Genomic DNA, 121,896 nt, shown 5'->3' with positions numbered 1-121,896 from the left:
CTGAATCACAAAATCACTAGGCAAAAGGATGATCAGACAGGCAAAGGATCAAAAATACGAAGATCAGAAACTTAGGATATAGCACACAGTTGTGGAATAGGGACAGTTATGGTGCACATGGTGTCTGTATTCTTATCCTTCATTAAATATTAAAGAGACACTCTAGTGTCCCAAACAGAATCCTCAACAAAGAACGTATATTAAAGAATGTTGTTAGTACTTTCATCTGTGTCTTATATGCCATAAAATCGATTTATGAAAATGACAGCGATTTTCTTATCGATTATTATCGATTAGTTGTTGCAGCCCTACATTAATTGGCTGCCTCAAGCATTCAATCAGTGATGCAAAACATCACACCACAATTTTTTTAATTTAGCTTTTATTACGTCGGTAAAATAAAAAATGCCATTGTGATAGAGATAAGTGTTGTGTTCGCAGAGTACAATGACACATGTTAATGTAAATTTTAAGTTGTTTATTCTGTTTGTAACACCTAGTTTTTTTCCTTAAATGATTTTAAATAAACAAAAAATTTGCACATTGTTTTTTTTTCTGATTAATCGAAAAAATAATCGGCCAACTAATCGGTTATGAAAATAATTGTTAGTTGCCGCCCTAAGTTAATGGCTGATATAAAGCACTTGAATTTAAATCAATGGCAGCACTGGGGAGCCCGTATCCCCTCCCGGAGACTGCTTTTGCTGCTGGGGAATGAAACCGTCTTGTTCCTCTACCGGATACATACTTGGCCGCTGAGTAGTAAGCCCTCCCGCATCCCCTCCACGGAGTTCCTGCTGCCCCTGGGGAGATGGGCTGGCTGCACCAGCCCCCACCCAGGCCCCCATTTAGCCGCTATGGAGTGATGCCACCTGCATCCCTTTCCTGGTGCTCCTGCTGCCTCTGGTGAGATGAGTGTAATGTATACAGGTAGGGAAGTGCAGGGTTAAACGATGTGAAAAAAAATCGTATCCAGGACAATCTAAAATGCAGTCCTTTCCAATGATCTGTATAAAAGAAATAATACTATGGCACAGTAAAGTAAGTAAAAAGTGTGGCCCCTATTTATTGGAGCAACTTACAAGAGGTGATGGCTCACAAAATGAGCTACAACAGCATAAAAGCAAAGGCAGTCCACGAGGAATTTTCTGGTAAGTGGTGATATGAATGGATGAAGATAAAATCAGCCTCTCTACGTGTTTAACCAGGCGCTGTCCTGGCTTCCTCAGGAGACAAATTTGCTGACCAAAAACAAATCAATAATAGTGGTGAGATGGGCCAGCTGCACCATCTCCTAGGCACTCACTTAGCCGCTAGGCCACCTGCATCCCTATGAGGACAGGTCAGCGGCATTCTGCCCTGATGCCAGTGCTTCAGATGGGGTGGCAGGGCTGGATGGTGTGCGGCCATTGCAGTCAGTATCTGGGGCCACAGACAGAAGTGGGCAGAGGCCAGCGGCAGCTGGGGCCGTAGTATGCTCTGGTTCTGGGGCAGTACACCAAACGCGGTCTAGCAGCTCTCGGTATGCCCTTTCCAGCTAGTACAGATCAGGTCTCAGCTCTGGGACTTCTTTGAGACAGAGCATGGCCCTGGCATGTAACAGTCTCATGGAGGACCACCTCCCATAGTGACCCTTCAATCTGTTGCCACAGTTCCAGGTATTGCTCCGTAGGCAAAACAGTGGTGTAGGAAGAGAGGATGATCTGTGGCAGCCCCTGGAATACCATGTCCATGTCCCCGTCAAAGATGCTCCTGCACCGGAAATGCGTTGGCACAGTTGCTAGCCATAGATTAGCGTATTCAGCGCATGTGCTGTCCTAAAAAAAAGAGTTATTACAGCAGCCCACCCCAAGCATTAGCCAGAACCAATGTTGAGGTGAAAACAAGACGGAGGTTTATTAAAAACACACCAGTATTTAAAACAGGGGGGGTGATTTGCATACAATAGTCACATAGTCAATTCTCAATCAGGCCCTCCTTTGCACTCGGCCCACATCGGCCCAGTAGAGAGTCCCTATTGTAGTCTTTGGGAAGATGGTAAACACGGGCTGTTCCCTGGCTTCTGGCTGAAACGACATGGATATCAGATCTTGGTGCAAAAACTGCCCATAGATGTATCTGTCCTGTAAGTCTTCACCCGATGGAGAGTAACACCACACATAAACCCCCTTCCAAAATGCAGGTGCCCCAATTCTGTGTCCGAGCGCCACAATCTTTAGTGTCTCTAGTAATTGGGGAGAATGTACCATTGGGGAGAAGTAGTCCCAATAGACCCATTGTACCTACCTCCCCAATAACAGAGCCCCTTCCAAGGTCAGGGCCCATAGTCTGTAGGGCACAGAGGCTTTTATGACAGTAAACATTACAATCGATGCTTAGAGTCAAAATACTTTCATGATGAAGAAATCACTAATGTAAATATAAAGCCATTTTACAGATGGTTTGCATTAATACATCAACCAGTCTGAACTGTTACACGGGAAAATTCATTTAAACACAAATAGTAGATGCCATCAACAAAACATTAGCCACAAGGGACCCATTATTATCTATTAAACATCAACAAACGATAATGGAACTGGATAACAATACAATAGATGATTATTTCTCAGAAGCTAGGGTTACAGATCTATATACAGTATATAATTCACATACACACAGCCTTGACATTTAGAATTGTAAAACCTTTTATTGAACTGAACATGACAGATCCTGGAACAAGAGCAATGCTCATTTTGAAGAAGACACAGAAAGAGACCTGTACCTGCAATGTACTCCATCACCGGTCAGAGACGCTTTTTGGTCTCAAAGAAAAGGGGATTTTCTTGGAATGTAGGATCTGATTACAAAGTTACAAACCTCTGTCTGGTCCTCGTGTCATACCGAAAATGAAGCTCTGAAAGCAACATAACAGAGGACATGACTAATAATAATAGTGCCAAAAAAGAGATACAGCGCTTAATACTTAATACCACAGTCATTTTAGTGGTAGGTCTTTTATTATATTTATATATATAGTTTTTTTTGTTTTACCCTTGGTGGGGCAGGTTGACTACTATATCAGGTTGAGTTATTCATCTGTTTGTATATTTATATTCAATATTGGAGACATCTTTTATATATATCATTTTATATTGTGTATTTTGTTGTTTTTATTGATTGTATTGTATACTTTTTGTCTGTATTTGTATTAAAATTATTGTTTTTACATTTATCCAAGCGCTGTCTTCTTTGAGTTTGTGTAATAATAATAGTGGTATACAAGTACCTAAATGTCCTGTTAATGATCAACATGATGATTACAAACTCTTCTTCTGATGGTGCCTACTTTTGTATATGAACATTGTTGCAATCCCATAAGACATGTAATGGAATTACTGAGAAATCTCCTTTGTTTGCCTGATTCTCTCTATTTATAAAAGAAATAAAAAAAGGAAAGTAAGCTTGGCTCTATTTAGTATCATAATTCAAATTTAGGGTATGATCTCTTTGGGCCATGGACCTCCTTTTTAAAGCACTCATATCTATTGTACCCTGATCATAATGTCTGTATGACTACTGAACTGATTATATGACTGCACTTGTTAGTGAGCTATTTGATCTAAATATAAAATTTACAATTTCTCTAGTTTTACAGTCAATAATAATATAGGGGCATATAAAATGTTTCTTGAAACCAGAAAGCAACTTGGTATTGTGAAAGCAAGTGAGATTTAACTCTTTTAACCCCTACCGAATCTCAGCAGGCATAGTGTAAACATCTAGCTCTTACTCAGACAATGGAGGAGATTAGATAGTCTAGTGTTGAGTAAAACCTGCAAACTGTGTCCATTATACATTGAATACTGGTAAACAGTGTGAACCTTCACACCTGGGACCTTATTGAATGTCTTGTCAACTCTTGATACTGGGATGACATCTAGAGAAGAGTGACAGGAAATACTTGCAAAATATACATCTACAGAAAGCTGTGTAAGAGTGGGTGATGGGAGAGGAAAAGAAGGACCTAAAGACTTTCTCCTGCCTCTCTTCCCATCCATGCCCACCTCTGCCTCACTGTCACAACTGCCCTTCCCACCCACACCTCTACTTAACAATGTCTGTCCTTTGCACATCTCCCTGCGCTGCGTAAATTGTTGGCGCTATATAAATAAAAGATAATAATAATAATCTCCCTTAACATGTCTGCCCACGATTTATGCAAATACACACTAGGAGATTCCGCAGAATCATCCATGCGTTTGCAACGGGGGCACCGCATAAATTTAAACGGACCATCCATTTTGTTTTAAAGTGCATATGATGGCTGGAGTGTCCATTTAAGAGTCATGGACAAGGTCTTTCTAAAACAGCCTAAAATGTTAGCAATATTTTGATTTTATTTTATATGTTTTTGAGACCACACACAACACGAATATACAGAACATGCACATGATTGGAGCTGCACTCTTAATAAGTTTAGGTGAACTTTTCTAGTGGAGGCCAGAACCATTAGACCGTGGCTGGGCTGAACCTTTATGACAGCCACCTAATGGGATGTTCAGGATAGGGACCATCCTGTCTGTATTAGATTGTTACAAACGCATTAGATGATTTATTCAGTTTTAAACAATTGAGGACTTTTCACTTCTATGAAAGTACAACATTGTCTTAACACAACAGCACGCATTGGAATAACTAGGGGAGCCCCTTTGCCAACAAAAATCAATAGTTTCATATGACCTACTGATTCCAAATAACCCAGACACCATGCACTCCAGCTGTCACATGAACTTTAATATATACAATAAATGTGTCCTTTGTTAAATTGTAATGATCAATGTTGGAAGAATTCAATCAAATCAAATGCATGGAAGAATTCAGAAGAATCCCCCTCTCTATGCCCTGGAAGGGTTCCCACCCAAGCTCCAAGGCAGAACACAAAATCATAATCATTACTGGGAACTTCTGGGCTCCGGCGTTCCCGCTGATGTCAGTGGGCGTTCCTTGCTGATGTCAGTGGGCGTTCCGTGCTGATGTCAATGGGCAATCCTGTTGACATCATGAGAAACACCCCCATTTAAAGGGGAAATGGGCGGGGAGTGGGGCCTGTCAAGACCCTGCAGCTGCAGCCTGGAGGATTCGGGTGCTGACCCCAGGTATGATAAAATGCTATGATGCTGTGTCTGTTTGCGAATGTATTTCATTTATGAAACTAACAAAAAAGTCTTGGTAAAGCCCTTCTCTCTGTTGTCTTATCAGCTACCATACCATCTGCAGTGGTGTTTCACTTACAAACGCTACTTGTTTTTTTTATCTATCTAACTCTAATATAGGTATTATTACATGGTATACACATACAATTCACCTCTGCCTAAAACATCACAACGCCTTGCTGATTGTCCCAATTAAGTGCTTTGCTCTGGAGTTGCAATCTAGAATTAAGGTGTAGTTAGTGGTAAATTATATCTCCTTAACGTAGTCTAGGATGTGCAAAGTGCCTTTAGAAGGCCCATTTGCTCATAACCTTGAGCTACGTCTTGGGCACACATCCAGACCAAGAATAGCTGCAGCATGCTGCCAAAAAAAAGAAAAAAATAGATTATTGTCCTTATTTTCTAGTTTTTTTGTACTCGTGCCAGAGCCAAACACTTAGATGACTTTACCACAGAGTGAACTGGTCCGTTACGTCCACTGGGAAACAGAAGACATGCGTATTTGTGTGCCAACTGATCTAGGAGAATATAGCTTGATTTAGTTACTCATATTGCACATTTTATTGGCTATGTTTTTAAGGATATCATCACCTCCTGAAATTGGTAGAGTCAGAGGTACAATTTTCGCTAAAAGCCGTTGCTGGGACAAGCAGGAGACATTAGCTTGACCTCTCCCACACTCCCATGGTACAGCATTTTTGCTATTGGAAACGAGATCTGAGGTCCTGATTTAAGAAGCAGAATTATATTAACAGGAAGAATCAACGACGTTCCAAGTGTTGGGGCTAAAAGGACACATCTGGGAGGAACGGAGACTCCATAATCTTGAGGTAAGGAAGGTTCTAAGTTAAACAAAGATCTCATGCGGAAAATCAATCTGCACTGTTTTTACTGTGTAGTCAGCTCTATAATCAGTGCGATCTCAAAGGGCACAGGAAGCTTGACAGAGGGAGCGTACTAAAGGGCTTGTTCATAAATGTCTAAAACCAAATAGATCCTTAATTCATTTTTTAATGATCCTCCTTTTTAGATTTATTTCGGAATGTAAAACCACCCCTCATATGGTTCATTTGCTTTTTTTCAATTACCAGTCCTGATTTCCACCCATACTATTTCACTGTAGCCACTAAAACACATGGCCAGTAAATCTCTATTAGCTCTATATCTCTGGCCAATACCGAGCCTTCAGTTTGTTTCATGATCTAAACTGGCTGCAACTAAATATTATTCCTTCTCCATGCATCTACTGTACTTAACTTGCTATATACAGTATCTATAGATAGGGAACCGTATTCATTTTTTTTTCTCTTTAAATTTAAAGATATAAATTAGTATTTTGTGTAATTCTTTTTTTTTATTATTATTATTGAAGTCCCTAGGTTGAGGTGCTCCGCTGTGAAAAACATGCCAGTAGGGCCACAGTGGACACCAGGTCCCTCTTTTCTTCAGGGGGCCACACATCCCGATGGGACATGCAGCCCCTTCCTTCTCTCCCTGTCCGTGGGAACACCGGATGTTCTTGGCTCACCCTAAGTAACTGTTTTCGAGTTACATAGCAATGACTGTATGCAAACCCTGGTGCTAAACATGCACACAGACACTGCTAAAAACTGCAGGCTCAATAAGCGTGTTGCTACTTATGTAGAATTCCAGTAAAAAATATTTTCTGATGGATCGTGGGAAAATGGAAAGATTTTTTTGCATAAAATACCCTGGCTTGGACACTGGTAGACGTCAGAGCTAAAAAAAACAAAACAAAAAGAAACAAATAAGTTAAAAAAAGAGAACATTAATAACAGTATCATAAGTGAACATGAAAAGAAGGAATAAATAACTGCGCACTCTGTGTGGTGGCTAATCCACGTGTTTAAATAAATAAAAAATACATACACTACAAATCTTTGAAGTGCTGGAAGAATCTCAAATGGATCCAAATATATATATATATATAAAAAAAAACAGAACATAAAACACTATATAGTGTAGTAAGTAGATACATGTGGAGGATATAAATGCAAAGACAGCCCCTTACATGATATAGGGCATAGCATAGCCCTTTAAGAAGGATCTGTGTTCTTCTTGGATATTATTTATTTACACACATGGATTAGCCACCACACAGAGTGCGCGGTTATTTATTGTTTCTTTTCATTTTCTTTGTCACTAAATCAGCGGTGAGGTCTGGGTTTATAACGCGCAGCAGCGGCACATTTGTGTTTATTATTGGTTTCTTTTATACTAGAGCATCACTTTATTTGATGTGATTTGCTTTTTCCAATCCAATGTGTTTGTAATTTCCATCATCTGTTGTGAAACTACAATTCCCATGATTCCCTTTTGAGTTGTAGCCGTGTAGTGGTTCTCAACTCTTTTTTTTAGGTACAGTGACTGCTTTATAACCTCAAATATTACAAGCCCTTACAAGTTTAAGGTCTACAAAAATCAATATTAAGGAGGACTCGTAAAGATGTTTTGGTATTTACTCAAGAACCTTCATGTGTCCTGGAGACCTTTGATTAACAGGATGTTTCATAACATAGATCTAAAAATTAACCCATTCCCCAAACAAGGAACACTGTGTATAGCAGAGCTGAGATGGATTATGATGATAAGAATAAACATTAAAACAAATGAAATGATCTGACGAAAATACCAGTGATTTATCATTCAATTCAGTAATCTTGTTATTGAAGTTTCTATGTTTCTATATAGCGTCGTTAGTCCTAGAGAACATGGGGTCTTCAGCTGAAATTGGCTTTTTATTGGACCAACAAAGAAAAAAAGGAGTCACATGAGTGTTTGGGACTTCTAAGGTCTTTGACTAAAGACTCAATAAACAGCAGCAGCACCGACATTCGGTGGTCAAATCCTTCTTGGCCATTTGGTGTCAGCATAGACAACAAGAGGTTCTTCACAAGGGTTCTATCCCACCAGAAACCAAGCATGAGAAAAGAATGCTCTACATATTTAACAGATAACATAAATTAAAAGCAGTTTCCTTGTGTGCGTAGGATTTGTGTCTGGAACATTAGTAGTGAATATAGATGTAAGAGGAATGAGTATTGCCGGATGAAATAATACCTTTATATTGGACTAGCATTTGGCTTTAAGGACAAGCTTTTAAGATTATCAACCTCCCTTTTAAGTCAAAAGCAACGCCTTCCTAATAGGATAAGATCAAGGGAGGATTAATCATGCAAATCCAAAAACCACGATGACCGTTCTATTGGTATACATGAGACATGTTTCTAATATTTAAGTGGTTATTAGTTATACATTTATTTTAATTTGGAGTTAAAATTCATTCATTGGACTGAACTGTAGAATGTAGGATTTGGGGAAACTAACAGAACCACTTTCATTTACAGTTGGCTTCAACCAGTGTCTTAATCATACTCCCGTTATTCATGTGTATAACCTCTAATTATATACTGTAAAGGCTGCTGATTAAATGAGATAAATGTGATGGTCAGCCTACGGTAGTCATTTTACAGATCATATTTCTTTAGACAGCTGTAGTAGACTTTAAAAAAGTCTTGACTCAGAGCTTAATGTTGAAAAGTTCCATGTTCCGAACTGAGTTGCTACTGTATATGACGAGTGTATGAGTTAGTCAGTAGTTCCCTGCATGTTGGCAAATGACGAGGCAATGAGTGACATCTTAATGATTTTTTTCTGGGCATTTTTTTTTTATTTAATTTAATTTTTTTTGAAAGCCAGAATCTACTATGTCAAAAGTCAAATACAAAACTATGCATAAAAAAACCCAAAAACTTTCTAGTGGAAGAGCGAACCCAAACTGAAGCAATTACTTGTTCCTTCATCACACTCTACCTTCAGCTCGCACCTCTCTTTCCCTTCTCTATAACCCCCGTTTAACTCTCAATACCCAGGGTATGCTAATTGGAGCTAAGTGGCTTCATGTAGGGATGTGGCTTAGGGGTCAGTGGTGTATTTTGTCGCAGGTCAAGGAGAGCAGCAGCCGTAACACTATTGCCCTCTTGGCCGATCGGGCTCCCTGCAGCATCACAGTTTCGTTGGACGGTTAAAAGGGAGATCTTCCCCTACTTGCCCTCTAACACTATGGAGGACTGGGCCAAGTCTGAACTAGATTATATATGCACAACCCGCTAGCAACAGCATAGAAACCAGACAATTAAGGCCAGTAACTCATAATAAATTAAATCATAAATGTCAGCTAAGCTTTACGTTATGGTAATTCATTTATGTAAGGACATCTGATCCAGATGTACTTGTGTGACTATATTAAAACAGGTTCTCCTCAAACCGTCTGCTTCTGTTACAGTTTTATAGTCTTAATAATTAGGATAAAAGGATTTGTTCTCTCTGCGTGCCTCAACTTGTAACCCTTCTCACAAAGATGTAACACAAAATAGGCCAATCCTTAGACATGGTAGCCTTTAGTTCTGCAGTAAGACAGATCAAGCAGCCGCTCAGCGTAGGTTAGACGGCTGACAGCCCTGCTCCACCCCTCCTCTGTCTGGCTTTCTCACTCTCCTTTGCGACAATAAAAGAATCCTTCCTTAAATCTACAAATTCCCAGCACTCGCAGCTTCAAAGTGCCTGATCTTTTATTCAACAGGTAGGTAATATGTTCATTAATAGCTAATTAAATAGCAAAATGTTTAGCGTTATACTTGGAGGAAACGGGGTCAGATGTTTGGGTGTGTAGCGTTGTTACATTGATAATCGGCTGGGATGCCATCGCTATGTTTTCATAGCCAGGAGGGTTGGTCCACTGCACATCCATGCTGGCACACATCAGGGTTATGGCAATACCTGTAGGTCATATAAATAATTACTGAGCTGTTTGTAAGAACTACTAAATGAATTGATGGTTGATGGAAGGAGATGTGCTGTACGCTGGGATCCAGCTTACTCTGATATTTATCAAGCATTGATGCTATATTTTTTTTATCGTAAATAGTGCAACAATTGCTTCTAGGTCAGTATGGAACACAATCAGGTTGAGAACCTACTAGCCTCCTACTTTAGGTTTATTATGTATTCGTCTTTATCATCACTTTGAAAAATTTCGCAGATATTTCTCAGTTACTAGTGGTTACTAATTATAGACCAATCTCTCTTATCAATATTGATGTTAACATATATTCTAAAATATTAGCTTTGAGATTGGCCCGTGTGATTAGAGACCTTATTCACCCTGATCAAGCAGGCTTTATGCCAGGAAGGGCCGGGGACGAAAACACGCGTAGAACTTTTAATATAATTGAATTTATCCATAAAAATAAAATGCTTCCCATCAGGTGTCAAGATAGTACATGAGTTGACGAAGTCCTGTCTTTCAAGGGCTGGAAAGGGAGTAGGGAGACCATTGCCCTCTACTCTCATTTGAAGGAGACCACAAGCCTATCATATTTATACTAGGCTTGTGGACGTATTCTTACCCTTCCACATATAGCCATTGGGATCTCTGGTGTAACAAAGATTTTAGACAACAGTTACAATGTGACTGGATCCTTTCTGTGCTGTTTTTAAGGGTTTTCTGTGCAGCTGAATGGATGCCCTACAGGGCTGGGATTGACTGTGTTACGAAAGATTATTAATAGGCATTTTAGTAGGGCCAACCCTCTCCTACTATCTTCTACTAGACTACTTCAATGTATACAATGTTTTACATAGAACCTTAAACCCTGAGATAAATAATATGCCTATTTTTATGTCCTCACTATATGTTCAGCTGAGATAATATTGTATCCCTAGTGTTTCTTCAGACTTAGAGCAGACTATGTCTTGAATGAATGTACTTATTCAAATCCAAAAAGCCAAACTAAGGTCCAAGTCGGTTGTCCATTACACATTTGTTAAATCTTGGAAGCCTCTTCTCACTGCTTTATGCAGGGTAAAATTTACCCTTTTTTTGCAGATGGAAATTGCTAGGATTCTGTGTCCCAGCAGGGGTCGGAATAGACTTTGAAAGGTGTAGATAGCCCTCAGCAGGATAATATTGTGGTAGAGCTAAAGACCTCAAATCCCATCACACCAAGAGCTCGAAGGGCCGCTCCAGAGGCCTGGCAATACTTCAAGCCTGGGACTTTCACTGTGGGCAGCAGGACCACATTGGCTGTCCGTGTATATTTATATGTATTATTAATTATCAGGTTTTATAAGTAGGGGTGACTGTCGGTAAAGTCCATGTCTAGTGGGTGTATAATGTCCTTCATGCGCAGCATTTTTTCTACATTCTTTACTGCATGTTTTTTTTAACAAAAGAAGACTTTGCTAAATAAATATCTCGACATGACACAGAGGTAATAAATCTGAATATTATACATATGTCCTCCACTCTGTGTAGCCAAAATAATATCATGGTTGTTTTAGGCTGTTTCCAGAAGGCATGGACTGTGGACTTTGTTGCATGAAATAGGTGTTTAAAATGCCTTCATAGTAAGAATTAAAGGGACCTACGACGGTTTAGCCATATAATATGGAAGTGCAGTTATTTGTTTAAAAGAGAAATGGATTTTGTTTAATAAGAGTAAGGCGTGAGGTCTGTGTACTTGATCTCATTTATTAGCTGTGTTCCTGTTTTGGAAGAGAAATCCTAGGTTGTAATTGTATGTAAATTATATGTGGAGTCACAGCATAGCTACTGACAGTACTGAATTTGCTCAGATAGTCCTGAAAACCTGGCATAAGTCAAGGTTATCGGAGTCAAGGTTATCAGATGCCCTGGCGAATGTGGTTGGGTCTATGTGTGATATCACCATTGCAGCCATTGTGTGGACACCTTAAGCATGATTCATGTCGATGAAAACGCAACATAAAGCTCCTAAAAGATTTCAGAAACAAGTCCTATTGCTATTTGTGTGTTTGTGCCTTTATGGAGTTCTGTAGATAACCGGTTTCAATGGTTGTTGGGTTTGCTATTCCATCTGAGGCAGATAGGCCACTTCTACTTGTATGTATGTAGAGCAGAGAAGCCAGGCTTAGCTTTCTCTGTGTCACGTGATGGTTTAACTTAATATAAAAGGATTGATTCTGTAAATTTGGCTGGCTGCGCTATGCACCGGGGACATCCAGTGCTTTCTGACATGCCTGGACTCATACCCGCACAAATTTAATAAATACAAGTTTAATGGAGCACCTGCCTGGTTTATTATGTCTTTCATATTTTTTATAGTATAAAATTATACACAAGTAACGCATGTTCGTAATATACTAACTGGTATATATGTTCATTACATGGGCAAGGGGTTTTTGGGTTCAGTGCTACGCAATACACTGGGAACATGTGCTAGAATGGTTCTCAGGGCTCGTGATACCCCAAGAATATGAAATATAGAGGGGCTTGGACCATGAGATAAACAAAGATTGTATATACGATTCGTGAAAAAATCAAGTTGGTTATAATAACTGAACACAATACACGACACCCTTTTTCACATTTCATTAATACAATACTATGACAAAAGCTTTGACATTTCACTCTAAAAAGCCATGGCTAACACCTAAAAAATCTGTTTATTCCCGTTGACAGGCACCTTACAACAAGGGTGTTTGCTTCTGTTTATATGACTCATCCTTGTAATGGAAAAACCAAGACCGGTGCAAACGTGGGAGAGTGAAAATTCTATATTCTTACGTGATGTCATTATTAACTCCTTGTGATATAAGTGAATGGCTCGCCCGTGTTTCTTTATTTCCTCTATAAAATCTTCCCTGTGGGTATAATAAATACTGCGTGAACAATTATCTTACACAGAAGTTCTGTTATTTGGATTGAGAGGCTTCTTTCAGCTACATGAACAAAAACATAGACCCTGTAACAACACTCTGTCTTGTACCAACCATCTTTCCTGTGTTGGATATATGTGCACATCTATATGCCCCTTTAATATTTCTGGTGTCCAGATCAGAACAGCTTTGTTATAGAGTGTGGGTAGAGGCTTCACACACCCACCTTACCTTCTGAGCCACCACATGGTGGACAGCTCCAATTCATCTCGAGGTGGCCACGTAGGAGCTGTGATCGAGATCTGTGCTGCAATCTCGTAGGCCTCTTGATTTCACAGCTAAGGATATCCACAACTGGGCGATAATCCTTACAGCTTTCAAAAATGGGACAGTGGGGCAGCTCTGCAACACAGGGGTCTACGACTGAATTGGGATTGACTTGAAAAAAATTGGGAGGTGGGCAGGTATGCTTTTATAAGGTGATTTTTTTGTTTGCCTTATTATTCTGCTTTATATATATTCTCTGTTAGCGAGGCTGTACATTTCATGAGATATACTTCAATGTATTTACAGATGCCTGCAAAAACTATTGTCAGTCTAAAGGTGCTGCATATAGTAGCAATGATTCAATAATGACATAATAATTGTAATCATCAATTTATCTCAACCTGTTTTACCACTACATGAACCGTGACGTTATCAGTGGATAGACAAAGTAGAAAGGTTCTTAAACAGGGAAAGTCATGCTTAATTTATTTTGGAGATCAATGAAAGAGGCTGAAGTACCGTATTTATCGGCGTATAACACGCACTTCTATAACTAAAATACGAAGCTGAAACTCTACCTGCGTGTTATACGCCGATGAATCTTAGAGCTGCACGATTTGCAGCCACGTCTCCCTCTCTTCCGGTCCTGGGGAGGGCGCGTGTTATACGCCGGTGCGTGGTATACGCCGATAAATACGGTATTTTACTAATCTCTGTTTCAGTAACATCCTTTAACTAAAATGTTTGTTGGTTAGAAGTAGATTGTATAGTGTTCGAGCTATCTAAATAATTATATATTTCAAAGATATCCAAAATAGGAGACAGGTGATGACTAACCAGATTACTACATTACTACCACAAACCTAGACAAAGGCTGGTGGTAGTGCATGGAAACAGTTGAAATACCCTTGGTTGTCTACTTTTTAAAAATATATGGTTTGATGTGGTGAGTTGGCCGACTTCAAAGATGTCCCAAATAGGAAATGGGCGCAGGATGATAAGATCTGAATTCTTTTTTCAAATTGCAGTATGCTTCTTGCATTTATTGCCCTAAAACTTAAGAGAAAAACATTGGGTATTTCTAAACTCATGACCAATATTAGAATATATATAAAGCAGTTTTTTCATTAGGTTTTATAGATTTTAAAAGATTTTAAAATAAAAGTCAGAAAAAAGTGTGTTCCCTTTTTATACCATATTTTACATTTTTTTTATAGTAAATTAAATGAAATGATCCAAATAATGAAAAACAAACATTCTTGACCTGAAAGAAACACAATATATAATTTGTGTGGGCACACAAAATGAGAGAGAAGAAAATTACAACCAAACAGCAACACTTTGTCACAAAGAGTACAAAAATAGTTTAGGCAGTTGTTGTTGATGGAAAATTCTCCAACCTGACAAAATTGGTATGTGAACTATGTGTTCTGTCCTAGGCCCAATGTTATTTAATATCTTTATTAATGATCTTGCAGTAAGTACTGCAAGTAACCACGTTGGTATTTACAGATATCGAAAAATTATGTATGGCAACACAGTCTGAACTAGACGTTACATTCCTGCAAGGAGATGTGGTGGATGATTGTATAGTGAAGTGGGAGGTGAGATTTAATGTTGACAAATGCAAAGTTATGCATTTTGTGAAATGAACCTAATGTGCAAATTATACCTTAAATTAAGTTTTATTAGAGAAAGTAAGATACTATAATATATAAAAAAAAGGTGGGCAACAACATAATTGGTTATAAGGAATAGTTATAGCTTGTTGATCAGATTGGGACTTTGGACTCAAAAAGGAATGTTTCCCCTTTTTGGGGAGAAGAAGTTGCGTTAATGTGTTTTGTGTTCTATTCTGGATCAACGGCAAGTTGAACTTGATGGACTATTTTCAACCAAATTACTATGTTACCGTGAATGTCATGATGATAAAGCTGCATTGGTGGCAATTCCCCTTTAAATTTTCAGTCATTTTGGGATATACCACCCCTAAAACTCTAAGCAATTACTTTGCCAATACAATGTGCATAGTGGATGTTATACAGAAGCATACAATTGGATGGCAGATAAAAACCATTCAGCCCATCTAGCCTGCTCAGTTTTTTCTTGCTTTAAAGACTCAATCCCTAATAAGTCGTTGGTCTCATCTTAGTTTGGGGATAGCCATATGCCTATCCCATGCATGTTTGAATTCCCTTACTGTGTTAACCTCGACCACGTCCTCTGGAAGGATGTTCTACATATCCACCACCCTTTCAGTAAGGTATATTTTCCTTACATTACCTCCTCTAATCTTCTGGGTGATGACCTCTTGTTCTTGCATTCTTCCTGCTAAGCAAACTTATCTCCCATATGTGTTTTTCATAAAACCAAAGTATGCATGCTTACACCATATTATTGCATTTATGTAGATTGTTTCCTAAATACACCAACATCAGCTGACATGGTAATTCAACTGTTAATAGTGAAGACCTGAAATGCTTTAGACATGCCAATGTGAACTAAAGAAGAAATGTGTGCCAGCTATTGATACTTTGAAATTTATTTATTTTGATTCGTTCTTGGAGTGCTCCTAATGCTGTCAGCCAGCACCTTACCTGTGCAGTTTACCAAAGACTTATACTGCTTATTGTTCTCTAACAACCTCTTCTCACGCAAGTCTCAGGAACTTACAAATATGTGCAAAGCTCACCGTCATGCTCTAATAGACTCCTTCACTGTTCTTCTATTTTCCAACGTTCCATTTAGATATGGCTTTTTAACGATTCCTACTCTACTCTATTGCTATGGGCGCATTCAGTCTTTATGTTCCACATGTTTCAGCAACCTTTAGCTCCCTCACTATCCGTTCCTTTGCAAATGCAGGTAACTTGAATCCATTGTATTGATTTTGCATGTAACTTCAGATTTCCTGGAAAATAACCATCCACAGTTAGCACGTGAAATAATGACAAAATAAGGAATGCCTTGGATTTTCCTTCCTAAATACGGTAGTAGAAAATCAAATAAACAGCAGAATTCAACTGTGTTAGCAAAATAAAATGGCACATTGTCATACTTCCCAGAAAATTAAGCATCTTGGAAGTGCCAAGTTTATTTTTTTTGGCATATTTTGGATTTGTATTTTTGTGTGTGATAAATACTTATGTTATGTGGTTGGTACCACTATACACCATGAGCTGCTAATTCATCTCTTCTAATTCGTATACCCCTCACAGTTTTTGTACTCTCCAAATGCATAATGTTTTTAATTATTTTCTCACAGTCACATAATAAAACAGGTTATTGTTTTATAAATTCAGTTAACTAATTTCTGGGTCTATTATATTTGGACTTATGTTCTTTTTTTTAAAGAAAAATACATTACCGAGAAAATGGAACTAATTTCCTTGGTGTATTAGTTTTATTATTACTTTTACTTTTATTGTTTTACATTAATTATTACTATTATTATCATTGTTGCAGTAAGAGTAAGATCCTAAATTTGAAAGAGTCAGCTTTTACTATTAGTTTTTTTTTCCATTGTGTGTTTTCTGGCAGTGTCATTTAGGAAAGCTCTAGTATTGTCTGGCTGAAAGTGGGCTTCAGTTGCGTTTAGCATGTTTTCATTGTGTCTCGTAGTTCAGCTGTTATATTGTTTAGCGGTTAAACAGATGAGATGCACCTCGGTGTATTCCCTGTTCTGTCTGTTTCAGCTATGGAAGTATTCCTACAGAGATCAGCTGAGATCTGCATCTCACCAAAGACTCCATGCTGAGCTTGGTAAGTGTCTGGACTACAATGGGAATCTGTTGAACTTAATTGCCAAGCTCTGCTTACCTTAAAAAAAAACACAATGGGGTTAAAAGATCCTTTTGTATTTAGATGTCATGCCACCATGACATCACTGCCATCAAAAATATATGAGAGGGTAAAGGATGAATATAGGCCATATTCATCCTTTACCCTCTCATATATATAAAGGATGAATATGGGCCATATTGAACATAAAAAAAATATGTATGTGGGGGGGGTATGACTTTAATCAGGAAATGTTACTGAACATAAATTGGGTTACTGTTCAGCTCCACAGTATAGAACACATTTTAAGCAGAATCTGAAAAATTTGACTTTTTTCTGATAGTGTGGCTTTTTTTTTATCTATTATTATTATTATTATTATTATTATTATTATTATTATTATGTTTTATGTATTTCTATGATTTTAAAAGTAGCCCCTACTTTTCCTGAACAAACAATGTGTAATTTGTGTGGTTTCATCAAACATGGAAAAGGGGAGTCATGGTTTAAAAAACATATGGTAAAAGAAAAAAAACATCTGGTCCTTAGGTTATGAAAACCCCCGGGCCTGAAGGGGTTAAGCATAGAAAGACCCTGGAATAACTCTCAGTAGTCTTAGCGGAGAGCTGTTCTATTAAAAAAAAAATTGCCAACATACTGATGAGTTTTTCACATGTCCTTAGCTGTCTTTTAAAGCGAAAAACAATGGTTTAGCACATACCAGCAGGTGATTAATTTGCATTTAATCTTAAGAAATATTTTCCCTGAAGGTAAATATAGATCCATGATATTATTAAAGACTATTAAGATGACTGGCATTCACTGCCCGTACAGGGCTATTTATAAACCTTCAAGGTTACATGGAAATGTCACCCAAAACTGAACCACAACTAATGAATTATGTAAAGAACACTGAACAAAGGGACAAACTTCTATTGTAATGTGTGTGTGTGTGTATATATATATATATATATATATATATATATATATATATATATGAAATAATATGTTGGCTAGTATCCATTAGTGCTTCTTTCATTTCATAAAATAATGGGAAAAAAGAATAGAAGAAAAGATTACTGAATGGGGAAAAAAGAATAGAATAGAAGAAAAGATTACTGTTACTGATTTCCCTACAAATCAATTATATATTGGTTATATAATACAATAATAATAAATAATAATAATACAATAATAATAATAGTAATAATAAATAATAATAAAAGGCAGGAAAGAGTTAAGTAAAATATATGCAGAGTGTGTAGAGCTTTAAGATACAGTAAATTGTATTTTTGAAGCCTGGTCAGCGTACACAATACAAGGTTGACACATACCACCATATTTACAAAAACATCCCCAATGGGATTGATGCCCCATATACAGCTTTCTCCTTTAATGCCCTTTTAAAACCTGTGTGCCAATCGGTAATAATTGGGAGAAAGGCTGCAGGCAAAGTGAGTTTTAACAGAGCAGAATTGATTAAATCTCCTCTCTGTTGAATGTGGTTTGTTTTATGGGCAAATCATCTCTGAAGTATGAGTAGGAAGTGATTCATGCGCCAGCGGGCATCTAAGAGGAACAATTGAGAGCGGCTGCTGTGTGGTATCCCCCCTTCGTGTGTTCAGGTGCATGTGAAAGAGGGCAGTGTGCTGAGCAATGTATGTAATACATTCCTGAACTGGCATTGTCAATGGTGATGACTGCAATAAACATTCATTGTATTATTTTACAAAAAAAACCCAAAATGATGCCTTAATATTTCGGTCTACCCTGGATCACAAAGCATTAATGTATCTGTGCTTTAAACCAAAATATTCTGTATATATTGTATATAAAACACAAATGTACTATTTGCATATATTTATATGTCAAAGCATGTAGTGTATCCGTATAACACAAACATTTCGTGCAATGGTATTGGTTTAATTTAAAAAAAAAAAGTGGATAATTTATACAGTATGTATGAGTCCCAAATAAAGAGGTATGCCCAGGGACCCATTCAGAGGAGGCTTGTACCTTCTGGCCTGTGGGTTGGGCAGGTAAGCCATGTGGCCCCATTGGCCACTTGCCCACACTATTAACCCACTGGCACACATATTTACAGACACACTCTCACACTTACACAAGCGTATACACTAATACTAATCAAAACCCACCGACGCATACACACTGATGCTAACACATGCTCACTAAAATATATACATACACACATGCATACATACTCCCTCCCTAGCTCCCTTACCTTCTCCCTCTCTTACCTCTTTACCTTGCCTGAAGCCTTGTTTCTAGCTGCTGGCACACACTGACCAATCAGCGTCGGTTTTACTGTGGGGGTCACATAACATCTCAAAACGTGACCTGCTGCATTTCTTTCCCCGCTGCACTTAGACCAGCCCTTTTTTTAAAAAAAAAGTAAAAATATGAATTTAATCATTTTCAAACGTCAAAATATAAACACGCAGGTTTAAAGGGATCCCAGGAGTGTTACCAAGACATCATTAAGAGTGTTCTGTAGTTTCATGAATGATCCCTGGGGTCCACAAAGACCCCAAGAGGCTCTCTAATCAAGTTGCACTGTTTTTTATGATAAAGAGCAGTTCAAATAAAAGGCTGAAAAAAAAAGTTAAGGAAACGGTTCAAACACATTGTACCCCTCCCAGCAGAAATATAAAATTAATAAATCAGTTTTCTGGTGTTTGTTTTAACATGTTTATAAAAGCGTATGATTTAGTGGTATACCATACATGCTGTAGTATTGTGGTACATGTAGCGATATAACATTTCCAGAAATGTTGAAGCCATAAAAAAAAAAAACAGGAAAAAAAAAGTTTTCAGAACATTAAAAAAAAAATTATGCAGAGTGGAGTAGTTTTACAAATGTAAAATTATTTTGTTACACTGGGAACATGAGATGTAGTGTATAGAAAAGTATCATGTGTATTCAGTAAATAATAAACTAAATTTGCTTTGTTAAGAACATTTCAACTATACATGAGAACAGGTAACCTCCTATCCCTCAAACGCAACAATATAAAGATACCATCAACACAAAAAAACCAAAAAATCTCCTCGAATCCTCCTACATGAATTGGACAGGGAGAGCGGTCACAATCGGCCAATCAGACGTGCACCTTAGCACCAATTGCAAATGAAAAAGTGAAGAAACTCGCATTATTTGCGCCAGTCGCATGTGGACACATTGCATCTTTCATAAAGGTCTTCATGTAATATAGTTTGAATGCCATGTCACAATATTTATCATTGTAAAAGAAGATATTCCACACTTTCGTTCAATTTTCCTCCAAAATAAAACCCCAACAAAAAAATGGCTTTGGAAAAAAACAGGAAAAAAAATCCCAATTCTTCTGTTTTTCCCCCAGACCTTCCCATCTCTAGGTACATGTCCAGGGATATTAGGGGTGAGCTGTTTGTTTTGCATTTAAGTGTCCTCTTCAGATGAGATGAGCTCATCTCTTCCTGGCACTAAAGCATAGTGTCTAGAGATTGTTCCTATAAATAACTTACCCAGTTATCCAAATAAAGGTGCAATCGTTTGTCTCAGATACACAACACAAAAATACAATTTCCATCGGATTTTATTTTAGTATTTGGAGTTATTTTAAAGCACAAAGGAATAAGAAATTAGGAGTTAGAACGCCTGAATGCATAATTCTAATATTTTTATACCAGACATTCTACTTCTTCAGAAACAAGTCAAGAAAAAACAGAAGTAACATTCCTTAATCATTAGAAACTACTGAGTCTGTTTACTAAGGTTGAACTGGTGTCAAGAATACATCCAAGGTTAAATAATAATAATAATTTACAATGCTAACTTAGCCCTTCTTGAGGAGAACATCGTCAAAGTTTGCAACCTCAAGCTCTAACAAATGTTATTAAAGCCTTATTTTAAACTTTTTGCCAGTTGTCCAAAAAAGAGACTTAGGACAGTTTTTAGAGGCAGTGGTGGAGAACTCCTTTAAGACCCTATATGATTTTATCTATAATACACAAAGACATTTCTTTGCCTTTCTACGCTGCAGAGGAGAGCAGTGTTGAGATGTTTCAGTTCAGGTAGCATAGGTATCGTTGGAAAGCCCACTTTAAAGGGTAAAGTTGTCTCTTCCCAATATACCTATATATATAAATATTCAACTCTTGGCACGTGAGTTCCAATGTCACAACTACTTTAAATGGCTCTTCTCTTTTTGCTGTGTTTATGCTGCCTTATTTGTTATTTAATCACACACTAACCCTCTTCTTATATGTCTTCTTCTCTGTGCTACACCATTCTTCATTTGGCATCTGCAAGCTGCGTGATTTCTCCTGTCTGCACATAAAATCTATTAGTATAAATTATTCATGGGTTATACACTTCAATTTCTATTTCATCTGACTCTACTACATCTGTTCTAGAGGTATATATACACCCAACTGTGTACATATTCACCTTGAGTATCGTATATATATATATATATATATATATATATATATATATAATAGACTATAGTAAGTCTTTGTATTTTAGATTGCATCAGAGCCTTTAACCCGAGGACCGACATATATATAGTCAAAAGAAATAACAAACAGTTGATCATATTTAGAAAGAGTAACCTTGGTGCTAATTGTGGAGCATTCATCAGGAAATTTCATGTTGTCTTAGACTTGCTGTTCATACATTGTCCACATAAAGGGTAGAATACAATGGCCTACGTGTATCATGCCATTTACTTAGTTGTAAGCTCTAATATTTTCCACTATATTCGGCGAAAACCCTGCAAAGCCAAGGTTATTTGTTCTTGAACAGCCAGCGCTGACTCGTCAATATTTTCTTACATGGTTTTGATTTTATGTTATATCACTCTTTTATGCTTGATGGAGTCTAAAACCCTTTTGACCCAAATTCCTGAGACACTTTGCTGTCGCCCATTTTCCATGGGACTTCACTGAAAATTACATTTAAATTTATAGAACTACATCGTTACTTGTTTAAAGGAACTAGGAAATTCACAGAATATTCCTACTTACGAGTTGTGGGATGGGGACATTTATAGCGTAGTCAGTCAGGGATAGGTTGTCCTTTGAAGTCCCTTTGCCTGCTTTGACCCAGATGCAGCTTGGTTAATATTTATAGCCTACAATACTGACCCAGCTATCTAAAGCTACAAAGAATGCAGCATGAAGCGGTTCGATAAATTTAGTGAAAAAAGTATGTAAGTGTTTAATTGGGTAACATAACACATCTGATAAAAGGACAGCTGTCCAGTCTCATAGTTTAGGTAAAAAACAAACCTCTGCAACACGTTATCTGGGTATATTTGTATTTTCTTGGATCTATGCATTGCAAAATATTTTTTAGAAGACATATGTATGCACCACGACTTCTTATTGTGCCCAATGTGGCACGGATATCCTATCCTTTCTAAGCTTTTGTATGCCACTCCTACCTTCCAGTACCCATGTTCACTTGTGTCCACTTCCCACCAATGTTTTCCTGAAGCAAAATTTTGGATGCTAAAAACCTGACAAAACCAAAACCTGTTGGGCGTTTCAGGTCGATGGTGGTTTGTTTTTGTACTTGTTGCCGTTTTCAAGTCGTTTGAAATAGCCACGTTATTAGCTGCTGTGTCTGTGTCCAGTAATATTTCTGGGTACTTTTGCCCACTGACTGACTGTTTTTCTTCTAGAGCAGTTAAAATGTCAACCAACGCTCTCCTCAGGGTCATTGATATCAGCAGCTCATTCATTCCTTCTGTGCCAGAGTACTCTGCATTTGGAGGGATGTCCACCATGTCTTCCTCAGCATTACTGACAACGCTGACCCATGAGAAAGGATCGGTTGCGTTAGATAGCTCTTCTATGTGTCGGATCCGTCTAGACAATTGTTCTTCTTGTGACTCTAGCTTCTGCATTTCCTCATCCAGTTGCAGTAAAATCTGCCCGTGTTGCTTAATAATTTCATCCAGGACATTCTTCTCTATAACTTCCAAATCTTTTCTGATATCTCCAAACATGGTTGATGTTTTATCTGTTGCATTACGTGTTTCTTCCTACATTTTTCTTTTGTGTGCCTGCAGACTTTGGGTTGCTTCAACTGTAATTTGTCTCTTTGTGTAAAGGATGTTTGGAATGGTCTTCATTGTATGTTTCCCTTGGTCTGATGCCTCATCTAGCTGCACCACGTTATGCCCCATATGCTTCCCAGCCAAGCAGCAAGACACACAAATATTATGTGTACAACAAACATTTTTGAAAGTGTCATTGAGAATATAACATTTCTTATTTTCCTGTGAGGTTGATGATTCAATAAGTACATGCTTCACTGGAATCCTGTCTTTCTTTGTATCACATAAAGAGGCATTGCAGTGTACACATGTCCCATATGTTGATATGGAAGGATCAAAATCGAGAGTCCTGAATGTTCCAGGTTCTGGTTCTTCTGGGACACAAAGTGAATGCTTGTCCATATTACACGATGTTCCTGCAGAGAACTCCTCTGGTTCCCATTGATGTTGAGGATGGGTTTTTACCTCCAGCTGTGCCGTTTGCCAGCATACACACAATGCTATCGTCAGATGTGTAATACTTAGTCCTACAGTATAAGAGAAATGGGGCAGACTTGTTCCTGTTTGTAAGGAAATTACAAGAACTGAAACTGAGATGCGGTTTTCACTCCCTGCTACTCGCCATCCTCAATTTCCTTTTCTGTCATTAAACCTACTATGACGATGTTTTTTTATTGTTTAATTGTAGTAGTTTATGGAAGTGCTTTATTGTAAGGCTATTTAAAGGTTCATGCTATACTTTAAACTGATTAGCTGTTAGAGTTAGTATTACGGCAAGTTGAAACCCTAAGTCTCCCTTATCTCCTTTTTAACATGTGAGCACAGGGACACAAATACTGAAAACTTCTAATATATTAAAAAGGGAATATTATTAAATTATATTAAATTTAATTATAAATGTATAATAAATAAATAAAACAACATCATGAAAGCAAACACTACAGGTGGGGCAAAATCAGTTCTAGGCAGCTTGGCTCTTCCTTTATAGCATTCTTCCATCTAAATCTGAAACTGGACATGCTTCTCCTTGCTCAGTTGATAACTGATCAGGATAGGGCTGTCATCTTCTGACCTGGGGGTCGCAAGTACAGCTGAAGCCCCCTTGCTGCCCCTTTAACTAACATACACACTAGCACACACAATTACACACACGCTGTAACTGACTCACACTTACACTAAGACATACTTCATCATATCCCACTCTATCAATCAGACCTTGTAAGACCTTCCCTAGAGCTATTCCTTCTAGCTGTTTGCACACTGTGTGAGCAGCCTCTCTATTACAGCAGGGTCACGTAATTTTGAATTATGCAGCCTCACTGCACTCTCTCCTTTGACAGCGCTCTAAGTCAGACTGCCCCAGTTTGAATAATTTTGACCGTCCCAAGTTGCCCCCTGGCCAGCCCACCCATGATGTTGAGGTACATCCAACACTGCCGTTCTTTGTGTATATTCTCAGACAGATGTACAGCACAACAGATTTACATTTTAACATTAGTAGTGCAACAACATTGCCAAAAAGAAGGCTCAGTATTATGGCAACCCAAAGCAAACAATGCGCACTATCCCAACAAGATCAGCATACAATGACTGGCACTGTCCACCACACTTTAAATTTCATGATGAACATGTAGACCTATACACTTTTTTTTTTTATAACTTAAAGCCATATGTGGTATGACAAATAAAAACAGTAAAACGGTAACAAATGCTTAAAATCAGAGCAGCCAGTGAAGAATTGTTCTCACAGTGCTGCAGGGGACCTGGATCCTCCTCTTCGGCAGCAGGGGCTTCTGTGTTGGAGCGCTGGCATGACATGACCCTACGGAGCTCCATCATAGAAGCCCCAGAGGAAGTGCCGGGCAGCAGCAGAGGTTGCCTGCAGGGCCGGCCGAAGACTTAACGCCGACGCCGGGGGGGGGCATTTTAAACTTCGCCGACGCCATAATCTACGATCCCCCCCCCCGGTACTTACCTTTAAACAGTCCTGCGGCGAGTCTCCCTGCTCTGCCACGGTGCCGGCTTGTAATGCTGAGCGCCGGAAATTGACGTCACTTCCGGCGCTCTGCATTACAAGCTGGCACTGGGACCGAACAGGGAGACTCGCCGCAGAGGAGAGAGAAAGAAGGGCGCCGAGCGGGTAAGCGAAAACCACTCGGTGCCCCTCTCTCTCTCCTCCGCTTCAAAAAAAAAAACCAAAAAAAAAGCGCTTGGGGCGGCAAAGTGCCGCCCCTTCTAAAGTGCCGCCTGGGGCAATTGCCCCAGTCTGCTCCATTATAGGGCCGGCCCTGGTTGCCTGTGTTCATTGCGCAGATGTCCATAGCCTGCCCCCACTAGACACCAGGAGTCTAGAGCACGGGAGACGCGTCTAGGGATGCATTGGTAAGTCTGGGAGGCAGAGTGCCATATCAGGGAGCAGAGTGGCATATTTTTAGGTTCATTATGAATGAAGGGGGTGGGGCTTAAAATGGCTATTGGTTTTCCAAATTTCTGTTTGTATATAACATATCCTGTCAAAAGCAGGACTGACTGCATAAAAAAGTTAAAACACGTGTATTCCTGTTCATTAGATAAAATACTGTTTTACCATTCCACTGATGTGTATTTTTTCTTTAAAAATAATTTTTTCTTTAAAATAGCACCAAACTATAAGGGTGCTGCCTGTAATCGGACCGATACGGTATATCAAATTGTTAGTTCATCAAAATGTGTACAGCAGTGTTGCCCCCCTGCCGAAATTGGAATAAAGTCGCAATGCGACTTTAAATCCCGTCTTTTTTTATTTATTTATTTATTTATTTATTTAATGTGGAGGAGAGAGAGGGTGCGGCCCGCGTAAGATCGGCAGCCAGGGCAACCGATCTTACTTGGGCCGCACCTCGAGCCCTGCTACTTACCTGTGGGAGGGTCTTCTGTACTGCATAGAGGAAGCGGAAGCTAGCAGAGAACGCAGAGGGAGGCCGCGCCCCCTGCTGAAGTCTGTGAGCGGCATCTAGGAGCTGCAGTGCAGGTAAGGAGGTGGGAAGGGTATTTGAATGAGTATGGGTGATTGAGGGAATGAATCTGTGAATGAATGAGTATATGAATGAATGCGTGTGTGTGTGATAGCATGGATGTGTAAGTGCTGGAACCTAGGCTGTTAGCAATCACACTCCTATCATGCCAAGTCAGCCAGTACATGCTGAAACCTAGCTAGCTGCCCCCCTTGTGTATTGATGCTGCCAGCAGTATAGGGTCTGCACATCACTTACAGCCACCCTGTACCAGCATGTACTGGCTGACTTGGCATGATAGGAGTGTGATTGCTAACAACAATCACAGTCCCATCATGCCTAGGTTCCAGCATTTACTGGTTGGATGTGTAAATGCTGGAACGTAGGCATGATGGGACTTTGATTGCTGTTAGCAATCACACTCCTATCATGCCAAGTCAGCCAGTACATGCTGAAACCTAGCTAGCTGCCCCCCTTGTGCATTGATGCTGCCAGCAGTATGGGGTCTGCACATCACATACAGCCACCCTGTACCAGCCTGTAGTGGCTGACTTGGCATGATAGGAGTGTGATTGCTAACAGCAATCACAGTCCCATCATGCCTAGGTTCCAGCATTTACTGGTTGGATGTGTAAGTGCTGGAACCTAGGTATGATGGGACTTTGATTGCTGTTAGCAATCACACTCCTATCATGCCAAGTCAGCCAGTACAAGCTGAAACCTAGCTAGCTGCCCCATTGTGTATTGATGCTGCCAGCAGTATGGGGTCTGCACATCACTTACAGCCACCCTGTACCAGCATGTAGTTGCTGACTTGGCATGATAGGAGTGTGATTGCTAACAGCAATCACAGTCCCATCATGCCTAGGTTCCAGCATTTACTGGTTGGATGTGTAAGTGCTGGAACCTAGGCATAATGGGACTTTGATTGCTGTTAGCAATCACACTCCTATCATGCCAAGTCAGCCAGTACATGCTGAAACCTAGCTAGCTGCCCCCTTGTGTATTGATGCTGCCAGCAGTATGGGGTCTGCACATCACATACAGCCACCCTGTACCATCATGTACTGGCTGACCTGGCATGATAGGAGTGTGATTGCTAACAGCAATCACAGCAAGCACAGTCCCATCTTGCCTAGTTACCAGCATTTACAGGTTGCCTTGGTATGATAGGAGTGTGATTGCTGTGTGGGCAGTGTGGGCAGTGTGGACGCAACCTGTGATCTATGCCTGTAATTTAGGGGGTTTTAAATATACCTTTTAATGACGTGTTTTTATGTGAATTCCAGTTGATCTATACCTGCAAAGCTGGGTTTTTGCGTTATTCTGTAGAGCCATATCTATGCATTTCCATACATTATTTATGTATACCTGCAAATACAGTGTTTGTATGTCTTATTCAGTTGATTAATACCTGCAATGCTGTTTCCATGTATTTATTTGATCTGTACCTGCAATGCTACGTTTCATATACTATTGTATACCTGCAAATACAGGATTTGTATGTCTGATTCTGTTTATTTGATATATACCTTCAGTGCTGAGATCACAAGTGAATATCAGTTGATCTATACATGTAAAGCTTGGTTTGTGTGTTAATGTGTTGATCTATACCTGCTATCGGCAACTGGGGCTAATATTAATATATATATGGGCAGCAGGGGCATCAATACACAAGGGGCAAAAACACTAAGGGGGGTATAAATGACAATGCAGTGTGAAAAATCCATCCTGATGTAGACGTCTGTGACGTAGATTGTGTCGTGCTGTTTGTGTGTTTTTGGTTATCAGTGTAGCAGAGCCTGTCCTCGGGTGTGTGTGTATAGGTGTTGATGTGGCAGAGCCTGTCCTGGTGTGTGTTTGGGTGTTGGTGTGGCAGAGCCTGTCCTAGGGTGTGTGTTTGGGTGTCAGTGTGTCAGAGCCTGTCCTGGTGTGTGTGTGTTTGGATGTGGGTGTGGCAGAGCCTGTCCTGATGTGTGTGGGTGTCTGTGTGGCAGAGCCTGTCCTGGTGTGTGTGTGTGTTTGGTTGTCGGTGTGGCAGAGCCTGTCCTGGTGTGTGTCTGAGTGTTGGTGTGACAGAGCCTGTCCTGGTGTGTGTGTCTGGGTGTTGGTGTAACAGAGCCTGTGTTGGTGTGTGTGTGTGTATTTTGTCATCTGTTTCCTGGCACTTAACTTACAGTAGGAATTATTTAATTTATATTTATCCAGAGATAAAATGGCTTCCTGAAGTTGTAGTGACTTCAGGGGACAAAACATTCAAGGCCCTGAAATCATTTAGTGGAAAAGTTATTTATTGTGTTATAATATTTATTTCAAGGATTAGTCGCACTCAATTGTGGCTTCAGGCTTCCCATGTTGAATGATCAAGTATTATTTTAGCCCAATAACAAAAGTGTAATTCCATAGCACATTAGTTTTGGAAATTATGAATGCCCCCCCAGTTTGACTGTGGTATCTTGTGTGCCCCCCCTATATATTGTTTCTAGAGTCACCACTGGTGTACAGGCACAGGTAGTCAAAAACTCGCTGTACGTGTCTCAATGGCAGATCTGGGGGGTGGGCAACCGAGCAATTGCCAGACACCCTACACCGAGAAAGACAGCAGCATGCTTCACTTGTGAGTGTCTGTGTTTGAGTTATTGTGAGTGCCCCTGTTCAGCATCCGCCCCTGACATGTCTACATTGCTACCTGCAGTTTAATCTTAAAACACCCAACACTGAATGCTTTAACCCTCTTCCCCCCATCATCCCCATATGCTTCAATAAATACTCATTAGGCTGTGAGGGTGCAAAGATCTGGCTGAGAAGGTCCCGATTGGCCCTTGAAACCATTTAGTGAAAACTGTAAATTTGTTTTGCCCATAGTCCTTACTGTTCTTTTTAAGTTGATGAGAACCAGTCCCTATGCAGTTAAAAAGTTGCCTCAAATAGAATGTAGCACTTTTGTTTATGATAAAAATGATTTACATCTGCACTTTTTTTTTTTTTTTTTTAAAAACACTTTCCTTACACAAACATCACTTTCAAAAGTTTGATAATTGTGTCCTCTGGTGGAGAAACAGAATACTGCACCCTGTTCTCAGCTTTCCCTGATCAGGATCAGTGGTGCACGTGATCCTGTGCCTTGTTGTATATCTGGACCGAGATGTTGATGGTTCTGGGACTAAACTACTAATGATTCAGTGATTCAGAGATTCAAGAAACCATATTTGAATAAAATATTTTCAATAAAAAAAACGATATTTTTTTTGGCACAATTGCACTAAATCTTGAGGGCAAGAAAAAAAAAACAAAATACCCATATTTGACTTGTGTTGAGCATTGCAAAATCAGGGTTAGACTTGTGCTTTGCAATAACACTGAATGTGACATGGCCCATCTATCCTGTAGCTAATACGTGGTGTCACCACAAGCTCCCCAATGCTGAAGAAGTGCATGACTGCAGCTGTATCCAGTGCATGGCACTACATTAAAGTGTGCATCCTCTGTGTTTATCGTGTACCTCTGGCATGAAAACCAATTTTGTCATCACCATGCATTTGACTGTCCCAAAAGGAACTGCCTGAATGTTACGTTGGCTGCCATGCATTTGCTTTGAGATGCAGCATAGCTGGCATGGGATGCTCAGGGGTTATGAGCTGAATTGGACCCACTTCGCCTTTTCTGGTTATGTCCCACTTCACAAGAAAACGAATGCAAAGATAGTCCAGGGGGCATTGCCCCCTCCTCCATCCTTTTGCTATATTGCCAAACTTGCCAGGGTCTCCCTTAAGCCCACGGCAAATCAGGCCCTGTGTGTTGTTTTATAATTTTATTATTTCTCTGGTGGAATTCTACCACATGTTGCTGCTGTTAATTAAGTTTAAGTTAAATATCAACATGAAAAGGCTGTGTGGTATTTGAACAACATAATATCTCAAGATAAAAAAATGAAACATTGCTAGACTGCAGAAACTGAACTGAATTCACAAAATGTCTTGACATGCAAGGGGTTAATCTAGGATTAAAATAGTTCCTCGGTAAAACCTTCCCTGGCTGTTTACTCAGCCCCCGGGGAAAATGAGATGGAAGGACTCCAGCGACAGGAAGCAGAATATAATATTGTTCTGTCCAACTGTTGATACGGAGCCTCAAATGCAACAAGTGCCAGAGCAGGATAATGGCGGCTTGAATGACATATTATTCTTTTCTGTACTTCCTTTTTGTTTTTTTTCTTTTAACTCCGTTTTGTTCTTGATCGAAAGGAAAAACCACAGAGCAGATTCCAAAAAGAAAGGAATCCGCTGCTTTAACTGAATCTGAACTTTATGTAAAGAAAAGAAGCAATGTTAGACTTAACAAAAGCATTCTTTCTAGAGGTTTCAGGAGCTAAAAATTTGAGAAGACCTGTATTGCACCACAATTTCTGTTTTTCTCTATTGTGAGGCTGGCAAAGAGTTAACTTGCCTTGGCAGTAAGAAAAAGACTTGTTCTTGTGCAAATGACAGCTTATAAAAATTAATATAAAGGTAACATTTGGTGTCTCTTTAACTCAGAATTCAAGTGATTAAAGAAATACTTTTTTAATTTTGTTTCAGAATTCTTACGTAACAATTTAGTTGATTAAGGAATTTGGTAGTCAGTTTTAAGATTTAAACACAACCTAAAATAGAATGAAAGTATTAACATATTAATAGACCACCTGCATTCCTCAATAATCCTGGAATTTGAGGGATGTCCTCATTTTCTGGAACTGTCCCAGATACCTCCCCAACTGTCTCATTTTTGCTAGCAATGCGATCATAGGTCAGCCTCTGATCCCCCTGACTGGCCCAGAGAGCTGTAAAGTTGGAGGTCTGTTGTGTTGCAGCGCAGACCTCCTTTGCAGCTCCCACGTGGCCACCTCACAATGATCTGAAGAAGGTGGATGGCCCTTCATCTGCCAATTTGGACACCTGAAATGTTGAGGGTATGCACCTGTGCTACCCAATAGAATAGTAATAATGATATTCCACTGCTGTTAGAATTTGGATGGAAACATACAGATTTACTTAAATCGAGGTAAAATACGTTTATCACAAATATTTTCCTACTAATTTTTTTTACCACATTATCAAATGCTTCTAAATCACCTCACATCACCATGGGACAAGAAAATGGCTCACATGTCTCACTGTGATATTTCAAGATCCATCATGGTTGGCAACTCTTACAGGGCCTGACCAGTGGCATATTTACCTTCAACCCACTCTTCACCGCCGTCCTTTCTACTGGGTGTCAGGATATGACATAATTTACCAGCGCTCAACTTTCAAAAAAAGCGCGGCGTGGAAGGAAACTATGCACCATTATCTACTGAAACCTGCACCTGCATTATCTGCTTCCATGTACACATGAAGGACCTTCTCCAGGATGAGAAGTACATTGGTGGACTCCAACAATAATGCTTTTCTATTCCCATAGACTCCTAGCAAATCATGGCCATATTTGGCACTTTATTAGGCTTTGTTGATATTTATCACTTTGTTATTTCTTTTGTTGAATATTCTCATTGACAGACTTAATGAAGATATGCGCCACATACTAGCCGGCCATCTTCCATCTCAGCCTGTAGTCACCTAGTTCCAGTCTGGACCCACAATTATGGATTTTCAGCACTATTCAGGGGCACTGTTGTCATATCATAGTTTGCTACTATTTTCCTATATGGATCAGGTTTATATTTGTAATTCAGCATTTCCTGTTTGATCTCTGATGAACCTTCTATGATGAACCCGTTTGATCTCTGATGAACCCTCTCTTTCTATGCCCTGCCTTTCTGTGACTTCCTCTCCTTTCCATTTCCTGTTTCCCTCAGCCAGCTTCTTAGCCCCCCTAACATTAAATTATTATGTTAGATATTGCATTGCTCATATATGGCCTATCATGCACCATTTTATAATACTCCTTTCTCCTTTGGGATGAGCCTACCTAACTGATCACACACAAAGTTATCTTTAAAAATAAAAAAGTTATCTGCAGGGCAAAGAGTTGCTACTGCAACCCTTTCTGTACCAGAGGCTTGTACTCTCGGAATGTCCTAGGAATGCTACAGTACATATTTTATAGGCACCACATTAATAGCTTCCTTGATTAAACCTTAGAGCATTACCAATTTCTTTATTACCAACTATTTTGACTTCATACACAACTATGATTAGAGCTATTGCAGTAATCATTACATGCGATTAAAGTGCAATTCCCTTCTACAAGGCTCTCATTCTTTTAAAATACAGTAAGTGTTATACCTCACTGGACAACTTACACCTTTCATTATGATGTGTGCCTTCTATATCCTCGATGGTATTTGTTTAGTTTTTAAACCTCTCTTTTAAAGCATGTCCCAGTTTGACAGGACAATCCCAGAATAAAGAAGTAAATCCTGAGTGCTCTTTCCTCTTTATGCCCCAAAACTGTGAGTCTCAGTGTGTCTGGGTTGTATGTGAGTGTCTAGGTGTATGTGTGTGTCAATGTCTGGGTGTGTGTAAGTGTGTTTTTGTGTACTGAGTGTGTGTTAGTGTGGGTATCTGTGTTTAGTGTGTGAGTGTCTTTCTTTTTCAGTGTCTGTATATGTATTAGTATGAGTGTCTGTGTGTGTTAGTGGCTGGCTATCTTTGTGTTAGTGTGATTACCTGGGTGCATTTGTTTGTGGAAGTGACTCGGTGTGTGTGTGTGTGAGAATGTGTGTGTCTCTATTCCATCTTTCCACATTCCTTATTTCTTCTCCTTTTTTTTCTCTCCCGTCTTCCTCCTCTTTTTTTCCCCTGTTTCTCTTCCATCTCATATCCCTCTTTTCTCTTGTCCCTCTCATCTTATTTCTGTCTCCTTTCTCTTTCTCTGTTTCATTTTTTATTTTCTTTTGTCTCTCTCACTCCTCTCATTTGTCTTTCACCCCCCCCAACCACACCTTGCCCACACCACCCATGGAGTATTTTTATATCAAGTACCAATTTGCAGCTTGTATGGATTGGTCTCATGAGTTAAAGAACCTAGTCCAGCTTGTACGAGTGTGCTGTTGAAAACTCTTTTTATGCCAGTTTGCATTTTAGTGAACAGATCTGCCCATTTTTTAAATGAGTTTACAATATAATGAGACTATTCCATCTTTTCCTATCATAGCCAGAGAGGATGAATTTTATTTTAGGAGATCTGGCTAGGGAGGGCTGCATCACAAAGACTTTTATGGAACTTTGTCACCTATTGTTAGCTATTTGTTCCAATTGAATAAGGCATTTAGAAGAATAATTTGTTTTATTTTCATAACTTCATTTATAATTAAAGAGGGACCACCCCTCCTAAATGGGGACACTCTGGATGTATGTTATTTGTGATAACTACTGATTTGGTTCTTAGTTCTTATATAAATCACATGCTGCCCCCAAACCCAGCACAGAAAACTAAATATTTGTGGCTTTTTTCTTTTTTATTTCAATTAAAGAATAACTTGACTTATGTGTACAACAGATGGCAGTAAATTGTTTTAGCATTTTGCCACTATGGGATTTCATGTGAATTCCCCTAACCTAATGATATTTTCAGGTGCTATGCTTAAAGGAAAAACAGTTATGGAGTTTCTGTACCAACTGCACGTCTGGAGGAGAAGATGGAAAATGTATTCAAAAAGCAAAATACAGCATCATTTGCACCAAAATACTATTGATATATGGCCTGCTCAAAAGTTTAGCTGTTCTTTATACAAAGAGCACGTGCAACATGCCCCATACACAAAGTGTAGGATTTTGCATACTTCTCCTGTTCTGTAATAACTTTCTATAGCTTCCTGAACCAGCTTTGGGGAAAGACAGCTATTGCAAGTCCTGTGTCAGATACTTAAGATACCTGATCTCACTAATATACTGATTTTATATACATAATTAATTGTAGTGCACACTTTCTCTATTGCAAGGGCCACTAAGATGCATGAACTCTGCCATCATGCCAGTGCATGTAAACACACTTACCATCATCAGGGTACATGCATGTGCAGATATCCGACTCAATTCTCTGTTTATTAAAAGGTATTGAAATACACACATGTGAAAGTAATCATACATATGAATCACATTGGTCCATATTGGTCCAGAAAAAAAAAAGATACATCAAGATGATATTAATTGATGTAATTGATGTTACTGGATATATATATAAATATGTACATGTGTATCTGGGTGTATGGATGTACATGTGTGTAGGTATGTATATGTATGGAGATATATATATCATGGTTATATGCATAGGAGGTGGCCGGGAGTGAGAAATATTTGGGAAACCTTTTGTCTTAGTTTAGATAAGATTGATATTCGTGATGAGGGGTGTGTGTGGAAGGAAGACAGATGGGTTTTCAAATGGAATAGATTGTAAAAATACCTGCTGTGTCGATAATCAGGTGAGGAGATCTTGGGCTGTACTGCCCCATGATTGTAAAGACCCCTGGGGGTGGTGTTGGCCAAATGGAATTACTTCAAAGGGTAACTGTGGCGACCACAGGGTCCAATCAGGGGTCTCCCCAGTAGACCTAATTGGGACCATCCAGTATATCAAGGGACAGGTAGTGGAGAGAAAAAGACAGAGAAAATTTCATGAAGTAGGAACACCACAAACCTGGAGCTCTCAGGGAAGGTAATCATGAATATGCACGTTTCAATATTGTAAATAGGAACCTATTATATTGTTATTGTACTATTATTTGTATTGTTTTATATTTAGAACGTTTCAGTAACAGTTTGCCTTGTTATATCATTGCCACATTGTGGATTCTTTGATATCCTGTTGTTGTTTCCAAAATATTCTGTTGCATTCTGGAAGAAGCGGAAGTTTTCAGTTCAAACCCTAATATTAGAAGAGACAGAACAGGGATTGTTTAATTTAATAAGCCAGTGGGTGGGTTTATCGGTGCATATTTAATAAGTGTATCCATATACCCATTCACCTGGATAAGTGTAGTTATTGTAGCTAGAAAACACATTAGCCTTCAGCAGATATATCGGAATCGATATTGTGATTTCATTGATATGTGTTTGGATGTATCTGTTGTTGGATCAGTTGTAATCTTAAGAATATAGCACATTTGTAAGCCCTTGTTTTTTTTGATGGTATGCTGTAGATAAAGCATTAATCCGTCTGATATTTTAATAACGCAATTCCCTAGTGTGGAGGCAGCATGCAGACTATGTCAGACACCATAGGAGCATTATAGCATAATTATATTAAAATATAAATTCCAGTCATTATGGGTGTAAAAGGAGTTAAAGTGATCTGACTTCACAGAAAGGACAGGAGGAGAATTATTTAAGTGCAAATGTAGCCCCCCCCCCCGAAGCCCACATCAAAGGGCAGCTGTAATTCATGTATTACATTGAACGGTCTGTTTGTAAATGTGTGATAGTGTTAGTATTGTCTTTTCATATTGTATCCATAGGATTGTATGTATTCTCTTTTGATTAGTTTATCCATAGGATTGTAAATTGTATGTTGTGTGATAATATTGTCTTTTGATATTGTTAACCAATAGGAATGTTAATGGAATGTACCTTTGATCCCACCCTATAAGAACTCCCTGTATGTCCTTAGTTTTGTTACAATCTTTCCATCCTTGCTGCAGTTAGTTACAATCTTTCCATCATTGTTGCAGTCACAACTTCATTCCCAATGTAACCCTGTGTGTGTTAGCCTTCATAGGCTTCATCACAGCATTAAACCCTCCATTTTCCTATGAAAGAAGCATTTTCCTGTGATTATAAGAGCTATGTGGATTTAAGCTATTAACCCCTAGACGAAGGTGTGTTGGCACCTGGAATCCCCTTTTCCCCAAATATATCCCATTTCCGACACCTAGTTCCCACAAAAAAGACGTACCCCTTTAGTCTCAGACAAGGAGGAGCTAGCAAAGTATGCAGTCTGATAAAATGTATTAGTCAGTTGGAATATATAGACAGGTTTAGATCTGTTAACTCTTTGGCACAGAAGGATGTATATATATATGGGAAGTAACTGAGCATTGTTTTACTGAAACTGAAAAATACTTTACTGGTCACTGTTTACTTCAAGTATTTGTTAATTAGATTATTAGTGTATGTGTGTGTGTATATACATTGTATGTATGTGTGTGGATGTGTATACAGGTTCAGTTTTATCGCTAAACAAACAGACATGCATTACGTTAGTAGAAGAATGTTTAACTGCAAGGAGGAAAACACATGAAGAATGGCGTCTTCTGACAATATTTTTAATGTGTTTCCCAGCAATCTGCAACCTTCGTTATCTTCTGAGTTCCTAGAAATTGGACAGCATGACTTAAATCCAGTCTGGTTGGCTTCCTATTCTGATAAAGGATGTGGTTTTTTACTCCCACCTCCCCTGTTTATGGTGTCCTTTGCCAGAACCATTTGCGTTGTTGTATAAATGATCACTGGTAGAGCGTAGGGGTTTGAAGCTTGATTTTAAAAATACTTTTCATAATGTGAACTTGTAGTTTATCAGAAACAATAGTAAGGAGTAGGCAAGGGTTGTTATAATTTAATATCTTGCCAATATTTTGAAAAAAAAATACAGAAAATATAATGTTTTTAGCCTTCAACAACATTTTATTTGAATTTTATCTCAAGCTGGACCATACAGATTCTATCTAGCTATATTTTCCTTGTTCGGTTCTTATGTATAAAGTTTCAAGTAAAACTCTTTTCCTTTTTACATTACATTATATTTATGTATATAGCGCCAGCATTTGCAAAACAGACAACATGAAACTTTAAAGAGGCCATGCAGTTATTAATTTCATTAGAGTGCATATAATGGCAGGAGTATTCTTTAAGTCCTTTATTTTCATCTTCCCAATGGATGGGAAAAGAGGGTGATGGGTCCTTTTGTGATTATTAAAATGTAATTATGTATCTTGATTTTTTCCCCTTTTTTATTTTATTGCATTTAAAGGGATTTTCGCTTTTGTAATACTAAATTTTAGAAGGTCCAGGTGAATGCCTTGTTCCCCTCACAAAGCCAAGAGTTTTCAGGCGAAACATGCATTGGGACCTTTTTTCATTTTATTTCACTTTAATTTATATGTTAATTAATTTAGGAAGCACATCCTTCGTTCACAAATATTTATATAGTACATTCAGGTAATCCCAGTTTTTATTCAACTCGCATGCTCTCACCTGAAACTTGCAAACCTTACAGTCAGATACACTCACAAAAAAATGCATATTAGGCTATTGCCAAATTGTTTCCAGATTGTCAGCTGAGTTAACCTTTAATTTGACATCATGAAAAATGGGCAGGCTAGATGGGCCACGTGGTTCTTATCTGCCATCAAATTCTATGAATAGACCCAAAATGATGGCTATAAATAACTAGAGAGAAGAAAACTCAAACAATAAAATTAAGTTACTTTTACTTTTAATCACAGACTAAGAAGCTCTAAAGTTTTACTAAGGTAAGGGGAGAGTTAGATTTTTCTTGACTTCCCGATGACATTACTTCCTAAATCAATAGCATCTGCTATTTTCTACTAGGACATCCATATATGTATCCCATTGCCAAAAGTACACACGGTGTTTTTTCCTTTTGCTTGCACACCAGGCAGTTACTAATATCACTTATTGTAGTTGTACTCGGGGCAGATCAGTGCTACTTCAATTCCTGTTTACATTATTAATACCTTACATAACATGGACAATAATTAGAAAACCTGTGAACTAAAAATGTAGAAATTGTCTTTGGTAGTTTGTGATTGCAGTGATCTAGTGTGTTGCTGTACTTTTATTTTGCTCTAACCTGACCAAACCTGACCAAGTGTCTGTCCCATCCCGTATAAATGCGTGCCCATACAAACACTTAACACTGCTCTCATACTGGACGCTGTCCATGACCCAGTCTGATGCGTATCTGGTAATATGATAACAGAAAAAAACATGAATCAATATGGTGACACTTGCACTAATGCTGTGTCCTACATGAATTGCCGCGGTACATGTTAAGCTGTGTATGTGGGTATTTGAGTGTAAGCGGGGATGCTTTACTTCAAATTGCCACAAGATGTCACTTTCGAGGCAAAGTATGAGTAACTAATCCTCCGACTGAAAGAAAGTTAGTGCTTTACAGAATAAAAATCGTACTTTTATCAGAACTGTCAAATGTTGGTATCCACTGTGTTTATACTGCATTACTTACCGTGCACCATATCTTAACATTCGATGTACTGATGCTCACCCAGCAGTTCTGTTTCAAACGCTTTATATGAAGAATAACTACTGTAAGTCCTGTCCATTGCTGACTGTTTTACGGAGGCCTCCCTGTATAGCAAATGTCCTGGCAGTATCATCCTCGGTGCACACATGGGTCTCTTTGTAAAGAGAAGGACTTGGATTTGCCCTTTTCGCGGCTTCATTGTCATTGCTTGCTATCTATCTCTACTAAAAGCTGATAATGGCCACTTATTGTCACAGGGCGCATAATAGAAAATGTAATCCATATTTCACTGAGACCAAGCATATCTATTTAGGAGTGATAGACCCCCTTTGTGACCTGAACCTCCATGTCCATTTTTCCTACATTCATATTCCTAGATAATAACTCTGAGTGTAACAAATAGCCAACCCCTCTGAAAATACACTCACATATAGATGAGCCTACAAATACCGACTCGAGTATGTAAAGTATTCCTTAAAACTTCTGTTAATCTTATTAACCTTTTTTTTCCACGAAGAAATAGGAATTGAAGGAACAACCCCACTGAACACAGAGAGAGCCCAAACGAAAAAAGACATAAACACACACAAGTCACATAAGATGCCTGTTTATAATACTCCTAAAGTTAGCCTCACTGTATATAGTGGCCAATAACTTAATTTTTATATTTTTAATGCTATGTTCCAGTGTCCATTTTCGTTTTTTTTCCCATTAGCCACATAGTAGCCACAATTCTAATCTCTTCCTGGAGAAAACCTATACGATCAATGCAAGTCATAAGGAATACTTTACATATTTGAGCCACTATTTGTAGGCTTATCTATACGATTGTATTTTCAGAGGTGCTTGGTGATTGATTACACTCAGAGTTACTTTCTACAGAGTCGCATGTGTGATAATCTTATTTTTTTGTCTTTTTATATATATACGGCGACAAGTCCTTATATACTACCTGTAATAATTGATTATTCACAAATGTATTATTTTTTTACCCTAAATATATGAAATTTCCCTCCAACCCCACTCCCTACCCTAAGAAACCAGACCACACTAAAGCATAGGGCTAACAGTACACTTTAATAATATGAACTAATAATAGAGCAGCTCATACTTTATACAAATGCATGATATGTGGTCAGACTCATATTAATATGATGTAGCCCGATTTATTTATTATAGTGTCAGAGAACCGTAAGAACTATAGATGAAACTCACATCACACGGTATTAAATAAATTAAAAAAACCTGAAATAACAAACTCCCTCTATAATCACGACCATAATAGAAAGGTGCACTTCTTTGGTAATTTGAAATTTTGGGAGATGTAATCCATACATGAGGCACTTGAGGTTCTGCTTTGTCTTGTATTTTTAATTAGTTGGGGGTGATTTGCCTGGACAGACAGCCATATTTGCCATGTAGGGTAGTTTCCTGATTAAGACCCTACTCATAGCTTGATAGTGTCTATAAAACTAATATTAAAGTATAAAATATGTATAGTATTTGTGTGTGTATACACATGTGCATGGAAGAAAGTTTTTAACTATTTTGTATATGTTTTAACTATGGGGGGAATTAATAATACATTTATAACCATGGACATAGCTTGGGAAATAAAGAAAACGGTAAGAACCCACTCATATCTCTAATTGCACCTCTGGGGAATAAAATCTTCTCTTTTCTTATTTTTAAATGTTTGTTGGTTTAAGTTGCTCTCGGTACTGACTAATACATCAAAATATAGAGCTGTAATCCATAATTAAAGGCATTATATGTTATTTTTGGGCTGGCTGCTCGCTTTCCTCTGCAAACCATTACTTCCTTGCCAGATGCATAATACCACCCTATACATGGCCCCCATGTGTAAAATTTCAACAACTTGCTTTTAAGAGGTTGTGGAAAACAAGGTTTGGTCTGAGAAACGCAAAAAAATGGAAAAGATCATTTCTTGTGGTAATGCAAGGGAGTGGAAGTGAAGCGTGTGATAAATGTATGAAATAATGGGGTGGGATACAGTCGTTATTTCACAACCTGTGTTCTATTTAAAAGAATTAAACATGGTAATACACACGTTTAGTATTAGAATCTGCAGGCGTAAGCCGTTTACTGCTGAAGTGCAATCATGTGCAAGCATACCGTGTAGATTGGGACAGTTGTACTGTTAAAATGGAATGGTATAAGATGGAGAAGCATGGTGTCTCAGCTCCTGTTGCATCAAATCATTTTAATGTTTACCATGAGGGCATTGGTAAATCAATGAGCACACAACACGTTTCACACCTGAAGGGTCTTTATTCATATGGGAGCATGCAGTGTTTAGAACTTGAGAATGCAGTTTGTAGGATTTTTAACCAGTGGTGTAACTACCAGGTCTCAACTACGACGGGGCCTACCTCTCAAGGGCTGGACCGGGCTTGTCCAGGACGGACTGGCTCTTTGTGAACAATCGTGGACCAGCACGGGGAGGCAGGAACGCAGGAAGGGAATGAATGTATGTTAGAATGAAAATGTATGTATGTGTGTAATTGTGTGTTAGCATGTATGTGTGAGTGTTTGGGGGGTGGCAGAGATGGGCTGTTTGGAGAAAATATGGCACAGGGAGGCTGTTTGGGGGGATTGGCAAGCTGCTGGTAAAGATGGAACAGGCAGGCTGTTTGGGCACACTGATAAGTTGTTTTGTGGCAGACATGCTATTTGGGGAAAAGATGGCACTCACAACTGTTTGGGACAAAGGTGACACTGTGGGACCTGCTGCTTGTGGAGTCAGTGGGCCCATGTTTTCAACTCTAGACTTGGGCAGAAAAACATGAGCTTAAATAATATCATCTACAATAAAAAATGCGTTAATCAAAATTAGATTTCAAGGCAGCCAGTTATTCAGAGGGGGAATGGCAGGTACTACCATTCTCTCCCCCAACCTTAATGCTGGGAGGGGCTATTCTGGTAACTAACAAAATGTACCTCAAAAGAGGCAAATGCTCCATGTAAAAAGTTTTTATGCACTGTTCTTTAATATAGAGCTTTTGGTTATTCTTTGTGAGCCTATTTATACACCATAATGGTTTCGCAATCATGTCCCACATACCCCGGGTGAACACTACGATATTTATCCAAAATGTAGTAGGGTAAGAGATGAAACGCTACTCTGGAAATAAATATAATTATTTCAAAGCAAAGTGAATGAAACCCATTGTGTACAGACATGATGTAAGCCTGTTTGTGTTAGGGGTACTGCGCCATAAAAAAAAAAGAGTGGCTCCGCTTTATACAGAGTTCCAGATAGTAAACATGGAAATCACAAAACATAAAGCAGTATCAGCATGTGCTTTATTTTTGTTTTTATTGTACATTGTGGATCTTGATGGGGATGCTGGGGTTTCCTTACCAGATAATCACAGAAATGTTTATAGTTTCTTTTAAACAGAATTTCTGCTGAGCACATTTTGTTTTTTAAAGGTTGAAAATGGAAACCCTGAATTCAGGTTTACAGTAAAATAAAAAAGAACAATCTGTGAAATAAGTATTATTTAACATGGCTCTTATGTGGGAAAACCTGGCAGAAAAACCAATCATTTTTAGGCCACGGCTTCCCACATAAGAGCTGAATTTTAAATAAACTATGGTTGTGTCTCCATGTACACAATTTAAGAACTACTGTGGTTTATATGAAAAATAAAAATCTATTTAGTTGTGAGTTTAGACTGAGGTCTTTATTATGAGTCACTGAAAATTTGTTTAGGTTTGTCAAAAGTGACAGTGGCCAATATATAGTTGTAAAAATGGACATTTACGTGAGTAATGTCTGTTCCACAGATACACCCGCAGATTAGCAACCTGTGGTGTACCATCTCCTGAAAGCCTGGATTCCCATGATGCTTTACAGTAACAGAGGTGGGACATACATTCTGGAAACAAAGAATTTAAAGGCAGATAAGAACCACTTGGCCCATCTTGTCGCGCCATTTTTCCGATGTAAGATTCAGGTCTTAATCGGTCATTGGTCTCATCTTTCTGGATAGCTTATGCATATCCCGTGCATGTTTACATTCCCTTACTGTATTAGCCTCTTACCTTCTGATGGGAGGCCATGCTCTTAGTAAAGTAAAACTTCCTTCCATTACATCTAAACATACAGACCCTCTAGATTTAGACCATGACCTATTGTTCTAACAAGATGTGTCCTTTGCCCAGGTTAGGGGAACAGTTCCTCCTACAGGACAGCCAAGGTTTATGTGGTCAAGCTGGCAACTGGCACAGCTTGAGCTCGGACTTTGAAGAGCTTCATCCCAAGCTTGGTTTGTTAAGCCATGCAAAAGCCAAGGAAGGGTTTTAACACATTGGGAATATCCCCATGAATGTTTGAATGCACACGCTCAAGGACCAACACACTAGAGAAGAGGAGGAGTTTGATCCAACCCACCTGTGGTTCTCTCTCCTCAACTTTTGTTGAGAAGGACTAGAACTCAGCAGCTGTCATTTCCTGCTGTATGCCTATACTGTGACTTGCTTAATGAACAAAAATAGAGCCTGCAATCTGTTTAGACTCAACAATATGTGCTAAACTGTTTATATTCAGTTACAGTGTGGGACCTGTAGGTTTGCCCTCACCAATTAGAAATAAAGTCGAGCACCATGAGAGTTCCAGTACACGGTACATTTGGTTCCAGAGATGTCCAATAAATGTTTGATGCCTAAATGTTTATTTATTGACTCGTGGGAATTTAAGATTGAATTTGTTTTCAACTGTAAAGGATGTAAATGTTTAGCTATAATGCTACTGTTTGGCTTTGTGTAATATTCATACCTATAGACTGCTGTGAAACATACAATACTAGTAAAATTCACCTTAATGTTACATCACACTACCACAGCTCAAAAAAATAAATCTTTAATTTGCCCAAATGAATTACGTAATATATAACCCAAATAATGCACACGGAAAAAACACTGCATAAATGACTAATTCTCACTACATGGTAAAGCAACTTTATCTCAGCCTCCTGGTTCCAGTGAAATATTTCACTACACTATGCTGCTTCTTTGAACCGGATCTCTACAGCAGATAAACCTCAGATAAGCAAAAATAGAAAACGTCCTCAATAACCAATTTCCCACTCACTGACAGTTTTGAACTCAATCCTTTACAAAATCCGGGGTTCTGCAGTGTGTCAGTGTACGCTGTGGATAAGAAATGGATGTGGCTTCTAGGAATAGTCGCATATACTGTATATATAACGTTAAACATTGACTTGGGTAGAAAGAGAAAACAAAGAAAGCCTTGTGTGAAGTACATAAAGCGCTGGTAATCTGGGGCATCTGGGTAATGCTATTTTGATGATATTATATCTATATGTATATTTACAAGGTATAGAGGATTGTATTTCCATAGCCTGGTATTGGGATCCTCTAGGAGTCTGCATGTTTAATCATTAATGTGATCTTGATGACCCTTGTCTTTCCTTGCTAGGTTGTAGAACAACGCCTGTTTAAAACACCTACCGATATACACTACCTTGTAAAGTGATGCAGACTGCACACGCAGCTAGTTTATGTCTTCAGTAAAGTGAAGCAATCAATTGAGAATAAACATTACCTAACAAGGATAGGGTTAAAGAAGACCATGATGAGCTTCAGTCTTCAGTCGGTTGACCTTTGGCCCTAATTACAAACAGAACTGATGACTTTAATGTGGGGCAAGACCTGGCAACAGGAAGAAGGCTAGTAAACCACTATCAGGTGGACTGACGCATCTATAGATGGTAATACCTAATGCCAGAATCCCTGAAATAAACTGGGTAATAAAGTGGGTAACCCGCAGTGTTTCAGCAGAGGTGCTTTTGTTTAGCATAGATTGAATTTATTCTCACTAAACTCTAAAGTCATTCAGCCAAATGCTGAGTTACAGGTGTCACGGACGGCGGTAAGCACCTTGTTACTGAACGAATTGTTATGAGGATTATTGTTTCTTGCAGTGTTGAAAACTCAGCTCTGCTGGGGAAATTAGAAAATGTCGGAGGGCGATATCACAACCTTTGCTGCCTTGACTGAGAAGTTTGACATTCCCATTGGCAATTACAAGAAACCTAAGTTATTGTACTGCAGTAATGGAGGATACTTCTTGCGCATCCTTCCAGATGGTGTGGTGGATGGAACAAGAGACAGAGAAGACCTGCACAGTAAGCCGCTTGATTTTCATTTCTGTCACTGTGCATTTTAATTGCAAACTCAGCACTAATTATTATTACCTATTACGTGTTTCCTAGATATGCGGTTGCATGTATTATTAATTTTCCTTTGAAATGGGAAAACAAAATGTACAAGCTTTAAGTTTAGTTGCACAATTTAACACATGGTAATGCTGGTTGACGACAATTTAGAAGAATCTGCAATTATGTATACGCAATTGCTCTGTGTATACTTTTTTTGTTAAAGTAACTAAAGTTTATTCTTCTCCTTACGCAGTTAGGTTAAAGTTACATGCAGAAAACCCCGGTGAGGTATGCATTAAGAGCACTGAAACTGAGATTTATTTGGCCATGGACTCCAGTGGACTTCTGTATGGATCTGTGAGTAGAGAAAAGTAACTTTTGTCTAATCGAAATTGTCACAGAATCAATAAATGTGGGAAGCGATTGAAGACTTACAGGCAGAATTTCTCAATATGAAACCAGAACTTTAATCATTGCCCGAGACAAGTGCACTTTACTTGAATTGTGTCTATTAATAATGCTCATCTAATTGTGAGGTTTTATGGAGTTTAATGTATTCTAATACCGTTATATACAACACCCCTATAACAGGCACGTCATCTTGAGTATTGTGATTTAAACTGGGCAGTGCTTAAAGCAAAGGTCCAATCATACCAGACTTGCTGCGCTACCATTGGCTGTTGTGTTGCTAAGCATTTCAGGTCTCATGGTGAGATGTGTTTTTGCTTGCAGGGAAGTCATTGATGGAGCTGGGAGACCTGTTGGAGAGGGCTGGGGAACTCACTAAAGATAGCAGGGAGGTCTAGTAGATAGAACCAGGAGACCCATCTGGAAGGTGGGGACGAGATGGGGGATGGGCAAGAGACAAATTAGTTTTGTCATCACTATATAGAGGGTCCCATGGTTTATGAGACAGAGCTGATATATTAAGCACTATATGACCAACAATTTGTGGACACCTCACCATCACACCTGAATAAGCTTGTTGAACATCCCATTACAAATCCAAGGAGATTAATATGAAGTGTGCCCCCCTCCATCTTGCTGCTGTAACAGCCTCTGCTCTTCTGGGAAGGCTTTCCACAAGATTTTGGTGTATGGAAATTTGTACTCATTCAGCCAAAATGGGTAAAGGTCTGGGCTTTGTGAAGGCCACTCATATTCCATCACACCAAACTCATCAGACTATGTCTTTATGGACCCTGCTTTGTACACAGGGGCACTGTCATACTAGAACAGGAAAAGGCCTTCCCCATACTGGTGCTACACAGCTGGAAGTATACATTTGTCTAAAATGTCTTTGTTTGCTATAGCATTAGCATTACCCTTCATTGGAACTAAGGGGCCTAGCCCAAACCCTGAAAACAGCCCCAAGGCCATTATCCCTCCCTCAGCAAACTTCACAGTAGGCACTATGCATTCCAATAGCATTCTCCTGGCATCCACCAAACCCAGATTTCTCAAGCAGACTTCCAGATGGCGAATCATGATTCATTACTGATCCAGAGTCCAGTGCCAGTGTGCTTTACACCATTTCAGCTGATGCTTGGCATTGTGCATAGTGATCTGTAGCTTGTTTGAAAGCTGCTTGTACATGGAAACCCATTTCATGAAGCTCCTGTGTACAGCACAGTGCTCATGCTGATGTTGCTTTCAGGGGCAGTTTGGAATCCTGTAGTGAGTGATGCTACAGAAGAAAAGTGACTTTTTATGTGCTATGTGCCTCAGCACTAAGTGGCCCTGTGGCTGAGCTGGTGGCATAGATGCTTCCACTTCACAATCATAGCACTTACAGGGAACCAGGGCAGAACTAGCACATTTTACAAACTATCTTGTGGCAAAGGTAACATCCTATGACAGTGCCATGTTTAAAGTCACTGAGCTCTTCATATTGGTTGGTCATAAAGTATACATGACATATATATATATATATATATATATAATCTCTCTCTCTCTCTCTCTATATATATATATATATATATATATATATATAGTCTCCCAGTCCCTGCTGACATCAATACACTAGTCATGCCAATCTATGTTTACTTGTAGAGATTTTCAGGACATACAAAATATATGCAAGGCCAATATGATTCTAAGGAGAAAACTGCTGTTTGCTGGAGTGACTTTATTAACAGCAATGCACCTCCCTAATGTGAAAGAAAATGCAAAAAAAGCACATTTTATATAAATACCAGACAGACCCACAGCAGGAAGCCCAGAGTAACATTGGTTTTAAGTGCTGACCAACACCAACTATTTTCCTAGCCAGAGTCTAACTGTAGTTCAGCACTCTGCTCCAACTTTGCTAAATATAACACCAGAGATTTGTTTTCCCACAAGCAGTAAACTATGAGTCGCCTTAATGCTTTTTTTCTTTCTCCTTCTCCAAAAAGCTGTCTCTGAATGAGGAATGCCTGTTCTTGGAGACTTTAGAGGAGAATCATTATAACACGTATAAGTCAAAGAAGTATGCAGAGCTTAACTGGTTTGTTGGCATTAAGAAGAACGGGACAAGCAAACGTGGCTCACGGACTCACTATGGCCAAAAAGCCATACTCTTCCTACCTTTACCAGTGTCAAGCGACTAAAAGATTTCAACCAAATGACCACGCAGTTTATGATTTTGTGTAATACTGTTGCATGTGCCATTGCTGTAAATAATTATATTACATTTAAAGACCAACGCTCTGATCAGTGAATGGCAAAAGTTGCAGTCTGGCAGAACGGCATTTCTGACCACTTGGGAGTATTCCTATTCACAATGAATATAAAGCTGTTTATTCATATATGCTTATCTACTCGGTGAACTAGAAACAGAAAGGACTACATACATATTTTAAAATATGTTTTAATTGATTTTCAGCAATAACGGTTTTAAGGGGTTTCAAGGGCGATAAAAACCTGAAAGCTGATGAACTAGTTGGAGATGCTTTCCTCTCTATCAGAGATCAAAGGTTGGCATTTCAAGAGTCTTCACTTAGGTTCATAGAACAAGTAATTCCTTAATTAGCCTCAAGAATAGATTTTTCCTGCATTTGATCACTAGAAGATATGGGTTTATTATGTCATTCATTCACATAAACATGCACATCATATGACCTTACATTTTGATTTTACAACTCTTAACCTAGGCAATGTTTAATTACAAATAGTTTTAATACAACAGGGGTTATGCAGAAGAAGTGATTCTGGTACAAAGTTTGGAAAGCACTCTTATCATTAAATGTAATAGTCCATTCATTTTTGCTAGGTTGATAAGACCACTTTCTAAACTTTGCACCAAGCACACCTTTTATACGTCACCCCAAATAATTTTTCCAATTTTCAAGAAATTAATGGACCAATGATTGGGCTCCTGGTTGCTCGCTTACTACCTGCATGACATGTCTACTCCATCTCACTGTGTTACCAGCTCTTGGAGTGGGATTGGATGTCAACAGTCATAATGCCGTGAAACATTCCCACCCACCATGTTTTTATGTATGCTGCTGGATCAACAGTATAACTATGAAGGTAATTTTATCACATCTGTATTTAAAATGTATCTAATAAAGCATTTTGCACTCAAGACAGACGTAGGATGTGGCATTAATGAATGACATCATATCTCAGCACTTCACTTAGTGATGCAAACACCATCAGAGAGAAAAGTAAGCGGTAGACGTGTTGAGGTAGGACTAGCCTATGTGTTGGGCCAAGGTCTGCCTACCCATGTGTAAGGGTGGTCCTAACTGCTGGAATGACAAGGTGCACTCTAGTAAGTCATAAACCTAAATCTAATATATATACCTATACATGCATTCCAATGGATATATGCATCATCGTAAATCCAGATAAGTGGACTTTGGGAGATGTACCGCTGTTGCTTTTATGATACCATACACTAAAGCTTATTAAAAGAAGAATGAGAATTAATTAGAACACACCTTAAGGGAGACATACTTGATTGCTCCGTGCTTATTAATGACCTCATAATGATACAATCTAAAAACAACCCTTTTGTCCATGTATAAGTAGTTAACTTAACCAAAGACATTCCATGTTGGTCTAAATGCAGCTGTCTGGCACTGTAGATATTTCAATAATGTTCTTGGAATATGTTTTCTGTACTTTCATTGAAACTTGTTGTATGTCCATTTTGACTGTGATGTGTGAGTTCTCAAACTACTGTAGAATAATCAATGCAAAGCCTAAAAAAGATTAAAAACAAAATAGTTTGCATAACATATATTATTAGAATATGTAATTAAGGAGGACAATATAGTAATGTTATTCATATAGAACTACCATCTATTTAAAAAAAAATGTTTTTAGTTCAATTCCTTGAATGCTGACTATGACTTAAAAATAAAATACGTTCTGCAAAATGGACTTCAATATGGTACATGGAAATGGAGATTATGAGAAAGATGTTTGTGCTGTTTATAAAAATATATTCCAGCGGTAAATATTTAGATAAATGGGACATAATCTTGTTGTTGCTGCTTAAACTTATACCAGACGATCTGTATTATTTCTCTATGTTTTCATTGTTTGTTTCTATTTATTTAATGGGACTGCATTAAAATGTTTATTTATTAAAAAACTAATTGCTAAATAGAGAACCATATAATTAAAATGACTATACAATTCAGACAATAAATGTGTGTTTTCAATTTTTTTTATTATAAATTAGTTATTCTAGTGTTTTTACTACGGTATGGTTTGTTATTGCAGGTAAAGACCGGCTCTACAAAGGTGCTAGTTAGACATCTCAACCACAAGCGTGCTTCTGATGTCTTTTGTTACATGATCAATGCTGGTGGACTTCAAACTGAAACTGTATATTTAGACATTATATGAGTTACGGGGTAGGCAGATACATTCTTGCAAAGTAGATACCCCCAAACAACAATGACTTCCACAAGCCTTGTCACAGGTGCTGGTGTATGGGTACAAACACCTTGCCTATGCCTAGTTCCATCTTGGTGTACATTAGGATGTAAATCAATGTCTCACAATTTAATTTAAAGTATCATTTGGTTCAGAGCTGGTCCCAAATTATAATACCTTCTTCATAGTAGTGATAATAATAATAATGTCCCAATAAAAAAGCTGAAGGAAACACACAAAGGAAACTGCAGGACTGGGTCACTATTAAGATTAGATTCTAGAGTTACAGCCAGGCCAACAATAACCTGCCCTGAGCACTGCGAGAGTTACTAGTATCTGCAATTCATTCACTGGTATTAAATAACATTTACTATTTTCATTGGGGTTTTTTCTGCAACCTGTAAAAAAAAAACTCACTCTGGAAAAACTAATAACTGGACTTTGGCTCTTTATTGTGGAAATGGGATTTCTCATTTTTATCACCATCAACCTAAAGTAGAGAGGAGGTGGTTGCAAGTCTGGAACAGATTTTGTGCTGCCAGATATTTTGTTACATGTCGGGTGGTTGGAAATAGGAGTGTAGCTGCCAACTAAAGCAATGGGGGTGAGCTTTGTAAATCAATTTAAGTGGGAGCTGGACATATTTTTGGACAGAAGGAGAGAAGTAAGGGGCACAGTGACTATTTTAAAGAGTAGTTAAAGAGTAAGGATATTGGTCATATCCTGAAATATAGCATGTTCTATATTTGTAGCCGTACCAAGTAAAACTATTATAATCTACACCAGAAAGTGACACTTACAAGACATTAAAGTGATAATGTGTTAAACATGCCAGAAAAATTAGTCATTTACTGAATTAGGCTTTTTTTTTTTTTACAATGATCTGCTGTCAGGAAATGTCCTTGTCATGCTTTACTTTCTTCCAGATAATATGAACCCTAGAATATACGCTGGGTAGTGAGCACTCTGGTTGGTTGCCATGGCATATTCATTCTGCAGATGCCATAATTCAGCTGGCAACTTCCATAAAGATATTCCATACCATTTCACTTTTCCTATTCTTTGTGTGGTAATGCTGATGTCAGGCTCAAAGAATGGGGCTATGTGACACACTTCCAGAAGAACGCGAAGACCTGTGTTTGTAGAAGGAATGGCTTACAGGCTGGGCGAGATTTGGCTCAGATTGTGCTGAACTTTGGCTTGCACACCTCTTCTGATTTTTAGCAGGGCTACTCCTGGTTGGTAGGACAGTTCCCAGGATAAGCTGGAATGTGTTGCAGGCAAATATCATTTTTGTCTATCTGTACGACCCATGTTTGGTAGGATGGTTTTGTAATTATAATTGAGATTAGGAGGCCATGTGGGCATTGCTTAAATGGAGCAATATCAGTCATTAACCTGACAGCTTATATGATGGGACACTATTTGCATGCAGAATAGATTGGGAAGGTACATGTCCATGAGCAGTATGCATTTTAAACCACCTGTGCAGGGTCAGACAGCTGCCTTGGGGTACATGAAACAGGGGACACCAGCAGTTGCCACATGTGTAGAAGTCAGTCTGAAACCTGTTAGGAGCACGATGCAAGCCTCCACAATGCATGGGGGACGTGCCCAAGAAATCTATGCCTACATGAATGCATAAAACATGAATGACGTACGCCCTCTGTAGGGCACTGTTTAGTCGAGAACCAGCATCGCACCTGTGCAATGCAAGTACTTCAAAATTATGAAGAACCAGATGACGATGTTCAGGTCCCAAATCGGGACAATTCCCACCAAATGTGCTTCTTGAGACATTCATACATGTAAACCAACCCATACAAACACATACATACATTTTTACATACTGGGACTGTCAATGACAATAAGGGACTCATAGTATAGCTGATTCATAGTCTACTAATTTCATGATATATGAGCAGGCCCAACAGCACTCCATATTCACCCGATCCACCGCTCCAGCAGCAGATCAGGTGCTGCAGTGTTTTGCCACCCGCTGTATACAACCAGCCACACACGAGAATATAAAAAGTAAACGTGCTGCCAAGTGTATGGCTTGTGAGTGTCACCCAGCCTTTTAAACTATTTTACCCCACAAATGATTTTAGGTAAAATGTTCCAAATAAGTGCTCAACAAAGCATTAATGCAATTGCATACATATGTACTGGGTGTACCCCATGAACAGTCCCTTGATCCCTTTGCCTATAAATCTGTTTTGGATTGCAGAAAAAGGATTCAGTTACTCTGAAACAGAAAATAATGAGGCCTGGTATTGCCACTGGTGCATATTTGGCATTAAGTGTCTGCCACAAAGCCTGATGCTGTCAGTCCCTGTTCTCACCTGGAGCAGAGACCACTGCCAGCACCTTCCGTGACATAGGGGGAGAGCGCTACCTTTTTCTTTGCGTGTTTAAAGTCTCTGTTAGATGGATGATGGATACATTTTCAGTATAGTACTTCTCTGTTATAAATGGCTTGTGTGTCATTTCTGAGTTTGTGCTGGGCATGTGAAGGCCTAAACCAACGGAATCCATATGATCCAACAGATTAAGCGACTTAATAACTCTGAACAGCATTTTGGGACAGATTTAGTCTTGGCTTATAACCGGTCTAAAATCATTGAGTGGGTACATAATACTACTTAGCACCTAGTAAAACCTAAGAACAAAATTTATAGCCACTTCAAAATAGACGCCAATGACAGTTTGTGAAAAGTCGGCAAAAGCTCTGAAGGCAGAATGGAAGTGTGTTTGCTCTTAAAGTTCTTGCTGGGACAAGGATGCTTAAATAAATATGTTGGTCGTGAACAAAATGCACAGGCGATTTAGGATATGTCTCTTTCTAAATACAACCAATAACATCTATATCCTGTGCATTGATATGTCCTGTGACCTGGTAATTGGCTGTGATGTGACATCATTGTAAAGTGGCCTATTCAGTGACAGCCACGAGCCAATCAGAATAAAGCACTATATTTTGAGTTGTCGACACGGCTTTGAAGAGATCAGGGGCAGGATGAATGACATCATTTTTCCTCCTAGAAAAAAGTAATGTTTTGTTTGGGAATACAAAACAGACCTGGAAATGTGGAATTTAATAAAACATAAAACAAAGGTGGCTTTTTATTATACTATTAGTTCCCTTAATATTAAGTATATAATATACCAGTATAATATGATATTTAATATATACCTCTACAAATAACTCAATTTTGATATTGGTGCTTACAGACACATTTAATTCTACCAATTAAAATAAAAGTTCAAAAAGAAAACAAAATGAACTGTGGACATGTGTTGGTGGAGATTACTTAAAGAGCTGACTCATGTTTATGGTGGGGTGGTAGTAATAGTAATATAGCAAGTTGTCCATTTGTCCCACCCTATGAGGAGTGAAGCTTCCTAAGGTGGGCCACCGAAAGGCTTTAAGTGGCAGCAGGGCTAGCCATGTGTTGAGGTAGGGCTAGCCAAGCATGGGGCAGGGATATCCCTAGTTTACCTTAAGTACATTGACAGTAGGATGGAAAGTTGCAGGGCGTTGGCATTGCCAAATGCCTCTCCCTCGTCTGGAGAAAGAGGAAAGTTACCTGAGGAAGCAGGCCTTCACCTAGAAAGCCAAGCCCAAAGAGTTCCGAGGTATGGCTGGGGGATAAAGATACCATGTGAGAACTTGCCACCAGCTCCGTTCACTCCCTATAAGAGGTGTGATAATGTAAATTGCAAAAAGCTTATTACTCACGTCTCTTTTACTACATGTGATGAGGGTATTAATCAAATTGTGTTTGCTTCTTCTATACAAATTCTAAAAAAATCATTCTCATATAATAGCTGCCTGGCCACCCAGGAAGGAGTAAACAAAGTTAACCGTGTTTTTATTAAAGCTTTTCATGCCAAGGAAGGGAAAAGGAATTCAAACCAAAGAAAAGACTATTAAAAAAATGACAAATTTTAGGTATTCATTTACATTACAGTCATTTTTTTAGATCAATTTGTTTCCAAGCAATGTAAACAATACATTATTGCTGACATTTGATGGCACTGCATGTAGGTCAGCTTCAAGTTGCCTGAAAAACAACATGGCTGCCCCTGAATTTGTTTTAATGGATATGGTCTGAAGATGGCAAATATTAAGTTTTACTAAGTTAATGATCCTCTCATAGGCCTAACAGAAACATACAAGTGTACATTTCAGACTAGGTGTACATCTCGCCCAATCCATAAAAGAACAGTTGAAGGTTTCTGTATGGTTCGTTTAATTTGCTAGCCTATTCATCCTCAGCAGCTGTGAGCTCTGAATATACCAGGTGCCCCATATTATATTGAGTAGAAAATATGTCAACAGCAAGACAAAGTCTGTTGTGTTTTCTAATGAGATAGTGAAGTGTTTCCCCTCCACAATCTACTTCAGTTTTAAAATAGCCAAAAGGGATAAGTCTTCCTTCCAGAAATTAGGCGTTTCCTTTCACCGATGGAGTTCCTGTCATTACTTTCATGCTTTGAAAGGCGCACTTTGTTCCTGGATAAACATGAATATGGTACACTCTGTAACCCGGGGACCATCTGTTCCAAAACTAGCAGTGCGGGTTTCGGAATCCTCCAAGGCTGATTTACTGGTAAATTGAAACAATGTAGAAATCTGGAATATGCCTTCAGCATCCAACAAAAAAGCTGGTGGAGAACATTTCAGAATCCAATATTATAATGGCCCATGGGAGGTACTTATAACTGAAATCTGATGGTGGGAATAAAAAGTTACTTAACAAGGTTTGAGATTTGCAGCTATTTTTTTTAAATGAAAAAATTAACAACTCCCTGTATTGGGTATCACAGAAACGAAAAAATCTCAAAAGAAGGTCACAGTCAAGCTCACGTTAGGCTACAGTTGCCAGTTAAATCCCACAATGTGTTAGTCTAACAGTTATTATTAGACAGCAGTTATAAACACAGCAAGCTTCTTCAGAAATTTACGGAAAACTTAATATTTCTGTAAAATAGCATGGTGTTGAAAATAACAGATATGGCATTGTCATATGATTTAAAGCACCATGATACAACATCATACCCTGGATGCGCAACAAAGCACTGAGAGAGGTCTGCTCCACCAGCGCCCCATCACATAGTAGTAGTTAATTGATCCATAGCCGGATTCCCGTGTGACCCCATGCCGTACGCTGTTGCCTGAGTGACTCTGCATATGGACGTCCCCCGAGGTTCTCAAAGTGCCACCCACTATCTCATTCTCCAGTTCTGCTTTCAGTCCCCTCTCCTTATGCTCATCTACTCTCCTCCTCTACATCCACTTACCCATCTATCCTTTAACAAATACAAGGTGATGTTCTCCTTGAAGAGCTAAAACAAAAAAGTAGCTGGTAAACACATAGACAACACATAACACATAACACATATTAAATATCCGTTTCTGTGCTATCAAGGAACACAAACAAAACCTTAAAAAAAATATATTTAAAATACATGAATTCATAAGGAATTTGCGAATTAAAGTGGAAACACATTCTGACTATGAAGAATTAAAAACACTTCTATAGGGAAATGGGCCCGCCAAGAATGTTTTCTGGAGCGACTGAGCCCTTCTTGCACACAGTGAGCCAAGATTTACTGAATGTAAGTTTATATCTGGTTATTCCTCCTGCGGAAGTTTAAAGGGCTGAGCGGTAGAAAGCTAATTCCAAATAAACGAATGGGATGCTTGCTGTATACATTTAACGTGATGTGTTATATTTCTGCAGGGTCCGATGCATTCCAGGCCTTCCATCTGTTGCAGCCTCTGTACTATGTCATATTTTAGCTCCAACAGGAAGGAAGGAATAATCCAGAGCAGCATATTGTATGTCACTGACTGTTTCCAGTTACCATTTGGCAGAATGGATCCACAACTGCTGAGTACTGAAAATAAAACTGCCAACAATCTGCTTCCTAGCTTTTGTTTAACCCCCCCCCATCATTACACCACACCAAAACTATTACCGGGAAGTTCTGCATTAAATGGGGTTTCTTCCTCACCACTATCAGTCTGATGCAATAAGCAACTAGCTGATTTTTTTTTTAAATTATTTTTTTAACTCTTTGCATGCCCACTTGCTATGATTGCCTAAATGGTTATGTATAGAATTCCAAAATGTTACCGTGTACATCCCATGTTGTTTATATGTATTACAATTTGTCTAAGAGTCTACATATCCGACTCGCCCAAAACAAGGCATCCCTGTGGTGTATAGTGTGTGTGAGTGCGCCTACTTTACTTCCTACTTTACAATGAAATTTCGGCCCATAATAGTATTGACCATGAAATTTAACCAGCACTGCTAAGTGGTGCTAAAAGGTGCATTCACCAATACGAGCCCTTTAACACTTCATCAGGTTTTGTTCAATGGATAGCAGTGACGGTATTGATTTTTCCATAGTAAATGAATGGTAGACATTTCTAAAAAGCCTCTTTGAATGGTAACTTTCACAGCTCACCTCGCGTTTCTCACACATAGCTAATCCCACTTCCCCTGAAGCAAGGTTACTTGTCGGAAATATCAAGTATGGTCTTTTAAACAAAACGTTCCTTTTTGCACAGGCTAATAGTGCAAGAATTGCAGTGCTGTTTACGAGCGAATGAATTCTACAAATGAAAACACCATTCCTGCCTTCAGATTTTATTTATTCATTTTAATTAGAGAACAATGACTGGGACAATTTTACACTCAATTTTAAGCACAAAAGAACAGCAAGCTCCTCTAAAGTTTATTACTGGGGTTTGCAAAATGCTTTGTTTGAAGAACTAGGGGATTTTAGTAAATGTATTTAACCGTGTATTAGAAAATCACACACACACACATTTTAAACATGTAATGTACATTTGGTAAGTAATATTATCATTAATGTTTTTTGGAGATTTACAATATTGTTTAAACAGTTTTAGAGTGTATAATAAATTCTGGTGTGGGTATGTTTCAGTTTACATACAACTGTGTATTATATTCTATATTATATTGTTTATTAGCATATAAAACCCTTTGCCAGTAAATATACTGTTTTATTGATATAGAATCATATCTCAGATAGGGAAAGTCAAGCAGTTCTGGGTTATAACTTAAATACCACCCTGCCAAAAGATTATACTTAATTCATATTTAACGGTTTCAGTCCTCCCATGTAGATAATTTTAACTATCCATTTTAACATGACTACTCACCTACTCATGATGCTCCAAAAATCTTCTCTCTTCTCCAGCAGTCTGCAGTCATCGAGACTACTGAGGGCACAAATGGCACCCAACATTCCATACAGAAACCATAAGTAGTGTCTAACTTCTACGAAGGATGCCACTGCTCATTTTGTCCTAGGTTTGGCTTAGAGCGGTGACACTAGAGTGCTTTTAAGAAGAAATGTCAGCCTGTGCACACAGAGGGAATCAGGAAGTAGGGACACCTATAGAAAACTTTGGGCATTCCCCTTCAACTGTCCCTAGGAAAGGTAAGACTGGCACCTTCACATACCATGCCATAAGTGGTTTACACTAAATGAACCAAAGTAGGTGGACACCTGACCATCACACCTATATGATGAACATCCCTTTCCAAAGCCATGGGCATTAATATGGAATTGTGCCCAACCTTTGCAGCTATTAAGACTAAAGCGCATTTGTGAGGTCTGGCACTGATGTTGGACAATAAAGTGTTCCAATTCATCCCGAATTTGTTCAGTAAGGTCAAGGTTGGGGCTCTGTGCAGACCACTCGAGTTTGTCCACAATAAACTAATCAAATCATGTGTTTACGGACCTTGCATGGTGCACTGTGTCACAGTCATGCTGGAACAGGAAAGGGCCTTCTTAAAACTGGTGCCACAAAGTTGGAAGCATACAATTGTCTAAAATGTCTTTGTATGCTGCAGCATTAGCATTACCCTTCATTGGAACTAAGGGGCCGCGTTCCCAAAACCTTAAAAATAGCCCCAGACCATTATGTCTCCTTCACCAAACTTTACAGTATGCACAATGCATTCTGGATGGTGGTGTTTTCCTGGCATCTGCCAAAACTAGACTCACCCCCATCAGACTTCCATGAAGCGAAGTGTGATTCATCACTCCAGAGAACACCTTTCTACTGCTCCAGTGGTGATATGCTTTACACCACTCCAGCCAGTGCTTGGTATTGTGCATAGTTCATTAAGGTTGTCACAACTCTCTACCATGTCTATTTGCCTCCCTTTCCTACCGTGTTGTTCCTATGATAAACCGGCAACATTTTAAAATGAAATCCAGAAACATTTTTAACAGTTTATTTATACAATTTAAAAAACATTATAAGAAGTGACAAATATACACTGTATTTGGTGTAACAAAAAAGAAATACATAATGAAAAATAAAAATAAAATTGTTTGAGATGTATAATAATTTTAATGAAATAATGTGGCAAATATATTTAGTTTACGTTTTAAGCAAAAAAACTTACTTTTGAGATATAGGATTTCCCTTTAGGCTAGTAAAATAATTGGCAGAAGTAAGCCAAAGTACGCTAAGGGGGCTAAAATGATTTAATCTAATGAAGAAATATATTAAAAGCACAGACCCTTTTTAGGTTGACACTTCCTATGTACAGGAACATATAAAATTAATATAGCTCAAGTATTAAGCCCAGGGTTTGGGTTGAATTATTGTACAATACTGTACCGAAATCGAAAAATATGCTTTAGAAACAATTTATTTGCATAATAAATCCAACATTTATGATAAGGTTAGGTGAAAGGGATAAAAAGAAATACAATTGGTTTTCATGGCACATAAATATAGCACCAGTTGGAGCAGTAACGTTATAGAGGAGCAAAAACAACCCAACATGGGTTTTGGGCTGTTATACTATTAAAACACTATATTCTGTTGTTAATGTGATCCGGTAAGTTATAAAAGGTTTAGGACTTTGGGAATTTTTGTTCACACTGGATAGGGCTTTTAAATAAACTATGTGACACTAATAGGAGGTATAGTTGGTAGGGATGTGATGTGTGAAGGATGTGGTTTGGAAGTCAAGCTATTAGAAGACTGGTGATATAAAATATGAGGGAAAGCGAGAGAGGGAGAGAGATAGGGAGAAAAGAGCAAAATCAGGCACATAGTTTAGTAATTTCAATAATACTAATAAGCATAAAATGAAGCGCTCGTAGTGAAACAAGACCATCCTTGCCATACAACGGTCATGAGGGCCATATGCGTTCAGGTTTCTTTTCTGTGTACCAGGAAGTCTGGATTAGTTTGGAAGGTCAAAGGGTTACATTTCACGCCACAATTGCAATTCGATCATTTTTTTTTGCGGCCTCAATCAGAACTTTTTACAGATGATCTTCATAATGAAAAAATAAATATTAATCGAAATCAAATATTTATTAGACTTATATGTGTTTTAGCAATCATCGTATCCACGTATTATTCCGCTGAGGGAAACTGAAGCTAAATTACGAGCGGATTGTTTACAGTGGGAATTAACACAGGTGCGGGAACGCTGCAGCTTTTGGTGTCGGTTTGGACGTCAGGAAAAGTCTGTTCTCCGTCTGTGCTATTACGTTTGACCCTTACATCGGCACAGCTGCAGCACAGGTGCAAGCTATTCGGTGACAACACGCTCATTCCAAAAGCGCTGTACAAAGTCTGGCAGTGTACAGATGTTCTACGTGTTATGGTTTACTGACAAAAGACACTTCTCTTGTTGAATATTTGTGAAAGACATTTTGTTTTTGCTTTTTTTATTTAGTGTTACAAGAAGGAACCTCGCACATTAGTAACACCCGGGGATATGCCTATTTGTTTTCAAAACAAGCTTGTTCCAGAACCATTGATATATAAGAAGCAATAGAAAGACTCAGTAGACAACAGGGTGGCCACATCAGCCTGGACACCATGGGCACATATACACTTTCTATATATATATATATAAACTCGCAGGAGAGGATCGATAATTCCATTACAAATCATGCATAGTGTAGGACAGTACTTTATATGTGCTTGTCAGCAACATGTGAAATCTATAGGTGTTCTTGAAACAACAGCCAATATGGTGAGCCTAGTAGAGAAATGGTTAACCTAGCCATCCAGGTATATCAACAACCAGGATTTAGGGATCGCCACATTGTGCTCCAGTAAAGAAATTCATAACACGAGGCTAAATGAACTAAATGTTGCGTTCTTTAAAAAAATTAAAGAAAAAGTATATACCTCTTCCTCTGTGGTCTAACGATTCTTGCCACTGATTGACTGCTTGAAGCAATGAATCAGTGGCAGGAAAGCGCCCCCATTGAAATATATGCGATTGCTGGACGCACATGTGAACAACGATCGCTGAGCCACTGCATGGTCAACACATCTCACAGAAAGTACCCCTCCATGCATTTGCAAGAGGGACACTACATACATTTATAGGGACCCCTCAGATGTTGTATGCATTAAAGTGCATACAAAAGCTGGACTGTCCCTTTAAATTCCTCTTCTCAGAACCTCCATAGTTATTTCTCACCAATAAGTTATCTGCCACCTTTAATTAAGTTAATGTTACAGTAAAAACATAAGGTAGAAGTGATATGCAGTGCTGTTTTGATTTCATTTCCAAAGGGGTTTTATTACTAGACGAACAATAACCTATAATGTAACCAGATGATCTGTATATAAGTGTCTGAACTAAATGATATATTTACGTATATACACCAATCAGCCATAACATTATGACCGCCTGCCTAATATTGTCTAGGCCCTCCTTCTGCCAAAACAGCCCTGACCCGTTGAGGCATGGACTCCACTAGACCTCTGACGCTGTGGTATCTGGCACCAACACGTCAGCAGCAGGTCCTTAAAGTCCTGTAAGTTGCAAGATGGGGCCACCATGGATGCATCCTGATGCCATGTGTTCTCCAGGTAAGTGACACACACGCCATCCACGTGATGTAAAAGAAAACGTGATTCATCAAACCAGACCACCTTCTTCCATTGCCCTGTGGTCCAGTTATGCTCATGTGCCCATTGTCTTAGCTTGCCCATGGCGAGGTAGTTGCCAGGGCTCAACACCCAATTAGGCGTCTGTAGAACAAGTAGTCAGGGCCCTGAACCGGTTCTTGCAGGTAGGCATCCGAACTAAATAAAAGTGTAGCTTGTGCAAATACTTGTTAACTGGGATATGCACTGATTCAGCATGGAACCTTTTAACTCCAGAGGAGATTCCATGTACGAGTGCAAATTCAGCACATACCGAAGTACAGAATGCAAAGCCTATAAACGGAAATATTGTTTAAAATGTTGCTGATGGTCTCGTCTTTTTCAAATGTTTCTGTAGCCACTTTTTTGATATGATAGCTACCGTGTGTAGAATGAGATATGAAATATTACATTCCAAAAACTACAAAAAAAAATTAATCAAAGTATCTGAAAAACATACCTGGGAACATTCTAAATGGGTTAAGTCAGGAGACAGATAAAAATGAATGAAAAACACAGAATGGCCTGAATAGCCTTTTTCCTTTGAAGAACTAGCTTTAAATATCAGTACTAAAAATTACAGTCAATTGGATCATCTGACTTTAAAAAGCAGATTTAAAAAAATAAAATCACAAAGTTGTAAAGTTGAAGATTTCTAAAAAGGGCAACACATATATGACTCTGCTCTGTTCCATGACATCAGACCTCTCTGAGATCAGGCCTAACTCCAAGACTCTTAACAGAGTAGTCGATGAACCCTCTCTCATAATGTCAACAAGTTTTGCTGCAAACACTTTCAATATAACTAAGGTTTAATGTAGAAACTTGTTAGTGATGAGAATGAGTTACATATAAAAAAAAAACATTGTCCATTTCAAAGTTTATTTTGGTGTTACACTGTTTTTGTCCAGTAGTCATCAGCTTCAAATTAACTTAGTGAAGAGACCCAAAATATATACAGTAATCTAAACAAAATAGCATTTTAGTTGATGCTTTGAATTTTTTGGTATACTATGTGTCTGTACAGTCTGTGGCCACAAGAGGGCGCTGTGGACACAGCATTGTAACATTTCTACAAGACAACTCAACAAATGGTAGTTCCAAGGTCACAAGTGGCAGACAGAAGGGACAGTCTGTCATCAGCACATTTTCCACACAGGAATCCGGGTGATTGAGGTCTAGTTGAGGAAAGTGGGATAATGCTAAAATTGGCCATGCGTGTTTTTTTTTCTTTCACTATCCTCCCATGCCAACCACTAATACATACATAGGATGCGGCAAGTGAGGGTGTTGAAAAAAATAATAGTAACTGATAATAGGGTTGTAAAACAGAACGCATTCACATACTAAATACATACAGGTCCTGTGATTTATGAGATCACAGACAGCACGTGAAATATAGAGAAGGCACCCTCTATCCCAGGGATCTAACCTGCATTAGTGTCGATAAATATCAACTATAAATATTTAACAATCAAACACTACAATAAAACAATAAATACAAAAACCCTCACTCAAAGGCATTATCACTCGCTGAGCCCCCTTACACACATATGGCATTTATAATTGCGTGGAAAACTTTTTTATGGATTTTTTTTGTGGACTTCTGCTAAAAATAATAATATAATTTTTACAGTAATAAATAATGGTGTTAGCAAAAGTAACATTTCTTCTGTATATATTGTAACTATATAAAATACAACTATATATATATATATATGTTGATCAATGCACTCTTAGTTCCCAGGTGCTGGTGTTTAACGGAACGATTGCGATGACACCCCCTTCACGCACATGCCTTCCCAGCTGGGAAAGGTTTTCCAGCTGAGATCTCCAGCCCAGGAAGCTCTTCCTGACAGGAAATAATGTTAAGTAGATGGGCTAATTGGAACGATTCCCATATCTCTTAAGTGTAAATGCAGACACACTGCAAGCATTTATTCAGCAAATGAAATTAGTCACAGGCCAGCGGCTTGACAGAGGAGATACACAGTTGCATGTAAAAGAAAAAAATAGGGTCCGGACATGTTTGATTAGATGTCACTATGTACTAAACAGGCAGCATGGAAAAGCACCAGACGCTCTCCCCCTAAGAGGTGGACAGAACCCTGATATGGGTGTTCCGAGGTATCATGTATATTATTCTGGTTATTATTAATATTATTATTATCTTTTATTTATATAGCGCCAGCACTTAACACAGCGCTTCTTACAATACATATATTTAAGGGGTATGACAAGACTAGAATGGACAGACTAAGACAAACCGATGCATTTGGTGGAGAGAGGTCTACTCGCAAGTTTACAATCTAGATCAATAACATCAAGTCTAAATGAATCCTGGATAAAGTGACTCAGCCCAATACATATCTGTCAGACAACATGCTCAATGTGTACTATCCAGTCAAAACATATATACAGAAAGGAAATAAATAGTAATTCATAAAAATGAGAATAGGATGGATCCAGTTAGCATGTAAATGCTGCTTTAAACCCTTATTATGCCCCCAGTGGCTATGTGTAGAATTGCAAGGAGAACACAAAAAAGCTACAGGTTGCAACCCCAAATGCAGTAATGGATTATGTAGAAATTATTACATCAAGGTACTACAGGTAATCCAATTCAAATCTTATTCAGTTAAAACTGATATTGTTTTACAAATTGTCACACAATTGTTTTTTGTTTTATTTGTAATTGGTTTTGTTAAATGTCATATTTTGTAGATTACAAAATAGTTTTCTATGCCAAAATGTATTGTACAAACACAATAAGATTTTCCATATATAGGCACTTTAATATGTTTTGTAAAGCACCTAATGAATATATGTTGTGCCATAAGATGTTTTTAAACCTTCATATTTTTTTTTCTAATTCTAAATATATTATGTGAACTACAGAAAGTGATCGCTAATTTACTGCTTAAAGTGATATAATTTATTTTTGTTCTATCGCAATATAAAATTGGTATAATTCTAAATGATTCTGTATTTTTACATTGATCTAGAACAGGGCCCTATGATTACTTTTTTGACATTTTCAACTAAGATCTGACAATCTTCCAGTTAAACTTCCAGGCTGAGTAATTTAGGTCAAGTGCAAGCAACACATTTTTAGCAAAAAAAAAACGGCGTGTCAAGGCAAACTTTTTTTACACTTGATATATTGACCACAACGCATGTAGAAAAAGAAGAGAACCACAGTTTCATTATGAAATTATACAATCTGGCACAAAAAGTTATATTTTTTGGCAATAGGTGCCCTCATGATTTCCTGCATGGGCAAAGAAGAAGCTTCTGTGGTCTTAAAAAGCTTCTAAAACATGTATGTGATCTACTATTTTTTTATGTTTTAGCTGATCTGCAGGAACATTAATAATGAACATAATGAAGATTATTAGCATCAAAGCCTTTCAGCAAGGTAACAGCATGTTGGTGTCCCGATTCTTTTTATGGGCAACATGGCAGGAGCTGCAGATCAAATACATTGGTGTAATTCTCTGCTACATAGCTAAAGATTTATGTGTGCATCTTAGCATACGTCAAACATACTCATGGGACAGGCAAACTATGCCTACATTACACAAAGTTATGACCCAAAATCTTTTTAAACAGTTATAATACAAAACACACAGACATACAGCACCAGTTGATGACAGATGATAATAACAGGATGATGTAGGCTCTTTTTCGTGAGGATCAAGGTGAAGGTAGAGGTGACCTTCTAACCATGAGTCTTTATACCATTTTACAATACCAGGGAGACGTGATTATCTTCTATCGCAAGCTCTACAAGGATATGTCTAGATCCCATGTACCCACTACGTCATACAAGAATCCCAGAGACCCAGAGTTCTACCACATGACTAAAAGACCTGTTCCTGGCACACCTGTTTCACTCACACCTGACGAGAATACATATTTAGAACAAAGAAAACATGTTTTTCTTGCAGGTATATCTCCATTTTAGAAAATGAGCAGTGGAGGAACATTTTTGTTTAATATCTGTACTAAAAAGGTACTCCTGTTAGTTTTATGTCATGAGACTTTGGGTTCTGCTCCAATTGCCAAATGTTTTATCTATGCAATGCTGGAATATCCATCAGGTCCACTTAAAACACTAATCCCCTCCCTAGGGACTTTGCGTTTGAGTGACACTGAAATCTAATGGATAACACACCGCCATGATTTGACACATTACATTTATATATATGTAAATCACCCCGCGGGTGACTGGGGCATGTACGTGCCTGTTACCTGCAGGTTTTTAATCCTGCACTACAGTAATGTATGTTATGCTAGGGTAGTACCTGGTAATTGGACATCAAACGGTCCAAATTGGACCTCAAACTGTAGTCCAAAAGGGTATAGCGAACTTTAACACACATAATTCTGTACATGCTACAACGTAAGAAATAGGAATGCAAAATACAACCACAAACAGCAGTATATATATATATATATATATATATATATATATATATATATATATATATATATATATATATATATACCATATATCTCCATGACTCAACCTGCAATGCCGTATGCAACTAGGATGACTTATGGCAATATAGCTAGAACAATGTATATATAATTCATTAATTTCAAGTAATTTCAATAGATATGGAAAGTTGGAAACTAGGAGATGCTATTTTTAACATTTGCTACATGTTACCCTAGGAATAGCAAATGAAGTAGAAATTAATTGCAACCTTGAAATGCCCTATATGTATCTAGTGTATATAGCGACAGTAGATTCTGTAGCATTGTAACAATAGGGTAAAGTAAAATTACCGGTAATAATATTAAAATTAACAATATCTTTGGAATTGATACCTATATTTGATTTGTAGAAAGTTGTAAAAGTTTAGAAAAGTAATATTTATTTTCAATCATTCAGTTACTTTTTAGGACACTAAACAAAGATAAACATAGCCATAGGATTTTATTAATGCATTCAAAAAATATTGATAAAGACAGCAGGACAGCCACTATGTGCCCAAACAAGGGCAGCGCCCCAACTCAGATCTGCCTCTATAGTTGGATCTTCCGTTCCTTAAAATGTGATATGCGCCTTTAAGAAAGGGGTGGGCATGTGCAATTTTCAATCACATAATTTGGGATTATAGGATATACCCAAAGCTGTCAGTAAGCATGTCCTGCACTCTTGTAGATGGTTCTCATCACACATTTGTGGGTACATGTCGGATCTTCTGACTGCACAGTAGGTTTGTGCATTCGGATTCGAGGTATTGCAAATTTACAGAATTTTAGTAAATTTGATGATTTGTACAAAGCCATAAAAATGAGGCCAGAACCCCCACCATGGATCAGATGAAAACACAGCATGATTTTTGTCCAAAATACATGGGCCCACATTCACTTACACACTCTCTCACACGCTTATTCTCTTTCTCTTTTGCTCTCTAAATGTTTTCCACTTCCGCATCTTTTTCATCTTCTATCTCCTCTCTTCTACCTTTACTCTGCTATCTTCAATCTTCTGTCTTCGCCTGCACCTCCACAAACATAACCTAGCGGGAACTTCCAAAATACTCCAATAAGGTTGGAGTATTCACCTTAGGGCAATATGATGGCGCTTCCGGTGACGTCCTCTCCCTGATCCTCCAAAACTACATGCATATACAACTCTCAGCATTCCAGAACACCAGAGGCTGACAGGCACTGCATTATTATTTATATTTTATTTTAAAATTCGTTTATCAGCAAAAAAAAATCCGACCTGCCCTGCTGGCATTGAAATACATCTTACTGCGAACCGAAATAAACTGAAGTAAACTTTGCGTGTGTGTTTGTGTATACTGGCACGTAATATCTGTTATGACAATGTGAAACAATTTAAAGGTTTGGGGTTTTGTATCCTTTTACACTAAATGCTGTCCTTGGCCAGACATATATTAAATCCCTTTAGTAAACCAGACATGCTGGGATCCACGTGGCTGAAAGTTTGCAAAAAAAAAAAAAAGGTTTGTAGAAATCTTGAATTCCTATCAAGTGTAATTTTGTGTGCAGTGCCGGAGAGGAAAAATTCCTATTAGCTTTTGGCTCTAACATCAAGCAGTTTACTATTACACATTAAATGTTCTGTAATAAGATATATAGAGATACTTCCTGTGGTACCTCTGTGAAACTCAACCCAAGCTAATGCTCTACTCATTGTTTACTTTGGGTTTTGAACAAAATACAATTCCAAATGGAAGCTTAGGATAGATAAACAATTATGGAAACATTAAATAGGTACTAAGTAGTAATGATGCAGAGATCGATGGTGAAAATTCATGATACTGTTTTAAGTATCATGAAATGTAACAATGGTTACAACCGCGCAGGGTAAGATAATTGTGCAGATAATGTGCGGATAATTCACACGTTTCTTTATACTGCATAAAAAGAGGATGTACAGAATGTTCCTTAAATATGCTCACATCAGATGCTTCGTAAATTGGCAGCAAAGTGGGACATTTTAAGGAGGAAGTTTGGTCTGAACATATTTTGGGATGGTTACTAAATTGGTAAAAAGGCTGACCACCTGGTATTCCTGCGTCGTGGCTCTTATAAGGGGCATGGCTAGCCTTTCCTAAGGGTGAGGTAAATCCTAAATAGACCGGAAATCAGTAAAAAGTGGGAAGACCTAGCTCTGTAGATTCTGGCTGAAATCCATATAGTTCTAAGGTGTGTTGTAATGGACCATCACCGCAACATTTCTCAACATTCCTTATATGAGACAGGAAGTGTCATGGCTCTTATAAGGGGCATGGCAAGCCTTTCCTAAGGGTGAGGTACATCCTAAATAGACCTGAAATCGGTAAAAAGTGTGAATATCTAGCTCTGTAGATTCTGGCTGAAATCCATATAGTTCTAAGGTGTGTTCTAATGGACCATCATGGCAACATTTCTCAAGCATGGCCAAAAGCCAGGTCACACGCAGCCACCAACCAGAGGAGACCAATTCTGGTATGAACAGGTGTGCATCATTTGAGAACTACTGTGCTTTGGGTGTTATGTACAAAACTTTACTGGACCAGAATGTGCCCTGAATGATCCAGATATTGGTATGTCTTCAGAAGAGTTCTTTGCACACTCATGACCCAGTTCCTCTTATTCCAGATACTGTTCTGCCTCTAGCTTATAATTGGGTCCATGCCTTAAATCCTACAATTGAATATCTAAGTAGAGAATATTTTTTAGCTAAGTCGGAATACTTAAATTGTTAATTTTCTGTTACCTTATTACTAAATTGGAATTCTGTCCTCAGCAGTGTATACTGTGTGTGCACATTTTACCGATGATCTACATGTAAAATAAATTATGAGATAGTTTATAGTAATGAGTTGTTGTATAAAATACAATGGAAAAAGAATTGTGTAAGAAATTTGGTAACGTGGTGAATGACACATTGTAGTTATAAAACAGCTACATTCAAGACGTTGTGCACAGGTATGATTTTTTGCCGTTTTCCCAGATGAAACTCCAGATTAAATCAAAATTACATATTTTTAGCTATACTTTTGTGACTAGATTGTCTTTCTAGGGCCTAGGTGACCTTGAGACTGTCCTCATCATTCCGTGCCGGTAGTATGTGTGTCAGGCAGAGAGCATTAGCGTGGAGACCTCCGTGTGCAGCTCCATTTGGGTATTGATTATTCAGTGTTTTATTAGGATAGCATCCTGCCATCTGCATCAGCTCTGAAAGCCTCATTTCCTGGTGGCGTGACCATGCTGTCAATCAACCTATCAAGGCTTACGTGTTCCTAAAGCACATTTGAAGATAAGATTTGGGCTAAACATGTTAGAATCTATGCTTGTTCAACTTGTTCAAAAGTGTTGTTTTAAAATGTATCTATGGTCTTATTTAAAGTGGTATAAAGTGTAGATTTCACACTTTGTCCCTTCCATATCCCATTTCTACCAATTAAGAATTAACAAAATAAAATTAAAAGAAAAGAAAATGCAAATGTTAGAATAGGATTATCTGTTTACTTTTGCCTCTTTTACTATGTAGGGATGATATGTTATATTACCACGTGGTATTTGGGGGCTATGATAAGGGGGAGTTTCTGGGATAAAATGTAGGTATCATACACGCATACAAAATTGATTACCCTTAGAGACCGGAAGTTATATAAAGCTTCTCAACACATGCTCAACATTTCAGTTGTCCCCTGGGACCCCTGAGCTAGGGGTTGTGGCAAATGGCTGGGAGATCCAAAGCTGGCACTAGAAGTTGGATCTCCCCAGCTGGACTATGATCCCCACAGCCTGCAAAAGAGAGTGGGGCATCTACCCAGGACAGCAAGACTGCCTGAAAATCAAGACTGTCCCATGAAAACCAGGACTCTAGGGAGGTATATCTTAAGAAGAATCTCCAAATGTACTTGCATAAGCAATGCATTTCCTCTGCTAGACAAATAGGTTTCTCTTAGTACTCTCAAGTCCTCATCTTCAGCTCGAGGAAATGGGCATCCATTCTAAAATAAAAATAATGGTTAAAAAAAGACATAACTGTACCACATAAAAAAGACAAATTTCAATTCTGTGCCCCCTGGCAAAGGATTCTCAAATGGCTGCAGGCATGCTAAGGAGCCTGCACATATTTACACCACTAGCCCCAAGCGGTGCAAAGCAAGCAGTTATTTACAGTTTTCTCTTTTCAAGAAGATCAGTGCCTTCCTCTACATCTACAATTTCCTTCTTCCAGTCAAGTCATGCCACCCTATTTTTATGGTACATACCCACTTTGCAGCATGCACTTGGTCCAGGGGAGGGTTGGCCCAGGTAAAACCAATGCTTACATGTATTTACTAATGCACCATTACAACCTCCTGCTAACACAGGCACTTACACAATTATGCTAACACATACTCCCTCTCACACACACATACACATCTATCCTCACACACATACACGTTCAAGCCAACACACACTTACAAATACACATTCATGCTCGCACACACACTTACACATCCGTGTTCGCACACACTTACACATAAACATTCATGCTAACACACACATACACATTCATGCTCACACACACCCTTACACATTTATGCTAACACACACTTAAGCATTCACTCTCACTTGGACATACACATATTCATAAATACATACTTTCCTTACACACACTTACAAATACACATTCATGCTCGCACACACACACACACACACTTACACATACACATCCGTGTTCGCACACACTTACACATAAACATTCATGCTAACACACACATACACATTCATGCTCACACACACCCTTACACATTTATGCTAACAAACACTTAAACATTCACTCTCACTTGGACATACACATATTCATAAATACATACTTCCCTTACCATCTTACTCATTCCCTCCTTTAACCTATTTTACCCCTGAGCCAGCCCCCCCTAATTGGCTGTATCAGTTATGCCACTGACATTAAATTGAAAGGTGCTCTCAATAATATCTTAAATGGTTTCAAATATTAACTGAACAAACATTTAAGGGGTTATTCTTATGTTGTTAGGAACCTAGTCCTCTTTACATAGTTAGACTTTTGCAAGAGGTTAGCTTACACTTGCATCACACCTCATAGGGTTAAGTGCGTTACACTAATAAAATCCACGCACACCTGCCTTCTAATAAAACCACTTGGATTGCTAAACCACAGATTCCTAGGCACCAAACTGTGAAGTATTCCAACCTCATATGGAACTCCTATTTCCTCCCTGTGTTTATTGAAGCTCAGGAAGAGGGGCATAAAATGGAACACAAACAGTTGCCCTGTAGGGGCCCAAACTAACAAATTGCACTTAACGCAGGATAAACAAACATTTCAAGGCTTTTGTTTGAGCAAAGAATGTAAACCCAGCCTTAATGAGGCTCACATGTCACAGCCATCAGAACTTAAAGTTCAGCGCAGTCCACAGCTCTCTTTGAGAAGCAACGTAGTTGGCGCTGTGGCAGAAAATTACAATCTATATACCGAACAGATAGCAACCTTTTGTGCTCTCCTATGATGGGACTGATCACTGAACTATGATAATAAAAACAAGAGATTTACCCTATTTTACTACCCGCTTTGTAAATACTTGTACTCTGACATGATTTAGTAAAATCCATGAAATGCTTGTTAGCATTGCGACCAGACTTTTTCAATATCCCAAAAGCTTCATGTTTCTTAATTTTTTCGTAAGGGTTCTCACATAAATTAGGAAAGGTCTGAAAGAGTGATGTGCCATCTGTGCTTATCAGAACTCCTTTGGTAAAATGTCATCTCCGGGTTGAATAACGTGAAACAAGTGAACACTCTTCTGAGTGCTCACTCGTTACCAGAATTATTAAAACTGTACTTCAGCAGTAGTTAAGGAAACTATCCTTCTCCAACCTAAATTCTCTGACTCTATAAGGGTTAGTATGTATGAAAAGGTTTCTAAAAATGTGTTTTGACAGTGATTAGTGAAGTAACATTTGGAATTGGTTTCTATAGTGACAAGACCATTTGTGCCCTGGTATCGGTTTTTATACATAACACATATATATGTAGTTTTCATGTCTCATCTAAATAAGATGATTCATAAAAATAATATTAATAATAATAATAATAATATTTTTCTGTCTCTACTGATAGCAGGGAGCGTACTGGGAACAGAACTCGTGTTCTAGTCAATGGTTGCAGAGGTTCCATTGAAATCAATAAGAGTAGCAGCCACAATTCTCTCATATGCTATCTGAAAAATATATCCTGCTAAATTACCAGTGTCTCACTTCAATGATTTCTATGAGAGTTCCACCACGTGCAAGACATTTATATGGGCTGACTTAAAAAATTTCATATTGCAATATGCATGCGGTAAAATGCAGTGGAGTCCATGCAAAATTAGTATTTAAAAAAATATTAATATTAAAAAAATACAAAATAAAATTAGTATTTAAAAAATATTAATATAGAAAAAATAATTTGGGGGATAGACTGTTATTTCAAGTAACAATTATCAGCTTCAACATATATGTTCTCCATCCCTTTAGATGCCACAAAACCATGGTCTCCATCTTCTAGAATTGTATAGTATAAATATTATTTAAAAAAAAATCATTTCATACCTATTTCTAGACTATATAATCTATAAGTAGGATGGGTAGACAACTTTTCCAAGGATATATGCAACCTTATAGCAACCTCACAGACCTTAATGTGAGTGTCCTTTCTGTGACCTCTCATGGTAGTGGTAAAATGGCAGTCAACCTTCTGGCCTGTGTAATGTAAATAGAAAAGTTCTATGGAAATAAAAGTTAGACCTCAAACGCAAACAAACAAAGAAAAAAGACAAAGAATAGCTTCTAGAGGAAGTGCTATGAGTAGGTGTGGTTGCACAGCAGGCAGAAATGACCCTATTTTCCTTTAACGACACATGGAATAGACCTAGACATTCAGAGCTGTGCTGGGGTCATGACTAGGCCTGTATAGTGCAGGATGGGTTTATAGCACTGTCCATAAAGTTAGTGAACCGGGCGGTTATGACCTTCCTTTGACTTTATAGGCCATATACACACTTGTTAAAAGTTTGTCCACAACCTTTCTGTGTAGCTCTCTATATACTGCTGTCTTAGCCATTTGGCAAATCCCCTTATAACTACACATGAGATTGGGCCATAAGCTAGTCAAGCACTGCTACTGTGGAAATGTTTAAAGGGACTATTTTTTACAGTTCACAAAAGGAAAATGTGTATTAAAGTACTCATACTATGCGTTCTTTAAAAAACCAAACAAAAAGACTTACTGGCAGAAGCTGCTGCTCTGGAGCTGCAGTTATCTGCCTTCTCTGTAATTTGTCAATTCTCTTGTTGAAGCAGCCGATCGGTGGCAGGAAAGCACTCTACACGTGTGCACGAGCCAGGGACATCCACTGCAACAGCACTGAAGCTTTGTTTGGCCGAACACATCTTCTGCATGGAAAATAGTCGGGGTGGACAAAGTGGCAAATGCATATGATGGCTGGAGTGAACTTAGCTAGTACAAGTTTTGCAGTAGGTCTCTTATTGCGAATATCCTATGAAAACGACACCATATCAGATATTCTGTTTGTTTCTATATTAACAATACATTTCATATTCTTATCACACATGTGTTAGGAACAGAAAAGTAGTATCATCTTTTGGAGAAAGCAGAGGTTCCACCAGTGATTATGGTGAATTGATCATGAGAGATTGCATTGCATTTATTTACCAAAGGTCAGTAGCCTTCATTTAATGACATAGAAGAACCACAAAACATTGCTGGACTTCTTGTTTGGTAAAGATTATGACACAGCCCATGTGTATAACTTGGTGATCGGAGTTGTGTTCACTTGATAGAGGAAGTCTTATCATTCAATAGTGGATGAAAACGGTACAACTCTCACATAATTGGTACAAGTGGCACAGACACCCGGTAGAGAACGGTAGGGTGTAATATTTTCTCAGTGATTCTTTACTCTGGCTGCACAGCCGAACTTTTTTGCTTACTTTGTGGCTAGATACAATTCTCAGATTTACATTTACTGAGCGAGGACGTTTCCGATTCTGCACTTATGAGATCTAAGAAGAATAAAACAGCTGTATGTAGGTGGAACGCTCATCCAGTTCCAACCCTATGTTCTGAACAATGATTTCATGAAGTGATTTTGTGTGGGGAGAATGGCCATGTGGGAGAGGGCCAGTTAAGGTTTCCATTGGTCAGGAGACCTGCATCTGATGCCTTGGATAGCTCATTAGCTTTTAGCATGTCTAAAATCCCTCAACTTCCTTGTTTTGTCTCAGTTTACCCAGCAGTACCAGGCTAATAGATATACCATCTTCTTTTCTCCCATTGGAGTCTGTTCTACAGATCATAAGATGACAGATGACAGATGGATTTTTTACCCTAGGGGTGGCTACATGTCTGTTATTAAATGGGATACATGTTACATGAGCAAAGGGAAAAGCCATCACATAAGATGATGAATTACACAGCACATCCCCATATAGGTAAGAAATAGATCATAAATCACTCGCAGTAACATTAACACTAACTTTAATATAGGAGTTGTATTCCGTGGTTGTTTGAGGAGGATGCAATTAATTAGAGTCATCAAATTATAGTCACTGACATTAAATTAGGTTTGAATCCTGATTCAACCTATTCCTAATCTTCACTGCTTTTTCAAAAAGTTTTAGACTGCAGGCTTCTAGAGCAACTTTTTTTGCAAAAAAGTTGCTGAAATAAGTTGTAGAATTCAGCAGCTGATTTACTGGTAAATTATCTGTCCACTTTGTGATAAAGAGTCAGAAGCAGGGTCCTCCTAACAATGTATTCCTTAATTAGCCTCTATGAGGTGTCGGGTGACTGCAGAAAAAGAACTGAGATCAGAAGAGTACTCTACAAGTATCAAAGGCATAAAATAGTATGCAAAAAAAGCTAGGGTCCCCAAAGATGTATAGTACAGACATAATGCTCAAATTACGCAATAAGAATTTACAAAAAAAATCGGCTATGAAATGTCAGGTGGCTCTCACGGACTGCCTGTCCTTTGTCCATCTATTGTGCTCTTTGTTTGCTTTATTGGCAAGTATGGACTTCTTTAATTTTAATTACCTGTGAATTTGTGGAGATATCAGATATTTCATCTTGCACCATCTAGCACCAAGAATGTCTGTTCAACTGGAAGTGGTAACAGGGCACAAAAAGATAGACCTCTGGTTTTCTTCAAAGCAGACATAAGGAACATGGGCATACTCAAGGGCAGGTGGTCTAAAGGTCTTCCAGGTCAGTCCAGCCATTTTGTGAAGAATTTTGGACCGACCCAGCAAGGTGGGAAGGTAGAGAGGTCATGTAACATTGGCTGCTTTCCCAACTCCCTGGGCCAGTAAAGTTGAGGCTGCCAGAAAGAAAGCTGCGTGTGAGGTAAGGGGATGAGGAGAAGGAGTGAGTGGGGGAGTATATATGTATGTATGTATAAGTGTTTTTGTACGTGTGTATTTTTAGCATGAAGGTGTATGTGTAAGTGTGTATGTGAGTGAGGGAGTGTGTTAATGTGTACGTGTGTATGTTAGCATGAATGTGCATGTGTAAGTCTGTGTTAGCATGAATGTGTATGCGTGTGTGAGAGAGTATGTGAAATCCTGATTGTGTAAGTATGTGTAAGCATGAGTGTGTAGGTGTGTGTTAGCATAAGTATGCCTGTGTGTATGTTTTTGAGAGTGTGTGTAAATATGTGTTTCAGTACATATGCATATCAGTTACGGTGGGGCAATGGTGGCCACTTGGCTTTACCGGCACCCCCCAGGCCAAAAGGTGCCAGCCTTCCCCTGGGCATACTTGATTCTTCTTTCTCTGTCCAGGGGAGTCACCTTTAGTTATGCCCACTACTGCCCACTTTCCTCCCGCTCTCCAACCACTAACGGCTGTCTGAGGACCTCTTTTACATTTTTTATAAATTTAGAATGCCAATTCAGAGATATACCTAATATGCACATCACCCATGTGGAAGGCATCTGTTCTGCCCCTGTCAAGCACCATGTTATGGGGTGACTGCTAGTGCCCTCTGGTCCAGGTGCACCAAGGAGAACTCACCAGGGTCCCTCATTACCTCAGTCACCTTGAAATGCAGTCACTGTTTCCACAAGTTGTATACCATGTGGGACGTTAGTGGCAAATCACACTTTGGAAGTTGCGCTCCAGAGGTTAGATTATAGTGGAGCTGAGGTTGAGGCATTTTGTGAAACTTAATGCTACACATTATGTAGCATAGATTAACTCAAGGTTTAAAAAAATAAGCTCCAATATTGATGCATCTTGGCTTTTATCTGCCCCAACCGACACCTGTACACACACTAACTTTCTCCAATAATCCTAACCTATTCATTTCAGTAAAAAAGCATCTGTGGCTGTAAACTAGACAGGTCAATAAGAAGGGTTTTAGCAGGAAAGAGCAGAAAAACTGCTTATTTGACCTCATGGTTCTAACAAGCCTCTTCAAGCAAAGTAACTCCCTTTAATTTTAAGTCCACCAATTAGTTAGAGCATGGGTTATCCAGGCAGGCCACCCTGCTAGCACTTTGCCAGTAATTCTAAATCATTGAGGAAGTGTCCCCTGCCCGAGGGTCCAGGAGGTGGGAGCCCTATTAAGGTGCTTAACAATGTGGCATAAGTCTTACTGTGCTGTAGGATAGCAAATTAAACAAAAACAAAAAGAAATCAGAACAGGATGCTTCCATCGTAAAACAATTTGACAAGAGTGTGTCATTCCTTTGGAGAGGATGGGAATTATGTGGAATGTGTTTAGATCCCCTTGACTAATGTCTTAAGGCCATAGGGAGCAAGAGTAGGAAATGGCTGTTTTTAATTCTCCCCAGACTGCTGAACGCATGATAACATATATGGTAAAACATGGGAGCTCACCATAAATTATTCCCTTGACAGATTGCAGCTGAATGTAAGATGTGGGATGGGTCCACATATTTCTTCCTACAAGAGGAAGTCACTAAGGGTTATTTGGACAGATCATGCTACAGCATACTAACCGTTCAAGCTCAGTGTAAGGCAACTGGGAATAATAGCTGTTACCTACATGGTATTTTAAACTACATTACAAAATAATTCTAAAAGGTATTTTCCCAAGAAAAGGTTTCTCGTAGAATATGTTCTTCTTTTATAGACATATTGTATTATTGCATATATTGTAATATATTGCATTAAACAAATCATGATATTATAACGTTTATTATAACATACATTAATATTAATTAATTAATTAATTAATTAATTAATGCACATTATAATGTATATTAAATAATAGCGACTTTCCTAATATCCAGGGCTTTTTAGCCACGGGCCAGCTGGAAGTAGTTAACTATTAACTATTGGCCTCTGTAACAATATGTGACATCTCCCATGTTTTTGGGGTCGTAATTGTTTGAAATTATTTCACTATTATCATCCAATGTAATCAACATACATTTATTGTGACAGTCCAATATTTTGAGGTCATCTAGTTATGCTTACGTTAGTACTGTTACAGATCCTTCTGGTAAATATCATTTGAAGGACAGCAACCATTTCCAGTGTATGCATTTTTAGCACTACTGCTTTAGTAGTGCTTTGAAATCACCCTAGAATTGGAACTGTGGTACGCAAAAGAAAGGCATGCCATTGTTTTTTTATTGATATAGCTGTTTTATGCAATATGTTTTCTAAGTTAAAACGTCCAAGATTTACAATGACTAGGGCCTAAAGGGTGTTAAAATTGAACTCTTATTGGCTCACTTAGATCCACAATAGCAATTATATCACGATAGAACAGCATGGGAGCAGGATAATAAAGGCCTGTACAATGTAAGGTACAAATGCCCCAGTGGTGTAGAACATGGCTGGGTATCCAGCCCATAATAATATCGGCATTGTCCTAAACCCTCTAATGAAGAGGTTTCGCTTTTTTTTTATAACTAAACAATGGAGTACCTTACTGTGGCCGGGGAGCTTTGGTGCTTTGACCAAAATACAGAAATTCATTTTCATGATAATTTAATTTTTCTGTTTGTGGGATTGGTATTGAGTGCTGGTACTTTTTCTACCTGAACAGCTCAGCAGTCTCCCATCTATTTATGTCTCATTCCATTCAGCATTAAGGAAATGCAAAATTCCACAATAGACAGGCTGGGCAAAGATGGCGGACAAATAGAGCCATCGCACCTCATGCTGCCTATTTCCGCTTCTCAGTTCCAGGATATGAATTCGCCATCAGTCATTTCCTTTTGTCCGACAGTTTCCTCTCATGCTTTATGGAAGAGAACCACATAATTATGGTGGAAGTTAAAAAAAGATTAGTCCTTGATGTCACACTTTCACAGTAAGTACAGCTGAATCCTGTTACGGATGGCAATGGGTCTAGTAAGGAATGTACAGGTGCACCTCCCATGTGACGACATAGTTCTGAGTCATCCAATCACGTTCTGCCACAGAAGAAGCCACCCAAATAGTGAAGATGTACTCTTATGCACAGAAAACTCCTGGCTATGCAGATGCATCTAAAACCAAGAAGTTAAGATAACGTAGTCACTGTAACAATGTCATAAGACTTCTTCAAGCGGATTAACTTAATAGTGTCAGAAGTTTCCATGTGTGAAAGGGCAAGGGCTATGCTAAAAGTGAAGGAAGCTGAATGCAGAAGAGACAGAACAAATACAATTACTAGTAACAAAACCAAATTATTGACAACCAACAATTAATGATATTAATTAATCACAAATTAGACCACATACAGTATCGCACTTCTCACTGACGAGTCTTCTGCACAGATTGTAAAATGTTAATGAAGCATCATCAATACGCTAAATAATAGTCATACCATATTTACCTAGACATTTTGTGAAACTGTACAAAATTAGGAACCAAGCGCTGCTCTTTGTACTGACATTTTGAGTGATGTATTTACTTGGGCACTGCCCTAGGCCTTACCTAGATAAGAACCTCAGGTTGCCCCATTTAGGGGTCACTGTCCTTACTGCATCTTAAGGATGCGCTATAGAGGTTGTTCCAACTTGTACATTCCTCCCGCACAGTTGCGAAGGTCTTCACAAATGGAAAATCTGAAGTGGATGAGGCCAGTCCAGGTCAGTGTGTATATGGTAGCATGAACATAAATATGTAACTGTCTGCGAGGGAGTGTGTGTTAGCATAAATCTGTATGTGTAAGTCTGTGTGTGAGCATGTATGTATGTTTGTGTGTTAGCATGAATGTGTATGTGTATGTGTGTGCAAGCATGATTGTGTGTGTGTTAGCATGAATGTGTAAACGTGTGTGTTAGCATGAATGTATATGTGTGTGTTAGCATGCATGTGTAAGTGTGTGTGTAAGCATGAATGTGTAAATGTGTGTGTTAGCATGAATGTATAAGTGTGTGTTAGCATGCATGTGTAAGTGTGTGTGTAAGCATGAATGTGTAAATGTGTGTGTTAGCATGAATGTATAAGTGTGTGTTAGCATGCATGTGTAAGTGTGTGTGTAAGCATGAATGTGTAAGTGTGTGTGTTAGCATAAATATATATATATATATATATATATATATATAGTGTGTGTTAGTGTAAACGTATATGTGCATGTTTTTTAAGAATGTGTGTGTATTTGAGTTGCCGGGGGGTATGGGTGATGGAGCAACTTGTCTTTACCTGCCAATCCCAGGCCAGAAGGTGCCAGCCCCCCTGTTCTTTGTAACCTGTGCACATTCTGTTGTCTGGATTCTACATGAAATCTACTCAAGCACGTTCCTCCATGCATGCAGATCTGCATGAAACACATGAACAATATCCCTATCCTAACATATTAGCTGGATGCGTGTCAGTATCTGATTGATCACAGATGGCCCTGCCACACATCTTGCATTGCTTTTCATATCTAGTAGGTGAAGTCCCATAAAATTTAGTTTTATTTACTTTTGCTCTAATAAATTTCCTTTACCTGTCATGTGATATTCTAAATGACTTCCCCTGCTCAAAGTCTGCTTTACAATGAAATCTGTTCCTCCAGAGACTTTCATTAGTCAGAGTGTCGGGCTGGGTAATGGAGAACGAGTCGTTCTTTTGTTTAACACAGGTAGTATGGTAAAGAATCAGGGTAATTGTTCACTAGATTGGGCTTAGATAACACAGCTCACAGAATAATATATATCTGTCTGAAAACATTGTATTTCCAAAAACCTATTAAAAAAACAGCACAATATTTTTGAAAATGTATTTTCAATTTGATACTATTAATAAAAAATAGTGGAGTTTTTTTAAGAAATTTTTTTAAAAAAATTGCTATATTTTATCATACAGAGTGTACTATTATTATTATTATTATTTTTTCTTGTCATTTTTTCATGTCATTTATTCTACATAACCCATTGGTGTGAGTTACGTTTATATTTACTTCTGTCGCTCCGCTCACCGTTGGTGGGTTGCACCACCAATACCTGTGTTTGACCAACATTTCACTATTTAACATGTCTTCAGTAAAATCTAGTTGAGGAAACCAGGTTTGCATGTCATTAGAATCAACAGGTTGTTTTTTTTTTTAAAGTTCCTTTTTTAGAAGGAAAAAGATCTACTTAATGCAAATTACTATAAAACCTTATGTGCCATGAGAATAAATTAAGGCATTGTGTTACGATTGTCAGGAACGTAAACAGTCTTTGCAGCATTCATAAGAAACAGCAACATTTATGTTTCAAACCAATTTTGATGAAAAACGTTTCTTATATATATTAATATATATATATTTAATTATTTAATGATGGAAATTAATATGTTACACATACTCTTTATTTTATTTACGTAAGGAATATTATTACATAATTTCAACGTCAATAAAAGCACACGTTTTAAAAAAAAACCAATATCTTTACAAAGCATAACAAATTCAATATAGATATTCTAGACGATCTCCATTATTTATTCTAGACTATAGCCTGTGCAGATACAATGCATTAATTTGCGAGGGTTAAGAAAAATAAACATTGCTCAGGGATAAGAAATAATCAGCAATCCTGTATCATTTTCTTTTTCCAAGCGATTTACTTGTCAAAAGCTCAGATTCCAGGAAGAAAAAAAAAAATCACTTCCTTTCTCCTGGGAGAACAAAATCAAACATGTATGAAGATACAAAAGCGAAAATCATTCAGTCTCAGATCATAAATAAAAAGCTGCCTGTTGTCTCAATTCAAAGCAAATTAGACCCTGGCCAGACCTAGGACAAGCTCTGCTAAAGCACTCTGTGGTTTCAGGAGACTGGTGCCCCTTAAGAACTTGTCTGTACTCTGGACTGCCCTTCCTTCAGGTTATTTTGTCGGAAGCAGCTCTTCCACCGCAAAGTTTTAGATTACACCCATGCCCCCTCCCTCTGCTGGGTCTTCCAGGAGGCTCCTTACAAAAAAAAAAAGAAAAAATTAAAAAGCTTATGCTGAAACCACTCAAATCTCATTATGCCGCTGTTCACTTGAGATGCAAACATTATGTGGAAGCATCTGGAGAACGTTAGAAAGAAAGGGGGGGGGGAATTGTGTCTCAGGTCCACAGGGGCTCATTGCAGCTGTCTTCTCCCTCACTTCCTGTGTCTTGGATGTTTTGTGGTACAAGATTAGGGCTTTTGCAATGAAAAATAAAATTTAGCAATGCTATGTCATCCTTTGGGGTTTCAGAAAGCCAGACAGGACGTATCACACGCTGAGGGCTAAGATCAACGCAACCTCTTTGCCTCTTCATGGAGTCATTGTTTTTTTTATAAAAACCTGTAACATTGTACAGCACTACAGAATATGACGGCTCTATACAAAACAATAAATAATAACATTCTACAGGAAAAATACAGTAAGTTGATGATGTACATTATTTTTTCCCATTGTAGATATATTTTTAGTTTTGGGAAACACAGTAATACTTTTTTAATTGGTTAGCATTGATAGTCAATAGAACATCTCATACACAGCATGTGGGATGCCTGACCCATAATGCTACCTCAAGAAAACTGAGTAAACACTGAACAACAGCTATAGAATAGGCTATGTGGTCCATAAATTGTATAATTTCTATATTATTTGTCATATATAGTGGAGTTAAAAGGAGCAGTACCAAAGATGAAATGTCAAGCAAAAATACTTTAAATGGGCAGTAAACAATCGCCTTTCTTGTTTGAGCATGGTAGGACAAAACCGTATCTGCTTCACCATCCAGTACTGTGGACAAGTAGTCAGAAGGTAGCATACCAGCCATCTAGCTCCTCACTGGCCCAGTAAAGGAAGCTGTTGAATGAGGAGATCTGGGTTTTGTAGCCATGTAATCCTAAATGCTGGGAGGGTCTTGCAGAGGCTAGGGACTATATGTATATATATTCTTTTAAGGAATATGCTTTTAGATATTGTGATGTTTGTCTCCATTGATAGAGAGGAGAAAATGTGTTATTTGTAACCTCAACTTTTCAATATGTAAAGTGTTTTCCAAATCAGTCTGGATGGAGGTTGGAGAACACATGTATTTACTTTGCTTGTATCTTCCAGGCAGTGTTTTTTCCCCAGGGTTGAGGTAATTGGGTCAATTCAGTCATTTTTTGATGATTGATGTTTGAATCAGAAACTAGATGTGGAATCAAGGTTCAGTTCACCTCCTAATTACCAAATTGGAGAATTATTTCTGATCAAAATATAATCTCTCAATTCAACAACTCAAGAACAGAGTGTTAAATGCAATGTCAACTGTATGGATATCAGATTTCACCTACTTGGTAAACACAGTAGCAAATTTGGCTGCCAATTCACCAATTAAGTTTGACTTGGCATCTAAATTCAAGTCATAATGTAAAGAAAAAGACTGCTTTCCTTCCTCATTGCAACTGGCGTGGCGTGTGTTTACACTCGGTGCCAAGTTTAATGAGAAGGAGAAGAACAGTTTTTGCTTTGTTTACACTATGTAGCCAAATTCTCAGTGTTTGCCGCTCACTCATGCCTGCTTAACATGGTATTTGTACATGGAACTGGCTTAGCACACATGGATTTTAACAGTGGTTGTTTGGTAAGTGCCATTAGCCATCTCTAATTTGAGAATTCTTTCATGTGGTTGTGATTATACTGTATATGATCCTTAATGTATTTTAAGTTATATACTTAGAATGACTGCATAATATTTGTGGTTGTTATAGTGTACCAGCATTCCCCTTTTTCGCCCCGGAATATAATGCCAAGTTTCACTGACATCATTATGAAATTGGCCATACACATCCACATCTTTTCACCTAATGTTTGTGAGCAATAACAAATGAATAATAAGTCCATTCTGATAAATGGGATTTAAGCATTGGTAACTCAACAAATAACCCAAATGCAACCATGCCTGTACATTATCAATGAACTTTATATGGAACAAATGAGCCTGATAGGTTTCTTCTACAAGAAGTGTTTGGTGTGCTGTAGGTAATGCATAGTTAAATCTTTACTAACTGAACTAAGCATTATGAAGGGCCAGGTGAGCTCCTCTGATAGGAAAGACTTGTCATGGTTGAGCTGATAATGCAGAAGAACATTTGATACTGCAACTCCTGCAAACTCCTACCAGTGGTTAAACCCCTAGTGAGAAGCCACCAAGAGAACTATCAAATAGGAAGTGGGAGCAGAAATGAACAGTGTATGACGACAAAGGCATGAGCTGGGTAGGTGGTTCCCACAAATCAATAACTTTGGCTAGCTCAGACTAAACAGTAAATCTCATATGTAAATACTTTTCACCCAAGAAAAGGTTGGGGGAGTAAGTGGGGTAAGTATTTCTTTATGTTTACTATGTCTTCACAAGATGGCTTACTCAATAACAGTCTTCTACACCTACAATAAAATGACTGATGTGTCTTTCTCATAGTATGTCACCAGGCGCTGGGTAGTAATTGCTATATTAGCAAACAACATTGCACTTGGTCAGAAATTAATGTTGGCCAAAATTAAGCAATTATTCAACACAAAAGGTCACATTATGGATTATTCCCTTTGCCAGCTACATGTGATCCTCCAGCTGATGAATCATTTCAAATCCAAGACTGATTAATACATGTTTGAATATTATGAGGCCTTCAAACTGTGGATCAGTTTTCATGTGGTCAGTGTATTCCTAGAATGATTAGATAATTTGGTCCTAATTATGCTTTGTACATACTACACAAACCTACAATGTAACACGAAACTTATCTCTAGATAATGTTTTCAGTGTTGCTACACCAAAATACCCTGATCTATATCTCTTCACTGAGCCATGCAGCAGTGTTGCCAAAACAGGTGTCCCCCTCCTCCTGTGCAAAGACCAAAAGGTTAACAAAAAAACAATGTTGTTGTCATCTCATTTCTTTGGATTGTCAACACTTTATAAACATTCACGGTGGCATTTCCCAGGAGATACAAGTCCAGAAAGGAACCAGAAATGTGTACCTGCTACTGAAAAGGATTACTCCAATGTTCAACCCCTTTCTCCAAAAATTCTCAGCGTTAAGATGTTGCTTATAATATAACGTATCTTCAACAAAGAGGACAATACCCAGAAAAGATAAAAAGTACAACTGATTATGGATGATGGATCCAGATCCATGTTGATTGAAAATGAGTACATTACTAAACACTTTAAAAGTACCATCAAAGGTCTCTTGTATCATTCATTATAGCTGTTCTCTTATCCACATTCAATTACCAGTGATAACTTTATTTTACTACTAAGAATACATTTATATATTCTCTGGTATTTTCCAGACTGCCTTTTACATTAGCATTACTGGCAATATTACTAAATTGTCAAACACACTATAAAAATAATTTATAGGGTTTATTAAATATAGAGCAAATGTCTGGAGGTTTACAAAAAGAGATTTCCCACATTTTATTATTTCTTCAAAGGCAAATCCATTTTTAATATATACATGTAAATATAATTTTAGATCACTGTACACTACAATGCCAATTGTACAAGATCTGTTTGACTCATTTGTTTTACTAAAACGCCCATTGTAATGTTTTCAGTGCAAGTAACCTTCAACAATAGGTTCAAAGGTAACTATTTAGCCCTGTGCAACACCCATTCAGTAAAAGATACAGCAAAAAAAGCATTAAAAGGAGCACATAAGTGATTCAATCATAAACACTTTGCTAAGTCCTTGTTACATACACAGCTCCTTAAAGTCAGATAAGCCTAGTATATGATTTTCACCTGCCATCCCTTTTATACTGTAAGAAGCTGAAAAAAATTCTCTCATTCAGGGGCGTAACTAGAAACCAAGGGGCCCTGGTAAAAATTGCCCCAGGCCCCCCAACTTCAACATCTGGTCTGTGCTTTCATTGCCCCCAAACAATTTGTCTGTGCTTTCTTTGCCCCTTGCCCCCTTTTAACATACAACATATGTAAAACACTTACACAAATTACACACAAACACCTACACATCGATGCTCACACACACACAAGTACACATCCATGCTCACACACACAAGTACACATCCATGCTCACACACACAAGTACACATCCATGCTCACACACACAAGTACACATCCATGCTCACACACACAAGTACACATCCATGCTCACACACACAAGTACACATCCATGCTCACACACACAAGTACACATCCATGCTCACACACACAAGTACACATTGATGCTCACACACACAAGTACACATTGATGCTCACACACACAAGTACACATCCATACTCACACACATAAGTACACATCCATGCACACACACAGAGGTACACATGCATGCTCACACACACAATTACACATCCATGCTCACACACACAATTATACATCCATGCTCACATACATACATAAATACATACTCATACTCATCGCTCCTGCACCTTGCTGTCTGGCTGCTCTCACACTGTGTGAGTAGCCTCGGTTTCACCACGGGTCACGTGATGTAAAGTGACCCAGATAAGCTCCTGTCTCCCAGGTGTGCTCCAGGTTGGACGGGGGCTTTGTAAACTATTTTGAATTGGTATGAGGAGACAGGAACAAGGGGTCACAGGGTTTATGTCAGTAGTTACGCCAGTGCTTTCATTTGTTGTATAATGGGCAAACAGGACATACCATCATATAACAATTTGGACTTAAATAAAAGGTTAAGAGGGCTTGCTCAAATGTGCTTAAAATTCCTTCAACTTTGACAATTAGTGTTGGTTGGTTGCTTGGAAGTATAGGATCAGGATCCTGGCCACCCTCCTATCTCACCTGGGGCCCCTAGCACCTATTTGGTGTTAGCATGTGTGTCTGGGTACCAACGTATGAAGTTATCCTGAATTTGTGTGTCAGTGTATGGTCTTGGAGGGTCATGGGTGAGCACTGGTTACTGGTGCCTGGGAGGAGGAGAGGAGGAGCAGGAGAAAGAATGTGTTTGTAAGTAAGTGAACGGTGGTAGAGTGAGTGGATGTTAAAGTAAGTTTTCCTGTTAGTATGTATATATCTTAGTTATACGGGGCCTTGAAGAAATACTGCCCCCCGATGCCAATAACCTTAGATGTGTTTAAGGTGGAGTGATGGGTGCAGTAATGGGTGGGATGGACTTGGGGCCTCAAAAATTCTGATGGTAGCCCTGAGTGTCACTATTCGAGTAACATCACAAAAGTTTCCAATACTGAGAGATCCATTTATATATAATCTTTACATTTAAAGAAGAGATGTCTGGGGTCTTGAAAGCTTATATTTCTCACAATGATCCACTTAAGAGATCACTAACACGGAAAGGGTCTATATATGATTTTTAAGGAAATTCCTGTGTGGTTAAGAACATAATACAATGTTACATAGAACATGTTGATATATAGTTAATGACTAATCATCGCCATGATAAAATGTCTTCTGTTTTTAGTGTCATATATCACTCATTTGTTTAAGATACCTATTAGGGTTGTTCATATATGTCTACAATGGTGTGCTAATTAGAAATCAGTCTTAAAAAACTGGACAATAATGAAACAGAGCACACTAATTAGTTCTGCATCTCTGTGAAACTTCTAAACAGAAGACCACCCAGGCTCCTATACATCATAGCCAGATTGACACGGCATTAAAGACTCTCCATCCAATCTGTAATCATAACAGTTGGCATGGTTGTAGACTCTGAATGCAATCATGCTCATAGATTAGGATCAGTTCATTATCTGTAGTAATGACTTGGAACTTCTACCTCCAGTGAAGCCCAGAACTACATCAATTTGTAGAATGTGTAAAGTAACGACAGAGTGTCAAAATAAATGATTGTACAACACATTTCCTTTTTTACAGTTACATGTAGCCAAGATTACTCTTTTGTACGGGTTCAATTAATTTGTAATCACTGGTTACAGTAACGAATATAGGTTCATCGACTGAGGAGCATTAAACCATATTACTGGTCATATTAAAACTTCCACATTTTATGCTACAGAAGATTAACAAGTAATGTTGGACGGCTAAATAATAATTATTTAAGTAAAATGATGTGAACTTTAACTTGCTGGCAACCAGTTTAAAACAAAGCAGCATGTCACAAAAAGAGCTGTTTTCCAAATAAGTTAAGCACACTTTCTCTCATTTATGCGCTTTAATAGATAATGTCTATTCAGGAAAGCACATGTACCAATGCCTTATAATGCAAAGGTTGCTCATACAACCGGCTACTATTATGAGTAGCAAAAGATTCTTAAGATTCAGTGACTTCTACAAGTCACACTGGTGTCAAGATACCGATGCTTTGCCCATCTCTGGCACCAATGGGGGCCCAAAATGGAGGCCAGTCCTGGTGGCAACTTCTGTATTTATTATCATGTATATGCAAGATGTAATCCTGTGGGAAAGTTATGCTGTTGATAAAACCTATTCACTGTAGTCTGATGAGACAGATATTTTGTGCATCCACTGGAAGGAAATATGTAATGGTGTGCTAGAAACATCTATCATTCTGTGCCATGGTGGATTAGAGACACTCATGAGCATGGTACATGTATGGAGACAGAAACTTTCTGACTCTGGCTACCTGAATCCCCCCCCCCATGCAGAATGCAGGTAGGAGGTCCATGGAAGTCGTTGACGGCACTGCCAACGGAAGTGGGGCATGTTGCAACTCTGTTCTCGTAACATGGAGTGTCCCCTTAGTGACCCAGAGAAGAGGAGTATGCCCATCAGTTTCTGTTACATTGTTACTCACTAGCATTAAATGTTGGATAAAATTAATTCTGGATAAAATGTACTTTAAAATGGATCCATTAAACCTGTAAAAAATAAAATTAAAGTACTTACATTTAGGTGAAAAGCGGCTTATGAGAAATGACTTATATGTGGGTGCAGGCCAAAGAAATTGGGGGGCAGGTAAAAGGGCAAATGTGAATGGGAGGATTCTGTAAAGTCCCCCACACACACAGCTATCATACGCATTAACATATAATGGCTGGAACGTCCCTTCAACTGAGCACCAAGAAACAAGCAAGGCTGATAATAGTGGTATATCTGTCTTAAAACACAATGCCTGTCAGCACCAATATAACAGGTATTTAGGGGTTAAAAAAACCAATTACTAGTTTGTTTATTTTCTTTCTTTCCAAGGTTTGATAACTGTCTAGGAAGAACAGAGGAGTAACATTTTGAGTGTCAATCTTTCAAGAAATACTCTGCCTTGAACTGCTTTTTCTTACATTTCCTTGTCCCTCCTGGTCACCCCTCCTCTTTACATTCTGTTCCCAGGGGATCATTGTGATTCCCTTGAATAGGTCCTGGACTATCACTTTACAAGCAGGGAGGAAGCTCCGGAAAGAGAAAGAAGGCAGACAAATTACTTAAATGAGAAGGTAAATCTGCCCTCTGTGTAAGAGGCCTGAGCAAGCCTTGTACCCACAGGACATTTTCTGCAGAGACATCTGGAGGAGAAATATAGCTGATGCCCCTCATACCAAGGTCATCTTGCTGTATGATAGCAGTGGAGTTATATTCGAGTGAAGCACAAGCACTTCACATGAGAACTCGTGTTTGATTGAGTTTCTTTGATTGATGTGAAATCTTTGCAATTGTGTGATTGTAAAGCATTGTGTTTGTAGTTCCTTTCTGAATACTATTACTTAGAGGAACCTAACTGGGTATTTAAGCTTATGCGAGGCTGCTTGTAGTATACTTTGAGCTTGGCCGCCATCATGAATTTTGGGGTTCAGTACTGATTTATCTGCCTGGGCCCCCATAAGCGTTAGAACCACCCCCATTTTCTCTGAGACCACTTCTCTTTCCCAGACCTCTATTTCCATTTTCCTGCCCCTCCAGACTTCACCCCCAGCATCCATACCCCTTTATCTGCTCCCCCCACCATGTCCATACCCCTCTCCACACTGTCCATACATCTCTCTTCCCAGTGTAAATACCCATCTGCCGACTCTCTTTCCTATTTGTCTACAATTATCTCCCTTCTGTGTCCATCCACCTGTGTCAAATCCACCCTGTGCCTGTCCCTCCCATACAAATACCTCCCTGTCACCACTACCCTTCTGCACACTCCTCTGTGTCTACCTTTCATGCTTGCCACAGGCCTTGTGTGTAGCTCAGGGCCAGCAGCAAGAATCAAAAGGTAATGAGTGTGACATCAGCATGAGGCTGTTGGGGACCCCACGTTGATGTCACCAGTGTTATCTTGCATTTCCTGCTGACGGCATGGTTTTACACACCACGTGTACAGCAAGCAAGAAAGGTAGGCACAAAGGGGTAGAAGAGGTGCAACCGCATGAGGGACCTCTCTGGAAAACAGGCTGCTTAAAGCTGTATCAGCTGTGACCCCTGATGGCGGCCCTGACTTTGAGAACAGGAGATTCACATGGTGTGTTTGCACTTTTTAAATACACCATAGGGCACACAGGGTAAATTACAGATTCATACAGAATCTAATTATATAAGCCGGGGACTGGTGGGCTTTTAAAGCCTGGGTCAAATTTCTCCGCCCAAGGGTTAATAGTTTATGAATATTCAGCTTTTTAGATAATTGTGCCCTGGGTCACATAATGCACTTATTGTGTTTGGTACATTAAGAAAAGAGGGTGGGACATCTGGTGTACCCAATTTGAACATGAATGTGATACATATACTGACATAGATGAACTGTAAATTCTACCATATGCAACAAAAAATTGTTCCAATATGTCAGGGGAATAATAAAGTAGAGAATTTTGCTACTTAAATAATGTATTATTCTGCTTGATACGTGTATACTTTCAAGGCACAAAAAAATGTAAAAGATTATTAAATAGCTCTTCTCCGATTTCATACACATGGCCACATTTGAACACATTGAACACATTTATAAAAGCAATACAGGAACCTGTAGTGTTTAAGGAAAGCAGTGTGGGTATATATATTCGGTTCTTCTGCTTCACAAAATAAATCCCACAATTCCAGTAGTACCAGGAGAAAAGATAACTGATAGCACAAAGTTCTGCGTAAAGAAACACTAGTAACTGACCACTACATTGTATTATGAAAATGTAAAGGAAGTAGTAAAGAAAACTAGTATCCAGAGCTGCATAAAGGCTTATTTATAACAAGCTTCTTTATAAAAGACCCATGGTGGGAAGTCCTGCCATAACACCACAATGGTACACACAATGGTAGGGCAGATGCTGGTAGTATTATCTCTGTATACCACAAACATTATGTTCCTTGTCCTATTTATAAACTTTGGTGAACTATTGGACTGGGGTCCCACCACTTTTAAAGATGTTTCTTTATGATAATTATGGGTTGCGCCCTGTCCTCCCTTGAATTTTGGAAAATTGAGCTACTCATTCGTTATTTTAATACATAGCAACAAGGATACATTTATATGTGGGTGTACCAGATCCCTTATGTTTTACAAATGTATTTCTACATTGGTCCTTTAACTGTCTTAAAAAGCATCGGTTTTGGCCTTGCCCTTTTAGGAGGAAGCATCAAGCCCGCTCTTCTTGTCCTGCTGTTAGATATGCATTGTCCAGTTCTTTGACGATTAGGGGAAACCATAGCTCTGGTTCACTCAGTGAACATATCCTACACATCACACTTATGGAAATAAGTAGGCCTGGAATTGTCTTCTCAGTAAAATGGAAGGGACTAAACTTGGCCTGCTGCCATCATGTCAACAAATGTATTTACATTGGCTTAGACCTTTTACCACCAAAAAAAGCCCTGACCTCCCCACCACTGTCAAAGCACTAGCCTTGTTCTTGCGCAATCAGGCAGTTCATTGACTTTTGTTTATCCGTCACAAGATGAAGCAAATCCTCTGATTTTTAATGTTCACTTTCTACTTAAATTGCAACATTTACTTTAATGAAATCTTCCTAAATGCCATAATGAAATAGGCTATGCAAAAGGTATTTTTTTTATATCTAGCAAACAACATTTAGCTTTCACGTAGAGAAGCCCTGGGGACTTTGCCTTGCATTAGATATATTCCATTAATGAGCTTGCAGTACCGGAAGAAAGTGGAAGTCAGGCAGACAGCTGAGATGGGAGGAAATGATGGGAAGATATTTTTGGGGGCTTTTTTAAATATGAGTTGCTGATATGTAAATGCATCAATACTCTGAAGCAGAGATCCGGAACAAAGTGCTTCCTCTCGTATGGAAAGCACAGACACACAAATCGAGGGAGGGCAGAGAATTACTCCAAGAAAGTCTTCTGGACCGATTATAAAGATTTAAGGGATTTTGGATTTAAATCAAACACAGGAATGGGTAGATACAAGATCCTTAAAGGGGAATGATCACCAAGATACACGTTCAACATACACAATGTTGAACCTGTATACTTTATTTCTATTGGTAAACATAATTATGTAGGTTTATACTATAAAAATAAGGTTTTGAGAAACTATAAAATGTATGGTTTAGGAAAGTGACAGATCCGCTTTAATACATATTGTCCAATTTATGAGCATCTTCTGCATCATATGTGAAGCGTATCCTACATTTATCATATCCTAACTACTATATGACCACTTTATGACCAAGAGTGTGTGGACACGTAGCCATCACACCTATATTATTAATATGGAGATGTCCCCTCTTTGCTACTAACAGCCTCCACTCTACTGGGAAGGCTTTCCACAAGATTTTGTGTATCTGTGGGAATTTGTGCCCTGACTGGATGAGAAGGTCTGGATCGCAGTTGGAAGTCCACTTTATCCAAAGGTGTTCAATGTGTTTAATGTCAGGGCTCTCTGCAGGCTACTCAAGTTCCACCACAACAAACTTGTCACGCCATGTTTTTTTGGACTGCTTTGTGCACAGGGACACCATCGTGCTGGAAAGGGCCTTTCCCAAACAATAATTGCACTTACATTGGTCCGGGACAGATCTAGCAGTGCAGAAACTAACTGACTTGTGGCAAAGGTGGCATCCTATGACTATGTACAATGTTTAAAGCCTCTGAGCTCTTCAATATGATTCATTCCACTGCCAATGTATGTCTATCTGTTTGATTTTATACACCTACTAACAATGGATGTGGCTGAGACACCTAAACTCAAAAATGAAGAGGGCCGTTCACTTACTTTTGTTTATATAGTGTATTTCTCTTTTGTGATAGCAACATTTAATTAAATTTGAATTTGTGCAATTGCATATTTATTGCCTATTTTAAAACAGCAAAATCAGCTCTTCTTTATGATGCCAGATTGATCACTTGTTAATGGATTTTAGAAACGCAACATGCCATCTGAAGAATAGACTTCTAAGTTCCCGAAAGTTTACGTAACTTTACATCTTTTTCTATATTGGCCCAATAAAAAGTATCAACTTTAGTTAAAAACTCTAGTAACACTACCAATCTTTACTCGATGTTATTTGTTAATTTAAACATCATAATTAAATCTCATAATCCAGCCAAATGACTTTTTGATTTACATAAAAGATTTTTCTAAGGAAAATGTTCAACTTTGACATGTTGCTCTGAAACTGAACATCGCCGGACTGTTCTTTTTCATGGACGGTTAAAATACATCAACATTTATGTTGGCACATAACTGGAATAAGCTGTAATAGGTAAAAATTGAAAATTTTCTTGGAATCCTTCCACAAACTGAAAGTGTGGGGCCTCTTGAAATCTAGTTATAAACTAATGACATTTCCAATTTGGTTAGGAAGGAAGGGCTTAAAGTGGCTGTCCCTAATGAATTGAGGCACCGTTAATCAATGTCCCTTTTCTTTTTCTTGTTAAGGACTTGTCATAATCCTGGATTTTATAGCATGCTTGACATAAAACTATATGAAAGTTTTCTGGCATGTATAGTAAGTATTCTACATTAAATGTACACGCCGAATAGGAAGTCTTTATTAACTCATTTCAAGCCAGCACAACACGGTCATAGCTTGCAATTGCTTGTGTATAGAACGGGTTCTCAAAAGAAATATATAATAATAAATATATATATATTTTTAATCTAGTTTTGGAAATGTTTGAAGATTTTTGTTTTATGTAATATGTATTTTCTTTTGCAGGAGTTCTCTTGCATGGGGCAACTGGATAGTAAATCTGGTTTTATATGTGTGCTCAAAGAGGCTTTTACAACATCATTGCCTCTGAGGGTTGAAGAAGGATGGATGGAGGAGCAGGGAATATAGGGGTATAAGGCATTTCTAGAGGCAGAGTGGCACATAGGGGGTCAAAAGGCATATCATGGGGCACAGTGGCATATAGAGGGTTAAAAGGCATATCATGGGGCACAGTGGCGTTTAGAAGGTCAAAAGGCATATCATGGGGCACAGTGGCATATAGAGGGTTAAAAGGCATATCATGGGGCACAGTGGCATTTAGAGGGTTAAAAGGCATATCATGGGGCACAGTGGCATATAGGGGGTATAAGGCCTTTCTGGGGCAGATGTGAATAACTGGGGGGGGCTGGTTGGAAAATAAAAGGAAATAGAAACAAAATATTTTTCTCAATCATAGCTTTTATTTAAAAAAAAATAGTTTACTTGAATTAACATTTACTGGTAAAACTTTTTTCCTATAGGGCCATCTTATATTCAGGTTTTTCTTTTTTTTCTAAATTAATATTCAGATTTTGGGGGGTCGTCTTATAATCAGGGTCATCTTATAATCGAGCAAATACGGTAATAATCCATTGAATCTACAACAATCAGCTACAAGATTCAAGCTAAGACCTTCACCAACGTATAGAGTTATTGGTCTAGGTAGCCCTAAGGATGTAGGTAGCCCTACGTAATATATGCAATATAGACTTGATGTTAGTAGAGGTGTTTTAAAGCACCTTGATGTAGTTGGTATCACACGATTATATGACAATACCACAGGTTGTTTTCAACCCAAAACACTGTTGCCTATTACTTGGACTAAGACTTAAAGGTGTCTGAGCATCATCTAGAACAACTTCTGGAGTGTTACCTGCATTTTCAGCACATCCTACTAACAGTCCATAGGTACCATCATTGAATTAAATCTATAAAGAACTATTCTATGTAGTGGAATTACCTCGGCAACCAATGGAATAGTCCTGCTAAATGATCCATATTTATCATTTTGAACCTTTAAATTCCCTCTATAACTGCAGGATATTAAAGGAAACACGCACTGAGATTATTAGCACAAAACTTTCCATGGTACTGTTTCAATTGAAAGAATAAAAAGTGCCCAAAGTTACACATCCATTTAGTAAATATATATCTAAATCATTAAGAAAAAGGAAATCCGCAGCTACAGTATTTGTACTATGAAATATTCATACACCAAAGTACAGGAAAATACTTCAATAATAAAAGTTCCAGCCAATAGCTCGCGAATCCTACACTGGAAAATAATTTAAATTACAGTGCAAATGAAATAAAAATATTTTATTCTGTCTCTTTTTTTAAAGAGGGTTCTAGGAAAAGTTTAATGAACACAATTTCCTATTACAGATGTGCAGACTTTTACTTTTTACGGTATGTCTCTTTCTTTTCCTCTAGATTCAGTGTACTAAGGATACATTGTGGCTATTTCATTCTGGTGGAAAATCCTTGCTAGCTTCTGAGTTATCACGTGCAATGAATACACAGACATTTGTGAACAATCTCTCGTTTTAGAACTCCATAGAGAAGCATAAGAGCCTTAGAGTTTTTCACTGGAGGATTTTTCTCTAACGCACCATTCTTTAGTGCACAGCCATAACCAGGGCTCTTGGCCCCTGGGGCTCGGTCAGAGGTCCTACACCATGCTTTTCTGGAAGGGGTTGCAGGGGCCACGTCATTGGTGGCGCTACCCCTCTGTTTAAGAGATTGGCAGACACTATAAATCAATAGGGCAGCTATGCAGGGACACAAGGAATGGAAATGTGTGTCCATGTTAGCTAAAAAAAATGTAATCAATGCATGATATGACATATATGACCACATTTTCCATAGCACTCATGGCTTACCATACAGTAAATTAAAACTACAATCTGTTATAGCTGCTATAAAATCATAATTCATCTCATTATAGAAAAAACATGTATTGACTGTGTTTTTGCCTTTTATGTTAATGCTCCATTTAGACCTTTTTTAGATTCATATTATCAAGCTCTGATATCACATCTGCCTCCATCAATAGCAAAAGACAATACGGACACACAAGAGACATCTATGAGAAGTTTTTTTTTTTTTTCAAATGAAATTTCATCCAAATTTTCCTACATTTCCCCTGACCCTCAGCGATTACTGCTTTGGAATACTCCTATCAACCTAAGCAGAAAGTTGTAACATGCTTATTGAGCTTCCTTCCCATTGTTATATCAGACTAAACGGTGTTAGTCCTTATAAAAAGATCTAAGGTATTCACTAGTTGCACAAAAGAACCTGTTTATTTTTATTGCACATCTTTATATTGGATGTTCAAATGATGGCTTCCTGCTGTCATCATTCTAAATGAATCTCTGCAGAGAATTGCAGAAGTTGTTAAACAGTTTTGGTTTCATTACCTTGCTTTACATTGCAATCTTTGTAGTTATCAAACCAAAATAGTCTAGTATCATCAGGAATTATGTTCTGAACCAGATATATATTGGGGTCACTAAGAAGTGTCCTTGTTTTTGAATGAAAGGCAAGACAGTGCAGACATTATTAACTACTGTAGCTGGAAATGCCTGATTTTTAATGGAATCTTCATAGTTGTCTCTGGGCCCTTTATCAGCGACCATCACCCTTGTGTCCCAATGGCACGTTGTGTTATCTAATCCAAGTTTAAATTAAAAAGACTAATTGATCATTGGAGCACCCTTTTGCAATTATGTTACACAGCTAGAAATGTCCTTGTTTTCCCTTGTTGACCCTAAACTTTTGAACGGCTCTGTGCGTCTCTAAACATATTTACGCCTTTACAGCTGAACACGCCTCTGAAGGGTTAAAGCCGTGCAGAAGCCAGCGAGCTAGTTCTGCTTAATGGCTGCAGAATGCATCATCTCGCTCAGATAGTCCCGTCTGCTCTAGCGGAGATGTTTAACAGTCAAACGATATCACGTTACCCAGATTGTATAAATATAGCATGAATGATTTCCGCTCGCAGATATATAACGCAGGTATCTCTTTACAAAGCCCCTGCTTCAGGCCAGCTGAATGCCTTAACAGTGCTTCGAGAAGCTGCGCTCTTAATCCCTTTAGCAACAAAGATCTGTTTCTTTGCTTAGCATGCAGTAGGCCTCAGAGGCCTGTGTGTGCCTTGGCTTGTAGGCCAAAAGCCTCCTGTTTACAATTTCCCCATTCCTGTTTTTAATGTTGTTCCGAGACCAAGCACAAAGGACTAGTTTTGTCCTGGAGAAACAGGGGAGTTATTAGAGGAGGACAGGAGGAAGGAAGGGAAATCCAAAGGGAGAAGCCCAGGAGGGATTAACATGCACAGCTGTTCCCTGAGGACATGAGCTTTATCCTTTTATAATTTCCTCCCCATTTCAAATTTTAATGTCTCGTTTCCTCTTACCCTACTGTTTTCTTATATTCAGGTTTTTTTTCCCTACTGAATTGAACAAATATGTGTATTTCTATCCCCCCATGGCTATTATTTTAGCAGGACTCGGTAATAAACTTTATGAACACTTTATTTTTGCAGTGGTAAATAGGAATATATATATATATATATATATATATATATATATATCCTAGTAAATTTAACTATATAATTTAATTAAAAAATTAAAACATTATACTGAAAACCAGGATTCGGAAGTACAACTTACATATCTTATGTTTTAACATTTTACAAAATCATCGTACACTATTAATAATATTATGAATTTAGGGAATCTGTCTATCTCATTCTCTACAGCAAAAAACACAAAGAAGCAGAGAAAATCTTTTTGGTATCCCAGTATATAGTTATTAGTCAAAGTATTTTTTTAATTTACGTGAATTAGAAATGTATTATAAATATCATGTGTCTTCTCAGTATTCTGTTCATCTGTTCAAACAAGTCTGGTATCAAATAATTGTATTATATTTTAATGTTCAATCAATACACAGTTAAAAAAAAAGTATAATAGACTTGAAACATGGCATCTGTTTTTTTCCATTTAAAGTATGTGAGAGCTGGCACCCTTCTGTTGGATCACTGTTTTAAATTACTGTGTGATAGTAGCTTTACAAAAGAAATATTGTAAGCAATCCTATAACGCTATTGCAGTCCATTGTTGATTTAGTTTTATCTCATACCCACCAACATTTGGGCACCCAAGGGCATGTGACACTAGGGGCAGCAGTGTGATTTCACAGCACAAATTGTCATAGAACACCCAAAATTTGTCATAGTCCCAAAATTCGTGACCCTGACCAGTATAGCGGGCATTTGAGACATATGGTTGTCTAAACTGTCCCAGCCCATTCAGTAGCGTTTGCAACTATGTAAGGCTCAAGCTGAAATACCTGTGCTCATGATACAATTAACAATCAAATTAATTTCCTACAACTATAGGCAATTAGGAACAAGCAAGTTTATCATTGCTGCAGGCCTGGGCTATACCTAGGGTATGGCATCTCCAGGCTTTGGGATGTTTTTTTTAACATAGCATAGGTAGTATGGGTAATGACTTCCACACGCATGTTGATGTGTATGTATGGACACCATGTCTGTAGCCAGTTGGACCACGGTCAGCACATTAAAAAAGGACCTTGTTCTTCCCTAAAAAGCTAGAGAGAACTCTCAATACAGGACATTAGTTCTGAATAATGAATTCTGAATATCTGCGTAAGCAACTGTTTCTCCTGCGGTATTATTTTTTCCCTGTTTCTATTGAAGGCGGAGGTTTGGCCACCTTATTCCCAAAGTGTTTAACCATGCTTATTTATCATGTTCTTACATAATTATATGTAACATTTTGATGTGATAATGTCTGCTTTGCTGCACAAGCAAAGCTCTATGTCTGTTTTGTAAGAGTTACTGTTACAAGCTAGGCAGTTGTATGAACACCCTCAGGGGTCCTGGGCCCCCGATAATAGCCATACCTCCTGTTACCCTGCAAATGGTAACTTGGCCTGTGCCTCTTCACAAAGGGGCTCTCTTGTACTCGTATAAGAGAACTGGCTCACAGCCTGCCTGTTTTCTCTGCAGTGAAAGTGTGTGTCTGGCTACTTTATCTCTTATGGGTAGCTGCTCCACAAATGGGGTCTGTTTATGATGTGAGCTTTTTAACTTTTCAATCTCCTGCACCAACTTCAGCCTTTTATCTGGGTTCCTCTGTAACCTTTATGACCCACATGTCTTCCTGAAAATGATTTTTTTTTTCTGAACTCGGAAAGTCACATTCACACCACTTTTGCTCAAATCCCTTTTAAGTGCCATTTATCTGAAATGTGTTGCACTCAGGTACTAGCACTTAAATGGTTAACAAACTTAAAGTAGAAAGTCCAAAATTCACATAATTATTAATATTATATGTGTGCTGAAATAGAAAATATTATTGGTGTATTTTGCATTCATGCTGTACCGTCACAGGAAAGATTAAAAGTAAGATTTTGAGAAAGTACCCCATAACAAACCCATCAGTCATTTTAATCACTGAGTTAAAGAACATTTTACAAAGGAAATACTATGATTTACAATTCTATGGTAAACAGATGGCGGAGGATTATTGGTCAGAAACCCACTGTTCTGAACACCCTAAATTTAGAAAGATCCAGGAAATTCTCCTTACTTAATCTTTTTTATATGGCATATAGATATATGTCTTAAAATCATCTGGCAACTGGGGTGCGTGGTGCAATACTTATACGTGATTCATTGGGCAATGAGGAAATAAGGAATGTGGTCTTCTTCATGTTCTTATGACACAGATGAATATAACATCTGCATTTGTTATGGACATTTTGGACCCAAGGAATGTTTCAGATGGGCTGCATATTACGGATCATGTTGAATAGTAGGTCTTCTTAGGATCCATGTGAGCAAATGGCAACTATAGATCTGCCGAGTCAAAACTGTACAATTTAAATACGTGTGAGTTTTTTTTTTAATGAAATATTGTTTTTGTAGGGCCATATGGTGGACCTGTCATCTGAACCATATATTAATCAATACTGGTCACGGTAACCCCCTGAGGCTGAGGACACATGGGGATAGGTTTGAGGTTGGGAGGAGGGCACTGATAGATTACTGGGCAGACTCCTTGCCTGCCTGCCCCATCCTCTCTTACGTCTGTGCTCATTGGGGGCACAGGGTCACTGGAAAACCCCTTCTGGTCTGCCCTAACCAGACTCCCATAGACTAGCCAGCTATAGGGGCTCTTCACGATAGGAACTGCAGCAATGCCCGCCAATTGGTTCTGCGTCACTACGAACACCTGTTGTCCCACCACGCTGCTCTTTTGGGGTTACACTATGCTCGTGGTGGGCAACACTCAGAGGTGGTTACGGAGAGGGAGCTCATTTGGGAACCCTGGTTTTATTACCCATCTTTAGGACCAGGGTTTACCCAGCCACAACTATGGAACTCTGGCCCGGCTACCGTGCAGACCATTCCCAGGGACGTTTCCAACGCTGTCGGTCTCCATTGGTACCCAGGATTGACGCTGCTCCCTCTGCATCACCCCAAAATAGTGACTCTTTGTCAGGTGGGCATTGCTGGCCATAGAACTGTATGGATGCACCAGGCTGTCTGGTAGCGATAGGATTAAACTCCTTATCTAATTACGTTTGTGTGTATAAAAAAAGCTGTGCTTGTTCCAAATAAACTCAGTTCGTATTTTCCACCTCAACATTAGTTCTGTCTGATGATTGGTTTGGGCTGCTATGACAACTTATTGCCCTTTACAGGACAGTATTAGCACTGTGTAGCTAAGCTCTGGCTAGCCACAGTGCCAGCACGGCTCCATTAGATTGCTGCCCCTCTTCGTCTCGCCAGCGCTAGTCTCGTACAGCGCTGAAAGGGTTAACCGCTGGTGTCTCAGCAGAAGGAAGTGCGATTTGGCGGGTGTACCCAGTCGGGGTATGGGGCGTCCCCTCACAAATACAGAATAAAAATGTATTTTAAAAATAATATATTTTTTAAAAAAGTAATTTGGGATATCCAAAATGTTTCAGCAGTTTTAGCTTATTTAGAAAAAAAGCCTCTATACTTGTCTATTGTCCTAAGAGCATAGCCATACCTGGCTGTCAGGGTCTCAGGCAGAAGGGACAGATCTCAAGGTCACACAGAAATGACTTTTGATGACAGTATGTTAAGGTTGATATCCCTGCTTGAAAGCAGGTGACTCAGATTTTGAACGTTGACAGGTCAAGTTTTCCATGAGGACCAGTATTAGAGCCATTTGGCTAACACATTTGACGAGTAACTTTGCGATGGGCTATTAATAGAGTTAATATTTCAAGCCTCTCAAACTCATTTAAAAAGTTCCCAGGTTTAAGCATAGCACACACTCAGGGCCGGCCCTATAATGGGGCAGACTGGGGCAATTGCCCCAGGCGGCACTTTAGAAGGGGCGGCACTTTGCCGCCCCAAGCGCTTTTTTTTTTTTTTTTGAAGCGGAGGAGAGAGAGAGGGGCACCGAGTGGTTTTCGCTTACCCGCTCGGCGCCCCTCTCTCTCTCCTCTGCGGCGAGTCTCCCTGTTCGGTCCCAGTGTGCCGGCTTGTAATGCAGAGCGCCGGAAGTGACGTAAATTTCCGGCGCTCAGCATTACAAGCCGGCACCGTGGCAGAGCAGGGAGACTCGCCGCAGGACTCTTTAAAGGTAAGCACCGGGGGGGGGGCGTCGGTGAAGTTTAAAATGCCCCCCCCCCGCTCCAGGCGGCGTTAAGTCTTCGGCCGGCCCTGCACACACTCCATCCACCTGTAAAAACTGTGAAAGCTAAAGCATATTTGTGTATAATATACCCAGAATATCTAGTGACATGACAGGTAGGCTGATATTTTAAAAACCACTGAACCAATTAAAAAAATGTCATTACACATATGGACATGTTAAATAGTAACATGTTTTGGTGACAGACATTTTTTGAAATGGAATTTTGGTATCATGAGACTTCTTAAAAAATACATCTACACCCTTTGGATTCTTTCTGCCAAATCAGAATAAACAGTTCCATGTCCGTTTAAGTACTGTACATACGTTAAAAGATTACTAATGTCTTACATTTGTTGCATTTTAAAACTATCCAGGCAGAAAACTATGAAATAAAGTGGGAGAGCATAGAGTATTTTTTTTAAGGATACCAGGCGTTTCTTACACCAAAATAAATGCTTACTGGTTACTTTGTGATACCATTCAAGGGACAGTCCAAGCCACATAAAGTTTGTAAGTACTTTTATATAAAAAGTTTTCTGGAGGTGGGCATACCACGCACGGGCACTGGCCAACACATAAAATGTCCAGCCAAACTCATTTCCTGCTAGCCAATGAGCTGATGGTCCAGGAATTACATTGAATGTATAGAAAGGGTTGTATGCACAAATCCCTTCATACAGTTGGATGTAAAGGAAAGTAGGACAGACTTTGAAACTCAGCTATCATATGTAATAAAGAGTACTATAGGGCAGAGTGTGCATATTTATATCTTTACAATAAAAGGTATACACTTATTAATTAATATGTGGCAATGTTCTTTGTAGAAACCCAAGCAATGCATCCAGGGCTGAGAAGCAATCACGACCTGATTAGCATAGGCAAGTTTTCATAGGTACCAGACCACCACATACCTCCCAACTGGGGCAGTCACTACTCCATGGAGCATGGACTGTTCGGGAAGCTCATCAGATCTCCCCTGACCGGCCCTGAAATGGTGAAAAAGAATAGAGAGTTGGTCCATTGCAGCTCCCACTTTGCTAGGGTCGCTAGGTGGCTGTTCGGGTAAAGCGAGCGGTGGATTATTTTGACACCTGAAATGTTCGGGGAATGCAACCCCCTTTTTTGAGAGATTGTATTATTAGTATTAGTACTGATTTATATAACGCCACCATAGTTTGCAGCGCTGTACAATGGGATTGCAGGTCTAGAGAAAGGTATGAAGTAGGATTAGTGTTTTCCACAAAGTGTGTCTTGCAAACAAGACAAAGGTCCCTAGCATGTACAGTACACCTGTAGAGATCATCTGAGGGATTTACCTTTAACAATTTGATTTAAAGAAATAGAGGACCTACTTTAAGTGAGCAAGTTTGTTTGCAGTTGAGCAGCAGTTTTTTTTTTAAGTTGGAATTGTTGTTGAAATGAAGGTCATCTCTGTAGTGCTCCCCCATGGATGTTATTCTTTGATGTGTACTTGAGTAATCACCTGTCAAAATGTTGAGTCCAGTCATGGGGCCATATCTAAAGGGACAGCTTTGGTATAACTGCTGAACTCATTAAAAATTTTCCACCAACAACTCCATTCTCCACTATGTTCATCTGATTAGCGTGTCGTCTCCCGTCACTACGGACTCTGCAGCTCAATCGGTTTCAGCACTGTGTACCCTGTGTACTGTGTACCCCCTGGCCTTAGCACTGTCTACCCCCTGCAACCCCTTCAACTGAGAAATCTGTAAATTATCTTAAATAAGTAAGATGCCTAATTGTACAGAACTTTCTTGCATGTTGGACTCCCAGTGGTTGGACCATTGACTGCCCTTAACAACTTGAACCACTTGAGCTATCACCTCAGTTTTCATGATTATAAATAAATCTCCGGAGCAGATTTTCATAAGGGAAAAGCCAAGTTGAGAACCTGGTTGCTTTTACGGGCAAAAGTTGCATTTGAAGGAATTTAATGTCTGTCCCTGCAGCCCAGTCAGAGCTTTATGTGTACTTCTCAACCTGCTTCAGACCTAAGTGTGCATTGGGCAAGCAAGGAGTAAGCCTATGTCAAAGCTGAGATGGTATAGGGAGATGTGCTTCTTCTTCTTACCCAACAGAGAGCCAATGGATCATATATTTAATGTCCGTGTTTCTGAAGCCAGCGCTTGTGTGATATTATTCCTTGATCTGTGACGTCTGAATAGCGCCACATACACATAATGACCCACGTCATTTCATAGACTGAAGGACATTCTTGATGATGGAAGCTTTTGATGCTTTTCCAATGTATGCCTGCAAGATGTCCTCTCATCACACTCAGCCAGCCCAGCAATACCACATGCATCTGAAATTCTGTGCAAAACATGGTTATATTTAAATTTGAACTCTAGCATCTGGATGTGGATTGAACACTGCTTCTAATAATATACAGGCCAGAAATTATAGGAAAAGTATAAAGCATTTTAATGCTCGAGTATAACGTGTCCTTAATTCAATGCAGATTTTCATGTTTCTTACATTTTTAGACAGTAAGAATATAAAAACCATTTGTATTTCAGGAAAAGGAGGATATACCATACATATAGTCGCTCTGTGGACGCTAATGATTCCACCAGATGACCTCCGACTTTATTCTGTGTAATTTTATTCATATTATGGTGTATATTCTATGTTACAGAAGAAAGGATATTGTCGTTGTGTTGCAAAGGTCCTTCTCAAATAGAACCGATTGGTAATGGGAGGTGGTGATTTTCCAGTAAGGGTTCACCCTGTTTCCAGCCTAAAGTGGATCATTACATTAGGACAATTAATCTGGTTTTTCTGATGGATGGAGCAATATTTTATTGACAGTGGTGTCCGGAAGAGGAAAGGAAGGCAATGTATGTAGTCTGAGTGAAGAAAATTGGTCTGTGTAAACCACAACAAGGAAGATGTATATTTCACGGGGACGTTGTTACTAATGAATGATCACCTAGAACAAAATGTGGGGGAGGTACTTCTCAAACCCAAGGCCGCAGATATGCATTTTAAGATTGCCAGGCATCACTGGTGAGCTATTTTCTCTAATTCTTATTCTTAGACAGTATCTTAGGGGGCAATTTTTAAGGCATTAATAAAACAAAAGGTTGTCCATTTTTCACCATTCATTCACAGAAGCAGCATCAGCTATACATGCAAAGGCATTAGTGGGTGTCCAAAAACTGTCCCTTTAAGTACATACACCATACTTTTCAATACATTCACAACAGATGGGTAACTCTCAATTACCTCTATGGTTGATGCTAACTGATGTTTAAAGAGGAAAAAGATTGAAAAGCAATGCTATCCAGGTTAGACAGGTTTACACCATTGTAATTTCTTAATTGCAACCATTGAAATTCTGTACATTGTAGGGTTTAGGAATTTCACGATTAATACATAAACAATGTGCAAGATTAGGCACATCAGAGTTTGTGAAGAACATGTGACAACTAAAAGACTACTCATGGACAGTGGGATCAATGTACAGTATGTACCTTGCATATTCCTGGCCTGGTGTAAGATGACTTAACTTTATTTAGTACTCAGTATGTACATGTACATTCTAAAGTTGAAATTAAGTATATAATTTACAGCACCTTTATAGATAACCAAGCTCAATTTGTTGATTTCAGTTCTCGTTTATGCGTAATACATCAAATGATTTCATTTTCACAGTACAACACAAGAACCACAGCACCATGACGTGACATAAGACAAACAGACAAGCTGCATACAGCACAATGAGACAGAAGCAGGGTAGATGTTCACCAAAAATATCAGGTGGACATGTTCCCCAGGACACATAGGAACCTGTGCAGGGGAAAAGGAGTATATGAAAGGTATCATAAGCTTCTTAAGATTCCATTTTCCCTGTACAAATACAAACATGTCCATTTATTTCAGTTAAAGGGATATGATGTTCATAAAATATTTGTAAATACGATGGAACTGTAGTAATGTCCATTCTTATCAACCTTTCAGAGCTTACGGGGAATCAGTGAAATATTGGCTAGCGGAATCTAGTTGCATAGAACTGAAGGGCCCTGGGCACATTCATTCTGGCTCTCTTATCCCAGCCCATATCCTGCTCATATGATTTAAGATATTCATTTATTTCTTCATAGCCTGGTTTGGAGACACCTGTTGTATTTGCTTCTAGATCTCCAAATGTCTACTACAGATCTGAAACAATATATATTTTAGAGCAAATAATGTATTTGATGAATTAACAATTAAAGTTCAGAGTGTGCCAGTGTCATAGCATTCATCCAAATGCATAGGGTGGCTTCTTCTTCTTTAGGCTAGGAAGTGTTGCTGCCACCAGAAGGAGGATAATTTGGGACAAGATTCATTTCATATAGTTAATACTGTGTCTTGTGCATGTCATTCTCTTCTTGTGTATCTGGCTAGTACTGGTCCTTCAAGTCTTAAATGTTTTCATGCTTGGCCACTTACTGGTATCTCAGTTCCACTTGAGATTATAACACTTTCCAAAATGCTATTTTTGATTTTCAGTTTATCTAATTATATTGACAGATGAAAATAACCAGTATAATCCACATTATCCGTGAGTCATGTTGAAACATATTTAGTCTGCATGTGAGATGGATAGAAGCAATCTTAACTACTCATTGTACCTTTTATTTAAGATGATAAAGGGACAGCTTTGGTATAACATCTGATTAGCTTGTCGTCCCCCGTCACTATGGACTCTGCAGCTCAATACGTTTCAGCACTGTATACCCCTATACCCCTATACGTTTTAGCACTGCAACCCCTATACTTGTGAATATGATTCCACTTGCTATTTACTGGTCCATTTCTTAGCATGGACGTTGCAATTTATGATGTCATAACTCAAAACGAAGTCTCTACTACATGCAGATTGTGGGTAGCAAGAGGAGACATCTAATCTGCCTTAGGGCTAGAGATCTTCATGCTCCGCCACTGTGTTACCAGAGATTGATGTCAGCCCTGTTAAATGGGTGGGTGGCTGAGCAGTAGCAAATCTATTTGGAACACAGACCCCCCACGTCTGAGGTGCATTATTGTCTTCAACAAACATCCTTCCATTTATCTGTAATCAGCAATACACAAGGATATTTCCCACTGCTTGGAATCTTCTCAAGTACACAATCCTTAATCATCGGGAATCATCGGGAATGACTATACTGTAAATAAATAGTGAAGAGTAAGTTTGTAATGTTTGTGCATAAAACCGTAAATGGTTACAGGGCTTGGATACAAAATAAATTGCTTTTAAATATACAGAATATATAGTATAAATGTGCTTTGTATGATATTTATATAGGTCTGTGCATAGTTTGGTGCTTCTTTGATAACTTAGGAAATATATGACAAAGTAGCAGGAATCTAGAAAGCAGGTGTCAAATATTTTCCCTTCAAAGAAAAGCCAAGTAAAAGGAGACAGGGTTCATCTAAATATTGACTTTTCATAGGGTTCTGATCTTTGCTCAAAGTCCGTGCCAGATTTAGTCACGTTCAGCTGTCACGTGACTTTACTGTACCATTTCCTCGAAGAAACTGAACACACCTGATCGGGAGTTCTATCAAAGAGAAAGGGTAATGAGAGGAACTGAATAGTTGTATACCAAGCTTTTAGTTATGTTGTTATTCTGTGCTTAAGGTAAGTAAGCTTGTTCAGCCACAAAAGTCGACTTTCTTGTTTTAAGGCTAGAATGTTACATCTTAACATTGTCGGTATTATACATCTCCCTATGTACACTGCACAGTAAACATGGAATCAAAGGGTCTAGACCACTGTTTTGGTTTTCTAAGAAATTTGCATATGTATGCACACACATTCTCATCAACCCTTTGGCTGGCTAATGCCAACTAAGAATGATGAGAGTTCAATATGCTGCCAAATCGCTTTTTCCTACTATGATATCCTCCTTTTTTACAAGCTTAGAATATTAGATGTGTATGGGTACATCACGACAAATAGTAAAAAAGAAAGAAAATGTTGCCTTTAAAAGGCACGAGAATTATTTACAAATTAGTTCTCTTTTACAAATAGACTAATATAGTTGAATCCCAGAGGGAGGATGCAATTCAAAGGGTTAAAAGCCTTTCAGCTTGTAACCTTTTTGAACTAGAGGTGCATTGAAATGCAAATGAATTCCCCTGGGTGAATGATCAGTTTCAAGAAAGAACACCTTAGTACAAAAACATTTTCTCACATACTATACAAGTTGTACTGGTGCCCAGTTGAAAATATTTTAGAAACGCAGTGGGCCAAGGGGTGATCTTTTTAATTCAGGGTAAACTTCCTTTTGGGAGTCTAATTCAGGCCTCGGAGGAGAGGATGCGGCTTTCAATAAAAATAACACATCAATTGTCACTGTACTCAAAGTCAGGGACATTCCTGTGACTAAGACACTTCCTGCCTCTACAAGAGACTTACTCTGGCGTGGAGGAATGAAAACATTGCTGACTGAAACATGGGACCTACGCAAAAAAGAAAAGACTTGCTGAACGCTTTTCGAGACTCTGAATATATTTAAAGGGGAGTGAAGGACAGAAAGAAGTGTTGTTCCAGGTGTATCTTCTTTACACAGTGAAAAAGCAACTCTTTGTCCCTTTCATTCCCTTGCAACCTTTCAGTCAGGGCTCGAGTGGCGATGACAAGGTGGCCTTGGCACTTTAAGGCTTGCTACGTTTTTATGCTCAGATCGTGGTAGTGTCTGGTGTCTTCAGCCAGCAGCCCCGAGGGCCAGTCTGGGCCTGCTGTCAAGCCAGTGGAGAGGCTAATATTTGCACCCACATCTGTCCTTGGTCGTAAAGATACAACATGCTCCTTTACTCTACAACCTGGATTTCCTCTCGGACCCGGGAACTTACCCTCTTGCCCTTGTCTGTTGCTGCTCTGTTCTAGGCCACTACTGTTTAAAATATTCCTAAGACTTAAAAGTATTTTTTTTCAATGATGATTCTATTAACAGTCTCAGATAAGAAACAGTTTCCAGTTGAGCATCCATACAACATAAACACAAAGTTACAACATACACCATATGCATAAAGTAACATTGTCTCAATATATCTGGCTATAACCAATCATTTGGGATGTTATTAATATGGGTCATAGCCTCATATGCATAAAGTGTGGGATCTTGCTGGGTTGTCTACGAACAAAACTGCACAGTGGTTGTCTCTGTTGTCATGTTTTATCACATATATGTATAGATGTATGTATCTCTATCTCGGGCTGTGTAGACCTGAGGCGGCTCAAGGCTAGCGCTACTGAGCTGGACACTGGTGCCATGCTGTTGTCCTATTCAGGTGTCGAAGACCTAGATGACTCACCATCATGATGTCCTATATTTCCCCCAATGAAAGTGATTTACCGGACTTTGGAAGTTTTGGGATAATGCTACACTTTACAATGTTGGGCCTATCTTTGTAACTGTGTGATAGTTTAAGAGATTAATAAACATATGCATAATTTTAATTTTCTTTCGGGGGCTAGAGTTGTGCTTCTCTGGGGAAGTGGGGTGGGGAAGAGACGGGGCAAAAAGGTGTATGCAATTAATTTACGTTTTAAGTATTAGCCCATAACACACTTAACCACTCTATATGGAGATCAGCAACACTTAAAATATTTTTAGAAATATTTAGCATTAAGAAAATTTAAATTTAAAAATTCTTTTTAATTATCAGTTTTAACAAATTGGTTGATCTGAGGCAATTTGATAAAACAAACTACAAAAAGAATGTCCAATGTTGATAATAATAATAATAATAATACAGTATGTAGGTCTATCAGAACTACAAATAAACCTAGCTTTTACAAAAACACACCAGTTTTTGGATATTATGTTGCATTACTAATAGAAAAGCAGCAATTTAATAGTGCATTTTCTATCAGTAAAAGCTCTACGATCACCTTCATTCACAAGCACCACTGCCTGGATGGAAAATCACTCGATGTAACGCCGGTGGATTGTAGAGTAATATAAAAAAAAAGTTGGAAAAAAAGTGCTTAAGTAACGGGATCACCATACAGCCAAGAATTTAATGTTTCCAAACTTACTTAATGTAGGTGTTATGATTTGGACAACTTGCTCGAGAGCAGTGCTGATGTGATATATGCCACCCAAAATATCCTTCATTAAAAGACCATAGCTGTAGCATATTTTTGCTTGAACTCTGGTAAGTCAATCAGATACGGAATTATAATTATTAACTAAACTGTGCTTAAGCAAGGACATTGTAAAAATATTACTTGAGGGCAGCTTTGTCAATATTTAACCCTATTAGTGTCACAGCAAGTGTTGTTTCTTAATGTGTTCCATCCCTCACTGGTATTAAGGTGTTACCAAAGGGGACGTTTTAAGGATTTCCCTATTTAATTACATGTATATTTAATCAGCATGGATGTGTCTCTTCCAAAATGATTCCTGAACCGCCTAATTAACTCACCTAGGTTCACGTAACAAGATGCTTACAATTTATAGCAATACTTGGGTGTGAATGGTAATGAGTTGGCAAACAATGGGTTAAGTGCCGGTTAAGCTGGGAGTCTTCTTTCAGCATCCCGTCTGACACAGGAAGTGGCCCGTGTCGCAACTTGTTTTGTCCTCTTGTAGTCCAATATCAAAGGATCATCAAGCAAGTCAGAGAGTTCCTGGGCTGTGATCCTGGCTGATGAGGGCTTCATATCTCCTCTTGCTTACATCTCAATTGCAATCACCTGTTATAATTATAAATCTGATCTGTTGCCAAGTATGACTAGCGAACAACAAAGGTCTTTATGAGCGACTGACACCAATGAAATGTCATCCGGTCATTACATCTCAGGGTTCAGCTTTGATGCCAGATCGTGATAAGGAGGACATGACTAGTGCAGAATGGCACATTATCTACAGAGGTTTAGGATGTAGGCATCATATGCTGGTCTTGCAAAAGTTATAATATTTAGCACTGATTTTGAAATAACCTGGAAGAGTCACAGTATCATTTTTTAGTACCTTTATATTTCCTGCCTCATTTCTTAAAACTCCTAAAATTCTATTGACTAGTCATTTATTTTATATCTTAAATTATGGTAATATAAAATATTACTCTGCAGGACTTAACATCTTTCATGATGTCATAAGTTAGTTTTCAGATACAGCTACATAACAAAAAATGAAACCACCCATGAATAATTCCTCTCATGTTATGGCATTACGGGTGCCTTGGGGAGATAATCTATAGCGCTGATAATATATATTTATCTACATATAGAAATGACTAAGCCTCATCCTTTATGCACAGCATGTTTGAAAATATTTACACAGCATCGGTGTAATGTGGTGGAGAAGAGGATGATCTGGGTGGTGGCACTAGCTGAGCTGTGGCTTAGTCAGACGGAGTGTGGCTTCATAAGCCAGACTAGATAGCAACATAAAGAACAAATACTACACTAGAGGAGGTGTTTGATCTGGCTCAGTGTCAACACTCAGTTCTCCACTCTTCAAGAACCTGGCTGAGTTGGGACGAGTTGGGCTGAGCCAGGTGTTGTCCAGGTTTTGTCCCACTCTAATGGGCCATGCAGAATGCCAATTTGTCTCATCATAGATTTGCTATCATCAATGTAAAAGTATTAGAGCTCTGGTTTAAAGTGATAAATATGGAGCAACCAATAGTCAAAATAATCTTCTAACTTCAATTGAACTTTTTCCTGTGATAGATAGCTCTATGTCTATACCTCAACAATCAGGCTTTATGGTTTGGTACTGTATCATGGAAATATTCATTTTAACGGAATGTCATTCTGCATTCCATCCTGTTCTTCCCCTGAGTGAATGTCCTGTTTCTGCCACTTTATCACAAAGTGCTAGCACTAACCACCGCGTTGCTTCATTTGAATTGAGAAGGAAGTGTTCCATATGGTAAATGCTCCAGGGGATTTTCTGTCTTCCTTTTTTGGAGGCTAATCAGACTTCATAATCAAACCTTTATTTTGGAGCCTTCTCCGCGGCAGAATTTTCATGAGGCAGGATGTGGTAGCAGGATCCGCTGAAAATAAACACGACAGATTTTTTTTTTTGTTCCCCTTGAGCGATAAACTAATTGATATTTTAACCCCTTGGCTATTAGATTAGTTGTTTGTGAATTGCCAAACAATAGGCACATTCTTATTAAACAATGAGGTAGCATTGAGGCATCATAGCTACTAACTAACATCACATAGCGCTTTGAGTTAGACATAGAAAAAACCTCCTACACATATACTTGGGCACGAAAAGGTTGCCAGAATAAGGTGAATGTAACGTAGCACAATATTTAATAAAGAGAGTAAATAAACAATTAATGACCAATACGAAAGTAACAACCTGATAAGTATAGTTTGGAGACATAATATAATGGACCTCCTATAAAGAAAGATGAACATTACATATTTTCTTTTTTGGTAGTCAATGACTTTTGGCTTCAATAATTCTGGCTGATTCTAAATTAACCTTCTTGTAGCCTCTGGTACTAAACTATATCCTAACTGCGTGAGAAACTAAAAGTGAAAAAAAAGATTTTTAAAAATCTGCTAACCAACACTTACACCTATCTTAATTTAAAAAATATATAATTTTTATAAAAAAAACTTTTTTAACAATGTGCTAATATTTTCCCGTAACACAATTAAATTCCAGTTGTCATATATATATATATATATATATATATATATATACAGTGCAAGAATATCTTGTAGATGATTACATTATTATACTTAAAACAACATGACAGATAACAGTCTGTTAAAGCAGCTGAACATTTTGTATTATTAAACAACGGGTAAATGCAAGTACAGCGGGATACTGAGACAGAAAGAGAAAAAAATAGGAGGGTTGTCATGTATGCAACATATAATGTATGTGTGTTCATTGTATCAACAAACGCCGGCGTGAATGCAGCTCGATCTGTCAGACTGACTCGCCCGTGACAGTTTTTCTGTGCTCATGTCAGGATATTTTTTTAAACCTGCTATGCTGCTGTTCTTTTTTGAGTCTTAATGACTGGAGTTGACATGTTTTGACACTTGCAATACCGTTTCCTTGTTCAGTTATCACTGATGTGAGATTATATGTTGTCACCTGATGCTTGATATTTTAATTTATTTCTGTCTACTAACTATGGGTATTGGAAATATGGGTGTCTCCTACAAAGGCACAGATCTCCGTGCTTAATTGCTAGTCAGGCCTCTAGAGGTCTTGGAGCTCCTGCAACCTCTACTGTTACTCCAGGGTCAAAGGACTCCCTTTTCAGTCCACCTAGGAGAATTGCTCACGTAGCTGCTTGAGCATTTTGCAATAGTTATATGTGTCGTTTTCTCAATATTTAATGTTATTTCTTGTATTTTATGTATTTTATGCTATTTTGGGGGGCTGTGTATAGGTATGGACATTTTTTGTTTCGATAACTGCTTTTCGGGACATATTTAAAAACACTTTGTAAATAAATAACATACCCTGGCATCTCCAGTCTCCACAAGGGAGAGAGGAAATCATTATATATGCTTTAGTAATTCCCCTGTGGAAAACCACAACAGGGGTAGGCAATGTAAGAGATATGAATAGACACCGTATCAGTTGATGAAGTCCTTGTGAACCCTCCTGCCCCACAATGATCATCTTGGGTTTTAGTCTGATTTTACTATTTATGGTAAGAATTATTTTCTAATTGTTCTTCATGTTTATTTTAGTGTCCTATATTTAAGGGCTCGTAAATGGATGAGTGCCACTTCTTATAGTCAAGGGATAGCTCCCTTTGACCTAAACTATGCCCAACAATAACTTAACAGATCAAGTTATATATATATAAGATCCTTCAGCCAATCTAGTCTTCCTGTTTTACTGATATAAAGACTCAAACCTAATCATTCCTTGGTCTTGTCTTAGATTCAGGATAGCTTTATGCCTATTCCATGCAGGTTTAAATTCCTTCAATTGGTTTGATTGCGGATAATCAAGTAGATCTTTTGGTATCCAAGCCAATGGTTGACAAGGCATATAAAGCTCAGAGTCCCCAAAAGTGTGCCACGTGATTGGATTGAGTAGTTGCTTTGCTAACACTCTCACATGGTGATAAACAAGATTTTGTTTCAGTAACAATATTCAGAAGACAAAGTGAATGTTAACTTATGCAGATTCTCTTTTTTTCACGGTATCTTTACCAGCTGCAGCTAAACAGAACCCCAGAGAGGCAATCCTTTGACATGGAAGCATTGGAGGACCAGAACACCACTCATATTGTATGCTGTTTCCCCCAAGAGAGCTCACCATCTGCCGCTCCAAAAGACTCCATAACTCTATGGAAATCTTTGGAACTCTTTCCTGAAATACTAGCTGTTCTTACAAAAATTCAGGACGACCCTGGTAAAAGTCACCTTTGTGAAGAATGAGGAGTATTTACATAACCTTTTCGCTATCAGCAAACAGAGATTTTAGAAAGTTCCCCATTGGCACCGGACAACATCCCTTTTGCAAATAATGTTTCAGGACAATTGTAATTTTAAAAAAATATAAATTTGAAGATAAGTTGCAGCCTCTTTATGATAGAGAAATTATATTCCATTTAAAAAACATTATGCAGCATATAGTAATAGAAAATAATTAGTTTCTTAAAGTAACAGCTTCGTCCCCAAAATTGTATTTGATCAAATCGGTAACTGTACACGTACACATATGCTCCTACTCTCTTACCGACAGAATCAATGATTGAAATTGTGATATCAGGAATAGGATGGGAGGGATTATTTTTTTTTTCAAATATTTATTAAAAGGAAATACTGATTGAGTTTTCATGTACATCAAATGGGGATCTCTGCGGCCATTAATTGAATTAATTAATTGAATGCAGAAATACAGTCTGTAAAGCCCTTTAAGATCTCCCTTTCCACTTTGTTCACTAACACTATATAATAATCTTGCCAATATATTTCCATAAAAGGGTACTAACAGTCCAGATATAAACACTTCCAAATATGAATTGAGCCTGGAGAAAAGTTGCTACTTTATCCATCTCGTTGTTCACATGATGTAAGTAATACGTTCACATCTGGAAATTCTGACATAAACGGGTACATGATATGGATTTCATGAGAAATTTCTCACTCTGAGTCAGAGCACTGAACTACACCATGACTCAGATTAAGTCATCTAATTCCACATATTGCGTCCACCTACAGAACAGACTGTGTAACTTCCACAGAAATGGCATAAAAGGAGCACGAGAAAAAAAAAAAAAGATCAATTACAGGTCAGAAAATATTTAATATATCCAGCAGCCAGAGCGGACTTCTATAGCACAGAGAATAATTAGTATAGTATGTTCTCATACACATGTGCACGGCATAGATGTTAAGGTTGCAGGAGCGTGGCCCTCTTCTCCTTTTCTACCCATATGTCTTAACTTGTTTTTATATTATTCCCAATTTTACATTTTCTTTGTTGAATATTCTCAATATTCCGTAATTTTCAATATACTGTACTGCTGCCTCACTCCTCCAGTTAACCAAGAAGAATACCCGATATACTCACAGAAGGTTAAACTATCGAGAAGCTAATGCTGGCCCTGATAATCTTATAGAATTAGGCAGGTATAGGCACGAAATTACCGATGGCTAACAACAAGCCCCCAATAATTCACAGTTAACGTTATGCTTAGAGATTCCCATTTTAATACGGGTTGTTTAGAAAAAATATACATTATATAAGTCATATAATAATAGTATTCATAATAATAATAAATAGTTAATAATAGATTGTGCTATAATAGCCAGTTTAATAAAAAAATAAACATGATAATATAAGTATTATGCTACATATGTGTATGTAAATATTTTTCACTAGGGCCCCTAAGTAGCATAATATTTTAAAGACCATTCTTTGCCTTGATATGAATCAGAGGTCTCCAACTGCTGAATACGTAAATGTTTGGAAGGCTTTGTGTCTGGAGAAGCACGACTAACTCTCATAAAGAAACACAATTCAAAAATGCAAGCTCTAAACACATTAATACACTGTTTTAAATAGATCCCTAAAACGACACTTTTTTCCAACATATTTTCTTGCAAAATCGTTCATTAATCGCACATCACTCTCACGTTTGGAAAACCTTAATAGAAATGTTTCAGTCTTTTATGTTATTTTACAGTGTGTTAATGTTTTAAAGTGTCAAATATCTCGACATAAAAATCAGGCATTACGAATAATATAGGAAGAGGTAAATATTCGTCGAGAGAACAATCACCATAAAGCCCGTCTTTTCCTCCAGACTGCTCGATGCGTCAGAACTAAGCCGCTGGTTATATTTATGTTCTTGTGTGCATAAAACATCGGGATGGCGAGGTGTCGGGTGGAATAGGCATAGCATTATCTTTGGCAAACATACAAGCAGACAACCATTTTTACTAAGTGATTGGTAAAAAATAACCAATGTCAAGAAAGCATGAAACCCGCCCAAAATATCCTCAAAACGCCTTTGGAATAGAAGGAACATATATGCACAAAGATCCATTATTCTGACTATCCGCTGTTTTCACACTTCGTTTAGAGGGAGAAATGTGCTTATTGCAGGGTCATAAATATAATCTATTCTTCCTCGAGTTTTATTCCATTCACTGAATTAAACAATGATTCTCTTATAAAAGTCAGTAGCGCTACAGAAACAGATTTCCCCTAAAAGCATTCTAATATCAGATACGGGTATGTGGACCTTACTTGCCAATTGTGTAAGTTTCCTAGCGGGATAATGATCCAGGAATGCTGTGTAATGTTGGCATGGTTATCAGAGAGGGGAGTATTTTCTAGACTTCTAAGCCCTAACCTTTATAATTCATCCCAAGGTAAACCTAGTGTACAATACATGTTGTAGACTGTTTGGTACAAGATTGAATTAACAATATTGTTTCCACATTTCAAGATATCTCCATATCTCCCATGATGTTAAGATTTAGTCATTTAGGATTGTACATGATTATTCTGTTCTTGTGAACTATAGAGAAATAAATGGTTCAAAATGTGCTGCACTTTAATTGTTTTAGTTCATATTAAAAAAATAATAATAAATGCGATCAGCAAAACACCTGTTAGTGGCTTGGACACCGCCGCGTTCTGCTATTATAATCTCCCTCTACATATTCTAGATCCGAAATGACGCATTCTCCTTCTGGGGATCTCTTCTCCTGTCCTTCAGTGGTCCACACATTGCTATGGACTCGAATTGTCAGGTTCTGATGTCAGAGTTCCTTGCAATGCACAGACAAGCCAAGAGAAGACAAAGATAGTGGGATTACAACACCGTCTACTGAGTATGTAGATTGGGGTTGGCAAAGTTGGAGTGGTTACAAAATGAAGTTTGACTTGAAAGAAAAGAAATTAAAAAACTAAAACAGACTTATGTTAGGGATTGTCCCTAAAGAGGACAGTACTTCTAGGAAAAGTCCCATCTTAAATCAGCATCATCTTAAATAACATCAATTGTTTTGTCTTCATTTAAAAGGACTGTTCTTTTATTTTTTCTTAAATTAGACTTTGTTGGTGATTTGTGTAATGGAAAATTAAGTCATCTGTTAAGCGTTGTTATTTAGTGCCCATGGAATTAAGTATGGTAATTATTAAAGCCTCCAACTAGTACAATACATGTATTAAAACATGTACTAAAACTGTAATATTTAGAACGCTATAGCTGGCAACAGGCCAGGAATGGCCATCTGGAAACTGTGGAAATTGTTGGTGAAAAAGCACAAATCACTGGAAGTAGGCACATATCCATGAAGGCATAGAATTAAAGATAGTATATCTATGATTAAGTGATTGGTGTAGCGCAAAACACATCAGGCGTTGTATTTCCATTCCCCTACTTTTGGAGTGAGCCTCAATGATCCTAAATTATTAATACCTGTGCTTTGTTCTTTGCTTATTGCGGTGAGACTGTGTGGTGTGTCCCGGTGAGAGAGGTGAAGGGTTGTCTGTCTGGGTCTTGATTGTTTTTATGAAATGCTTGGTGGGCTAGTGGCCAAAGGCACCCACACTTGCATTTACCGCCACCTCAGTGTACAGCCACTGGCTGGATACACTTGTCCCCACGCTGCTAGAATGTAAGGGGTTAGCATGCGGGTGCATGTACTCAGTCGGTCCCAGAGTCTTATAGGACATTTTTATTGTCCTATATATTATATAATTATACCTGAAAACCTCTAGATACGGTGTCCTCAGAGGCCTCATACAACCTTTTCCTATAGAAGCCAGAGTTATGTGGGGCTAGGGTAGACAGGAGCTTGGGTTTCGTACACACAAACAATAAGAGGTATGATTGCGAGGTTTTTTTTATTCCCAAAATGCATTTTTGTATACAGTGCAATATATAATGCTGTAATAGATTGACAGTCAATGTTCACTAAATTAATCTACATGTCACACTGTATGTGGTTTGTTGAAAAAGAATGTAAATTATGCTTATTGTATAGCTACTGCAACACTTATGTAGTTTTATATGTATTATTTTTCTGTTTGGCATTAAAATATGGGAAAAGGCGAAAACTGGCCCAATCTTGTATTCCCATCACCCCTTATTTACTGCTTATCTGATCTCTGGCAGAGCTGCTTTGGCTTCCAGCCAGCAGGAGCAGCTTATAAAAGACCTCATTCTACTGCAGTTCATTTACTACTTAAAAGGTCACATTAAAGGACAACGTGCTTGTTCACATGGGCAGGAACCAATACATTTGTATAATTGCACTCTGGTTCACAACCTATTAAGTCACTTTGTGAAAGACATTTGTTAGATTTAAAGTGGCGATCCTCTTAAACCTGTGAGAGCATGTTATATGTTTTGGAAGGAGTGTTAGAATGCCTGACTGCACGTTGTGGGTATTACTGTGTATGTAACATTGGGATTGTTACATTGCTGGCGTGGCCCCAAAAGGGATAAAATCAGGGGTGCACAAATCCAGTCTTTATGGTCAAAAAAAAAAGGCCACCATTTTTGGATATCCTAGCTTCGGCACCAGCATCTAATTAAACTACTTGTTTCAGAAAAAGGATTAACAAAATTCCTGTAGCCCTCGAGGCCTGGGGTTGTGCACTCGAGAAAAATAGCTGGTAAATAAATAATAATTTGTTCTAAAGCATAAATTAAAGTTATCTATTATTTTTTCACCTTCTCATTGTTTTGTTTCAAATAAATAAGGCCATATTATACTACACCCAGTTCTAGTAGTTGTCTACTTTATTAGATGGGAAAAACTGGTAGCATGGCCCTGCAAAGACCCTAAAAAGGATATCAACATGATGGCAAGAGATGCCAGCTAAAGACCCCTGGATTCTGGGACTCCCAACTGTCAAATGGGTTCACATAAAAAATCTTTGGGTTTCTTCTGGCATATATGTCACTCGGTGCTCCATGCACTGCGCTATCCAGCCCAGGCAAAAATCTTCTTTCTGCATCTCATTACTAGTTACTCCATTTTTTGAATGATAACAAGGTTTCATATTATGAATGATAATGTTGTATGTGTTGAACATTACCATCCATCAACCGATAAATGAGATAATCGGAAATGCCATCATGAAAAATAATTTCACCAACTTAACTATGTATTATGCAGGACTCTCATAGGCAAACTTATTAGAGGTGGACCTTTGTGAAGTACTGTTAGCGTGAAACATTGTTGCTTATCTTTAACTCACAGTTTAATCAATACAGTTCCAAGGAGGCTCTCAACTCTGACCCTAGGGTACCTTTAAATGTGTGTCAGCTGTGCCAGGTACCCCTTTAATTAGCATAGACTAGAAAGACACAATGATCTACCTCTACTTATGTGAAGAGATCCTGAAAACCTCCTGTATGGGTCCATCAGAACCAATGTTCTATGCTCATACTAAGTCCATTGAGTCCAAGGGGTCATTGTGATTCTACAGTTGGATTGCGTCACAGGTAAAAATCAACATACAGAACTTAATGAATATGACCATTAAATATTCAATGTGATTAAGCAGAAAGTGTTTATGGTGTTATGTGTAAAAATTACAAAGATCACTAAAACAGTGATCTCATCACTATAGCAACCAATGGGTAGGTCCAATCAGCAGGATAATTTTATCGGTTGCTATGGTGATAAGAAAACTTCACTAAATTTGGATCAGAATAACCATTATACACAAACCCTTTATTTATTTACTTTTTTTTAAGCGTTTAGATTAAAGAGCTGTCTTCCACCATTTTAGTATTCTCTACAAGTATCTTCCCCTTAAGAATGTAAAAAGAATAAGCTTAGCTGTGTAAAGATTCCTGACCACATGGATATCCACATGGATATTAAATTAAATATGTTTAATAATAAAGAAAACCAAAGTATACTGTAACAAAATAAAAATAAGATAATTCTAGCGTGAATATAACATTAACAAAAGCTCAGCTATGAGAATTGACCTAGTACATTATTTACTAACACAACTAAGGGGAAGACTAACTACAGGGGTTGCAGCGGTCACAACTGTGACAGGCCTCTAGGGGGCCGGGGCCGACCCCTGCGACCACTTGTTCCTGTCTCCTTTTACAGTATCACAATTGTGGAGAAAGGGCCCTTCCGACCTGGACCACTCTGGTCCAGATTGAAAGGGCCCTTTCTAAACTACTTTGACAGGCACTACTTCGCTTGCCAACAGCGCACTGTGCGGCTCACGACTGGACCAATACGTGTTTATGCCCAAAGTGCCAGCGCCGCTTCATCACCGTCAGTCCGGCCTTTTTTATATATATATATATATTTATTCTATGGTTTGTGGTAGCTGCTGTGATTTCTCTACGTTGGATAAAGCTTCAACTTGACTAAACGGGTCTAGTGACATTTAAGCTATTGGCATCTTGTTCATATTTTATCCACCTATTGAGGATTCTTTGACGTTTGCCAAGTCACTAGCTTTTGTTAAGTTGTCTTTATATCACAATTAATACAGACATAATGTAGCAGTACAAAAAAAAATGGGAATTCGGTTGGTTCTCACAAGCACAGTGAAAATCAGCAATTCAGTTGAGTTCCTTCCACAGAACAGCCTGGAGAATTTTCCCATGTCCGTCCTTAATATAGCTTAACTGCAACTATAAATACTAGACAATCCATTCCCTTCTATATTTGGATGTTCTTTTCTTAATATCAGGATGCTTCCACTCATCTTATCCTGTTTGTTTGTCCAGAGTACAAGCTACACATTCAGGTGTCAACAGGAAACATTATGACGTCCAAGAGTTAAGGGTTTGGCAGGAAAGCCCCGATCATTTGTGGAACGTTCAGATGACTGTATCTATGAAGATCACAATGTTTAAGTCTTTTTTTTTTTTTCGTATCCACGCGGTTCGTATTTGGAACTAATAAATCTGTTTTTCCTTCTCCATGGAAGTGAGTGTGTCCATCAGACAGAATGATGAGGACAATCTTCTCTTACATGTGGAAGTAGCTTCCAGAGACCTCACATAATATATTATACTGCATGTTGTCCTGGCCACAGTGAAGAATGTCATTCTACTGTAAGTTTGTAAGAAGCATTTTTTTTTGGCCAACTTCACCTTCTAATAATGATGCATAATCGGTAAGAAGCAGACAGCATTTTCTATATTAGGGTGAAGTAATGACTATTAATTATATTTTAAAAAATCTCATATTTTTATTATATATTAATGAAATTACTGAGAGGGAGCTAAATGAAAATCCCAGGAATAAGGTTAGAATCTTATGTCCCATTGTGTTTCCTCTAACATCAAGTAAAAGGGAGGATATATTCTATCCACATGGTCTAGACACTGCACTCTAGTAAAGAAATGAAACTCAAGTATAAAAAATAATATATGAAATCATGGTAACAATGCAAATAAAACCTGCCTTGTTCTGTCAGAAAAGTTATCTAAAAGCAGTTAGTATGATGTAATAATGGTATAAGGCAAACAATCATAGAAGTTTAATATTGTGGTTAATTTAGATGAAAAAGTGTCTTATTTGCCCGGTATTTGCAGTCTGTTCTTTAACCAGGGTTCCACAATCTCGTATGTACCAACTGTCTTTTTTTTGCAGGACAGTCCCAATTTCCGAGCACTGTCTCACTGAGCTCTCTCTGTTGATGCGGTGAAGCTGAGCATTGTGGGGTAGCTATTCTGGTAGGTATCCTTCCCATGGTCTGCCTTCATCCCTGCCCTCCATCTCTGTCCCAGCCTCTCCCCACCTTCTTCTATGACAGGTTGCTTTCTTGCATGAGTTTCGTTAGTGAGAGCTTGGGCTTTGACCAAGAATGTGGTGGAATTTCTGTGCGGTAGCTGTATTTCTAGGCGACTGGTTTCTTGGGTTAGCCCTGAGCTGATAAATAGCAGAATGTCCTTGTTGGTAGAGAGCCCTCTCATGTTTCTTTTACAGTAAATTATCTGTCAAGTTCAAATGCTATTTTGTGAATTTGTACTCTGAGTAATTATGGATCAAAGAGACAGATCCCTTAAAGAGCCATACCTAAAACAAGTGCTTGTAATTATCAAGGTGACTCTGACGTTGAGCTGTGGAAATTGTCCTAAAATATACTCACAGGTATTGCTGATTCAGGCACATTTGCTTGCATTTTCCAACATTAGTTCTCATCTGCATCTTGAAAGGCTTCTTACTCTTTACTGGGAATATCAATGTTATACATTGCTGCCCTCGTTACACTGAACGCCGGGCTATGATAGCACAAGCTAGAGGCATCATGATGCTGGATTCACATAAATTAAGGTGAATCTAACCTAAGATTAAAAAAAACCTTTTTTTTATGTCTACAATACTAAAAATACAAAATACAACATGATGCTTATGGCTTAATGATTTCATTAATGTTAAGCAGCCATCCAGATCAGATTTAGGAGCAATCTTTAAGTAAAGCTACTACAACGTGTCATCAGAAAGCTGAGTTCCTCAAAAGGTAAGGCAACAGACCAGTCCAGAAATCGGCAATGTAAGCCTTTTGTAATAGTAAAACATGTCCGATAAATCTGTATCTTATATGCAAAGAAGATGAGAGTAATTGGACCCAAGACAGAGCCTGAAAATGCCCATAGGACTAATGCACTGGTTTGATACAGGAGAACATAATGGAGGCACCACCACCCAGCTTAGCCCCCCAGGCAGCTGCCTATTTCCTTATAGATTGTAAGCTTATAAGAGTAGGGGCCTCTTCTCCTTCTGCACCAGTATGTGCTGACATGTGTTAATCATGTTGCCGAACTGTATATTGTCAATTCCATGATATTGTTAATTTTTACTTTCCCTACCGTAACAGCGCAATGGAATTTGCTGGCCCTCTACAAAAAAAATTCAGGTCCATTCTTTACCAAGACTCTTTCTGTGACTTTGTTTCCTACTAATAGCTGTTCATGTAATTAACTTAGAAGAAGAAGATTTTTTTTTTCATTTATACAATTTATAAGCACATGTTATATGTTATATATATTGGATCAACTATCTAAGAACAAATCGAATCAATAAATTAACTCGTTTTTTCTTTCTCTGCAGTAGGAATTTCGTTCTTTTTCTCCACCAAAATCATACAGACACCCATGCTGAGATTTTGAAATGTCAGCCAATATTTCTCATGTCTTTGATGCACCCCCCCCCAGAAAAACAGTTTTTACAGATTTTACATAGCAAAATACGTTTAAGGTAGTTGCTAAGGAACTGAAAATGTACACTGCAAACCCACGTACATTTTGCTGCATTAAACTTCCGATAGAAGACAAACTTTTTTTTTTATTTACCGCTAGAATTTTAAAAAGGGATATCCACTGAGATGCATTTTCTGCATCTTCCCGACTAACATCTGATCAGTTGGTGGTGTCAGTCCAAGTCTCCGCAAATCAGCT

At 38.4% G+C, this 121,896-nt stretch overlaps 1 protein-coding gene across 1 annotated transcript; it reads left to right on the top strand.

Moving 5' to 3' along the window:
- The first annotated feature begins 9,674 nt into the window (after nucleotides 1–9,674).
- FGF1 (fibroblast growth factor 1) lies at nucleotides 9,675–47,209 on the top strand. The gene is made up of 4 exons (XM_053465129.1): nucleotides 9,675–9,798; nucleotides 44,196–44,399; nucleotides 44,686–44,789; nucleotides 46,829–47,209. Exons 2-4 carry the CDS (start codon nucleotides 44,231–44,233, stop codon nucleotides 47,021–47,023), a joined length of 468 nt encoding a protein of 155 aa, XP_053321104.1. The 5' UTR covers nucleotides 9,675–9,798; nucleotides 44,196–44,230; the 3' UTR covers nucleotides 47,024–47,209.
- The last annotated feature ends 74,687 nt before the right edge of the window (nucleotides 47,210–121,896 follow it).

The sequence above is a fragment of the Spea bombifrons genome, chromosome 4 (genome assembly GCF_027358695.1).
Source record: "Spea bombifrons isolate aSpeBom1 chromosome 4, aSpeBom1.2.pri, whole genome shotgun sequence".
In the NCBI taxonomy this organism is placed as follows: domain Eukaryota; kingdom Metazoa; phylum Chordata; class Amphibia; order Anura; family Pelobatidae; genus Spea; species Spea bombifrons.
The sequence above is the reverse complement of the archived record's forward strand: the minus strand, read 5'-3'. Positions and strand labels throughout refer to the sequence as shown.

Coding starts and splice junctions, on each gene's coding strand:
- FGF1 (XM_053465129.1), top strand. CDS start 44,231: ATGTCGGAGGGCGATATCACAACCTTTGCTGCCTTGACTGAGAAGTTT. Junction 44,400..44,685: donor AGACAGAGAAGACCTGCACA/GTAAGCCGCTTG, acceptor CTCCTTACGCAG/TTAGGTTAAAGTTACATGCA. Junction 44,790..46,828: donor GTGGACTTCTGTATGGATCT/GTGAGTAGAGAA, acceptor TTCTCCAAAAAG/CTGTCTCTGAATGAGGAATG.